General features: G+C 46.4%; 4 protein-coding genes and 1 pseudogene across 4 annotated transcripts in view; 4 read left to right on the top strand and 1 right to left on the bottom strand.

Moving 5' to 3' along the window:
- The window catches only part of SRGN (serglycin), a 13,770-nt gene extending 10,362 nt beyond the window's left edge, over positions 1–3,408 (top strand). Inside the window, exon 3 of the mRNA XM_049790508.1 lies at positions 3,117–3,408. Coding sequence (XP_049646465.1) covers positions 3,117–3,372 — 256 coding nt within the window. The 3' untranslated portion in view covers positions 3,373–3,408. The remainder of the gene's footprint in view (positions 1–3,116) is intronic.
- A 23,367-nt stretch (positions 3,409–26,775) lies between these two features.
- On the top strand, positions 26,776–54,495 carry VPS26A (VPS26 retromer complex component A). Its single transcript, XM_049764552.1, has 9 exons — positions 26,776–26,850; positions 32,456–32,605; positions 37,620–37,695; positions 39,419–39,575; positions 41,165–41,329; positions 44,150–44,256; positions 46,948–47,016; positions 50,258–50,400; positions 52,878–54,495. Exons 1-9 carry the CDS (start codon positions 26,776–26,778, stop codon positions 52,989–52,991), a joined length of 1,056 nt encoding a protein of 351 aa, XP_049620509.1. The 3' UTR covers positions 52,992–54,495.
- Positions 54,496–56,609: 2,114 nt separating this feature from the next.
- SUPV3L1 (Suv3 like RNA helicase) lies at positions 56,610–79,757 on the top strand. Its single transcript, XM_049790485.1, has 15 exons — positions 56,610–56,853; positions 57,511–57,588; positions 58,586–58,693; positions 59,377–59,491; positions 60,925–61,093; positions 62,013–62,124; positions 65,197–65,274; positions 67,045–67,136; positions 68,951–69,131; positions 69,967–70,060; positions 72,581–72,800; positions 74,572–74,652; positions 75,445–75,621; positions 78,654–78,802; positions 79,272–79,757. The coding sequence occupies exons 1-15, from the start codon at positions 56,610–56,612 to the stop codon at positions 79,711–79,713; spliced, it is 2,340 nt and encodes a 779-aa protein (XP_049646442.1). The 3' UTR covers positions 79,714–79,757.
- On the bottom strand, positions 75,070–75,211 carry LOC125995135 (uncharacterized; annotated as a pseudogene).
- Positions 79,758–87,378: 7,621 nt separating the features above from the next.
- Positions 87,379–126,563, top strand: HKDC1 (hexokinase domain containing 1). Its single transcript, XM_049764551.1, has 18 exons — positions 87,379–87,493; positions 94,558–94,720; positions 97,362–97,510; positions 97,613–97,732; positions 100,453–100,548; positions 100,834–100,939; positions 101,828–102,011; positions 106,705–106,860; positions 108,748–108,981; positions 109,955–110,259; positions 112,589–112,734; positions 112,836–112,955; positions 117,951–118,046; positions 118,195–118,294; positions 120,203–120,386; positions 121,401–121,556; positions 125,578–125,811; positions 126,416–126,563. Exons 1-18 carry the CDS (start codon positions 87,431–87,433, stop codon positions 126,561–126,563), a joined length of 2,760 nt encoding a protein of 919 aa, XP_049620508.1. The 5' UTR covers positions 87,379–87,430.
- The last annotated feature ends 16,024 nt before the right edge of the window (positions 126,564–142,587 follow it).

Genomic DNA, 142,587 nt, shown 5'->3' with positions numbered 1-142,587 from the left:
CAAGGGACCATATGAGATGCCAGGGATAGAACCCGGGGTCAGCCACTTGAAAGACAAATGCATTCCCCAGTGTGCTATCGCTCCAGTCCTGGTTTGGCATTTAGTCCACGGCCTATGGTGAAAACTCTCTCTTTCTTCTCTTGTCATCTGAGATAGGTAAAGATGGGGAATTTACCTACATTTCTGCTGAGTCTCTTTGGTGGGGATAAAGACTAGATTGAGTACTTTCCACAAACATCTATTGAAGCTTGGTTAAGTTAGATACTAAAAATTAGTGTTTTATTTTGGCACATCAAACAATTTATGTTTCTAGTCAGCAGGACTCTATCCACTGAATGCATACGCACATTGTGGTAGGAGAATGCGGTGGAATGTTACTTGGTCAACAAAAAGGGCTGAAGTCCTAATGCCTGCTTCTAAGTGCATGAATTCTTTGCTCCATAAGATGGCACCATTGCCATCCTCACAGGCTACACTGCAGGATGAATACTCTGATTTCAAGCCAGTGGTGTGAAGCCTGACTGCATTTCTCATTAAGGCATTGACTTCAGTGTTAATTCATTGAAATCCAAAGTGTCAGACAGAGGAAGGATCAAAACAATTATTTCACAATTTCTTTCCTCAAATCTCACCCATCTTTTCTCTACATGCCTCTTTTATTTGTTTTATTGGGGGGGGTCACATTTGGAGATGCTCAGGGCTGTTAGAATGTCTTCCCAGGGCCTGGAGAGATAGCACAGCGGTGTTTGCCTTGCAAGCAGCCGATCCAGGACCAAAGGTGGTTAGTTCGAATCCTGGTGTCCCATAGGGTCCCCCGTGCCTGCCAGGAGCTATTTCTGAGCAGACAGCCAGGAGTAACCCCTGAGCACTGCCGGGTGTGGCCCAAGCAAAACCAAAAAAAAAAAGAATGTCTTTCCAGATCACTTTCTTCTGGGTGGCCTCTCTTTTCCCCTAGCACAAGTATAAATAATTCCCTGGAGTTATCTAAAAATTTATTTAGAGATATTTCCTGATGGATGGGGGCAGCTCTAAGACCCCTCCCTGTACTGGGAACCTTATCCCCACAACCTCTTTGTTCCTGAGTGACCTCTTTCTTCTCCAGGGTCCTGCAGAGGAATGTAAAACCCGTCTCAATCGCATCCCCTGTGGGCCCGCCTATGTCCTCAGTGTCTCACGCCTGCCTCTGCTTGCTGTACCCTGGTCCTGCTGTACCTCAGCCTGCTCAGGCTTCTGTCCCTGCCCACCTCTGTTAGGGAAGCCACTCTGCCCCTGCTAGGCTGCCGTGCTCGCAGGAGGCCCAGTTCCTGCTCTCAGAAGCCTGCCATAGCCACTTGGCTGAGGAAGCAAAGGCTTTTAGCTTAGTTGGTTTTGGAATCCTTTCTCCCGCTTGGTGTGGATGGAACTAAGGTCTGCTGTGTGTGAAGCTTGGGCCTTTCTGCCCGGTCACAGCCTCAGGCCCTGAATTGCTTTTAAACAAGCTGATTGCCCCCTCCCTTTGAAATATTCCCACCCCCCACCCCCCGGCCGACCTATTTTTATTATTTCCCTGACTTCCTCTCTCCTCTGCTCAATATATTCTGTCAATAATGTTCTGGATCTTTTATTGCTGCATCTTTTCTTCAGAAGACCTCCTCTTTTCCCTGGCTTGGAATACTGTGTGTGTGGTGTGTGGTGTGTGGTGTGTGTGTGTGTGTGTGTGTGGTGTGTGGTGTGTGTGTGTGGTGTGTGTGTGTGTGTGTGTGTGTATGTATGTGTGTGTAATTATCAAACCCATGTTTCTTTTTTCCACAGTTGAAACCAGCTACTTGGTCTCACCTTCTGTTATATTATACTTTTCTATTTCTCTGCATCACATTTTTTTTTTTTTTTGGCCACCAGCAGCACTCAGGGGCCATCAGCAGCACCAGGGATAAAGCCTGGGTCCATGCTGGGTCAGTAGCGTGCAAAGCGAACACCCTACCTCTGTGCTATCGCTCCGGCCCCTCTGCATCGTATTTTGTACCTTCTCACCCCTTTCTGGTTTATTTCTTCGTTTTTCATTGGACTTCCAACTATGGGTTAAACTTTTGGTTCAGGGGCCTCATCTGTCTGTCTCCTTTCATCCCTGGGACACTCAGAGAACAGGGATTGGTGTTTACCAAGTATTTGCTGAATATATGCAGGAGTGACAGCCCTGATCTATGAGTGGTCTGTGGCCATCGTTTCCCAAAACAGCTTAGAGTGAGGCCCCACTTAAGCCTCTGACCTTTGGCTAGAGGCTGCACTGAGTGCAATGTCCATAGCTCGGTTCTCTTTGCAACCAAATGGACTCCATTGCTCCATTACTCAGCCCCGACCTAGCTGCCCTCTCCACCGGTTCAGGGCGATTTTTAGAGGTGACTTTGGGAGGAAATGGAATGTTTATAGGCTAGCAAATATAATGTTTCACTTGTTATAAAAAAAAATCCTTAAGAGGGGCCGGAGTGATAACACAATGGTAGGGCATTTGCCTTGCATATGGCCAACCCAGGACGGACTCCGGTTCAAGTCCTGGCATCCCATAGGGTCTTCCGAGCCTGCCAGGAGCAATTTCTGAGCGCAGAGCCAGGAGGAACCCCTGAGCGCCACTGGGTGTGACCCAATCTCTCCCCAAAATCCCTAAGAGTGAGTTTTGTGAACATTTAAAATTATTAATTGGAAAGAGAGGAAAATGGGGCTTTTAGTGTCACCAACAAATGATTCTTACAGTACACCCCAAGTGAAGGGTTCCCATGGTGGAGAAGAAAAGTGGTTGAGGCTCTGGCCTCGGATATGGCCAACTTTGGTTTGAGCCAGACACCTCATATGGTCTCCCAAGCACCCAGAAGTAATCCCTGAGCACAGAGCCAGGAGTAAACCCTGGAGAAGGGCGGGGGGAATGAGCACTCTCTTGGGGGTCCACAAGGCGTAAGTGTGAACTTAATCATGTACAAGACAATTCCAGGAAGGGCAGAAGAACTCCACATTCTGGCCATCTTTGCACAACTGGGGAAACTTTTCATTTGAGCAACTGGGTGTCTGGCATCGATTTTGTAACTGAGCATCACCACGTTCAATGTGCTTCCCCTGGTGACTCCCATTTCTCTGTCCTACTTTAGAAGGCTGAGACTCCAGAACCTCAACGACATCTTTCCCATATCCGAGGACTATTCTGGCTCCGGCTCGGGCTCCGGCTCGGGCTCGGGGTCCGACTACGGTGCCTTCGACAATGTTCTCCAGAACGACATCGAGGACGAATTCCGCCTGGTAGATGACACAGCGGCTTTCGATTCCAACTTCAGGTTGAAGCGAAACTCGCCCTCTGGGGAAGTGGATTTGGAGCTAGATGCACAAGAGGAGGATTTTGTGATCTAAAGTCAAAAAAGTCCAAGCAAAGCAAAGAGGACTCCTCCCACATGACAGCAGGCAATTCACTGAGCCTAGTTTGAAAACCATGGCTAATGCTCAATTTGGGCGAAAATGTTGGGTAGAATTTAAGAACATCTGAAAAAGAAGCTTAAGTCATAGCACCTTTTCTTTTCTTGCCACCTCCCTTCTTGTGAATTCCTAAGAGCTTTCTCTCCCCAACCTACTGTTCCAACACATATTTGTACTTCTTTTGTATCAAGTTCAATAAAAAAAAAAGTATATATATATATATATATATAAATGGGGGCCCGAAGCAATAGTACAGTGGGTGTGGTGTTTGCCAAAATCATGCTGTTTGTAAAACTTCTTGTTGAGAAAAAAAGTGGTTTGATAACTCAATCATGAAGAACAGATGCAGATTGCAAATATCAGGCTGGCCCCGTCTCTTGGGTAAAAATCAAGATGAAGCATACGGTATACAGTGACATTTACAGAGCAGGTATTTGCCATGTTTTAGCAAAGTACATTCTGCTATCACCCTGGATGTGTTTGTAGCATGAAGGGACATCCTTCATCAGGAGTAAGATTGTCTCCATGAGGAACTGAACCAAACTGAAGCCAGTTACAGTTTCAAATCCTCCTTCGGTTTCACCTTTTTCTCCATATATTTTCAAATATTACTCTATTAAAGCAGAAACATAACCGCAGGGTTAAATTGTGTGGGGTCTCTTATTTTACTTTCTTATTTTGTTGTTGTTTTGTTTTGGGGACACACCCACCCAGTAATGTTCAGGGATTACTCTTCACTCTGCACTCAGGCATTACTCCTGACAAACTTGGGGGAACCATATGGGATTGAACCCATAAGGATTGAACCTGGGCTGGCTGCATAAAAGTCAAGTGCTCTCTCTACCCACTGTACTCTCTTTCTGGTCCCTTGATCTCTTAGTTTAAAACTCAGAAAATAATGATTTTTGTCTAAATATTTGTAAAGCTTTTATCAAGAAAATATCTTTAAATTATTTAACAGTAATTAAATAATTTACTGTTATTCAATAGTAAATAATAATAATAATAATAATTTTATTTTGGGTTACACCTGGCAGTGTTCAGGACTTATTCCTGACTCTGAGCTCAGGGATCACTCTGGTAAGGCTTGGAAGACCAGATGGAGTGCTGGGTATTAACCTGGGCCAGTTGCTTGCAAATACTATTGCTTCAATCCCAGTAAGATCACTTTTATACCAAAAATTAAGTAATATTAATTAGAAGATAAATAAAACAAAAGGCTGGAGTGATAGTATAGTGAGCAGGACAGTTTACTTGCAGGAGGGTAACTGTTTTTTGATCCCTGATATTCCATATGATGTTCTGAGCACCCCTGGGGGGCTGTCCCACAAACAAAAACCAAAGTGAATTCCAGATAATTTGAAACTTGATCCATAAATATTATATCATGAATCTCAGAAATACAATTTGTAGCAGCAAGAACAGCATCTTCTCCAAGAAAAAAATCTCTCTCTCTCCCTGTCTTTCAAACACACACACACACACACACACACACACACACACACACACACACACACACCCCAAATCCCAGGACTAGAGTGAAAGTCCAGTGAGCAGGGCGTTTGCCTTGTACACAACTGACCTTAATTCAATCTCTGGCCACACATGTGGTCCCTTGAGCCCTGCCGGGAGTGATATCTGAGCACAGTTGGCTGTGGTGGTTAAAAAACTAAAATATTAAAAATAAAAATGAAAAATACAGAACCAAAATAAAACCCCAAACAATCCCAGAAAGAGGAATAGACCATTTCTCTGGTGGGATGTTCAATGCTGTTTCTTATACTTCCAATAAAGACACAATTCAGTGGGATGGAGCCGGGGGACAATTTTAGGTGGGGTCCAGATAGTTAGAGGAACACTGTCAAAGCTCTTCTTGAAGCAAGTCCCATGGAAACCCATCAACACACCTTCATCTTGTAAGGTCCATCTCCTCTCTTCAGAACGAGAACTCTCCCCAATTCATCTTTGCTAGACATGGAGACTGACTGAGCTGGTCTGAGGCCACTCTTCTCCCAAGCCACATCCAGCGGCTGATGGGCATGGAAATAATGTACTGAACAATGCAGAGTCATCACAGATCAAGAGCAACAGATGGGGCCCAGAGAGATAGCACAGTGGTGTTTGCCTTCCAGGACCAAAGGTGGTTGGTTCGAATCCCGGTGTCCCATATGGTCCCCCATACCTGCCAGGAGCTATTTCTGAGCAGACAGCCAGGAGTAACCCCTGAGCACCGCTGGGTGTGGCCCAAAAACCAAAAAAAAAAAAAAAAAAAAAAAAAAGAGCACCAGATGGGTCTGCTGAGGTTTTGTTGGATTGTTTTGGTGAGGCCCATCCAGCAGTGCTCTGGGCTTACCCCTGGCTGTGCTCAGGAGCACTCTTGCTGGTGCTCAGCGACTCCATATGGGATGCTGTGGATTCAATCTAGGGCAGCCATATGCGAGACAAGAGCCCTGCCTCTGCACTCTCTCTGTCTCTGTCTCTCTGTCTCTGTCTCTCTGTCTCTGTCTCTGTCTCTGTCTCTCTCATTGCCTGGCAGCTCAGTCTGTTGCCTTTTCCCATATCTATCCTCAGAGTCTTCCCTTAAACTTTCTTGGCTCGGAGGACCATACCTGGGATGCTGGGGTTCAAACTTTCATTGCCAAGTGCAATAGACCCTAACTGCTGTAGTATCTCTCCCTCCCAGTTTGTTGAACTTTCTGTACTAGTTTTTCACCCCTAAAATTGCTCGATGAAGAATCTAACCTGACCTGTTGTGGCCCCAGGTGAAGTATTAAGCAGACCCTGAAGTAGGGCTGGTGGTGTTACCACTTGCTGTGAGGCTGCCAATAAGGGCCCATCCTTGGTCCCTTGGTGCAGTGCAGGCACAGGACAGCATTCCATTTGCTGTTGCTGTTGCTGTTGCTGTTGTTGTTGCTTGGTAGACATCCCGGTGATGTTCCTGGCTCTGTGCTCAGAAATTATTCCTGGCATGAAAGACTTGTATGGGTCTCACATGGGTCTCAATACAAACTATTTAAAAAAATATAAAGAAATTACTCCTGGCATCATATGGGATGCCGGGCATCCATCCCAGATTGGGTGTGTGCAAGGCAAGCTCCCTCCTGGCTATACACCAGCCCCAGCATTGGATGGTCAAAGCTCTCACTGGGAATGAACGGGGATGGAAGCCAGGGGAGAGAAGAGTATCAGCCTCCCTGGAGAGACATGGGAAAGTAGGAAACGATGGGCTGGATCAATATTGCCGAGGCAACCATGCTTCAGAAAGAGATTGAACTCAGATCCTGAAGAGCAGCGAATGGCTAATTCCACTGCAAATCTGAAAACCAAGGAACTTTATGGCCTCCTTAACATGGCTGCATGTTAAGGAACTCTTTCCATGTGTGGCCAAACTGGATTTGATTCCTCTTATCACATATGGTCCCCTGTACACCATCACAAGTCATAAAGAAATCGCCCCCGGCAGGCTCGGGGGAACCATATGGGATGCCGGGATTTGAACTTCTGCATGTGAGGCAAACACCTTATCTCCATGCTATCTCTCTGGCCCCAACAAACTCCCTTCTAATACGGAAGAGCTAGCAGTTTAAAAACCAGACCCAGGGCAGGAGCAATAGCACAGCAGTAGGATGTTTGCCTTGCATATGGCCGACGCAGGACAGACCTGGGTTTGATTCCTGGCATCCCTTATGGTCCCCTGAGCCTGCCAGGAGCTATTTGTGAGCACAGAGCCAGGAGTAACCTCTGAGTGCTGCTGGGTGTGACCCAATAAAAAATAATAAAAATAAACAGATCCAGAATACCAAGATCTAACCAGCAGTATTAGGGCTAGTGTAGGTATGTGAGGAAGGGGTTGTTTTTGAGTGGGGTATAGGCCAGTGAAAGAGAATTTGTCTTGCTTTGTTGATGTTCTGGGTTTCATGCTTGGGGACTGAAAAACAAAAACAAAAACAAAAGACCGAGCAGAGTTCAAGAATGCCAAATTATCAGCCTAGCCAAGTCTGTTATGAAAGATCAGGGACCTAGGATTCTGAGTGACACGACTAGAGGGTTGATATTTTCAGATCTCAGATTCCTTCTGTCCCCGGAACCCTCTGAGGAGACAGAAGAGAATCATTCCTTAAGGAGTGTTTTCCCCTGGCAAGTCAAGAGCTAAGAGGCCTCTGACCTTCAGACCATCTGTGGCCTCCCTCAAGGTCTGTCCCTAGATCAATAGCTGAAGTGATCATAAATACCCACAGGGAGGTTCTGGGCCTATGGAGCAGGAAAGGCAATAAATATACACCAAAGTTTACTCTCAAGCTGGAGGATTTAAATGGCTCTGAGACATGAGAAGTAAATGATGGCTGCTTTAGGGTGAAGCCGACATGTTGGAGGGTCCCGGAGGGAGTGAAAGAAAGGGTCAGTGAGGGAGCATGAAAGAACAAGTCTCAGAGACCCATCAGCTGGGGTGGAGACAGAGAACAGGGTTTGAGGCACCAGCCTTGCACATGGTTGAGTCTGGTTGAATCCCTGGCACTACATCCAGAGCTCAGGGAATCAAACCTGGGTCAGCCATGAGCAAGGCAAGCACCCTACTCACTGTTTTCTCAGTTCCCAAAGTGAGAAATCTTTAGAGAAAATGCAATGCCATCCAGAGAGCACCAGTCACAGAGTAGGCACTAAATAATCAGATGGGCACAATATGATGGGACTATGCCAGCCCACTCTGTCAAGGTCAACCCACTACTGGAAGGAGAGGCCGTGCAAACTGAGAGGGAGACAGCCCAGCCCTCGCTGGTGAAGGCGGATTTCCTTGCTGAGGTTGGTTCTGCTAGGAATAGATTTTTATTCTAGGGCTGCAGTTGGCTTCCCTCCCCACACAGCATCTAGCAATATCTATATTTAAGGGCTTACTGAATGTTTAATATCCTCTCTTTTTGATTTGCTTGTTTGGGACCACACCTGGTGGTGCTCAGGGCTCACTTCTGGCTCTGCAGAGACAGTGGGTTCAGGGGACCATAAGGGATGGTAGAGATTGACTCGAGGTCAGTAGCAAGCAAGGCAAGTTCCCTACCCACTGTACTATCTCTCTGGTTCACTAACACTCATTTTTCTTTAATGTTGTACCAGTCTCAGGGGCCCACTTTACCAGAAAGTGGCTTAGCTCACATCTGACCACTGGACCCTGTTTTTCTCACACCTTACAAGTATGTTCTGCTCGCATGATAGAACAATGGAAGATGTGGGAGGCACAGCTGAGAAACCAACGTGGCTATGAAACATTGAGGTTCTATGCCAACCTCTAGTTCTCATGCTAGATCTTTAACTATTCTTTTCTTTTTCTTTTTTATTTGGGGGGGGGCACACCTGGTGGCACTCAGGGGTTACTCCTAGCTCTGCACTCAAAAATGCACTTCTTGCTCAGGGGATCATATGGGATGATGGGGATCGAACCCGCATCTGTCCTGGGTCAGCTGTGCAAGGCAAACACCCTACCGCTGTGCTATCTCTCCGGCCCCTAATTCAGGCACTTTAGACCCTATGTGATGAGGGCTGAGTTGGAAAGAAATCACTGTCTCTGGGTGGGAAATGTACCTGCTCATTCCAAGGGATGCCCCTAGAATCCTTGAGGGCTGGAGGGACAGTGGAAGGAGATGGTGTTTCTTAGCTCAGGGACTGGAGGAAGGAAAGCTGCTGCTATGTGCAAGGACAGAAAGGATGGAGAGCCATGTCGTCCCTAGGGGCCTCTCGCTTTTTAATTCATAAGTTTTTAATTGAATCACCATGAGATACACAGTTATAAAAACTTCGTGATTGAGTTTCAGTCAGACAATGTCCAACACCCTTCACCACTGCACATTTTCTGCCACCAATGTCCCCAGTTTCCTTCCTGCCCACCACATCCTCTTATGGCAGACATTTTTCCTCTCTTTCTCATCCTTTTTTTCTTTTAGGCACCCTGGTTTACAATATTGTTACTAAAGGGGCACCATGCACATCACTTTTCCTCCTTTCAGCACCCAGTTCTTGTCCAAAGTGATCATTTCCAACTTTTTTTTTTTTGTTTTTTTATGGGTCACACCCAGTGGCACTCAGTGGTTACTCCTGGTTCTGTGCTCAGAAGTCACTCCTGGCAGGCTCGAGGACCATATGGGATGCTAGGGATTGAACCACCGTCAGTCCTGTGTCGGCTATGTACAAAACAAAGGCCTTTTCACTGTGCTATTTCTCCTGCCCCTCCAACTCTCATTGTTCACAGTGGTTCTTTCTCTACCCTAAACTGCACTCGCCTACTCTTCATAGCAAACTCCTACAGTAGACTAGTTATTGAGGTTTCCTTTAGTATTTCCTATGACAAATATTTATTAGTTCCCATGATACATGTAGTAGCCAGGGATCTAAAAAAACCAAGATTCCACTGACTGAAATTCCCCCGTAAAGCAAGGGGGATCAGATGAGTTAGCAAAGAATGAGTAAAAAAAAAAAAATGTAAAAATGAGAAGAAAAGAGGAATTTGAGGGCCTGGAGAGATAGCACAGCGGGCGTTTGCCTTGCAAGCAGCCGACCCAGGACCAAAGGTGGTTGGTTCGAATCCCGGTGTCCCATATGGTCCCCCGTGCCTGCCCGGAGCTATTTCTGAGCAGACAGCCAGGAGTAACCTCTGAGCATCGCCGGGTGTGGCCCAAAAACCAAAAAAAAAAAAAAAAAAAAAGAGGAATTTGGTGAATTTTGATTATAGTCTTGAAACCTGAAATAGTTGAGTGAATTCCACTGTCCCCCTGAAGACTTCCCATATAAAATGCACTTCCCAGGGCCCCTAAGGAGCTGTCCCCTGAGTGATGAAGCAGGTGGAGCGTGGTAAAGGGCTGTGGGGATACTGTGGCGGTGTGTCGTCCACCAGGCTTCCCGTTCTGAATGGGAAGACTGTCTCCCTCAGCTCTTGAGGACTTTGGCTGAGAGCTGCAAGCTCTTAGCAGAAGGGGCCCAAGGTCCAAGGTCAGATCCCTTGCTTTGTTTGCTAATCGCCAGAGGCTTACTGATGTAGAGCTAGAAGGCTCACACTCCAAACTTTACTCCAGACAAATCTCTGGGGGACACCTAGCTTCAGAACCCCCCTCCCCCAGGGCCCACAAGGCTATGCTCAATTTACTTCTTATTTTGGGCTACAACTGGTGATACTCAGAGGCTAATTCCTGGCTCTGTACTCAGGAATTACTCCTGGCAGTGTTCAGGGATTATTCCTGGCTCTGCATTTAGGAATTAACTCCTGGCAGTGCTCAGAGATTATTCCTGGTTCTGCAATCAGGAATTAACACCCGGCAGTGTTCAGGAGACCATATGAACCTGTGTTAGCTGCATGCAAGGCAAGCACCTTACCTGCTGTACTATCTCTTCTACCCTAACTTTGCTAAATTTATGTTAGGAGGGCAAAGCCACGAACTGACTAATTGTGTGAACCCTGGGTTGGACGGTCACAGTCATCTGAGCTCAGAGCTCTGCCACATATTACCGAGACGACCTTGGCCTAGCTGAGTCTTGTTGCTGCTCCACCTCAGGTTTCTCTCCTTTAATAATGAGTGTCTGCCTCATAGGTTGAGGAGATTAAATCAATGGATCATGTATTGTATATTTACAGAGGTAAAATGTTGGAAATAATGGCTTTGAATTAAGTCAATAATAATAGCTAGAGCTGGGCCCGGAGAGATAGCACACCAGCATTTGCCTTGCAAGCAGCCGATCCAGGACCAAAGGTGGCTGGTTCGAATCCCGGTGTCCCATATGGTCCCCCGTGCCTGCCAGGAGTAACCCTTGAGCACTGCCGGGTGTGACCCAAAAACCAAAATAAATAAATAAATAAATAAAAATAAAAAAAATAATAGCTAGAGCTTCTATCTTCATATTTTAGACAACGTCTACTAGGAAGATTAAAGGAAAAATGCATGAGGAATAACGAGTTCAGTATTTGGCAAGCCCTTTAAAAATCATCATTGCAAAAATGTGCTATAGTTACTTCCTGAACTTACTTTAAAGTTATATATAAATGATATATATTTTATAGGATATAAAGTTATTTATATCTTAGCCAGACACTGTGCTAAATGCTGGAGCGACAGCAGAAAGACAAGATGCCCCAGATGGTCTTTGCCTTTCAGTTTATAGACTAACAAGGACTGAATGAGAGCACATGTGTTCATCTTGACAGAGGGGATATTGTCAGGCACACTGGGAAAAATATAGTATATAATCTGTATAAGTTCTTTTAAGTTCTCCCTCTTTTTCATTTTGTCTCCTACTTGTATTTAATAATTATGGAGGACTTGGGGGAGGATTTGGGGGTTCTTCCCATTTGTACTTTTGAGGAGCTGTCTAATGAATAGTCCTTTCGTTCTTATATTACCAATCCTCCCAAGGAATCAACAGCTGTAACCACTCACAGCATGGCAGTATAAATAACTGATCATCCTGCATTAGATATTCACTTCCCAAATCCATCATCATTCCTGACAAAATGCTAAGTGAGCAAAGAGAAGCGAATGGTCGATGCTGCAGACTTCTCTATTTTCTCAGCATGTAAGATTGTCTACCATTCAAGTCACTGCCTAAAATATTAATACAATTGATTCCTCAAATATCTATTATCTGTCCAGGTTAATAACAAAGCAGGCTTTCTCCGTCTAGCTGGATCCGTACTTTGCACACTGCGTCTCTTTTGAGTTGAAGGTCTGTGCTGGGCCTTCTGCAGCATTTTTGATCTCTACTCACTAGATTCCCACCAACTCCCCTAGACCTCACAGTCAAAATTGTCCCCATAAGTGGCCAAAGATTCATAAGGGAGGACTGGTGAGATAGTGCAGTGGCTAGGGTGTTTGCCTTGTACCATCGTTCAATCTCTGGAACCTACCTTCAAGGTCATCTTCTAAGCACCACCAGGAGTGATCCCTGAGTGCAGAGCTAGGAGTAAGCCCCCATCACCACCGTGTGGCCCCCAAAACAAATGAAAAAGCAAATAGTTCTGCATATGGCCTCTCAAACACCACCAAGAGTGATCCCTGAGCACAAAGCCAGGCCCTGAGCACCTCCAGGTATGGTCCCCAAACCCAAACCCAAACCCAATCAAAACCCAACAAAGGATGTTTTATGGGTATACAAGAAGATTCTAAAGATCCCATTTATTGGGGCTGGAGTGATAGCTCAGCGGTAGGGCATTTGCCTTGCACATGGCTGACCTGGGACGAACCTGGTTTTGATTCTCAGCATCCCATATGGTCCCCTGAGCCTGCCAGGAGTGATTTCTGAGTGCAGAGCCAGGAATAACACCTGACTGTCGCTGCCACTGCCAGGTGTGGCCTAAAAAACTAAACCAAAAACAATTCCGGGCATCCATATGGCTCCCAAAGCCAGGAGTAACGCCTGAGCTCTGTTGGGTGTGGCAAAAACAAAACCAAACCAAAACAGTTAAAAATGTATGTAGGACCTTCAGGATTATCCGGTTTCTGTTCCTATATTGACAGGACAGATAGAACAAGATTCGGAGCCATCGTGATTTCATAATTCTTGTTTAACTCTTTGCATGAGTCGGGCGCCAAACACCTTAACTGCTTCTATCTGGTTCTTACAAAAATGTATGTAGGATTTCTCAAATTTGTTTCATCATATGTTTATTTAAGAATGTTGTGTTTGGGCTAGAGAGATGGCACAGTGTGTAGGGCACTTGCTGTGCACGCGCTGACCTGGGTTCAATCCTATATGATCTCTTGAAAACTGCCAGGAGTGATTCTTTTTTTTTTTTTTTGGTTTTTGGGCCACACCCGGCGATGCTCAGGGGATACTCCTGGCTGTCTGCTCAGAAATAGCTCCTGGCAGGCACGGGGGACCCTATGGGGCACCGGGATTCGAACCAACCACCTTTGGTCCTGGATCGGCTGCTTGCAAGGCAAACGCCGCTGTGCTATCTCTCCGGGCCCAGGAGTGATTCTTGAGTACAGAGCCAGGAGTAACCCAAGACCACTGCCAAGTGTGCCCCCCCCCAAAAAAAAAAACGAACAAAAAGTTTGGGGTGGGCGGAAGGGGCACACCTAGTGTTTCTCAGAGCTTTTTCTTTACTTTGATCTAAGGAGTGACTGGTGATGCTCTCAGTCTGAGGAGCACCAACCTTCAGCACTGGTGGTATTTAGGGAACCGGGGGGGGGGGGGTGCCAGGGATTCACACTGGGGTTGGCAGGGTACAAGCCCCCTACTGCTTGAGCCCTGTACTAGCTCTCTGACTCTATTCTTTCCATTTTTTCCTCTTTTAAATACTAATATCCTTTTTTTTTTTTTTTTTTGGGCCACACCCGGCATTGCTCAGGGGTTACTCCTGGTTGTCTGCTCAGAAATAGCTCCTGGCAGGCACAGGGGACCATATGGGACCTGGATCGGCTGCTTGCAAGGCAAACGCTGCTGGGCTATCTCTCCAGGCCCTAAATACTAATATTCTATTCATGCATCTGTGAACATTTGTGCTACTTCTACATCTTGAATGTTATGATTGAACATGATTATTCACATGAGTTTTGACCACGGGTGTAAAAATTGTTTTGAGATCCAAACTTCAATTGTTTATATGTATACCCAGAAGTGTTGGGCCGGACAGGTAGCATGGAGGCAGGGTGTTTGCCTTGCATGCAGAAGGCATCCCATATGGTCCCCTGAGCCTGCCAGGAGCGATTTCTGAGTGTAGAGCTAGGAGGAACCCCTGACCAATGCCGGGTATGACCAAAAAACAAAAAACAAAACAAAACAAAACAAAAAAAAGAACCTTAACTCCTGTATTCTTGTGCTAGATGACTCCCTGCTCTTACATGTCCCCCAACTTCCTCTTTCCTTTTCACCTATCCTTTTAAATTGTAAAAGTCCACGTGGGTGTCTCAACCCTTCCTGGCCCAGCTGAATTTGTACTGGGAGAATAAAGGAAAGTCAGTCTGGTTGGCCTGCAGAGAGACCGAAAGGTGAGAAGACACTGACTCCATGATTGTCTCCTGACTTCTCAGCTATCCTTCAGAACCGTCCACTTGGGGTTGGAAATACACTGCATTGGATGATTTTACAACATGCAGTGATTTCATACTCTTGCTCCAGCCCCTGACAGATTTTTTTTGTTTGTTTGTTTTTGGGTCACACCTGGCAGTGCTCAAGGGGTTCCTCCTGGCTCTTTGCTCAGAAATCGCCTCTGGCAGGCATGGGGGACCATATGGGATGTGGGGATTCAACCACCGTCCTTCTGCATAAAAGGCAAATGCCTTACCTCCATGCTATCTCTCCAACCCCCCCTTCCCCTGCTAGATTTTTGTCTTTGGCTACACCTGGAGGTGCTCAGAGGTCATTCCTGACAGGCTTGAGGGACCATATGAGATGCTGGGGATTGAACCCAGGTTGGCTGTGAGCAAGGTGAATGCTTTACCCTCTGTGCTATAGCTACAGCCCAACCCTGCTAGATTTTTTTTTTTTATATCTTATGTGCAAAGCTTGTTCCCTACCATTGAATTATATCTCCAGCCCTGTAGCAGGACAGCCCCTGAAGAGGTTGACTGATGGAGGGATGGAGAATGAGGCCCTTTTCTTCCAGCTCGTAGCACGTGTCTGCCACCCTGTCTAGCCCACGGTTCTGAGGTGAAACGGCGGGTAAACAGCTCGCAGACAATCAGGCTCGTGGAAATATTTGCTTTATTCGGATGGACAAAACTGAAGTCCAAAGACTCCGATTCAGTTCCAGCCAGCCAAAGCCTCTCGCCTTCCACAGACCCTTGCTCTTATAGTCCAGAGTCAGGTCCCACCCAATGGTGGGATCAGATACCAACCAATGGTGGAAGCAGAATCAGGTCCTACCCTAGGGTGGGGGCAGAATGCCAGGTCACACCCTAGGGTAGGGCACAATCACCTAATCAGATTAGGGTGAGCAACATAGTAATCCCCCAAAATATTTACATACACAACAATTCCCCCTTTTGTTTTTAGTAAACAAACAATATTGTCTACAATTATTAAAAGAAAAATTAGTCAATAATAAAAGAGCGGCTGTTTGCATAAGCGCATCACAGGAAAATGTAAAGAAAAACTTCTAACCTAAGCACAGGGTGTCTAAAACCAGAAACATGTATCAAGGAATCAACTACAAGCTCCTGAGAAGATAAATCTAAGACGTACATAGATCTTTCGAAGAGACACCAGAAAGGTTGTGTAGCAGGCAAGAAGAAGCACCTTTTCTTTATTTGTTGTTGTTGTAGGTGGTGGTGGTGGTCGTTTTTGGGTCACACCTGGCAGTGCTCAGGAGTTACTCCTGACTCCACGTTCAGAAATCGCTCCTGGCAGATACCGGCATTTGAACCAATGACCTTCTGCATGAAAGGCCAACGCCTCGCCTCCATGCTATCTCTCCAGCTCCATTTTTATTCAAGTTCAGGTAGACCAGAAAGCCCATCTTTGAGGGCATTGAACTAGGCCTTTATTTCGGAAGAAGTGGCACATACACCCTCTGCACAGTGGGGAGCCACTGCAATGATGATCAATAGGTATCTGAACTTAGTCCAAGTTCTTAATCCGGTCTGAAGTCCATAAGATGTCTGAAATTGATGTCGACTATTTATAGATGGGAGCTTAAGTCACAAACCAAAACAAAATGTTTAAGGCAGAGACCCTCCCTGTGTAAATAAACAACTTGAGGGCCCATCCAAAATGGATGGAACCTTCTATAAACCTAGTATTTTGCCTATGATGCGCCCACGCAAAAAACCCTGAGAACAGACAAAAATATCATTTGGGAAATTATAGACAATAATATATAACTCACAAACCTAAAGTCAAGAAAGCAAAACCTTAATGTAATACAACATCGATTCCTAATATTAAAAACTAAAATAAAAAAAACATTAATTACGATAGTCAAAAGAAGCGAAGTACCAAACATAACTTCAAAGGATTACAGTTATAGGAAAAACAACAGATGTAATTTCTACAGAGTTCAATACCAATGTGTAAATATGAGGGGTCTGGAACTCCAAAAAGACCGGCAGAAGACACTTGATGGGTCTGGAAAAGCCGGTTGAAGCCTTGTACAGGAGATAACATCAAGCTGAATGAAGAAGGAAGGCCAGTACAGTCATCCATGTGTTGGGGCATCCCCAAGCATTACATCATTACATCATAAGTTGGTTGGGCTTCTGTATTTCCTTTGGGATCGGTGCAATCTTGGGGTAGCCATTGTAGAAACGGTCAACAATAGCATTTTGTATGTGGATGGAAAACCAGAAATTCAGATAGCACAGTTTAACTGGGATCCAGAGACTGTGGGTCTTGTCCATGGATCTTTTCTCTGGTGTTACATTGTGACACAAATCCCAGGTGGCTTCATTTCCAACAAGTTTGCAGCATATATGGTGTAAAACTCCAACAGTCATGGATTTCTTCTTCCCGCCGAGATCAGGAAGCTTGTAGTTGTGGGTGAAGGAGATGGGTTGCACATGTGAAATCCTGAAAATTAAAATGTTAAGGACTAGGAAGAGAGAAGGAAGGATAAGGAAGACTAATTTGGGGAAGATAAAGTTAGGAAAAAGGAAACTATATACAAAATATGCAGAACAGACAGACACTAAACAAGACATACATACACAGACTTCACAAAAAATATGGCCATAACACTCACTCATACTAAAAAATATTTGTTGGAAAGGATCCAAAATAGAGCAAAAGAGAATTCAGCTGAATCAATTAAAAGCTCCTTAAAATGTAATAGCCGGCAATTGTTTAGATAAATCATTTCAAATTCACAAAAAAAATTTTTTTTTTTTTTATGGTTTTGCCTAGCAGATCTGAAAGAGAATTTCATGCATAATACAAACATGGACAACTCTACTATACGTGTATATCAGTATATATACAAAGTTATTGTATAACAGTAACTTTATGATAATCAATCATAGGCAAGAAGCACTGTGAAGAAAGTCCACCTAAAATTATCATTATGTAAGCGTCTTAAAACCTAAATTGAGGGAAATAAAGCAATGATGTTAAAATAAAAAGAGTGAAAGTCGTTAAATGAGTATACCTAGAAAGAAAAACAACATTAATATGATGAGAAATTTCTCTTTCAGGTGAACCTTGACTAAATTAATTTGTAAAATTTCATGATTAACTGAGACCTAGAGCAATAATGAAATTAAGACATAAATCCATCCTACAAGGAAACACATTGGGGATTCATGATTTTCAATCTATATTCATTGATCATGCCTGTGGAAAGAATCCTAGAGCATTAATAGCAACTGATAAGGAAGTAAAATGATTATCTGGTGTTCATTGTAGATCTCTAAGAAGTATAAAACAGGATGTATGCTGCTGTGGATTTCACCAATGTATTAGGGACTTTTTTGATCTTCTTGTCATCAAAATTGATCCAGTGTTGTTTTGCAGCAATTTTACAGTATGAAGTACAGTGTCCATAGTGAACTTTACCATAATGGTTTGACACCGATGATAAGTTGTATTTCTTAATCTTGCTTTTATTCTCTGAAGTGAATTCCTCTAAATTGAGGTCTTCTAAAGGAAAATCTACATAAGTATGCAATTTTTTTATTTGTTTGCCATCAAAAGCAAAACGTTTCAAGTGTATTATAAGTACTGGTGGCAGTTTCCATAAGTACGTTTTCTTTGAAAAATCCCTTCTATTTTTGCAACTGTTGCACAGAACTTTGTTGTCATTTCTTAATTCTTCTTCTTTAAAAAATTCAGAGAGGCATTCCTGTAATGTACATTTATCTGTAGATGTAACAGCCAAAGACAAATGAACAAATGTCTCATAAACCTCAGACTTTTGGTGGCAAGTGAGACACTGGAGTATAGATTTGAATTGTCCTTGAAAGAGATCATAAATAATAGATTTATGAGCCTTTTGGTGTTCTGGACTAAATTGTTCATAATTTTCATTTCCCATGAGATGTGTAGTTTTGTCTGTCATTAGATTTACAGTAAGCAAGTCCTGATGTAATCCCTCTATTAGGAACATCAGTAGTTCGTGAGGATCCTGCTGATTGTGTCCAGCAAACTGGTCATTAAGTAAACCAATTGTTACTTTGAAGCTTTCAGGGTTAATATATCTATGAAATCCATTTCCCATGGTTTTGATGAGCCGACCAAATTCTTCGGCTAATTTACCTTCATGCCCCATCGGATTTTTCTTGTTAATATCCTTTTTATAATGATCTTTATAAAAATACTGAGTTAAGTCTGAAATATTATACAAGCATTGCAATATTGAGTTCATGTAGCAAGAGTTTCCTATATTTTGGAGCCCAGTTAAGACAGGTTCCTGTCTTTCCTTTTGCATCTCGGAGTGTAAGGGTTTATCACTACCATCAGTCTCACTCATTGTATGGTGTGTGACAGCTAAATCGTTCCCTGCCCCAGAGACCTTAGTAATATTACTGCTGTTAGTGTCTGAAATATTCTGTTTTTTCTCTGAAGGGGAGTTTGTAGTCTGAACCTGATCATTTGTGCTAGCCCGATTTCTAACAAGACGTAATGGAACCCAAAATTTCTTGGGAGGGTCATCATTTATAGAAACATAGGCATAACCCCTTCCTCTTAGGAGAAGATAGCCAGCTATCCATTTTTCATCCTCCTTGATCCAAATAGGTTTATGGGTTGTTTCTTGTCTCTGAATATCTTCTTTAAATGTCTTTCCGCTGCAGTGTAGCTTTCCCCTTGGGGTAAGTTAAAGTAATTTAGTGTGATAAGAGTCAAAGACAGCAAATCCGTTGGTGGTAAACCTCTTTTTCTATTTTTTTGCAATTGAGTTTTTAAGGTTCTGTGAGTCCTTTCTACAATGGCCTGTCCCCTACAATTGTAAGGAATTCCTCTGAGATGTCTTATCTGCCATTCCTTACAAAAAAATTCAAAAGTTTTGCTAACATAGGCTGGCCCATTATCAGTTTTTATAGAATATGGAATACCCATCACAGAGAAACATTGTAAAAGAAAACTACAAGCAGCCTTAGATTTTTGAGAAGACATGGGAATTGCCCACATAAACCGAGAATAAGTGTCCACCACAACATGAAGATAAGGTTTCCTTGGAAATAAATCTGTTTGAGTTATATCCATTTGCCAAAGTTCGTTAGACTGTAAGCCTCTTGGGTTTGCTCCTGCTATGTGAGTCTTTTTTGTTAACGGTGCACATACGTTGCAGTTTTCTACGATTTCTCTAGCTTGCCTCCATGGAATTTGGTAATTCACATGTAAACGGCGAGCATTTGTGTGTAGGGCTGAATGTTCCTCTTTAGGTGATTTAAATATAGGCATTGCTAGCAAGTCAGCAGTTTTATTTCCTTGAGCCATAGTCCTGGAAGACCTGAGTGGGCTCTAATAGGTTTGATGAAGTTGGGCTCAGTTCGTTTTTGAAGAAGCTGCTGTAATTGTTTAAGTAAGTCCTGCTATGATCGGGGTATTAGCATTAAGGGATGCAGTGGCTATCACATTGACATAAACTTTACCACACATACAAAGGAATCAGATAACTATATTCATGGCTTCAGATACACTTTCTAATAGGTCTAAATTAACGTTGCTAATTCATCTTTCTGTGCAGATGTATATTTGGTATCTATGGTCATATTAATGTTGTCCTCCAGTTATTCCTCCTTTTCCATTTTGCGGATCCCATCAATGTAAAAAACCTTGGCATTGGGAATAATAGGGGAATCCCGGAACAAATTGAAGAAATAACAAACTGAGCTTTTCTTTAAAAAGTCCCAAATTTTTCCTGCTGGATAATGGGAGGATATTTCTCCTCGTGAACTCTGAGAGGGCCCTTTGCTAGAGATTCATTAATTGGCAATATTGACTCATTTCCTTTTTGTGGTACTGGCCAAAACTATTATATCTGGATCAAAAACCTAGTAAAGATATTGATCTGAGTCTTGCCTTGATAATAATCTCTGAAATCAGTTGTAAGTAGGGGACAAGCTGGAGACGAGGTTGTTTTGTTATGTAAATACACCCATTCCAAAGGTCCTCGACCTGTTGCATCAATGGCCCCTGTGGGGGGTTTCTATAGTAGGGGAAGATTAACAGTAATACCTTTTCTTCCTCCGGGATGAATCTTGAGAGAAACGATTTTTTGTAATCTGCTAAAGAAGATGTCCAATTCATTTTTTGCAGCTGTTGTTAAATTTCTCGGGCTATCTAAAGCAGGATCACCCTCCAACGTTTTTAACAGATTAGATAACTCTGCATTTGGGATTCCTAGTGCAGGGGCGGAGCCAATTTACCGTCACCTAAAAGTCTCTGAAAATCATTAAGCGTTCGGAGGTTTTCTTTTTTGATACCGAAAATTTTTGTGGATCGTATAGACGTGCCGGTCCAAATAAAACCCAAATAATGATACGGTGGCATTATCTGTATTTTTTCTAAAGCCTATTTTCCAGTCCCTGATGTTTGTAAAACAGTCAGTAACATAAGAGTATAATTCACCTGTTAATCTGTTTCGTTGTTCATTGGTGAGCAAAGATATCATCTGTATAATGAATAATCATGGCTTGAGGAAATTTTTCACGAGCAGGGCTCAAACCTTTATCTACAAAAAACTGACCACATGGTTGGGGACGTCAGCATCGCCTTGGGGGAGATCAGTCCATTGGAAACGTCTGCAGGGCATGGGTATTATTGAGAGAAGGAACTGAGAATGCAAAACGTTTTTTATCATCTGGGTGGATAGGAATTATGGTAGAAGCAGTCTTTCAGATCAATTAATATTAGTGGCCATTCCTTTGGATAACTACAGGTGATGGTAAACCAGTCTGCAATTTGCCCATAGGTATCATGGATATATTTATAGCTCTAAGATCCATCTAAAGTCTCCATTTACCGGATTTCTTTTTTATAGTGAATATAGGTGAATTCCATTGAGAAAAAGATGGTTCAATATGTCCTAAACTTAGCTGTTCCTCCACTAATTCTGTCAGCACCTTTAATTTATCAGTTTTAAGGGGCCACTGACCTGTCCAAATTGGTTCATCAGATTTCCATTTTATTTTTTATTGGTGCTGGTGTTTTACGGTAGTGGCCCCCACTAAAAAATTTTGGGTTTTTAAATCAAAAGAAGGTTCGGACTCTTCTGGAGCTAATGGGATGTGGAATTCTGCTTTCCACTGTTTGTGTAGGTCACGGCCCCACAGGGATGGTGAAAATGGGCCCACGTGAGGTCTGATTATTGCTTTTTGATTTTCTGGGCCGTAAAATAGTATAGTCCTCGTACTCAACAGACAGGAACTCAGGCCTCCTATTCCTTCTAGGGAATACGGGATTTCCTGAAGAGGCCAATTTTCTGGCCATTCTTTATCAGAAATTACGGTAACCTGAGCACCCGTATCTATCATTCCATCAAAGGGTTTGCCTTCCAAGTGAAGTTTGATCATTGGGTGTTCATCTTTACATTTAGTAACCAGAGCCACGATTGGGTTTTGAGCAGCACCGGATCTGTGCTTCCAAAACCTCCAATTCTAGTCTTATCTGAAGTCCCAAATTTGACATAAGGCACTATTACTATCTGGGCAATCGCTTCTCCTTTTTTAAAGGTCCATGTAACTGGTACAGTAATAACTACAATGATTTTCCCATGGAATCTGAGTCAATGACACCAGTGATTACTGATATACCCTTTATGTTGAGGGAACTTCTGCCAAGAATCAAACCCATGGTATCTGGGGGTGGCGGGCCTACAATGCCAGTTTCTAACATGTAGGGGCATGCTCCTGGGTAAATCTGTAATGTCCTCTGGGCATAATTATGTCTAATCCGGCACTCCCTGAAGTAGAGTGGATTAATTCCCTTATCCGTGATGAAATTTTCTTGGGCTGGGCTTGGAAGGATTATTGTCTGTGAACTTTGCCCCCTGATTTGGAAGGGGCCTGGGGGGAGGCCCTGTGGGCGTCTCTCCTGCATCTTGTATGTGTGTTCTTGGGGAGCTGAATTTATAAGGAGAGACGACAATTTCTTTTGATATGTCCCCTGTTTTCCACAATGGTAGCAGGCGATTTGCCTCCTGGGGACTGTGTTTGAAACCTCTACTTAGGTTATTATTAATGAGGCGTTTCTGGATCTGCAATCTTTCGCCCAGTGGCGACCCCTTCTCTGCATTTGGGCAAAGACCTGGTTTCCGGAAAGTGTTTCTGTCCCCGAGGGGAGTAAGGACATTGTTCCCCTTGGTAACTGGGAAGGTTTGTACTGAGTCTGAGTGGGGTGGGGGTTGGGGTTCCACATAGACATTCCGGCAGGCATAAAGGTAATCATTCAGATCTGACTTTTCATTTAATGTATTCAATACTAATCTACAGGCTGAATTTGCATTATGATAGGCCACAGATTTTACTAGGAAGTTTCTAATCTCCTCATCTTCCACCTGTAACTTCAGAGCATCTTTAATCTTACCTACAAACTCTGCAAATGACTCATAAGGGCCTTGGGTAATTTTTAAAAAGTTTCCTCTACCAATGCTGTTAGAATCAATTTTTTCCCATGCTGACAATGCAATCTCCCTGATTAAATTTAAGATTTCCTTAGGTAAAGCTGCTTGTGTCTGAATATTTGCAAATTGATTTTCTGCCATCAATAATTCATACGATAGAATAACACCTGCCACTTGCTTTTTCATACCATCCGGACTATATAATTTAGCTTTTACGCCTTCTGAATAGTACATTTCCCATTCAGTTCGCTGTTTAGATGACAGGCATATTTCAGCGATTCTTTTAAAATCATACAAAGTCCAAGATGAGTTATGACTCCAAAGTCTTAATAACTCCACACTGTATGGCGATTTTTGGCCCATTTTCTTTAATGATCTTTTTAAAACCGATCTAATTCTTCCATCTGATAGGGTAATAGTTAGAATACATTTACCCCGTCTATAGGGGATAAAGCCTGAATTAGCAAAATTACTCTGAATAGAGCTCTGAGACTGAGCATGTGGTTCATTTTTTGAATCTGCTCTGCTCTGCGAATTCAATTTTGTGACTAGAAGGAGGCATACTTCGTGGAAGTTAGCACTGGAGGTAGATCATTATCTGAGTCACTACTGTCAAGCAATTCACTAGAATCAGGCTTAACTATTCTGATTTGTTTTTCTTCCAGCAAAAAATTTCTATATTGTTGATGGTGGGGCTGGATTCGTCAGCCTGCAACCTTGGTCTGAGTTTTCGTCAGATAAATTTCATTATTACTATACTGGTTTTAGCCTCACCATTTCTACACTTTCTATTTCCTAAATAGAAATAACAGCAAATAACTATGCTCATAATAATAACGTTAGTCAACACAGAAATTCCACAAACTATGATGGCTAGAGACACTACACTTTTCATTTGAAATATAGACCACAACCATCCAACTGCAGTGATTGTCCTTAGATCAAAACCAATTAGTTTTAAACAAAATGGAATGATCCACTTGTATACTAGAGCACCAATGCGCTAAGACTAAGGGTGGTTAAAATCCACATGACTAACCACAGAAACCATTTGATGGTCAGCATAGGAAATTTCCAATGAAATATTTCACTTACAGTTCTGAGGGTCCAGGGTTCAGGTCCCTGGTCCGGGCGTCATTATGTAGCAGGACAGCCACCTGAAGAGGTTGACTGATGGAGGGATGGAGAATGAGGCCCTTTTCTTCACAGCTCGTAGCACGTGTCTGCCACCCTGTCTAGCCACGGTTCTGAGGTGAAACGGCGGGTAAACAGCTCGCAGACAATCAGGCTCGTGGAAATATTTGCTTTATTCGGATGGACAAAACTGAAGTCCAAAGACTCCGATTCAGTTCCAGCCAGCCAAAGCCTCTCGCCTTCCACAGACCCCTTGCTCTTATAGTCCAGAGTCAGGTCCCACCCAATGGTGGGATCAGATACCAACCAATGGGTGGAAGCAGAATCAGGTCCTACCCTAGGGTGGGGGCAGAAAGCCAGGTCACACCCTAGGGTAGGGCACAATCACCTAATCAGATTAGGGTGAGCAACATAGTAATCCCCCAAAATATTTACATACACAACACAGCCCATCTCAAGTCTCAGGTGCATTTTCATCCTACTTTCCATGGCGATGGCACTATTTTGCACTCATATTTTTATTTAATTTATTTTTGGGGTTTTTTGGGTCACGCCCCCGGCAGCATTCAGGGGTTACTCCTGGCTCTTCGCTAAGAAATCACTCCTGCCAGGCTCGGGGACCATATGGAATGCCAGAATTCGAACCACTATCTTTCTGCATGCAAGGCAAATGCGCTACCTCCATGCTATCCTTCCGGTCCCTTTGCACTGATATTGCACAAAGATTCTTGGGTCTTCACACCCTTACCTGTACTTCATCCACTTGTGTGTGCATATTTGTTTGCTCTTGGTAATAAGCATCCAAATAGGTGGGAAGCAGCATATCCAGGTTTGGATTTGCATTGCTCCTAGGATTAGTAATGTTAGCCATGTTTTCAGATGCTTGTTCAACATTTGTGTACAAGCGAATTTGCATACAAGTTTGCATTTGGGGAAATGTTTATTTAAATCCTTTACCCAGTGTTTAATTTGGTATTTCTGTTATTGAGCTGTGGGTTTTAACATAGTCTATATTTTAACCTCTTATTAAATAGATGATTTACAATAGTTTCTCTAATTTCCTTTTTTAGATGTTAGAAGTGGGCTGAGCCCTGATTCAGTGCTAGGGCTCAGGGCTTATACCCAGTGGCACTTGTGAGAAATGTGTTGGGGACTGAGTCCAGGGTATCAGACTCAAGAAATGATGGTCAAGGAGCTGGAGAGATAGTACAGAAGGAAGAAGGTTTGCCTCATATGCAACCAACTGGACTCAATCCAACATCCAATATGGTCCTGCAAGTACTATCCTGGGAATAAATCCCAAGTGCAAAGCCAGAATGTGGCTTCAAAAAAAAAAAAAAAAAAAGTGGTAGGAACAATAGTACAGTGGGCATTTGCCTTGACAGAGCTGACCTGGGTTCGATCCCTGGAATCCTATATGGTCCCCGGAGCCTGCCAGGACTAACTTCTGAGCGCAGAAACAGGAGTAACTCCTGAGCACCGCCATGTGTGGCCCCCCAAAACAAACAAACAAATAAATAAAAAGAAAGAAATCACAGTCGAGTCCAATGCTGTTAAGATTTTCCTTAAGCACATTCTAGGAGTTTTAGTTTTAGGCCTTATCTTTAGGCCTTCAATCCATGCTGAGTTAACTTTTCTGTATGAAGTGAATACCTAGGCCCGGCCGGGTGCGGACGCGCCACGTGCCCAGGGAGCGCAAGCCCCGCCCTACCCAGGCTCCGCCTTCCCGGAGGTCAAGCCCCGCCCACCCGGCGTGAGCTGCGGGGACCTAGAGCCGCCGCGCGTCCCGTGAGCAGAGCGCAGGTCCCGCCTCCTAGCCCGTCTGCAGCCACTCACCGCGCGGGGAGCCGAGCTCCGCCCACCCGCCCGCTGCCCGCTGCCCGCCACGTGACCAGGAAGCGCAGGCCCGCCCAGAGCGAGCGAGGGGAGCGAGCTGTGCCCGTCACGTGAGCAGAGCGCGCAGGCCCCGCCTGGATCCGGCCCCGTGTGCACCCACTCTGTGCGCGCGTGCGCGGCGCCCGAAGCCACGCCCCCGCCCGACGGCGTGGCCAACGGGGCGGGGCGGGGCAAGGCGGGTCACATGATGCGCGGGCGGGCGCGGGTCACGTGACGCGCGCGGGGCGGTGGGCAGGGAGGCCGAGGGAAGCGAGCGGCGGAGGCGCGGACGATGGTGAGTGAGGGAGGGAGTCCCCGCTGCCCGCTGGCCGCCGCGTCTCCGGGCCGGGCGTGGAGGCCTCCGGGGGCCGGGAGGGGAGGGCGGGGAGCCGGCCGCGCTAGGCCGGGGCGAGTGTCCGCCGCTCGATCGCCCAGGGGCGGCCGTGTGGGCCCGGCCGAGGACGGGGGCCGCGGGCGGGTCTCGGGGCGAGGGGGCAGCGGACGGGGGACCTCGAGCAGGCGGAGACGGAGGCCCGAGCGGACGGCGCGGAGGACGGACCGCGGGAACCCAGGAGGAGCGCCCGCCAAGATCCCCAGCGCCGCGAGGAGAAGCGAGAGGAACGCCGCCGCCGGAGGGGAGGCCAGGCCCCTCGGCCTCCCCTGGGCTCGCAAGACCCTAACCCTAACCCTAACGGGCAGGAAGAGAGCTCGAGAGGACAGCGAAGGGAATCGCGACTCCCCGCTGGCCCCGAGAAGGAGGACGGGGAAGAAAGCTGCAAGTGGACACCTGCAAGCCGGGCGCCACGACCCTCGTCTCCGAGTCACCTAGGGATTCCAGGCCAAGGCAGCCTCGGTTCATGCCACGCGACTGGCCATCTCAGCCCCCCTGTGCGCTCCACACTCGGGGGCACCGACTCCCCCTGTCGCCTCCTGTCAGTCCGGAGGGAGGCTGACTGAGAAAACGACCCCGTTCCGAAAACACACGGTGACCCCAGGGGCTACTCCCGGCTATGTTATCAGAAATGGCTCCTGGCTTGGGGGACCCTGGGGGAGGGACACCAGGGATCAAACCGGGCTCCGTCGCGGGTCAGCCGCACGCCAGGCAAATGCTCCAGCCCCAGGGAGGGCTTTGGAAAAAGAACATTTGCAAACTAAGATTTCAAAGCTCCTTCCTGCTTCGTTCTTGTTTTTTATTTTTATTTTGGGCTGCTACACCCACACTGCTCAGGGCACACTCTGGCTCGAGGCTCAGAAATCTCTCCTGGCAGGCCAGGGGACCCTACATGATGCCGGGGACGGGACCTGGCTCCATCCTGTGCAAGGCCCTACCTGCTGAGCTGTTGTTTGTCTTTTAATGACACTTAAAATGACTACAATTTTGGATCATGCCCAAGAGCGATTTATTTGTATTTGCGCCCGACTCATCACACATAAACTCAATCGGGAAGCTTTGCCACGTGGAAACGGGCACCGGTGTAATAAGTGAATGAAAATGTGCTGTTTCCTTGCTTGGATATATGGGCAAAGGGCATTACACTTGAAGCGCCTGCCTCGCACCTTCCCTTAAGTTGCGCTTCTCTACATCTACGGGACATTGGGAAGCTTCTTCAGTGATGCTAAGATGTTCGTCTTTTATTTATTGACTTATTTTCTTTTGCCTTACCGCTGCGCTACCGCTCAGGCCACAAGAAGTTTGGCTTTTTATTATATATCCACGTGTGATCCTGCTAGATCGTAGTGCTCAATCTTTCAATCTTGGGCTTGCAGATTATATGAATCAGGTTAAATTGACCTAGCTTTAGGCCACCATTAGGAAACTGAAGACAATGGCAAGGTTTCAATACTTCAGTCCTTTAAGAACTAGCTAAGAGTCTTTAGATGTTGTCTGGAATTGCTCCTGACAAAAACCTCAGATATGGGCCCGGGTGCGTTTGCCTTGCAAGCAGCCGATCCAGGACCAAAGGTGGTTGGTTTGAATCCCGGGGTCCCATAGGGTCCCCCGTGCTGCCAGGAGCTATTTCTGAGCAGACAGCCAGGAGTAACCCCAGAGCACCGCTGGGTGTGGCCCCAAAACAAAAACAAACATTTAAAACATCTTGAAAACTTAGAAAAGAACTTGGATAAGGAAAACGGGGCAATCTATTTTCAGATTATTTTTTCTCTTGTGTGTTAAATGTAAGGCAGCCACAGTGTTCTTAGTGATTATTAACTGGTTGATTTCTGATGTGTCTGAGTAGATATGCTGGTTTTAAGCTGTGCTAGCTCCTCATGGTGCTGTTGACCCAGTTTTGATGCCCAGGGCTGTAGGTTTTTGTTTATTTGTTTTTTGGGTTCCTCCTGGCTCTACGCTCAGAAATCGCTTCTGGCAGGCTCGGGGAACCATATGGGTTGCGGGATTGGAACCACCATCCTTCCTTCTGCATGCAAGGAAAATGCCTTACCTCCATGCTATTTCTCCGCACCCCCAGGGCTGTAGTTTTATCACCCAGCCCATTATTCTTACACATATTCTGTACTGGATTTTTTTTTATTACAGCCAAGGTCCTGGTACACTTTCAGCATTTTGTGTGTGTGTGGGTGCGGGGTGGTGGTTTCTGGGTTTGTGAAGGGTTCACCCTGTGCTGAGGGCTGAGGGTCTGCTCTGATTGCTGATCATTCCTAGTGGTGCTTTGGGGACCATATGCAGTTTGGTATGGAACCAGGTACTATTTCTTTGGCCATTGATTTTGTACTTTTTTTTTTTTTTTTTTTTGGTTTTTGGGCCACACCCGCTTGACGCTCAGGGGTTACTCCTGGCTATGTGCTCAGAAATCGCCCCTGGCTTGGGGGGACCATATGGGACGCCGGGGGATCGAACCGCGGTCCTTCCTTGGCTAGCGCTTGCAAGGCAGACACCTTACCTCCAGCGCCACCTACCCGGCCCCGATTTTGTACTTTTTTATTACAGACTTTTCTTTTTAAAACTCATGACTTTTCACTTCCAAGTTCAGCTATTTGTCTTCTATATTTACATATGCATTTTACATATGTTATATGTATATATGGGACTTTGTGTAGTTATAGTTTACAAATCCCATTTTTCCTGGATGCAGCTCAGAAAAGTATTAAGGAAAAATGCAAAAGTCAGTTTGTGTTGTTTGCTCCTATTTTTTAACTCAGCAACACTGTTGTTCATCTCTTAGCTGGCTCACTGCATTGCATGTAGTAATTAATTAGTAAACATCAGTTCATGAATTTTGAGCTCTTTTGCATATTCATTGTAGCCCTTCAGAACATTTTGAACCATTTTTTGTTTTTGTTTTTGGGCCACACCCGATGACTCTCAGGGATTACTCCTGGCTATGCGCTCAGAAATCGATCCTGGTTTGAGGGACCGTATGGGACACCGCCCGGGGATCAAACCCCAGTCCATCGTCCTAGGTTAGCCGAGTGCAAGGCAAACGCCCTACTGCTGCGCCACCACTCTGGCCCCATTTTGAACAAATTTTGAATGTAAAACTTCAGATATTAGAAGGGACTGCGAGTGTGATCGATCATTGATGTTTTTCATTCTAATCTCAGACCAGTTTTTGGATTAAAATTAAGTTTGCAGGGAAGACCCTACCGCTGCTCTGACATCGACCTACTCAAAAGAGACTTCCCTTAACACTGAGAAGACTTAATAACAACGACCTGCTTACTGGACAGGGCTTTCTGCTTTGCCTTTTTAATTGTGAGGTGAAACGAGAGGATGTTCCACACCAGCCTGACTTTAATGTAGGATATGCAGATTCCAGGATCATTAATACAGAAACCTGATGCCAACAATAGAGACTGCATGAAAAATAAAACTGTATTGGCACTACAGACAATGACTTGGATTGAACAAACTAGTTTGCCCGGAGCCTAGAGTTGGTCTTATGCCAGGAAACTTCAGGGTTAGGGTCTCCTTGTATTTAGGCCAAGGCTTTTCCTTTCCATGTCCCCCATATTTTGATGGACCTATGCAAACAATATTCGCCACTCTAACACCGTTTTTACTGTGCTTCTTTGATCTAAACCTTAAAAAAAAACCACTTAAACTTTTGATGTTAACTTAAACTAATATGCATGTGCATGAAAATGTCAAAAAAAATACTATGCCTTCAATGTTTAAGGAGTCACATAAATTTTATGGCCTTATATTGCTTTGTGTACTGCTAAGAAAAGTTATAATGTACTACAATCTGGGGACTTGTGGACAAAGTAATTGTACATGGGTTCTGTTTTCTTTTTCTTTTTTCTTTTTTTTTTTTTTTTTAAGTTTTTGGTTTTTGGGCCACACCCGGTGGTACTCAGGGTTACTCCTGGCTGTCTGCTCAGAAACAGCTCCTGGCAGGCACGGGGAACCCTATGGGACACCGGGATTTGAACCAACTACCTTTGGTCCTAAATAGGCTGCTTGCAAGGCAAACGCCACTGTGCTATCTCTCCGGGCCCCTGTTTTTTTTTTTTTTGTTTTTGTTTTTTTTTTTTTTGGTTTTTTGGGTCACACCCGGCGGTGCTCAGGGGTTACTCCTGGCTGTCTGCTCAGAAATAGCTCCTGGCAGGCTCAGGGGACCATATGGGACACCGGGATTCGAACCAACCACCTTTGGTCCTGGATCGGCTGCTTGCAAGGCAAACACCGCTGTGCTATCTCTCCGGGCCCTGTTTTATTTTTCTTAATGTTCTTTGACTCTAAGTTCAAAACTTAGGTGTCAGCAAGGGGATTTCTTCTGAGAACTCTGTTTATGGGTGATAGTCCTTCCACTGTAACCTTACCTTGTCCTCTTTCTTTGCATCATTGTTCTCATAATTAAAAATAAAAAAATTAAATTAAGTTAGTGGGGCTGGAGAGATAGCACAGCAGTAGGGCATTTTCCTTGCATGCAGCCGACCTAGGACAAACAGTAGTTCGAATCCCATATGGTCCCCTGCCAGGAGCGATATTAGTGCAGAGCCAGGAATAACTCCTGAGCACCCCTGGCTGTGGCCCCAAATAAACAAAAGTTCTGGAACAAGAAGAGATTTGATGAATCTCCGGTGATTTGAGGCTGCTGTGGCTGGAGAAATGAAGTTAAATGTATATATATTAGGGGATACTGTGTTAAAATAACATTTAAATGAAGTATATGTTAGCTCTAGGAAAGTAAATAAGTAGCACCCAGAAACATCCATTGCACTTTCTTCCCCCGTTCCCTGTAATATGATTAGTATGTATTACATACATTTTATTTTTTTAATTTTATATATATTTTGGTTTTGGGGTCATACCCGGTGGGGCTCACTCAGGGTTTACTCCTGGCTCTGCACTCAGAAGTCGCTCCTAGCAGGCCCCGGGGACCCTATGGGATGCCGGAATTTGAACCACCATCCGTCCTGGGTCTGCTGCGTGCAAGGCAAACGCCCTACTTTTATATTTTTAATAAATAGTCATATAGTTACATGCCTTTCACTTAACATTATATGAACAAGGTTGATCCTTGTGGGGAATATACATTGCCCATTGTATAATAACAAAGTAAAATTCAAATTTCCCTTCTTCAATATTTGTTTTGTTTAGTTTTGTTTTGGGATGTTCCCAGCTATGCTCAGGGCTTACTCCTGGCTAGGGGGATCATCTGGGGCCCTGGGGATTGAACATAGATCGGTTGTGTGCCAGGCAGCGGCTGATAAAATCATTGCGGTAGTGTGTAGTTTTTTCTTCAAGGGTTGGAGGCTTTCCCTGCTTTTCTTCCTTCCCTGGTATTGTTCCTGTGGCTGCTGTAACTTGGGTCACTCACTCTTGGTTGTGGTGCTCACTGGGCCACACATCTGATTGTGGCACTGATTGGGGTCACACTAATGCGTATCAGGGTGTCATGCACACTGGTTGCTGCGCTCACATGTACCTGCCTGCAGTGCTTCAGAGAGTGCCACCTCTGCTGAGGTGTCAGGGATCCCACACAGCAGATCACCTTGGCCTCATGTGGGTGGCACCAGGTATCAAACTTGTGGGCTGAGACCTGCAAGCTGAGTGCTTTTGGCCTCACAAGTCCCCTTGCCTTTCTTTTCTTCTTTTTTTTTCCTTCCAAATTATAAAAACATGTTGTTCGAATTTATTCTTTTAGGAAATGTTTAAAAAAGTATTTTCTCTCTCTCCTCACCTCTTTATTGCTGCTGCTACTGCTGCTGCAGTGTTTGGGACTCATACTTGCTTGCTCTGCTCACACACAGTTGGTGTCACCCTTTTGGTTCTGAGGCCCACAATAGCAGCGTCTCTGGGGACCTCACAGGATGGTACAGGGCAGCACAGGGATCAGACTTTCGGCCTTGCACATGTAAGATAGACACTATACAGTCTCCAGCACCATGCATTTCCTCTTCACAAATCTTCATGTGCTCAATACAGAACCAATGATACACACATTTTACTGTTTGTTTTTATATACAATTTATTGGAACTTCTTGCATATATGAACTTGCAGATTTGCAATTTGTATGAAAAACATGTTAGGAAATGTAGGGTCATAACATTGTGATCCTTTTCCTTTTCAGAGTTTCCTTGGAGGATTTTTTGGTCCCATTTGTGAGATTGACGTGGTCCTTAATGATGGAGAAACCAGGAAAATGGCAGAGATGAAAACGGAAGATGGAAAAGTGGAAAAACACTATCTTTTTTACGACGGGGAATCTGTTTCAGGAAAGGTAATTGTTTTTGTGTATTGTGGCGAGAATTACCTAGTTGGGTTTTATAATGGATCATCAAAGTGATCTGTGCTGATTCCAGATTTGGATGATTGTATAAAATTGAGAAATTTTTTCCCTGCATTTCAGCTAAAATTCTTGATTATTTAGATTTGGAATAAAGATGGTTAACTTAAAAAGGGTTTGAGGGCAGAGTATAAACGACACGCAAAATTTTGTGAATTTGTGACTGATGTGTTTAGTTTCAGTTATTCCAGTGGGGCTCTGAGCCACTCAAAATTAAATTTTTTACAATGGAAATACCTCTCATGTATCTTTTTGTTTGTTTGTTTGTTTTTTGTTTTGTTTTGGGTCACACCCGGCAGCGCTCAGGGGCTACTCCTGGTTCTATGCTCAGAAATCGCTCCTGGCAGGCTCAGGGGACTATATTGGATGCTGGGATTTGAACCACCGTCCTTCTTCATGAAAGGCAAATACCCTACCTCCATGCTATCTCCCCGGCCCCTCATGTATCATTTTTGAAAGTTTCTTTTTATTATTTTTTTAATGGACTGTATTGAAGGGGCCAAGGGTATAAACCAAGTTAGAAGGCAGTTTGTTTTTATTTATTGCAGAAGTATGTGTGGAGGTGTTGGGACACATCATCTGGTAGTGCCCAGAGACAGTTCCTGGCCCTCTGAGTTTGGGCCAATCCTGGTGATGCTGACGGCTACATGCATTGCTAGGGATCAAACCAGGGTTGTCCACATGCAAGACAAGTGCCTTCACTCCTATGCTCATTCCTAGCTCCGGGCCCATGTTTGTTTATTTTTATTCTCTTTGCATTGTTATATGTATGTAGTATGTTAATTATGCTCTTTCCTTAGTGGATATTTTAGCTTTTGTTTTTAAGATGATTTGTGGTGTTAACATCGTGATTTTAGTAGTTAGAAATCTATGAATGTGGGGGCCGGGCGGTGGCGCTAAAGGTAAGGTGCCTGCCTTGCCTGCGCTAGCCTTGGACGGACCGTGGTTCGATCCCCCGGTGTCCCATATGGTCCCCTAAGCCAGGAGCGACTTCTGAGCACATAGCCAGGAGTAACCCCTGAGCGTTGCCGGGTGTGGCCCAAAAACCAAAAAAAAAAAAAAAAAGAAGAAATCTATGAATGTATAAGAAGTTTTTGTTATCCAAATTTCTTTAGGATAGATAGCACTATTTAAAGTCAATCTCTGGACCAAAAGACATAACTATTTTTTTGTTTTGTTTTGGGGCCATACTCAGTGTCGCTTAGGGGTTACTCCTGCTCTGCACTCATAAATCACTCCTAGCTCGGGGGACCATATGTGATGCCAGAGATAGAACCCAGGTCTGTCCTGGTCAGCCACATGCAAGGCATATATACATATGTCTACATATTGGAAATTTTTATCAGGTTATGTAGCATCCAATATTACAATCACTTTTTAATCTTTGCTATTTTATTTAGCGATAAAGGATGTTACCCACTTTTGGGGGCGGGATGGGGAGTCGGATTAAACCTGGTGGTGCTCAGGATTTATTGCTGGCTCTGTGCTTAGGGATGACTCCAGGTTGCACCATATGCTGCCAGGGAGCTAATGGCATTATAGCATGCAAAGTAGGAGCTAGACCTTCTCCTATGCTCTCTCTAGCCTGAGGATGTCTTAAAAATTTTTTTTTACATTACTAGAGTAATGTAATTTAGGCTTATTAGCCATTTTACTGTAATGCCTACTGTAGTCCTTTGCTAGAATAATATCTGTTCTGGTTCTTCTTACTACATCTGGTGTTATATAAGAAATGCTTTTTTTTTTTTTTTTGGCTTTTTGGGCCACACCCGTTTGATGCTCAGGGGTTACTCCAGGCTATGCGCTCAGAAATCGCCCCTGGCTTGGGGGGACCCTATGGGACGCCGGGGGATCGAACCGCAGTCCTTCCTTGGCTAGTTCTTGCAAGGCAGACACCTTACCTGTAGCGCCACCTTACCGGCCCCAGCTCTGTGCTCTGAAATCACTCCTGACAGGCTTGGGGGACCATATGGGATGCCAGGGATCAAACCCAGCATCACTGTATGTTAGTCTACAAATTTTCTTTTGGAGGGGAGGGAAGAGGGGCAGCAGGATGCCTGGGCGACAGCCTCCTTTAGTGGTGCACAGGGCTTATTCTTGGCTCTGTACTCAAGGATACTTTTTTGAGGTGTTGAGGGAACTATATGTGATGCTAGAAACTGAACCCAGGTCGGCTGTGTACAAGGCAAGTTTCTTTTTTTTTTTTTTTTTTTTTTTTTTTTGGTTTTTGGGTCACACCCGGCTGTGCTCAGGAGTTACTCCTGGCTGTCTGCTCAGAAATAGCTCCTGGCAGGCACGGGGGACCATATGGGACACCGGGATTCGAACCAACTACCTTTGGTCCTGGATGGGCTGCTTGCAAGGCAAACACCGCTGTGCTATCTCTCCGGGCCCACAAGGCAAGTTTCTTACTACTCCATGCAATATATCTCAGGCCCTAAAATTGTAGTTCTTAAAAATATTTTTGAAGGACCAGAATGATGGTACAGTGGATTAGGCTGCTCCCCTGAACCTGCCAGGAGTGATTTCTGAGCGCAGACCCAGGAGTAACACCTGAGCACTGCCGGGTGTGGCCCAAAAACCAAAAAATAAAATTAATTTAAATAAATTATGCTTTGTTAATGTAAAGGGGTCAGAGCGGTGGTGCAATGGTAGGATATTTGCCTTGCACGCGGCTAAACCAGGATGGACCGTGGTTCAATCCCCCCGGCGTCCCATATGGTCCCCAAGCCAGGAGCGATTTCTGAGCTCAGAGCCAGGAGTGACCCCTGGCTTATGAAATAGCTGCATGTTATTTTTCTGTGTGATTCAAATCTAAAATAAACTTCACCTTCTGAATTTGAAAATACTATTTGCCAACTTCAAAAAGGAAAGTCAAAAACTTGACAACTGTAGAGGAGTAAACAGAATAACCCGGGGTCAAGCATTCCTAGAAGCTACTGCTGTTACAGAGTGCTTTTTTCCCCCTCCTGTGGGTGGCAGATGATGCAAAGAGCTTGAGTTCATTCTTTGCATCTGGGATGCCATTGTTTGCGGCCCCCACCAGCACCACATGGTCCTCCAACTACCTCCAGGATTGTGACCCTCCCCCAAAGCAACTAGCCAGGAGTAGCCCTTGAACACCACTGGGTATGACCCAAAGAAAAAAAGAAAAAGGAATTTTCTCTTTAGTTTTAAAAATATAATCGGTACTTGGGAATAATTTGATCATACTTCTATCATGTAACATATCATTCACATCACCCCACATCATTACAAATTCTCTGACATTATTTTAAGCTACTATTTCATCATATATGCTACAATTTATGATTTACTTTTTCTGAGATATGAATTTGAAGGCAAGTAACTAACTCGTCCTAGTTAACAGATGTGGAAGAATGAATAATTTATATAGTTTGTAAACATAATAATAGGAGTTTTTTGTTTGTTTGATTGTTTTTGTTTTTATTTTGGGTCACACTGGTGATGCTCAGGGGTTACTTCTGGCTCTGCACTCAGAAATCGCTCTGGTCTTGGGCCATATGGAACACCTGGGGATCGAACTGCAGTCCGGCCTAGGTCAGCTGCGTGCAAGGCAAACACCCTACCACTGCACCACTGATCCAGCTCCAGGAGTTGTTATTATGTTTTTTTGTTTTTTTAGTTTTTGGGTCACAACTGGCAGCGCTCAGGGGTTCCTCCTGGCTCAATGCTCAGAAATTGCTCCTGGCAGACTCAGGATCATACGGGATGCCGGGATTTGAACCACCATCCTTCTGCATTCAAGGCAAATGCCTTACCTCCATGCTATCTCTCTTGCCCCCACCCCCCTTTTTTTAATCCGTCTTTGAATTGTGTCATCTTTTTTTGTTTTGTTTTTGGGTCACACCTGGTGATGATCAGAGGTTACTCCTGGTTCTGTACTCAGGAATCAATCCTGGTAGTGCTGAAGAGACAAATGGGACTCCAGGGATCAAATCCCGGTCAGCCGTGTGCAAAGCAAATGCCATTCCTGCTTGCTGTACTATTACTCTGGAAATATGAGAAGCATTATTTGAAAGAAAAACTCATGATATCAGCAATGTTTTTACATTAAAAAAACTAGAATTGCTTTTTTTTTGGTTTTTGTTTTTGGGCCACACCCAGCAGTGCTCAGGGGTTGCTCCTGGCTCTGTGCTTGCGGACCATATGAATGTGAGAGATTAAACCTGGGTCAGCCACATGCAAGGCTTATGTTCTACCCACTGTGCTTATCACTACTGCCTTTGGAAATGGGTCTTTAAATTTTTTTTACCTAATCCTTAAACATTTTAGATTTTTACTTTATGTGAATTTTATATTTTGTTATATAAAATTTATGAAATTAAGGTCTTCACTTGTTAGAGTTGAGGGATTTTGAGTTTATGATTTTTATTGAAAAATAGAAAATAAAAATGATAAATCATATTCAAAACTTAAATCTCTATGCATTCTCTTTTTAGGGTGACTAGCACTGTGCATCAGAAAAATACCCACTGCTTTTTAAGGTTAGGAATAAAAATAAAGCTTTGGTCACAAAAAACTGAAGATGATCTTTTAGGTCTTTTTCTTGGATTTAATGATTACCTTACATTAAAATTAATGTTTTGTTAGTTGTAGAATTGTTTTAATATTTGACTATAAAATACACTTGACTAGTTTAAAGTTTCCCCAGTTATTTTGATTCAGTCTTCGTAGTTTTTCAGCTTTTTAAAAGGATTCCTTCCTGAAAAGTCAGTGCTTTAAGTGTATGTATAAATCATAGAGTCATCAATGATGGTCAATGAATAAATTATATCTTCTCTGGTGCTATAAAATTATTATCATGTAGGTATGTTGTGTCAAACCTGTGTATCTCGAAATGAGTCCTAATTCGCTTGGGAGGAATCTTGAAAGCTGACCCACTCCAAGGATTGTTAACTTCTCTTGAAATTTCCTGTCTTGGCAGGTGAACCTAGCCTTTAAGCAACCTGGAAAGAGGCTAGAGCACCAAGGAATTAGGATTGAATTTGTAGGTCAAATTGGTGAGTTTCAAAATAGTATTCCTCTTTTTCTTTGATAACTGAGTTTGAAGCTCTTTGGACTTGACAAATAGTTGGATTAGAACTTAGCTTTATAACCAGAAAAGATCTGTATAAAATGATTTTTACAAACAGTAAATCATTCCTCTTATAGAAATTAGCTTTATGAAAAGAAAGGATTTGTATAAAAAGATTTTACAATCATGTTTTTTTTTTTAAATTATTCTGCCTTTGTTACTAAACTTAATTACTAAAAAATAAAGGTCTTGTATAGGTTACTAGCCTAAAAAGTAATCGGGTGAAATAGTTGACTCACTCAATTTGCATTTGCCTACATTTTCACCATCCTTTACTTTCTCATAATTACCAGTTTCACCTTCATCTTTGCTTTCTAATTTCCTTTATCATTTGTTTTCCTAACCTAATGTGTACCTATAACCAGATTTACGTATTAACAGAAAATTCCATGTGAAAAAGGGAGGTAATTTCTTTGCTTAGAACAGCTCATGTCCCTTCTATTTATGTATTTTAGACACACTCTTGATTTAGAAAAAGTTTCTGGGGCCGGAGAGATGGCATGGAGGTAAGGCATTTGCCTTTCATGCAGAAGGTCATCGGTTCTAATCCTGGCATCCCATATGGTCCCCCGTGCCTGCCAGGAGTAATTTCTGAGCCTGGAGCCAGGAATAACCCCTGAGCACCGCCGGGTGTGACCCAAAAACCACACCAAAAAAAAAAAAAGAGAGAGAAAAGTTTCTGTATTTTTTTGGTACTGCATATTTTGAAAAGAGAAAAAATAGGTATTTATCATACTGGCTATATAGCTAATTTTTATTCTGGCTTTCTAAATTTTACTGTACTATATATTCAAAGCATCAAAATTAAAACTGGTGCATATTTCTTTACATATACTAGATGAGATTATACTTGAAGGATAGTCTATAGTAATTAACTAATGGCTGATTTTAGTCTTTTTGTGTATTTATTTATTTATTTTTTTGGGGGGGGCCACACCTGGTAACGCTCAGGGGTTACTCCTGGCTATGCGCTCAGAAGTTGCTCCTGGCTTGGGGGACCATATGGGACACCGGGGGATCGAACCGCGGTCCGTCCAAGGCTAGCGCAGGCAAGGCAGGCACCTTACCTTTAGCGCCACCGCCCGGCCCATTGTGTATTTATTTTTATATGGGTTATAAAATGCACTAACTGAAGCATACGAAACAGTGCCTTGTGTTCGTATGTGGGCATGTGTATGGTGCTGGGGATGAAGTCTTAAACATTTGAGGCATAGCAAGCTCCTTTGCTGAGCTGCATCTGGAGCTGAGCAAAATGCTTTGAAAGTCTTTTTTTAATGTAATGCACTTGTCTAACCGAAGCAAAACCTGCCAACACATTGTTTTCTGTTTTGAATGGAGGAATTTCAAGTTACTGGAATTGGTATTTGTTGAGTTAGCTTTGTATTGGGCAAGCTCTGCATATATTGAAGGAATGAATTACATTTTTATAGTAGAACTTTTCATTGTGCTTGTGCCACTTGAATTTTAATGCCTGTGTGGAATCATAATAATGAGAAGGATAAAGGAATTTATATCATAGCTGTAGTATATTAAGGAAGAAGCAACTATAATTATTTGGTAAAAATCACTCACTTTGGAGATAGCTATTTGGGTTTTAATGTAGTGGGTATTAAGTATAATTGGTTTTTGCTTAAAAAATTGTTTTTTAGAACTTTTCAACGACAAGAGTAATACTCATGAATTCGTAAACCTAGTGAAAGAGCTAGCCCTACCAGGAGAACTGACTCAGAGCAGAAGTTACGACTTTGAATTTATGCAAGTTGAAAAGCCCTATGAATCTTACATCGGAGCAAATGTTCGATTGAGGTATGTGACTTAGGAACAAAATGTCAAAGCCAGGAAGCATGGGCTACTATAGAATGTCCTATTAACCTCCTAATTCTAATTCTGGCCTGGAAGACTTAAGATTTAAAAAAAAATTCAAGTCTTGCCATGCTGGTCTGAGGTCATAGATTTTTATCATAGGTTTATAGAACCCCAGTGAGAAGTTCTAATCAATATGCTTCCCTTGTATGCATTGTTATTTAGGACTCTGGTTATCATGTAACTGATGGATTTTATGAGAATCTAGGTACTTAAGTTGTCAAATAATCTATTAGTCTTTTCATGAATCTCCTTTAGTATACGGCTTAGGAGTGATTTAGAGAGACTTTTCTCAAGGAAGCTGAAGAGTCCACTCCAGATTCATCCAAAATGCGTGTTTTATCTCTTTTGGTTTGATTTTGGCTTACACTCGCCTGTTCTCAGAGCTTACTCCTGGCTCTTTTTCAGGGATCACATCTGGTGGTGGGGCTTGGGGAACTTTTATATAGGGTACTGGGAATCGAACCTGGGTTGGTTGCATGCGAGCCAAGTGCCCAGCTCTCTATATTATCTCAACTCCTGTACACAATTCTTAAATATTGAACTTTTGTAATAATTTTTCTGATTAGGGCATATATTTAACATTTAGAATTCTAGGGCCTGGCATGATAGTGCGGTGGTGTAGGGCATTTGCCTTACACGTGCCTGATCCAGGATGGATCTGGGTTCAATCCCCGGCATCTCATATGTCCCCCAAGCCAGGAGCAATTTCTGAGCGCATAGCCAGGAGCCAGGAGTAGTAACCCCTGAGAGTCACAGGGTGTGGCCCCAAAACAAACAAATGAAAATATTTAAAAAAAGTAGAATTTTGTGGGCCTGAGAGGTAGTGCAGTGATCTGAGCAGGGACTTTGTGTGTTAGGCCTGGGCTTGAGCCTCACAACTCATGGGACTCCCCAAGCACAGAGCTGGAGTCGCCCCAGAGCACTGCTAGTTACGGCCCAATAAATACGTCCCAACCCCAGGGGGCTGGAGAGAGATTACCCAAGGAAGGGCTTTGCCTTACATGCTTCTCACTCCAGTTTGATTCCTCCACACCACATACAGTTCCCAGAGCACTCCAGGAATGATCACTGAGCACGAAGCCAGAGAGAGCTGGGTGTGGCCCCTAACACGAGCCAAACCAGACCAACAAGAACTTTGAGACCAGAAATGTAGCTGGAACTTAGTGGTAACGTGTGTGTATGTCTCCAGAAAAGGGAAGCCCTGGCTTGCTCACTGGTACCACAAAACAGAACCATTAACAAAGAAAGAAACTCATGACAAAGTACAGAAAAAAATGCACCGACTCCCTTCTCTGCCCTCTTCTAGGCCCTGATAGCCCAGAAAAATAGGTAATGATTTCTTCGTCAAGCACCTACCAAGAGAGACCCAGCTGAGTTGTAGCTAATGTTCCCTCATTTACTGCTTACCACCCAGTGGTATTCTGAGGACTGTGTGATGCCTTTTTCTATATCTATGCCTCAGATGTTTGCTTGTTTAAAATCCTGAAATTGATCATAAGAGATTTAATTTTCTTCTCCCTCGACTTTAGGTATTTTCTGAAAGTGACAATAGTAAGAAGACTGACAGACTTGGTCAAAGAATATGATCTTATTGTTCACCAGCTTGCCACCTATCCTGATGTTAACAACTCTATTAAGATGGAAGTGGGCATTGAAGATTGTCTGCACATAGAGTTTGAGTATAATAAATCAAAGTAAGTGTCTTTCAAAACAAGTATGTCAGAAATCGAAGGAAGGAGAAAAATGACATCGATGGCCACAGAATCTCTGAGCTGAAAGAAACTAAGAGACTGACGTAGAGCTCACTTCTGGCTGTCTTTTTTTCCTTTCTTATTGTTAAATTATCTTTATTTAAACACCGTGATTACAAATGATTGTAGTTGTATAATTACAGTCGTGTAAAGAACTCCCCCCTTCACAACAGTGCAAGATTCTCACCACCAATTTCCCAGATCTCCCTCCTCCCCACCCCACCCCACCCACACCTGTACTTGAGACAGGCTTTCTACTTCCCTCATTCATTCACATTGTTATGGTAGTTTTCAGTGTAGTTATTTCTCTAACTGCACTCATCATTCTATGTGGTGAGCTTCATGTTTCTGGCTGTCTTTATATTCTGCTCCTGATAAGGTCACTGTATTTCAGAAGGCAGCTTATCCCTTAGTCTGTAGCAATTTATCTCATTGGCCTGACATCTCGTTAGCTTATTCATCCCTTAAAATGAAATGAAAATTAAAAAAAAAAAAAAAAAAGAAACGAAAATACATTTTTCAGGGGCCGGAGTGGTGGCACTGGCACTAGAGTTAAGGCGTCTGCCTTGCAAGTGCTAGCCTAGGACGGTCCGTGGTTAGATTCCCCGGCGTCCCATATGGTCCTCTCAAGCCAGGAGCAGTTCCTGAGCACATAGCCAGCAAGTAACCCCTGAGCGTCAACAGGTGTGGCCCCAAAACAAAAAAAAACAAAAACAAAACAAAAATACATTTTGCTGAGTATGCAAGTTTATAAAGATGGACAACAATCGCAGAAAGTAAAAATAATTAATATTATTTAATTAATTAATTTAATTAATATTTTCTTGTATTTCTTCCTAATGGGGAGAAGGGAAGTATGTGTATTTGTGCTGTATTTTTACAAAGATTGGATTCTTATTTTTTATTGATTAATGCTATTTTAAGCTTTATTATAGAACATTTAAAACACGTACCAAAGTATATCAATCCTCTTTCCCATTGCCCAACTTCAGCAGTTGCCAAAATATATATGGTGAGATGTCTATTCTCTGTATCTAATCCCTCCACTCCCAGAGTATCTTAAAGCAAAATCCAGACACAATTTTATTTATAAACCATAGTTTGTAATACACAGTTTAAAATATAGCCACAGTTCTGTCTATTTAGAAACGGAGAGTGAGGACAGCAGATAGGATGATTGCCTTGCATGTGACTGACTTGGGTTTGATCCTCCGAGGCTGTCAGGAGTGATCTCTGAACACAGCCAGGAGTGAGCCTTGAGCGTCACTGAGTGTGACTCCAGTGCCCCAAAAAGGAAAAAAGAATTTCTTAGTGTCTTCACATATCTAGTAGTATTTTATTTCCCAGATCGACATCTTTATTTTCTCATTATTTTGTATTCAAATTAGTATCCAAATGAATTGTTAAAATTCAGTGCATGGGGCCGGCGCTGTGGCACTAGAGGTAAGGTGCCTGCTTTGCCTGCTCTAGCCTAGGATGGACCACGGTTCGATCCCCCGGTGTCCCAATCGCCAGGAGCGATTTCTGAGCGCATAGCCAGGAGTAACCCCTGTGCATCACCAGGTATGGCCCAAACCAAAAATCAAAAAAAAAAAAAAAAAAATTTAGTGCATCATAGGACATTACATTGGTGATTTGCCTTCTTGTGTTGGGGTTGGTGGGTTGGGGACAGGTATTGATCCACACCCATTTGTGCAGGCCTTATTCCTGACTATTTGGGGTGATCACGCCTGGTGGTGCTCAGGAGACCATATGCCATGTCAGGCGTTTAACAGGGGTTGGCTGTGTTCAATTCCATGGCCTTTAACAAAACCCTGGACTATATCATTGACCCTGTAATTTGATACTTAATAGACTTTTCCACTTTGGGGAAAAATGGCTATTGATTCTGGGGGGTGTGGTGGTACTCAGGCTGTTCCTGGCAAGGTGCTTTGGAGTCTGCAGCGGCACTTGGGAATATGCAGCACCGGTGACCTGAGTCTCCCACTTGGAAAGCACATGCTGTAGCCCTTGGGACCATCTCTCCACTATTTCTTTTAGGTTTATTTGTTGGATGACTTTGATCATCCTCCTTACTGGCCTAAAAATCACTTTGCCCCCAAACAGTATTCTCTTTGGTTGTTTATTTTCTTTTGGGGAGGGGCACACACCGTATTGCTGGGGGGGGGTGTGTTACTCTAGGCTCTGCACTCAGGAGTTAATCCCAGCATTGCTCAAACCCAGGCGAGCTGCATGTAGAGCAAGCATTGAGCTATCTCTCAGCCCCCCCCCCCCATAACATTCTTTTTTGTGTGTGGTTTTTGGGTCACACCCGGCAGTGCTCAGGGGTTACTCCTGGTTCCAGGCTCAGAAATTGCTCCTGGCAGGCACGGGGGACCATATGGGACACCGGGATTCAAACCGATGACCTTCTGCATGAAAGGCAAACGCCTTACCTCCATGCTATCTCTCCGGCTCCCCCCAACATTCTTAAATATTATGCAAAAGCATTTAGGATCATTTTACATTTTTGTTTGTTTAAACTTATTTTATTTTAATTTAATTTAATTTAAATTTTTTTTGGCTTTGGGTCACACCCGGCAGCGCTCAGGGGTTACTCCTGACTCTACACTCAGAAATTGCTCCTGGCAGGCTCCAGGGACCATATAGGATGCTGGGATTTGAACCACCGTCCTTCTGCATGCAAGGCAAACACCCTACCTCCATGCTATCTCTCCGGCCCCTTAACATATTTTATAAGTGAGGTATATTCTTTCCCCACAGGTATCATTTAAAGGATGTGATTGTTGGGAAAATTTACTTCTTATTAGTAAGAATAAAGATCCAGCATATGGAACTACAACTGATTAAAAAAGAGATCACAGGAATTGGTAAGTTGACGAACGTAAATAAAAAGTTCCTATTATAGTGAGATTTTTAAAGTCCCTTTTAAACTGAATATTCTCATTGGGTATTCTATTTGATACTTGCTATTGCTGGAAGAAAGTTCCATACAGTGAGATGGAGTTGTTTTGGCTTTTGGTTTTTGGGACATAGACCTGGCTGCGCTTAGGGTCTCCTCGTGGCTCTGCACTGGGATCACTACTGGTCGGGATCAGGGTTTCAGAAATGGAACCCAGGTCGGCTGTGTGCAAGGCAGATATGGACTGTCTTATTGCTCTGGCCCCTTTTTATCTTTTTTGATGATTGGATAGTATTTCCTTAAACTATGCCTGCATATATCATGTATGTATGAACGCACCCAAGTCTAAACTTGTGTCTTGGCTGGAAAGATGGCCCAGAGGGCTGGAGTGCATCGCTCTGCACGTGGCATCTTGGATTCTGTTCTTGACACCACTGGGTAACCTCACCCTTCAAAATTAGGTTTAATTACGAGAGGTTATACCCAGTGTTTGTAATAGGTTCTACCCTTTGTGTTTTATATATTTTCCATTTAAGTTGTTAATGTCTGTTTTGTGTACTTTTGTTAACAGCACAGCTGGTGGTGGTTGGGTTTACTCCTGGCTTTGTGTTCAGGGATCACTCTTGGTAGGGATCAGGAGTGGACACCCTTTCCTCCCCGGATTCCTCCTCGGGTTTATACAAGGCATGCATACTACTCCTACCCCCTCTGTACTGATTCTCCAGCCCTGCCATTGACATGTATTTGGTTTGTTTCGGGGCCACATCCGGCAATACTCCTGGCTCTGTACGCAGGAATTATTCCTGATAGTGCTCTGAGGGTTCCAGGGATTGCATTCTGCTCAGCTGCATGCAAGGCAAGCACCCTACCTACTGTACTGTTGCTCTGATTCACTCATTGATGTTTTAAAAATCCCTCTATTTAAACCGTTTTTGTTTTCGTTTGTTTTTTTGGCCATACCCGGTGATGCTCAGGGGTTACTCCTGGCTATGTGCTCCGAGATTGCTTCTGGCTTGAGGGACCATATGGGACACTGGAGGTCGAACCGAGGTCCATCCTGGGCCAGCCACATTCAAGGCAAAAGCCATACCGCTATCACTCCAGCCCCTAGTTTTCTAAAGGGCGAATCCTCTAATTTAAATGAGTTATATGTTGGGGCTAGAGTGATAGTACAGTGGGTAGGGCATTTGCCTTGCATGAGACTGACCCAAGTGTTATACCGGGCATTCTAGATGGTCCCCTGAGCCCGTCAGGAGTAATTCTGAGTGCAGAGCTGGAAGTAACCCCTGAGCATCACCAGGTGTGGTTCCAAAACAAAACAAAAACAAAATACTAAATAGCAATCAACTATTTAGTTGATGTTTTGTCTGTATTAAAATTTTCTTTTGGGGCCGGAGAGATAGCATGGAGGTAAGGCGTTTGCCCTTCATGCAGGAGGTCATCGGTTCGAATCCTGGCGTCCCATATGGTCCCCGTGCCTGCCAGGAGCAATTTCTGAGCCTGGAGCCAGGAGTAACCCCTGAGCACTGCTGGGTGTGACCCAAAAACCACAAAAAAAACAAACAAACAAACAAACAAAAAAAAACAAAAAAATTTTTTTTTCTTTTGGGGCTGGAGAGATAGCATGGAAGTAAGGTGTTTGCCTTTTATGCAGGTCATTGGTTCGAATCCCGGCATCCTATATGGTCCCCCAAGCCTGTCAGGAGGAACTCCTTGAGCGCTGCTGGTGTGTGACCAAAAAACCAAAAAAAAATTTTTTCTTTTGAGGCCGCAGAGATAGCACAGCGGTGGGGTGTTTGCCTTGCACATAGCCGATCCGGGACGGACGGCGGTTCAAATCCCGCATCCCGTATGTTCCCCCGTGCCTGCCAGTAGCGGTTTCTGAGCACAGAGCCAGAAGGAACCCCTGAGCATCGCCGGGTGTGACCCCCCAAAATACCCCCCCCCCATTTTTTTCTTTTTCTTTTTTTTCCTTTTCTTTTTTTTTTTTGGTTTTTGGGCCACACCCGTTTGACGCTCAGGGGTTACTCCTGGCTATGCGCTCAGAAATCGCCCCTGGCTTGGGCGGACCATATGGGACGCCAGGGGGATCGAACCGTGGTCCTTCCTTGGCTAGCGCTTGCAAGGCAGACACCTTACCTCCAGCGCCACCTACCCGGCCCCTTTTTTTTTTCCTTTTCTTATTTTTGGTTTTGGGCCATACCCGGTGACACTCGGCTATGTGCTCAGAAATTGTTACTGGCTTAGGGAATCATATGGGATGCTGGGGGTCGGACCTTGGTCTGTCCTCGGTCAGTGGCGTGCAAGGCACACACCCTACTGCTGTGCCACCACTCGGGCCCCGTATTAAAATTTTCAAGAGGATTTTTCAGAGAAAGCTAATATGTCAATGATTAGTTCTGATGTGTGTTGCTCGTTTCTTTTTTAGCTTATAATAGAAACAACAAAAGGAATAAATGTAAAAAAAAAAACAATTTGGGGTGGTTTTTTTTTGAGGAGAGGTTTTTCTTAGTGCTGAAACTTGGGGAAAAACCAATATTTTTGCAAAATGGAAAGGTATCAGTACTAAAATTTTGTAGTCGAATAACTGGAAATAGTTTTAAGGCTGAAAATATATTCTGTGCGTATTTAATTAAATATATTTTACATTATTCTCTAGGACCCAGCACCACGACAGAAACAGAAACAATTGCTAAATATGAAATAATGGATGGTGCACCTGTAAAAGGTAACATCTACTTTTCTTTCGTTATAGACCATACAGGTAGCAGTATTCATGGGAGGTTATGTTTGAAAGTCTTTATTGGGTGGGCAGATACTAATGTTGCTTTGGGGGAGTCCTCAGGTCACTCCTGGTGATACTTGGTCTGGCTGTAAGGGCATAATATTTTGGTGCTTGTGACTGGAATATTCTGAATGAAACCAAGGCAGGTACATGCCAGACCTGCAATCCAGGCTTTGTGTTCTCTGTTACTGTTCTTTTTGTTTTTGTTTTTGGGCCACACCCGGTAACACTCAGGGGTTACTCCTGTCTTTGCGCTCAGAAGTTGCTCCTGGCTTGGGGGACCATATGGAACACTGGGGGATCGAACTGCCGTCCGTCCAAGGCTAGCGCAGGCAAGGCAGGCACCTTACCTCTAGCGCCACCGCCCGGCCCCTCTATAACTGTTCTTAACTTTAAAATAATTCTTACAGTGATGGTTTTTAATCTTTATTATTTTGGGGGGCTGGAGGTTAAAGCTTACTCAGGGCTTAAAAGTACTTCAGGCTTGGGCCGGAGAGAGAACATGGAGGTAGGGCATCTGCCTTGCATGCAGAAGGATGGTGGTTCGGATCCCGACATATGGTTCCCGAGCCTCTGTGTGTGTGGGGGGGGGAGAAAGAAAGAGGGAGGGAGGGAGGAAGGGAGGGAGGGAGGGAGGGAGGGAGGAAGGGAGGAAGGAAGGGAGGAAGGGAGGAAGGATGGGAGGGAGAGAGGGAGGGAGGGAGGGAGGGAGGGAGGGAGGGAGGGAGAGAGAGAAGGAAGGAAGAAAGGAAGGAAGGAAGGAAGGAAGGAAGGAAGGAAGGAAGGAAGGAAGGAAGGAAGGAAGGAAAGAAAAGAAAAGAAAAGAAAAGAAAAAAGAAAAGAAAAGAAAAGAAAAGAAAAGAAAAGTACTCAGGGCTTATTCCTGGCTCTGTACTCAGGAATCACTCTTGGTGGGCTTGGGGGACTATATGAGATACTATCAAACCCGAGTCATCTGCGTGCAAGACAAGCACCTTACCTGCTGTGTTATATCTGGCCCCATAATAATGGTTTTAAGATCATCTTTCTACAGAGGCTGAGTAGTAATAACTTCCTGTCTTAAAATGTTAACTCACTGTATTTCTTTGTCCTTAAGTGAGGTTTGTTCTCTTTCCTTCTTTCTCTTTCTGTTTTATTTCCTTTTCTTTTCTTTTCTTTTAAATTTACATTTTGATAAATTTTTGCTAATGCCTCTAGTCTGAATCTGGACTATTTTTTTTTTTTTTGGTGGTTTTTTTTGGGTCACACCCGGCAGTGCTCAGGGGCCACTCCTGGCTCCATGCTCAGAAATTGCTCCCGGCAGGCACGGGGGACCATATGGGACGCCGGGATTCGAACCGATGACCTTCTGCATGAAAGGCAAACGCCTTACCTCCATGCTATCTCTCCGGCCCCGAATCTGGACTATTTAATGGCATTTTGTTACATGATAGTTTATCTCTGTAAGTCCTTTTTCTCTTTGCTGAACTTACGTGCATTATAGCTGATCATTAATTCCGGTTTGATGTTAGAGTCCTTATGCCTTGCAAGAATATAATCAGTATCATCATCTTGATAATCTTTCCTGTCTAAAACAGGTGAAGCCTGATTTCAAGTTTGTCTTTGACTTTGTTAATAATTACCTAAACAAGTGCTACCATTGAGTAGCAACTGTAGATGAGGTGAGCTATGTATGTTCTACATTTCTCTATTTAGAAAGATAATGTTCCTTATTCTAGAGATGAAACTGAGATGCAGAGTAAAAGAAAAAAGATCTTCTAGCAGGGGCCCCAGAATATAGTAAAGGGGTTAAGGTTTTGCATGGAGCTAACTCTAGGTTCATTTCTCAACACTGGAGATGGTCCTCTGAACACCGTCAGGAGTGATCCCTGAGCACTGCCAGGTGTGGCTCCAACCTCCGCCCCTGAGAAATAAATGAAATTAACTGGTGGGTCGTAATTTTTTGGGGAACTGGTAAGCACAAAAGTACTATATTAAAAAGGATTGATGGGGCCAGAGAGATAGCATGGAGGTAAGGCGTTTGCCTTTCATGCAGAAGGACAGTGGTTCGAATCCCAGCATCCCATATGGTCCTCCGAGCCCGCCAGGGGCGATTTCTGAGAATGGAGCCAGGAGTAACCCCTGAGCGCTGCCAGGTTAAATTGTAGGTCAATATCCCGTAAATGACTATATGACAAGGGGTTGTATGACTGTATGAGGGGGTGTGAAAGTTTTGTTTTAAAACAATTTTATGGCGGCAGAGAGTTTTAGCACAGCGGCAGGGCATTTGCCTTGCATGCAGTTGATCCAGTACGGGCAGTGGTTCAAATCCTGGCATCCCATTTGGCATCCCATCCCTGTGCCTCCCAGGATCGATTTCTGAGCGCAGAGCCAGGAGTAACCCCCTGAGCACTGCTGGGTGTGACCCAAAACCAAAAAAAAAAAAAAAAAGAAACAAAAAAAACCCCAGCAATTCAGTAAATATTTTATTTTTATACATACACACATATTGTTTTGGGGTTACACTTGGCATTTCTCAGGGGTTACTCTGCATTTAGAAATTACTCTTGACAGGGCCCGGAGAGATAGCACAGCGGCCTTGCAAGCAGCCAATCCAGGACCTAAGGTGGTTGGTTCGAATCCCGGTGTCCCATATGGTCCCCCGTGCCTGCCAGGAGCTATTTCTGAGCAGACAGCCAGGAGTAACCCCTGAGCACCGCCGGGTGTGACCCAAAAACAAAAACAAAAAAAAAAAAAAAAGAAATTACTCTTGACAGTTCTCAGGGACTCTGGAATGCTAGGCAACAAACCTGGGTTGGCCACATGCAAGGCAAGCGCTTTACAAACACTCTGGCTCCCAACTTGCTTGTCTCGAATGTGACCGACTTGGGTTCAATCTGTCAATCTTTGGCACCTCCTAGGGCCCTCAGGTTCTGCCAGTGTAGAGTCTTCTAATCTGTGAACGTAGAATTTAAAAGTTTTTACGTTCTCTTCTCATGAGGAATGGCACATTATCTTTTCTATACTCTTATGTACTATCTCGGTATAGACATATATACTAATAGGTAAGTTAGATATTCTCTGGACTAATTTCCACTCAAGTTTATATATTATGTCTTGTTAGTATCTTTTTTATATTCACATTCCTTACTAGTTTCTTCTCTATAACCAAACCTCAGGTAACATCCAATTATCTTTTTTTCAGGTGAATCAATTCCAATCAGACTGTTTTTAGCAGGATATGACCCAACTCCAACAATGAGAGACGTGAACAAAAAATTTTCAGTAAGGTACTTTTTGAATCTAGTCCTTGTTGATGAGGAAGACAGAAGGTACTTCAAACAGCAGGTTGGTACCATTCGGGCTGTTATTTTGTTAAGTAGGAGTTCTAAAACCAGCAGTGAGTGAGGTCTATTGTCATAAGTCGGCATTTCCAAGTAAGTGGAAACCTGTGCATATAATAACGATGCAGGCGTAGAAAAGTTAGTGTGTTGTGATAGGTATTTTCTCAGTTATTCTTTATGACTTCAGAATAGGTTATAATGTGGCAAGCTTTTTCTTTTTGTTTGTTTGTTTGTTTGTTTGTTTTTTGGGCCACACCCAGCGGTGCTCAGGGGTTACTCCTGGCTGTCTGCTCAGAAATAGCTCCTGGCAGGCACGGGGGGGGGGGGGGGGGCATATGGGACACCGGGATTTGAACCAACCACCTTTGGTCCTGGATTGGCTGCTTGCAAGGCAAACGCCGTTGTGCTATCTCTCCGGGCCCCATTCTTTTTCTTTAAATCTTTTTTTTTTTTTTATGCCAAGGATAAAACCGAAAGCTTCATCCTGCACAGCACACCCCTGATAAGCTATAGCTCCAGCCTAGCGTTTTAGTGCAGGGGCTGGGATGACCATAAAACTTGCTCTCGTGTGGGGCCAGAGCAAGAGCACAGTGGTAGTTTTGCCTTGCACATGGCCAACCCAGGACGAACCCTGGTTCAATCCCTGGCCTGCCAGGAGCGATTTCTGAGCACAGAGTTGGAAGTAACCCCTGAGTGTCACTGGGTGTGACCCCTAAACAAACAAAATAATCTTGGTCTTATCTGAGGGGCCAGAGCAATATCAGAGTGGGTAGGGCATTTACTTTGCATGCACCTGACCTGGGTTCCTGGGTTCGATCCTCAGCATCCCATATAGTCCCCTGAGCCTGCCAGGAGTGATTCCTGAGTGCAGAGCCAGGACTAATCCCTAAGTACCATCTGATGTGACCTGAAAACAAACCAAAAAATCCTCATTTTCATTTGAAATTAAAAGCCTTCAGTGAATTTTATTTATTTTAAGGTCATACCTGAATGTTTTAACGGATTATTCTCTTGTCACTGTGCCTAAAGCTTACTTCACTCGATGGTTTCTGAATTCCATATGCAAGGCTGGGGATCAAAATAGGCAGTGTTGGCTGCATATAGGGCAAGAACTTTAATCTCTTTAATTTCCTGTCCCTTTGGTGAATTTAATTTTTTTTTTTTTGGGGTCACACCTGGCATCGATCAGGTGTTACCCTGGCTCTACGCTCAGAAATTGCTCCTGGCAGGCTTGGGGGACAATAAGGGATGCTGGGATTCGAACCACCGTCCTACATGCAAGGACCTACCTCCATGCTCTCCGCCCCCCCCCCCCCCCCTTCGTGAATTTTAAATGAAGATTGTGCTGAGAAAGGTCTTTTTTATATTCGGAATCAGATTAGTATTTGTATGCTAGTGTAGTATTTGAAAATAGTCTTGTATGATCTTGTATGATCTACACAATAAATACCACGCAGCTGTTAGGAAAAGTGAAGTCATGAAATTTTCTTTCTTTCTTTTTTTTTTTGTTTTTTGTTTTTGGGCCACACCCGGGGGTGCTCAGGGGTGACTCTTGGCTGTCTTCTCAGAAATAGCTCCTGGCAGGCACGGGGGACTATATGGGACACGGGGATTCGAACCAACCAACTTAGGTCCTGGATCAGCTGCTTGCAACGCAAACGCCACTGTGCTATCTCTCCGGGCCCCAGGAAATTTTCTTATATAGATTATTTCTTATATAGATTCTTACATAGATTATGCTGAGTAAAGTGAGTCAGAGGGAGAGACAGAATAATCGTACTTATTTGTAGGGTATAAGAAAAATATTCTATAGTATGGTATTAATATCCAGAGACAATAGAGATGAGGATCAGGAGGACAAGTCCATGGTAGAAAGCTTGCCACCATTACTGGTGAATTCAGTTAGGGTGGTGAACGGTTCATGGTGATAGTGATGGTTGGAACTGATCACTCTGGACAAGAACTGTGTGCTCAAAGGGGATAAAGTGATGGGCATGGTACCCCTTAATTAGCAACAGTGAAAACCACAGTACTAAAAATGAAGAGATAGAGAAAAAGAGAAGTAAAAATGTCTGCCCCAGAGGCTATTGGGAGAGGTTGGGGGTAGGGAAACTGGACATTGGTAAATGTGCACTGTTCTGCAAACCAAAGTGTTTAAAAGGAAAAAATGGGGGGAGAGAGGAGGGAGGGAGGGGGAGAGAGAGAGGGGGGGGAGGGAGGAAGAAAGGAAGGGAGGGAGGGAGGAAGGAAGGAAAGGAGGGAAGGAAGGAAAAAAAGAAGATATATGCCCCAGAGACATAAGGGGAGAGTGCATTGAGGGGAGGGAGAGGGATACTGGGGACATTGGTGGGAAATGTGTACTGCTGAAGGTTGTACTTTGACTGTAATTCAATGAACAACTTTGTAACTGTATTTATATGGAGAAAGATTAAGGCATAATGAAAATATTAAAATTTCTGGTAACTTGGATTTCTCTACTAGGAGATCACTTTATGGAGAAAAGCTCCCGAAAAACTGAGGAAACAGAGAACAAACTTTCACCAGCGATTTGAATCGCCAGATTCACAAGCATCTGCTGAACAGCCTGAAATGTGAACTGAATAGAAGGAAAAAAAGACCACTCCTATATCCATTCATTTTGGCAGGTTAAAGATGGTTGCAGCACATAGTGGGGGAAAGTCAAAACCATTTTGAAAAGTCTTCCTTTATCTTACAGTGCTGCATTTATTTTATGATATAGCTAACTAAATGTTCCTCTGTATATAGAAGTGTTCTTTGAAACATTGGGCCTCTTAGGCTCCAAATTTTGCCTTTTTTTTAATGACACTTTTATTGACGATAAGCACTCAGTTAAAACAGCATAAATATTAATATTTTCATCTGAGTAGGCTAATTTGTAATTTTGCTTTCAGTTTGCATAATGTTGATCATAAAGCTTTCCTTTTTTCATTCTAATGATTACCTCTTACTCTACATGTAAAAACATTAAATAGTTTATGTTGAAATAAAATTAGAAAACCAAGAGTGGCCCTTATGTCTGCAGATTTTAAAAACTGCACCTCAGTGTTTCTGAGAACTGTTTGTTTTTTACAGGTATGTTTGAGAAATGTCTAGGGCCGTTTTACTGTAGGTGCTTCTGCCTTTTCCAGGGCTTCCTAAATTTCCCTCTTTTGATGTCCTCTGTGCTGTGGCTGTTACACAAGTTCCCCAGGAAATCTGTGTGATGTGTCACTTCCCTCCCATATCAAGTGATCATTTTGCTGTGTCTTTTTCAGCAGACTCTCCACTTAATGTGGCAATGTTTTCATGTTAGCATTTTAGAACTTGTTCAAAAATAAAATTTTCTATCTATGCTTTGATTTTTTTTTTAACTCTAAGGACTCTTAACTACATATAATTTTCTTTTACTTTTACAAATATTCTCTTTTCAGGGGAATGTTTGGGAATGGAGGACTCAGGACCTCATAGTTACTCAGACTGAAACAATTTCACACTTGTTAACTGGGAACCTTGCCTAGTTTAAACTCATTTCAGCCCAGCCCATTCTGTTAAATGGCTTATAACACTGAATTCAAGTAATTTCTTCAGAGTCTAAAAAGGCTGCACTCGTCCGTTCATGCGCATGGGATCTGATCTCAAGATACACTGATGCATTGGGTGTAGGAACTAAAACAAAACCTGTTGTGTGAAGTTACTTTCACTTACGGTTCACTGGTTTTTGTACAATATTTTTTATACACTCCAGTCAGTGCAAGTCTCATTAGTTTAACCTTGCTTTAGAGTGACCTGAGTAACTCAATTTCTTTGAACTGTTTTACTACTGTGGCACTTTGACAAAACGGTAGTATCACCTTCATTGGCAAAAGGTTCCAGGTATTACGTGCAGGAGCATCTGTTTTAAATGTGCATTTCTGTGAATGATAATTTTTTCTTCATGTAAGTGCCTGTTCAGAGTTCCAAATTTAAAAATGCCAAATATTTTCATGATCACTTGCATGTAATAGTCTAGGAAAGACTCAAAAGAAAATTTGAAAACCAGTTGTATTTAGCCAGCCTCAAATTGTGCAACCATAATGTATAATAAATAATTTGAAACAGACTGAGCTTGTTGTTTAAATGACTAAAATGATTTTATTGTTAAATGTTTCCCGGGCAAGATTGTTAGTTATTGTGGACATTCACAATAGTTTAGGAAGCTATAATTACGGCAAACTATAAATACTGTCAATTCCTTTTTGAACCAGCTATATAATCTTTTAATGGAGTGACTTCAAATAGTCATAAATAGGAATATGCTAGGGCATGGGGGAAAACCTTTGGGTTTTTCTGAGGCTGGATAAGAAAAATTATACAAAATAGTAAAGGGAAAACCAACAACATACATTTGGAGAATTTGGTTATAAATCCTAAAAGCACAGCAAACTGTATGCATTCTTTGCTGCCTATTTCACAGCCTGCAATGTATATAGTTGGGTTTGTTTTGGTTTGGTTTGGTTTGGTTTTTGGTTTTTGGGTCACACCCAGTGATGCTCGGATTACTTCTGGCTATGCACTCAGAAATTGCTCCTGGCTTGGGGGACCATATGAGAGGCCGGGGATCGAACCACGGTCTGTCCTAGTTCAACGTGTGCAAGGCAGATGTCCTACTGCTTGTGCCAACGCTCTGGCCCCAGCAATGTACATAATTTGATTCCTTACATTGATTGTTCTAGTAAAAGTCATATTTCAGCAAAATTGGGCAGACCTGTGATAGCCTAAGTAGAGTTCTCACTGAACAATGGATATTACACTTGTCTTACTCAGGAAAAAGATGGCCAGTTATTTAGAAATGTTACGTACAAGTGTTGGATTATAGGTGTATACCTTAAAACCTATCTGGGGATTAATAGTGGTATCTTTTCTTCTGTTTTGGTTCCAAACCTGTGATGTTGGAGTGGCTCCTAGTGTTGAGGTGAAGAATCTGTCAGGGTCAAACTTGAGTTATCTTAGTGCAAAGCAAGTGCCCCATCCGTACTATCTGGGGGGGGGGGGGGTCCCTTGGGCCACGCTTGTCAGTGCTCAGGGCTTATTCCTAGTTCTCCACAAAGGGACCACTCCTAGCAGTCGAGGGACCATGGGTCAGGCATGACCATGGTACTGTTATTGCTCTGCCTCCTTAACCAAGACCTTTGTCATCATGTTGTCTTCTTTTTTCTATAGCTGCAGGCATGATGGTTTATCCCATTACATCATTTTCCAGGTTGGTTTCTCAAGAATTTGGCCACTTTGTAATAACGGAGTTCATGAAACCCAACAAAGTGCCTGTTTTGGCCAGGTGCTACTTACTTTGAAGAAATCTGAAGAGGGTGCTCCACTTACAACCCTGCTCTGGCGGCCAGAAAACTGGTCACTACTTCCACACACAAAGAGACTACTGTCAGAGGCGAGAACACCAGCCCCATGGGAAAGCGTGTGATTTCCCTGCCCAGCCCAGGTGGGCTACAGATGGGGCAAAGGAAGCCGGACCTGGGTCGGGATCCTTTTCTCCAGGTGGCTGTGGCGCTGCTGTAGGCTGTCATCAGTACAGCGGAGCAGCTATAGTATAATAGTATAAGCATATATAACTTACATAGTATTTATTATATACAATATATTACCACATACAGTACATGTAGCTATATGATGTATGAACTAGAGTATGAAGGGCCGATGGATCCAACTGCCCCAAGGTCACTCGTCGGGAAGTCCGGGCGACACGTGTCTGGCCTGCGGCTGCGGCTGCGGCCACGCGGGGGCGCCCGGCCGAGCGACGAGTCCCTCCCTCCGCCACGCGCACGACTTCCGGACTCGCTCCGGAAGGGAGGCCACGTGCTGACCCCTCCCAGAGGTCACGTCGCGGGCCTCGACGCCGAGGCGTCCTCCGCAGTGCCTGACGCTTTTCCCTCAGCCACACGGGACAAGGCCCCGAGAACAGCCCCTCCGAGGGAGACCCCGAGGACCTCTCCGTCGTCGCCTCCGCCTCGGAAGCTGTCCTCCGGCTCTGTGGGCGGTCCTGCGGCGTTACCTTCCTCAGCGGGTCAGGCGCTCCTCGGACACACCCGCGCCCCCCCCCCGCCCGGGGTCCTTCCGCCTTCCGGCGCCGCGATGACGTCACGACACGCCGCCGTGTCCCCGCGCCGCCGCCGCCGCCGCCGCCGCCGCCGCCTGCTGCTCGTCCGGCCCCGCTCCCTTCCGATGTCCTTCCCGCGGTGCGCCCTCCTGTGGGCGCGGCTGCCGGCGGGGCGGCCCCGGGCCCTCCGCGCCGCCCTGCGCGGCCCCCCGCGGCCCTTCCCGGGCGCCCGCGCGCTCGCCGCCTCCGGCTCGTCCGGCGGCGCCAAGGCCCCCAACACCTCCCTCTTCGTGCCGCTGGCCGTCAAGCCGCAGGGCCGCAGCGCCGACGGCGACGTCGGGGCCGAGCTCACGCGGCCCCTGGACAAGGGTGAGTCCGCCGCCGCCGCGGCCCCCGCTCCGGGCCCGGGAGCCCCCCAGGGGCACGGCGGGCCTTGGAGGCGCCGACCCTCGCGGTGCCCGCCCTGCGTGTCCAGCAGCACCCGGGGTGTCGGCGGCCCTGTTGGAGAAGCCTGGCGCTGCCTTGGCTCCTGCCGGCTCTCGCGAGCTCAGGAAGGGCCGGAGAGGCAGCACGAGCAGAAGATCCAGGGCCTGAGGTGGTTGGTTCGAATCCCGGCGTCCCACAGGGTCCCCTGAGCATCGCCGGGTGTGGCCCCAAAACACACACAAAAACAAAAAGAAAGGACACACAAGACTTCGGGTTTCCGTAGCTCCAGCCTCTTGAGCCTCCTCCTGGCTCCCTGCGCTCCCTCACTACTGGGGTCCAGGCGTCGGGTTCTTGCCCGGTGTCCGCTGTGGCCTTGGCACAGTTACGATGGCGAGGAAGTGCTTGTAGCACTCGCTTCTTGTGACTTTTCCCCAGGGTTTTCTACGCACCAGTTGACCACCTTCCAGCACCTCTTCTACCTTCTCCCCGTTCGGCCTCCCCGGTCCCCTTCAGAGGCATGCTTCCCACTGGACACCAGTGGTCAGGTAGTTGAGAATTCGTGGGGACAGATGTTCAACGCTCCGTTTTGTTTTCTTTCAGATGAAGTGAAGAAGGTTTTAGACAAGTTCTACAAGAGGAAGGAAATTCAGAAGCTCGGTGCTGATTACGGGCTTGACGGTGAGGCACATTACATTTTCCCGTAGTGGCCGTTGATGACTTCGGAGAGTGCAGCGCCATAGTGTTAGATGGGACCCATGTAGCGTGAACATCGCATACACTAGGGTCTGGAGGGTGCCCTTATGGCTGCATCTGTCTGGTGGGAGACTGTGACACATTGAGTCAAAGGAGCTGAGTGTTCCTTTAGGCTGTGCTATCAACTTCAGGTGTATTTTTTTTTTTGAGGGGTGCTTTTTGATTGTTTTGGGTGTGGGGTTTAGGCCACACCTGGTGATACTCTTGGCACTGAACTCAGGAATCACTCCTGGTGGTTCTTGGGGAACCAGGATAGGATGCCAGGATGGAACTCGAGTCAGCCATGTGCAAGGCAGACATCCTCCCAGCTGTGCTATTGCTGTAGCTCCTTGAGGGATTCTTCGGGCCACACCTGGCAGTGATCGGACACTACTTTTGGCTTGGTGTTCTGGGATTGTTACCAGTGGTACTTGGGGAGCCATATTTGAACCAGGGTTTGAACCTGCATGCAAAGCCAAGCTAAGCCATGTGCATTAGACCATGGTCCAACATTAGATACGTTAAAGAAATAAAAATAATTAAAAAAAACCCAGAAAGGGTTAAAAAAAACTTGAAGAGCAAATTATGTCGTGTGTCTGTATTTTTTATATTTTGGCCTCTTTTCCTCCTTGTGGGCTATTTTATCCCCAGACATTTCAACAATCAGGATCACCTCCGCATATGTGTGACATTGGGGATTAAGCTCATGGCATGGTGCTTTCTGGGCAAGTGTTCAGGCCCCTGATGGACCATGTAGTGTTCATGACCAGGGGGTGCCTCATGACCATAGTGTGTGCGGCCATGCTGAAATTGAACTCCCCTCTCAGCTCCTGCTGTGGAAGCACCTAGAGCCATAATGCGTCTTCCAGGCATAGACGCTGTTCAGAATGAGAAATAGGGTGAGTGCTCAGTCTTTTGTGTGTTGATTGTGTGTTTCCCACAGCTCGTCTCTTCCATCAAGCTTTTATCAGCTTCAGGAATTACATCTTGCAGTCCCAGTCCCTGGATGTAGACGTACACATTATTTTGAACGACATCTGCTTTAGTGCAGGCAAGTATTGAATGACTTGTCAAAATTCTCTTGGTCATACCACTCCTCCCCCTTTCCCTTTGCATTTATATATCTTAGAGTTGTCTTAATAGCATCCTCTGCATAATTCAGGGACATCATTTGCTTTTGGGTGTCTGAACTAGTTTGGGGAACACTATACGTCTGTGCTGGAGGGAAGTTGGGGCTTTACCTGGCGTCTAAGCTCTGTTATGCGCTGCTGTAGGCCACAGTGACAAGACTGCCTCTCCTTGGTTTCTTGCTTCCTCTTAGCAAGACAACGCTCTTGATTTAAAAGATTAAGGGGGGAAAAAAGGAACATTATCTGTCTTCTAGACAGTTTTGGCTTTGGTTATGTATTTTTTTTAAAGTTTTTAACACTTTAACCCATCTGCCAACTGGTTATATTCTTTATTTGCTTTTGTTTTGGGGCCACACCCTGCAGTGCTTGGGGTTCCTCCTGGCTCTGCGCTCAGAAATGGCTCCTGGAGTGAGGGATCGAACTGCGGTCCCTTCTGGGTCAGCCATGTGCAAGGCAAACATCCTGAAGAGTTGTGCGCTCTAGGATTTACTTTTGACCCCTGGCAAGGTCCCCCTCATTTTGCTGACCAAGGACAAAAATGTGGTTGAATTCATTTAGGAGTAAGTCTCAGGTCACGTATATAATATCTTGTTTTATTTTCCAGCTCACGTGGATGACTTGTTTCCATTTTTCTTGAGGCATGCAAAGCGGATATTTCCTGTGCTGGAATGTAAGGAAGATCTCCGTAAAATTAGTGATTTAAGAATACCACCTAACTGGTTAGTTTCTTCATTTGTGAATTTGAACCTTTCAGTTTCTTTGAAAATACTGGTCCCTGTGTTTGTTTAAATGTGTGTGTGGATGGGTAGACCATTAGGGAACCTCCTCTAGGTTGTTTTCTTGGCCGGTGGTTAATTGGTGCCTTCCCCAGGTCTGATCAGATTCAAGTGTAGGATTTATTGGGTGACATCGAGCATCGTCTATCCTTGAGGTCTTGCCCCGCTAGAAGAGTCGCTTGTCTGTGACTGAATGAAAATGAGCTCTTTGCTACCAGGATTCTTTCAACTCCCAGCACTTTGCCATCTCAGACACTTGCTGCTTTTAAGTCCTTAGCAAGCTGCCCTCTCTTTGGCCCTGCCAAATATTCCCTTGCAGATCCTAACCTTGGCTCGTGACCCAGGCAGAACTCTCCCCTCCCCTCCCCTCCCCCGCCCCGCCCCAGGTTTTAATGTTCCCTCTCCCTGCATCCTTATTTCTCTCTCAATGCTTGCTCTTCACCAGCTTTGAATTGGACTGTGCTTCTTATCTCACTGGGCTTCATTCTGATTGTTTTAGTCGGGAGGTGCCCTCAGAGTTGTTTGGGGGCCCTGGGACTGCTCCTGTTGTGCTTAGCACAGCAGAGTGGGCTTGACGGTAGAGCTTGATGATGTAATGCTGCGTGAACCCAGAGGTATGGGGGCCCCACCAGGGCTGCTCAGTACTTGGTTGGGTTTGGGATGCCAGGGATTAGACTTGGGGCTTCAGGCATGCTATGTAAGCACACCAGCACATTGAGCACTTTCAAAGCTCTTCTTTCAGGGCTTGAGGTCTTGGGCAGTCTGAGTGGCCCAGGCCCCCAAGCAGTTGCGTTTGTGTTTGCCCACTTTGAATATTTATGGATCCACCCTCAGTATCAACCACCTCAGTATCATGTATGTGCCTCTCCCACCTGCTCCCAAAACCCTAGTGACATCACACTTCCTATATGACTCCCTGGCCCAGTCCTCCTTCCACTCAGGGAATTTTTTTGTTTGGTTTGGTTTGGTTTGGTTTGGTTTGGTTTGTGTTTTGTTTTTTGGGTCACACCTGGTAGTACTCGGGTTATTCCTGGCTTTGCGCTCAGGAATCGCTCCTGGCAGGCTCAGGGGACCATATGGGATGCCGGGGATCAAACCTAGGTTCATCCTGGGTTGCCTTGAACCTGCTCAGGGGAACCATATGGGATGCAAGGGATCAAACCTGGGACTGTACCAGATCGGCCATGTGCAAGGCAAACCCCCTACTGTGCTATCTCTTCATCCCCTTTAGTGTGGTTCTGAAACAACTTGGTTCTTGAGAGATAATGCCTTCTGGATGCTGAAAGGGTGATTTGTTTGGAATTTCTTCTCAGTGAATGGATGTATCGGCCAGGATGGGTTCTGAGGTTAAGCTGTTTGACCTGCTCATTTTTCAGGTATCCGGAGGCCAGAGCCATAAAGCGGAAGATCATTTTCCATTCGGGCCCGACCAACAGTGGTAAGACGTATCACGCCATCCAGAAATACTTGTCCTCTAAATCCGCAGTATATTGTGGCCCTTTAAAACTACTGGCACATGAGATCTTCGAAAAGAGTAATGCTGCTGTTAGTATTTCGCTGAATATTCTTTCTTTTTCCTTTTTATTTTTTATTTTTGGTGAGGTAGAACTATTAGTAATTGAACATGACATTTCTGTGTTCCATTGCTCTCAAGAAAAGTTATTAGGGGCTGGAGAGATAGCACAGCGGTAGGGCATTTGCCTTGCAAGCAACCGATCCAGGACGTGGTTTGAATACCGGCATCTTATATGGTCCCTGTGCCTGCCAAGAGCGATTTCTGAGTGCAGAGTGAGGAATAACCCTGAGCACTGCTGGGTGTGGTCCCCAAAACAAGCAAGCAAAATATATAAATACATATATATAAACCAAAATATATTAAAATGTTTGTATATAAACCAAACATACATAAATGTGTGTACATACACACACACACACACACACACACCATTATGTACAATTGGGGAATAAATATATTGTTAACTGAAAGCCATTCTGGTATAGGGGGCTTGAGAAGTGGTTCAGGTGGGTAGACGCTTATTTAGCTTGCTGTTTTTCAATTCCCAGTACGCTGAGATCTGCCAGGAGTGATCCTTGAGCCAGGAATAAGTCCTGAGCACTGCTGGATGTAGCCCGAAAAACAAAATGCAAAATATTTCATTTAAAAATTCAAAAAAAAAATTTGGTGGGCCTGTTTTAGGTGGAGCTCAGGGGTTACTCCTGACTCTTTGCTCAGAAACTACTCCTGGCAGACTCAGGAGACCACATAGGATGCTGGAGATCAAACCTGGGTCAACTGCATGCAAGAAAAACGCCTTCCTGCTGTGCTATTTCTCTGGCCTCAATAGAAAGTTCTTTTTTAAGATTTTAGCTATTAAATACATGTGGTCGTGGAGAGACTCACGAGCACCCACCCTCATCTAGACTGCCTTCAGGAAACACTCACTTTCAGTTCTTCTCCCACCAGGGTGTGCCGTGTGACCTAGTGACGGGTGAGGAGCGAGTGGTGGTGGATCAGGATGGGAGACAGGCCGCCCACGTCGCCTGTACCGTGGAGATGTGCAGCGTTTCAACTCCTTGTATGTACCCGCTTCCGCTTTATTGGGGTTCAGTTTTTATTTGCAGGTGCAGCTAGAATGTAGGTGGCAGGCTTTTGTCATCCAGTGGCAGGTTTCAGTAAGACACTGGGCATCAGGACTTTGTGTGGCCTGTAACTATCAGGCATTGCTGTGTTGGTTTTGAAATGGTTCTTGTTTCCTTTATGGGAGCCATGCATGGAGTGCTGGGGGTGGGGGGGACGACACTGGCCTGCTTGCTCCTCAGCCCCGAGCTTTTCAGTGTCGTTTCTCCTCTTTAACAGAATAAACGTTGATTGCAGCGGGGAAAACTCCTTTTCACCTGCTCCCTGGTTTGGTTCGAATTTTGCTTTGCAGAATAGGTGGCTCTCTTGTTCTTATTTCCCTGTCTTGGGAGGGGCTGGGCCCTTGCAGCTTTTCCCGTGCTGGGCTGGGGTACCTTCAGTCTCTGGGAGAAAGGTTCTTCGTGGCCTTGACCACTGAATCCTCCCTGGAGTCTGCTGGAGGCCAATTGCCACCTGCTACTTGGTGTTTGCTCCTCTCCTGCCTTGTCACTGATACACGTTTCCTCTGTTACTAGATTTAAAACATACTTAAAACATTAGCATGATTCTCATACGGGATTGCTTTGGGGTGAAAGGGAAGGGAGCACATTGAGCAACGCTCAGAGGCTCTTCCTGTTCTTGGCTCTGCTTAGAACACCGAGTGTGGGGAATCCAACTCGGGCCTCTCACACGCAGAGGTCTAGCCCTCTGAGTTAACTTTCTTGGCCCTGCAGTTTACTTTACATTCTATACAAGATGCTTTGGGTCTAGTCTTACTTTATATTTTATAGACTTGTCGTTTGCTTATGGGCCACACCCTGCAGTGCTGAAGGGTTACTCCAGACTCTGCTCTCAGGAATCATTCCTGGAGTGCTCCGAGGACCATCTGGTGCATCAAGGACTGAGCCTAGGCTGGTCGTGTGCAAGACAAGCGCCCTGCCTTGCTGTACCATCTCTGGCTCCTATATTTTATAGACTTGTATGAGTTTTTTTTGTTTTGTTTTGTTTTGTTTTGGTTTTTTTTGTTGTTTTTGGGCCACACCCGGCAGTGCTCAGGGGTTACTCCTGGCTGTCTGCTCAGAAATAGCTCCTGGCAGGCACAGGGGACCATATGGGACACCGGGATTCGAACCAACCACCTTTGGTCCTGGATCGGCTGCTTGCAAGGCAAACGCCGCTGTGCTATCTCTCCAGGCCCGACTTGTATGAGTTTTATTCAGAATGTTCTGTAGCATTTCATTTTATTCTATTTTATTTTTAAATCCTCTTTTGCTTCTCGTTCTGCTGTTGTGTGTTCACAGGTTGTGTTACCACACTTCTTTGGTGCTTGTCAGCTGTTGCACAGCCGGCCCAGGTGTTTGCACACTTTAGTCGCAGTGCTCACACACACGTGGCCCTGGTGTGCCGGAGACCATAGTGGGGACTGAGAATGAAACCTAGGTTGGCCTCGTGCAAGGCAAGCACCTTCCTGCTGGATTCTCTCTCCTGCCTCAAAGGCTTGTGCCCAACCCCTGTACTATCTCTCTGGCCCCTTCAAAACATCTAAAGTAAAAATTAGCTTTACCTTTTATCATATAAGCAATTGTATCTTTACTGCAGGAAATTTGAAATTATTCAAAGAGAAAAGAAAACTTTATTCCCAGTCCTATCCGTCCAGAGCCAACGAGTCTTAGCCTCGTGGGCACCTTTTCCATAATGTCTCATTTGTTTTTATATTGTTGATAGGCCACTGTATGCTAAAATGTATGATGTGCGTGTATATATGAAATAATGTATTTCATTCTGTATGGTGGCTTACATTTTTAGTTTAGTGATCTCAGTTGTCTTAGTATATTAAAAATTTTTTGTTACTGGTTGGAGTGATAGTACACTGGGAAGGGTGTTTGCCTTGCATGTGGTTTACTCTTGTTCCATCTGTGACATCCCATGTGGTCCCCCAGCACTGCCAGGAGTGACTCCTGAGTGTAGTTAGGAGTAACCTCTGAGCGCATCACTGGGTATGGGCCCAAAGCAAAACAAAACTTTGTTACAGGGCCAGAAAGATAGCATTGAGGTAGGGTGTTTGCCTTGCATGTAGAAGGACGGTGGTTCGAATCCCAGCATCTCATATGGTCCACTATGCCTGCCAGGAACAGGATTTCTGAGTGTAGAGCCAGGAGTAACCCCCTGAGCACTGCCGGGTGTGACCTCCCCTCAAAACAAAACAAAAAACATTTTTTGTTACAAAACAAATACATTATAAAGTTCACATAGCACAAACATTTACACATCAGATTTTCCCTGCTCCATTTTTCTCTTATTTGCATGTACCCAGATGTTTTAAAACAGCTGGCATTCAAGACACCACAACCTGCACTCCCATTTTCTGAGCCTCAGACCCATCTGAATCCCTGCTGCAGGCCTCTCTCTGGCTAGTTTCTAGAAGCTTGAAGACTTCCTTTACTGCTGTGTGGCTGTAATGGTTCATAGGCAAAACCACAAGGCTGCTGAAAATAGTACAACGGGACCTGCATAGTTTGTGAGCTGGTGGCATTGGAGCTAGACGCTGGGTTTGAGTTTCACGTTCTTAGATATTTGGGAAGGCGGGGTTTGAGAGTTCATGATGCGTAGTTTTGGGGGCCACTAGACTACACCTGGCAGTGCCTGGAAGGAGGCCAGACTCTCAGACCTGCTTGCTGTGCCCACCACTGGAACAGAAGTAGCAGGCTCTGGCTCTTGTTTTAGACACTGATCACCTACTATTTAGTTCTTTTGTGAGTGGTGTGCCTTTGTACAAATAAATAACTCCTCCATCTCAGTTTAGTTAGTCAGATGAAGGTAATCATAATGTTTACTTCGTAGTGAGTACCGATAAGCATGGTGAGCCTCTAGCATCAGCTAGAATTCTGAGGCACATAGAAACGGTATCCTGGAAAAAAACCCAGCACCAATGCTTTTGCTGAGAATGGGCTGATGCAAGTTTGACTTTTGGTGTTGAAATTTGTCTGTCATGCCAGTCAAGTAAGTTGTACTGTTCGTGGCTTGTTTTCAGATGAAGTGGCCGTGATTGATGAAATCCAGATGATCAAAGATCCAGCCAGGGGATGGGCCTGGACCCGAGCGCTTCTAGGTTGGTGGTTGTAATATTGTCATCAAACCTGTGTTTCATCACCTCTGCCCTGAGACGTGTTTATCTGCTCCATGCTGCCAGACAGAACTGATCACAAAACAAGAATTCTGACACAAACAGAAGTTGTCAACTAAGTGTAACCTTTTAGTTTTTACATATTTTAACAGTGGAAAGTCCATTTCCCTGTTAAAAATTTAGTATGACCTTGTAATGAAGGCAAAAATGTTCAAATCTCACAGTAGTTATAACACTATTAGTACTTTGCTGTATTTTTTTTTTTTTGGGCCACACCCGGCGGTGCTCAGGGGTTACTCCTGGCTGTCTGCTCAGAAATAGCCCCTGGCAGGCACAGGGGACCATATGGGACACCAGGATTCGAACCAACCACCTTAGGTCCTGGACCAGCTGCTTGCAAGGCAAACACCGCTGTCCTATCTCTCCGGGCCCTACTTTGCTGTATTTTATAGCCGTCTTTTTCTCATGTGTATGATATTTTAATTTAATTTAATTTATTTTTGGGTTTTGGTGGCAACTCCTGGGGCACTCGGGTTATTCCTGGCTTTGCGCTCAGAAATTATTCCTGGTGGACTCAGGGGACGCTATGGGATGATGGGGATCAAACCTAGGTTGGCTGTATTCAAGGCAAATGGCCTCCCTGCTGTGTTATTACTGTGGCTCTAGTATTTTAGATCATTTTGTATCTTTTTTTTTTTTTTTGGTTTTTGGGTCACACCTGGCAGTGCTCATGGGTTATTCCTGGCTCCAGGCTCAGAAATTGCTCCTGGCAGGCACAGGGGACCATATGGGGCGCCGGGATTCGAACCGATGACCTCCTGCATGAAAGGCAAACGCCTTACCTCCATGCTATCTCTCCGGCCCCATTTTGTATCTTATCTACCCTTTTTTAGCTCTATTTCATAGACTTTTATTTTGTTTTTGTTTTTGGGCCACACCCAGAGGCGCTCGGGTTACTCCTGGCTCTGCACTCAGAAATCACTCCTGGCAGGCTCGGGGGACCATATGGGATGCCGGGAATAGAACCCGGGTCCATCCTGGGTCAGCCACAAGTGAGGTAAATGTCCTACTGCTGTGTTATCTTTCTTGCATCATGCTGCTTCATTTCTAAGTGGATTTTATATCTGTGTGTTACAGAGCAGATGTTTTTATATTTAAAATCCAAAGTGACTTTTTAACAAAGATTATATACCGATGCCTGTAGTGTATAGTAGTCGAACATGGAGCCACTCAACTGAAAGGCTCGGAGATGCTTCTCCCTTGTTCTGACAGCCTCTGGGGCGCCTCAGGATTCTGTGGTCCCTGATCTGAAAACTCCAAGTACAGTGTGGGTGTCCAGGAGGAATAGGCCTCAGAGGGCCCGGGTTTATTTATGGCTGCCTCTACCCTGTAATAGATCCAGAAGTTTGGCAGATCAAAGGCCCCGAGGTTTGTGAATATGGAGATAACTTCCCAGCACAAGGTCTTTTTGAGGCTTGGATCTAAGGGCTAATGTTTGGGAGAACCCTGATCAGAGAGATAGCACAGTGGGGAGGCGCTTGCCTTGTTCATAGCTGTTTGCCAGGTTCTATCCTTAGTACCACATATGGTTCCCCTGAGCATCACCAGGATGCTTTCTGAGCACCACTTGTGTCACCTTCCCCTCAAAAAAGAAAGTTTAAGCAGATCTTAAGTACTTTTGCCATGTGATGTATTACATATTTCATTTGATGTCTTCAGTAAAAATTCTGATTTTTTTTTTTTTTCATTTAACAGGACTCTGTGCTGAAGAAGTACATTTGTGTGGAGAATTTGCTGCTATAGACCTAGTTACTGAACTTATGTATACAACTGGGGAGGAAGTAGAGGTGACTATAATGTGCTTTCTTCTCAGGGTGGCATTTGAAAGCTCCAGAGAGCAGGGGCAGGAGCGCCACAGGCCCCAGATAGTGACAGCATGAGAAAGAGTAAAGCCTCATTTCCGGGCCCGGAGAGATAGCACAGCGGCGTTTGCCTTGCAAGCAGCCAATCCAGGACCAAAGGTGGTTGGTTCGAATCCCGGTGTCCCATATGGTCCCCCGTGCCTGCCAGGGGCTATTTCTGAGCAGACAGCCAGGAGTAACCCCTGAGCACTGCTGGGTGTGGCCCAAAAACCAAAAAAAAAAAGCCTCATTTCCTTGTGACTGACTAGACTTTTTTTTTTTTTTTTTTTTTTGCTTTTTGGGTCATATCCACAAGTGCTCAGGGGTTCCTCCTGTCTCCACGCTCAGAAATCGCCCCTGGCAGGCTTGGGGGACTATATGGGATGCCTGGATTTGAACCACTGTCCTTACCTCCATGCTATCTCTCCAACCCCCTGACTAGATGTTAAAACAAATCTTTAAAAAGCTGCACTGCCCCATCTGAGGCATTGACCCACAGTTTAAGAATCAAGGGTTAGGAGAACCTCTTGATCAGCTCTGATGGGACCATCACCCCTAAGTCTTCCAGGCCCACGGAATTTTTTATCTGGCCTTGACAGGATCTGCTGGCATCTATGCAGGTCTCTGAAGGATGGAAAAATCAGTAATGGTAGCTGCTTTGGACCCAGCAAAGTCCTTAGAGCATTGTAGTTTTCAGTGTTCTAAGTCAGATATTGGTGCCTTTGACGTACAGAATCCCTTTCTCACATTTTTTATTTTATTTGTAGCTTGGGGTTGATTACACCCAGTGGTGCTCAGGGATTACTCCTGGCTCTGAGCTCAGAAATTACTTTTGGTGGTGTTAGGGGACTGTAGAGGATGCCAGGAATAGAACCCAGGTTGGCTAATGCAAGGCAAACATGTACTAGCTGTGTCCATGTACAAATAGTACAAACATGTACTATTTTTTTTTTTTTTTTGGTTTTTCGGGCCACACCCGTTTGATGCTCAGGGGTTACTCCTGGCTAAGCGCTCAGAAATTGCCCCTGGCTTGGGGGGGACACTATGGGACGCTGGGGGATCGAACTGCGGTCCTAACTTGGCTAGCGTTTGCAAGGCAGACACCTTACCTCTAGCGCCACCTCACCGGCCCCAACCAGGAAATATCTTGTTTCCTTTTTTTTTTTTTTTTTTTTTTTTTTTTTTTTGGTTTTTGGGCCACACCCGGTAACGCTCAGGGGTTACTCCTGGCTATGCGCTCAGAAGTTGCTCCTGGCTTGGGGGACCATATGGGACACCGGGGGATCGAACCGCGGTCCGTCCAAGGCTAGCGCAGGCAAGGCAGGCACCTTACCTTTAGCGCCACCGCCCGGCCCCATCTTGTTTCCTTTTATTCATACTTTTTTCCCCCCAAAATCCTGTGTAAAATATATGATACCAAAATCGGTGTTTTTTGTATTATCCCTTGAAGGATATTAATAAATATTCGGGGTTTTTGTTTGCTTGCTTTAGTTTTGGGACCACACTCTGGTATTTAGGAGTTACTCCTGGCTCTGCACTCAGGAATCATCCTGACGGTGCTCAGGGGACCATATGGGTGCCAGGGATCAAACCAAGGCTGGCCACGTTCAAGACAAGTGCCTTACCCTCTGTACTATCACACTGGCCCTGTAATTGTCCGTTTTTAGCCTCCCAAGTTTTTCGCCTCGTTACCAGCTACAGAAGTTGAATGACTCGGTGATGCCTGCATGGCAGACACTGACTGACTGTCCCGGTCGCAGGTTCGGAACTATGAGCGGCTCACCCCCATCTCCGTGCTGGATCATGCCCTGGAGTCCCTGGACAATCTCCGGCCGGGGGACTGCATCGTCTGTTTCAGCAAGAACGACATCTACTCCGTGAGCCGCCAGATTGAGATCCGGGGCCTGGAGTCCGCCGTGATCTACGGCAGCCTCCCGCCGGGTAACTGCTTCCATCCGGACATGTGGAGATGTTTGGGAAACAGGAATGCTCCTGAGTTAACGTTCTGTCGTGTAAAGTTTTTTTCTGCTGGCCCCTCTAGTTTCTCTTTATGGGGATACAGAGATTTCAATTCTATATAGCTTTTAGTTCACTGATTTTTAAAAGTTGAACTTGGAATTTTCTTACAGCAAAGTTATGAAAATCTGACCTTGGTAATATTCTTCAGGTAGTGCAGAAATCTTTTAGCCAGCCACGTGCAAGGCAAACGCCCTACTGCGGCGCCACCACTCCAGCCCCATATTAATGGTTGTTTAGAAATAATAAGGCCCGTGTGGTGGGCAGTTGTGTTCCTGTGTGAGGGGATTTTTAAAAGAGTGGGAATAAAGGAAAAGTCAGTCTTTGGGGATATGAAGAAACTATTGAGAATATGGTGTATTTGAAGAGAGACTTGCTTTCTTTTTCACAGGGGCTCCCAGAAGAGCTCAGGCAGTGGGCAGGGGGGACATAGCCAGTGATAAAAGCCTCACAGTTTGATGCTCAGACCCAGAGGTGCTGGGGCACCCAGACCCCCCCCCCCCCCACACACACACACACACACACACACGGCAGTGCAGGGGTGGGTGTGGGCGAGTTCACAGTGCTGAGAATCAGGCTTGGGGTCACGCTTACAGGACCTCGTCTCTGCCCCTTTGAGTTATCTCCCTGTCCTACAGTAAGCGTTTCACCTTTGAAAAGTAAAGGAGCGAGAGGTGAAGGTTTCCGTACACGCGTGTGACTTGGTGACAGTCATGTGAAAACCGGGCCGTGCTGATTTCACATAAACTTCTTGCTTCAGGAACCAAACTTGCTCAAGCAAAGAAGTTCAATGATCCTGATGATCCATGCAAAATCCTGGTCGCTACAGACGCGATTGGCATGGGACTTAATCTGTAAGTCATTTGTTTTTAGTAATACTGGATAATTAACATCGGGTGGTAATTTACAGTTTGTATTTATCTTGTTGTGCTGGCCATGAAACCCGGGGCTTTATACATAGAAGGCAAGTTCCTTGTCATTGAGCTACATATCTGTTCCTTAAAAATTGGGTGGTGGGGTGGGCAGAGGGCTAGCATAGTGGTAGGATGTTTGCCTTGCATGTGGCTGACCCAGATGGACCTGGGTTTAATTCCGGGCATCCCATAAGGTCCCCTGAGCCTGCCAGGAGCGATTTCTGAGCGCAGAGCCAGGAGTGACCCAAGTGCCCAAAAAAATATTGGGGGCGGGGGGGGGGGGTTCTCCAGCGATAGCACAGTGGGTAGGGTGTTTGCCTTGTACTGGCCCACATGGATTCAATTCTCAGCAGCAAAACATATATTTATTTGGGGCCAAAGCGATAGTCCAGTGGACAGGGCATTTACCTTGCATGTGGCCCACCCTGGGTTTGATCCCCGGTATCCCATATCCCCCCCAAGCCAGTCCAGAGTGACTCCTGAGTGAGTGCCACTGGGTGTGACCAGAAACCAAATAAATAAATTAGGGCAGGAGCGGGCGGGAGGGAAGACTGGGGAAATTGCTCAAAGAGTTAGTGTGCATGGGAGGTTGAGGTTCATTCCTTAGCACCCTTCCCTCCCCCCACCCCACCCCCAATGCACTGGGAGTAACCCCTGAGCAGTGCTGGGTATGGCTCCTAAAAAACTTATTTCTGTGCTTGGCTGTAGGATGACTGTCTGATTTAAGAGATGAGTATTATAATGCTTTCATTCCTTGACACAGAACTCGGGGCTTTTGGATGCCGCTAGCTTTACTGTATTGTCAGGTTCTCAGTCGATAAGTGCCTGTGTATTTGCATGTGGAGCTATTTATTATTATTGAGTCAGTATGAATTATAAAGTTATTACTGATTGGCAGCCTTGTCCACTTCCCTCCACCAGTGTTCTCCACTGAGCCCCCAACATGGAGATAGGCCCCGATCCCCCTTCGGGCACTGAGGCTTACAGGACTGTTACTGATGTTTTCCTGTCGAGCGTTTTACCCCCTTTCAGCACTCCCCAGAGTGACTTGACCACTGTCGTGGCATTCCCCTCCCTGACCTGTCAGACTCCCCCATCCCTACCTGGTGACTTTCCTTCTGAAGACTATTTCTCATCTTCGTTTTGTTGCCTTTGGGCTCTTGTTATTCCCACTGTTTCTCATCCTGTGGATGAGAGATTCTCTGTCTGCTCCTCCCCTTCTGACTAACTTCACCCTCCAAATCGCATTGCTTCCATGATTTCCTTCTTACTAGCTTTATCTTAGAGTTAGCAGTACTGAGCTACACTATGCTGGGGAATGAAGACACTGGAACCTATATGGCCAAAGAATTATTCACATCCATTAATAGTCATATTTGTTGTTACAATTGAAAAGTTAATTTTTGCTTTACTTGACTTGGTTTATCTCTGGTAGCCAATTTTTTAATTTTTTAAAATTATTTTATTTTGTTTTGTTTTGGCCACATCTGGTGACTCCCAGGAGTTACTCCTGGCTCTGCGCTCAAAAATCACTCCTGGCAGTCTCAGAGGGACCGTATGGGATGTGGGGGATCAAACCTGCATTTGTCCTGGGTTAGCCACAGGCAAGGCAAACGCCCTACTGCTCTGCTTCCACTCCAGCTTCCTGATAGCCAATATTTTTCTTTTTTTTTGTTTTTGGGCCACACCTGGTGACGCTCAGGGGTTACTCCTAGCTGTGGGCTCAGAATTCGCTCCTGGCTTGGGGGACCATATGGGAAGCCGGGGGATCGAACCGTGGTCTGTCAGTCTGTCTTAGGCTAGCGCTGGCAAGGCAGACACCTTACCTCTAGCGCCACCACTCCTGCCCCATAGCCAATATTTTTAAAGGCAGTATTACAATACCCTATGGGGTTGCTTGTAAAAAGTGTTGTTTTTCATTATCTTAATTGATGGTTGCTACAGTAATATCTAATTAGCTGTAATGATCGCATAGCTAGTTAATACATAATTTGACTCATTGTCACTGTAGTTTGATGAGTTTGAATAAATTTACGCATATTAGTTCAACTCAACTATGAATAACTATAAACCACAGTGCCTTGATATTTAATTTAAAAAAGAAAAAAATACCATTTGAAGTGGAAAAAAAGAGACTTAAACACCTCTTTATTTTCTTTTTGGGCCACTCCCTGTGGCACTTGTGTTACTCCTGACTCTGCGCTCAGAAATTACTCTTGGCAGGCTTGGGGGACCATATGGGGTGCTGCGTTTCGAGCCCGGGTCGGCCATGTGCAAGGCCAATACCCTACCCTCAGTGCTATGGCTCTGGCCCCCTGCCTCTTTTTCTTACACTGAAAGCTGGGCAGCATTGCAGTTGGCCTGCACTAGACCTGGCGTGGGCTCTTCGCACTGGCCCAAATAAATGCTGGCATGTCTTTCAGACAGCAGCCTGTGAGATGACTCTTATTTCTATTTCAGAAGCATAAGAAGAATTATATTTTATTCCCTTATAAAGCCCAGCATCAATGAAAAGGGGGAAAGAGAGATTGAGCCCATCACTACCTCGCAGGCCTTGCAGATTGCGGGCAGGGCTGGCCGGTTCAGCTCCAAGTACAAAGAAGGAGAGGTGACAACCATGAATCGAGATGACCTCAGCTTGTTGAAGGAAATCTTGAGCAGACCAGTGGATCCTATAAAGGTATGGTGGGAAGGTATGGATCCTAAAAAGTGGGTTTGTATGGTGGGTTCATGGTGTCTTTTGGGGCAAACCATTACCCCCCTTTCTCTGCACTTGCCTTGCTACCCAGAAGTAGAAAAAATTGTGCCCTGATAAAGTCATAGGCCAGAGAGGTAGTACAGTGGGTAGGGCACTTGCCTTGCATGCAGCCACCCTCAGTTCAATCCCCAGCATCCCATATGGTCCCCTCACTACTGCCAGGAGTAATTCTGAGTGCAGTGCCAGGAGTCAGGTTGAGCACCCCTGGGTGTTGAAAATGCGAAAACAAAAAAACCTAGAGCTTATTTGGTCAGGGAATGAGAAACAAGCCAAGACCCAGATGGCACCAGCCCCCTTGCCTCTCCTGGGTTCTTCCTGACCTGCAGCAGCTGGGATACTTAGAGGCAGGTACCTCCAGAGGGCACAGAAGTTTCCCAGCAGCCTGAAGAAGCAGTTCTTGGGTACTGGGCAGTCATCATGTCACACAGTCAACTTTGAGCCTATAAGGACAAAGTTCAGATTTGGTTCGTGGAGTTCATGAATCAGAAGTGTGTGTATTTGAATAAGAGCTCCACATATTTTATCCGGTATACATATATACAATATATGAATGAGAAGACTTCTGTTTTATCTAAGCTAGGGGCTACAATATTTGCGGGGGTGGTCAGGAGTTACTCCTGGTTCTGGGCTCAGAAATCACTCCTGGCAGCCTGGGGGACCATGTGTTGCTGGGGATCAAACCAGGTTGGTCCTGGGTTCGCCTTGTGCTAGGCAAACACCCTACCTGCTGTGCTATCTCTCTGGCCCCTACAGGCTCCAATGTCAGGTTGTCCGAATAGTTCACTTAGCACAGCGGCTCATCATGGTGTCAGTGATAGATGCCAGACAAAGGGAGATATTTTAAGGGAAAGTTCCTGGAGGAAATACAGTTGAAATAGTCTTTGCTGGGGCCAGAGATACAGCACAGCGGTGTTTGCCCTACAAGCAGACGATGCAGGACCTAAGGTGGTTTGTTCGAATCGCGGTGTCCCATATGGTCCCCCATGCCTGCCAGGAGCTATTTCTGAGCAGCCAGGAGCAACCCCTGAGCACAGCCGGGCGTGGCCCAAAAACAAACAAACAAAAAGAAATAGTCTTTGCTGCTCTTGCTTTTAGTATGATTGATAAGGGCACAGCCCCATTTCCTTCCTGCATACCTAACTTGTACCTGCAGTTTCTACCTCCTCCCCTTTTCCATCCCCCTTTTATCTTTTTCTTTCTCGGTGGGCACTTCTTAAAACCATAATTTTAAACATTTTGTTTGGTTTCGGCTTTGGGGGCCAGGGAACCATACCTGGCAGTGCGCAGGACTTTTTTCGGGCTCTGCCTTCAAGGATCACTCCTAGTGGGGCCCTGGGGATCAAACCCAGCTCTTAGCTATCAGCTTTACTATTGCTCTGGCCCTTAACATCTTACTGTTTTACTCAGGAAAGTATTTTTGCTACATTACCAGATCATCCTAGATTTTAAAGCTAAAATACAAGTAAAAGTGATTTTCAGTGAGTATAATTTGTAAGTTGTACTGAATCATTGGTTTTCCTAATAATAAATGGCAAAATGATGGTTTTTTCTCTATTTCACTTAAAAAATTTTTGTCTCCTAATTAATTGAATGAGGATTTGACCTAAACATATGATTTTATCTTGAAAGAATGTAAGAAAACTTTCCCTTTTCTAAAAGCAAAAGTTTATGGTTGCATTTTTTTCTCCTAAAGGCAGCTGGTCTTCATCCGACTGCTGAACAGATCGAGATGTTTGCGTACCACCTCCCAGACACTACGCTCTCGAACCTCATTGTAAGTAGGGATGCGCTTTTCCATCTCCTTGCTAAAAAATATTGATGTCGGTTATTGGTTAACCTCACAGGCATAAGTGGATGTCTTTACAAAGTTACTGTTTAGGAAGTTTATCTGGAAAGGAATCACTTTCTTTTTTTTTTTTTTTTTTTTTGGTTTTTGGGCCACACCCGGTGACGCTCAGGGGTTACTCCTGGCTATGCGCTCAGAAGTCGCTCCTGGCTTGGGGGACCATATGGGACGCCGGGGGATCGAACCGCGGTCCGTCTCCTAGGCTAGCGCAGGTAAGGCAGGCACCTTACCTCCAGCGCCACCGCCCGGCCCCAAGGAATCACTTTCAAAGTCATTTGAGTTTTTAGGTTTTCTTGTTTGTTTGGAGGGTTGTTTTTTTTTTTTTTTTTTTTTCTCTTTTCTTTTTTTAAACTACCACAAATTATGCAGTCGAGTTTCCCACATTTGGGGAAATCGCAGGGGTCAGCACACCCAGAGTGCAATGGCTGAGCCTCGCCCTGGGGAAACCACCTTCGTGATCATGGTATCTCCCCTGCCAGGTAAGTATTTTTTTAGTTTTTAGTTTTAAGAAATTTTCTCAATTAGTATTTCAGGTTAGAAAGGGTTTTTTTTGGGGGGAGGGGAATAAATCTCTTAGCTGAGGAAACTAAATACATCTGACCTTTTTAGAAGCCTTTTAAGGACTGTAGAGATTTTTCTGATTTAGATATAAGTACTTTATCCCTGCTTAATTAGGAATTTAGTATTAGTATACTAATTTAGTAATGTCTTTCCCCCCAGGATATCTTTGTAGACTTCTCACAAGTTGATGGACAGTATTTTGTTTGCAACATGGATGACTTTAAATTTTCTGCAGAGCTGATCCAGCACATTCCCTTAAGCCTCCGTGTGAGGTACGTCTTCTGCACTGCCCCCATCAACAAGAAGCAACCCTTTGTCTGCTCCTCCCTGTTGCAGGTGAGGCCTCTCGTTTCCTGTTAGCTCTGGCCCCTGGTAGTACTTGGTGATTCAAAATAAGGCACTCGAAGAGTTTCCTTTAGCCCAAGCACAATATAAGAGCTGAAACCTGAAGAACTCTTTTCTTACAGATAATTTGGGGCATAGGAGACATTTCCTTTGGTGATAGTACTAAAACATTATTTAGTTTTTATATATTAACTAAAATAGTTAAATGTGTTTTTAGGGGTTTTTTTGATTGACGGGGATCTTTGCCTAAGAGTATACATTTTTCTTGTAAATATTTTGGAATAGATGGGGCCGGGCAGTGGCGCTGGAGGTAAGGTGCCTGCCTTGCCTGCGCTAGCCCAGGACGGACCGCGGTTCGATCCCCCGGCGTCCCATATGGTCCCCCAAGCCAGGAGCGACTTCTGAGCGCATAGCCAGGAGTAACCCCTGAGCGTCACCGGGTGTGGCCCAAAACCCAAAAAAAAAAAAAAAAAAAAAAATTTTGGAATAGAGGGCATTAGGTATAAGTAGTGGTAATGGTATTTTGTATTATCATACGTCTACATTTTGGGGCCACACCCAGCAGTACACAGGAGTTACTCCTGGCTCTACACTGAGAAGTCACTCGTGGTGGTGCTTGGGGAACTGGGTGAGCCCATTGTGCTGTCGCTGTGGTCCCACTATTTAGTTTTTTAACTAAGTTATTAAGCCATGGACTACTTTTGTTTGGGGCCACACCCACTGTGCTCAGGAAATTACTCCTGGTGGGGGTTGGGGGAATCAACGTGTAATATTAGGATTCGAACGTAGGTTGCTTGATGCAAGGTGAATCTCTTGGCAGCTTGACCCCGGCTAAGCCTTTTTCTTGGAGGTCACTTGGAGGCAATGTTATAAGTCCCGTTTCAATTTGCAATATAGGGGACATTTCTGGACAGTGGAACCAGAGCTTCCAAGCCTTCTGCTCTCCCCCTCCCTCTCCATGCTCTCCTCCCTGGTGTGGGGCCACACTTAGCTCTGTACACGCCAGGCTTGCACTGGTTTGTGAGCAAAAATATTCAAGCCATCACCTTTCGAGTGGACTTTTCATTTTGGTTCGACTCCTTCACAGGTTGGCGCTGTCCTAGCACCCCCTTTCCTATCTCACCAAACTTAGCAGATTGGACCCTACTGAATTTAATAGGCTCACGGCATGGTTGAAGAGCCTTTGCCCTAAAACAGCCCTGCTTGCTTAGCTGAAGTATTTAGAGCTGATATTGCAGGGGTCATCAATCTAATGTCCACGGGCCACATGCAACTTGCCGAGGACATTTATCCAGCCTGCTGTGGCTGCCTGTCTTGCTTAACAGCCAACTACTTTCGGGCCCGCAGTGCTCTTATGTGGGATATATGTCATACTCTGGACTCCCCTCCTCCTCTCAGTCTTGGGCAGGGGTCCTCTAACTACAGCCCACTCCCCAAAAGCAGGCCCATTGTTCCCATTGAAATACTGGTAAGTTTGCTGGTCTTTTTTTTATTTAAACACCTTGATTACATACATGATTGTGTTTGGGTTTCAGTCATGTAAAGAACACCCCCCATCACCAGTGCAACATTCCCATCACCAATGTCCCAAGTCTCCCTCCTCCCCACTCAACCCTCGCCTGTACTCTAAACAGGCTCTCCATTTCCCTCATACATTCTCATTATTAGGACAGTTCAAAATGTAGTTATTTCCCTAACTAAACTCATCACTCTTTGTGGTGAGCTTCCTGAGGTGAGCTGGAACTTCCAGCTCTTTTCTCTTTTGTGTCTGAAAATTATTATTGCAAGAATGTCTTTCATTTTTCTTAAAACCCATAGATGAGTGAGACCATTCTGCGTTTTTTTTTCTCTCTCTGACTTATTTCACTCAGCATAATAGATTCCGTGTACATCCATGTATAGGAATATTTCATGACTTCATCTCTCCTGACAGCTGCATAATATTCCATTGTGTATATGTACCACAGTTTCTTTAGTTTGCTGTTTTAACTTTACTTGTTCTTCATTTGAAATATTGTATTTGTTCTTGGTTTGTTTTTTACTTCAAAATAAGATTTGTGCAGTGAACACAGGAATTTGTTCAGTTTTGGGGGGAGAGGGGTCACACCAGGTGGTGCTCAGGTTATTCCTGGCCCTGTGCTCAGAAGTCGATCCTGGCAGGCACGGGGGACCATATGGGAATTGAACCAGGGTCCATCCTGTGCTAGCCGCGTACAAGGCTGATACCCTACCGGTGTGCTATTGCTCTAGCCCCAGTTTTATTTTTTAACTATAGTCTGGCCCTCCCACAGTCTGAGGGACAGAGAACTGGCCCCTGTTTAGAAAGTTTGAGGACCCACGTAATCTTGCCTGCTTAAGAAATGGGCTGCTGGGGCCGGGTAGGTGGCGCTGGAGGTAAGGTGTCTGCCTTGCAAGCGCTAGCCAAGGAAGGACCTCGGTTCGATCCCCCGGCGTCCCATATGGTCCCCCCAAGCCAGGGGCGATTTCTGAGCGCTTAGCCAGGAGTAACCCCTGAGCGTCAAACGGGTGTGGCCCAAAAACCAAAAAAAAAAAAAAAAAAGAAATGGGCTGCTGGAGGTTTTGGACTCGTGCCGGAAGGTGGTAGGTGCCGTGCTCCATTTGCATAGACCCCATCACCCATGACATGACGTGGTCTCAGGCAGGTTTGGGGCCTGTGGAGCACAGGAGCGCCGTGAAACAGAAGCGCAGAGCAGGGGCTCACTCGGGCCTTGGAAAACTGGGGATGTGGTAGAATCACTATTGGTTTCATTGATGTGTAACTGAACCTCATCCCAAGCCACCTCCAGGAGTTTCCTAAAATGTAGGAGAATGCTCTGGAGGTGCAGAAAGTTAGACTTGCTTGAGGCTTTGGGACTGTTACCTGAAGGGTAGGAATGAGAAAATCCTAGAAGATTTTAGAGCAAGGAGGCCCGTCTGCCTCCTGAGACACAAGACACAAGAAGTTACTATTCTCTCACGCTCACGGACCCTCTCACCAAGCTCGCTCCTTCTGTCCCTCCCAGTTTGCCAGGCAGTTCAGCAGGAACGAGCCCCTGACCTACGCGTGGCTCCGCCGCTACATTAAATGGCCGCTGCTTCCACCGAAGAATATCAAGGACCTCATGGACCTGGAAGCCGTCCACGACGTGCTGGATCTGTACTTGTGGCTGAGGTACCAGGTTTCTCTGGAGTAATTGGGCAAATCCCATGTGGTTTTTGTTTTTTTTTGGGGGGGGGTGTTGTTTTCTTCATATTTATTGTCTGTACAGCGGGTCTGAACCTGGCTATACCCTTCCAAAAATGACCACCTAGGAGCTCACTAGAAATACAGAGTACCCGACTCTCCCAGATGCAGTCAAGTCCTGAGTTTTAACAAGCTCGCTTGGGGTGCATGACTCAGAGGTGCCTCTGTAGGCCATGATTATCGGTGACAGGGACAGGGGAGCCATGGCCCACAGAGAGAGCAGCTCCAGATTGGGGTTGCAGCTGCCTTGAACATTCCTTGGGTGAGGTGAGTGGGAGCAGAAAGGAAGGTTGAGCTGAGGGACCACTCGCTCCAAGTCTGCCCACGTCTGGCGTTTGGGATTAGTCATTTGGGGCCAGTGGCTGTGATGAGAGCTGTTACTGTGTCTCCTCGCCAGCTATCGGTTTATCGACATGTTCCCGGACTCCGGTCTGATCCGAGACCTGCAGAAGGAGCTAGACGCCATCATCCAGGAAGGCGTCCACAACATCACCAAGCTCATCAAGCTCTCCGAGTCGCGCAAGCTGATCAACCTGCAGACTGCGTCCGCGGAGAACCAGCCCCTCTCGGTGGGAACCCTGAGGAGCCAGGCCAGGCGGCTGCGGGGCCCCAAAGCGGGAGGCAGAAGAGCCACTGAGTCCGCCAGCCCGGAGGCGCGGGATAATAAGTCGCTGGCTTCCCGGCTGGTGCAGCAGGGGCTGCTCACGGCCGACATGCTGCGGCAGTTGGAGAGGGAGTGGCTGACGCAGCAGACCGGGCACCAGGAGAAGGACAGTGCGGGCACCGAGGCGTGCCCCAAAGGCACCCGCCGGAAGAAGAAAGACCCCAACTCAGAGTAGATTTATTTAATTTATTTTTGCAAATAAAAGTGCGTTTAAAAATCCTTCTTTCCTCCTCATACATTTATTACCTGCTATGGCCTCTTTTTCTCTTTCTCATTCTTCTTTCCTTCCCTCTTTCCTTTCTTTTCTTTTCTTTTCTTTTTTTTTTTTGGTTTTTGGGCCACACCCGTTTGACGCTCAGGGGTTACTCCTGGCTATGCGCTCAGAAATCGCCCCTGGCTTGGGGGGACCATATGGGACACCGGGGGATCGAACCACGGTAGCGCTTGCAAGGCAGACACCTTACCTCTAGCGCCACCTTCCCGGCCCCCTTCTTTCCTTTCTTACCCTCGACAGAGTTTACTCTTAATCTGTACAGTGTTGTAGTTTCTTCTATAGCTTCATTGAATATTGCTCTGAACAGGTCTCCCGGGGGACGGTCAACTGGTAAGTCCTTGCCCCCATTTCCCTCCACCACTGCTGAGACACGGGACAGTTTCTCTGGCCAGAGTCTATTCCAAGTGCTGAAAATAAGGAGCAAGCGAGACTGATAATGTTGGTTCTACCTACCCTCCCAGTGGCTCTCGTTCACTGCGGAACAGGTAGAAAGGACTGAACATCGTCTGCTCTGCAGGGCAGAGATGGTTGGGCAGCTCATGCTCACTCACGGCCAGAGGACCTGGAGTCTCGTAGAGGCACGCCCAGCTCTGAGATGAACAGGCTGCATTTCTGCAGTAAAAGCCAGAAGAGCAGCAAGTGGGCTGGTCCCCAGTGTGTGTGGCCTCAGGTCCAAAAACCAGACTACTGTATAGTTGTCCCAGCAAAGAAGTCAGCGCTGGCTAGTGACAGGGCGAAAGGAGCCTCGGGAGGTAGAGTTCTCATCTTTTTCCTTGTCAGTGACATTGTCCTCTCTGGGACTTGATCTGCGCACCTGAAGATGGACCAGAAGGTTAACTGAACAACTTAAGAGCTGTTTAGGGGCCGGAGTGGTGGTGCTGTGGTAGGGCATTTGCCTTGCACACAGCCAACCCATAACGGACCTGGGTTCGATTCCCGGCATCCCATATGGTCCCCAGAGCCTGCTGGGAGCAATTTCTGAGCACAGAGCCAGGAGTAATCCCTGAGCATCACCGGGTGTGGCCCCCCCCTCCCGCAAATAAGAGTTGTTTAGGAGGTTCAGTTGATGAAGTCAAATGTAGCATAGGGCGTGATTTAGAAATGTATCTGAGCTCATTTTTTGGCTTGGTTTTGTTTGGGGGCCAGATATGGTAGTATTTAGGACTTTTGGCTCTGTGCTAAGGATCATCCCTGGTGATGCTCTGGGTACCAAATAGGGTGCCAGAAATCGAACTCTGGTCAACCATATGCAAGGCAAACATAGAACCTGCTTACTATTGGTTGGCCCTATTTACATTTTTTTTGTTTGGTTTTTGGTCGTTGGGTCACACCTGGCAAGGCTCAGAGGTTACTCCTGGCTCTGTGCTCAGAAGTCGCTCCTGGTAGGCTTGTGAGACTATATGGGATGCCGGGAATCAACGCGGGTCTGTCCCAGCTCGTCTTTATGCAAGGCAAACGACTTTCCACTGTGCTATCACTCTGGCCCCTGATTTGAATTTTTTTTTTTTTTTTTGGTTTTGGTTTTTGGGTCACATCCGCAGGTGCTCAGGGGTTCCTCCTGGCTTTATGCTCAGAAGTCGCTCCTGGCAGGCTCAGGGGACCCTATGGGATGCCGGGATTCAAACCAGGGTCCATCCTGTGTTGGCCACATGCAAGGCAAATGCCCTACCTCTGAGCTATTGCTTCAGCTGATTTGAATTCTTTTTTTTTTTTTTTTTTTTTTTTTTGGTTTTTGGGCCAACACCCCGGCAGTGCTCAGGGGTTACTCCTGGCTGCTCAGAAATAGCTCCTGGCAGGCACGGGGGGACCATATGAGACATCGGGATTCGACCTGGATCCAAGGCAAACGCTGCTGTGCTATCTCTCCGGGCCCTGATTTGAATTTTTTTTTTTTTTTTTTGGTTTTTCCGGCCACACCCTTTTGATGCTCAGGGGTTACTCCTGGCTATGAGCTCAGAAATTGCCCCTGGCTTGGGGAGACCATATGGGATGCCGGGGGATCGAACCGTGGTCCTTTCCTTGGCTAGCGCTTGCAAGACAGACACCTTATCTCTAGCGCCACCTCGCCGGCCCCTGATTTGAATTCTTAAGGTCATGTTGAAAACTAATTCTAAACAACTATTAAATTGAGGCTGATTCCAGACGGAGGCTTAAACCCGAGGTGCAGTTGGGTCAGGGAAGAGCCAAGGTTGCCTGGCTAATCATCTTTTTCTGTCTTTCCTGTGTAGTTCAGAGTTCAGATGAGGGTGCATTTAATCGAAATGATAAGCTTCTTGTAACCTTTGCCTTCATAGAAATAAAGGCAGAGCAGGAAGTATTGACTCCCTCAGGCTTGACTGCGGCTGACTAGTGAAAGGCCCAGAAGAGCAGATTTCTTCCGATAAACTCTGCACTCGGTCTCCTCAGCTTCTCGAATTGCTTCCCCGTATCTCAGACACCATAACAGGCCTACTCAAGACGTGCCTGCACGGCTCAAGACGTTTCCATTAAGTGAGCCGGATCACAGACGTTCTCATGCCTTTAAGCGAAGAGTTTCAAGTCTTCAAGGACTGTTCATTCGCCCATTTCCCTCCAGTTTGGGAAGCGCTTTTCTAAGTCAGAGACAAGACACTTTCAGTGGAGGCGGGGCCAGTGATTGCACAGAGGGTAGTGATACTACAGTAGTACAGCAGGTAGGGTGTTTGCCTTGCACCTGGGTGACCCAGGTTCGAATCCACCAGCCCAGATGGTCTCCCAAGCACTGCTAGGAGTGATCCTGGAGTGCAGAGCCAAGAGTCAGCCCTGAGCACCACTGGGTGTGGCCCCCAAACAAGCCAATGGGTGATCTTAAGGGGGAGACCAAGGGTGTTAAATGGTGATTGTTTCTCTTTCCCCTGTGGGAGGAGAGCTCCCTCTCAGAAGAGATCCAAAAAGGGGAAAATGGGCACGGAAAGGTGGTTCAGCAGATAGGCCCCACACACAGCTGGTCCAGGTTCAGTCTTAAGCAGTCCCTGTAGTCCCTCAACTATCTCCTGGAGTGATTCTTGAGTGTAGAGCCACGAATAACCTCTGACTATATCAAAGTATAGCCCAAATCCCCCCCCCAATATAATTCAAGTAACCTTAAATCATTTTCCGTAGTATGACTGAAATGATCACACAAAAACAACTTGGTCTCTGGGCCGGAGCGGTGGCACAAGCAGTAGGGTGTCTGCCTTGCATGTGGCTGACCCAGCACGGACTGCAGCTTGATCCCCCGGCATCCCATAGGGTCCCCCAAGCCAGGAGCGATTTCTGAGTGCAGAGCCAGGAGTAACCCCTGAGCATCACCAGGTGTGGCCCAAAAACAAAACAACAAAAGATTGGAAATGGATGCCAGGGTCAGGGACAGCCCAGGTAGTTGATAGAGCAAGGCACCAAGTCTGAGACCCAGCCCGATGTGTCCCCCACTCTCCCAGCATTATGGGGTGTAAGTTCCAGTCAATAGATAGAACAGAAAAAACTGCTCTGGTGATCTTTACCTGACTAGAATCTAGCTACTTTGCTTCTCTGTGCCCATTGGCCCTTGAACTCAACATTTAATACATCTAAAACTAACACAGAATACCTATTATTCTTAGCAGGGCAGATGCCTCGCAGCTCGACATTCATTGCCTTAGGGACGACAAGTTCTCACCTGTGATAACGGCTTACCTCAACATCAAGGCACTCGGGACTCAGATCCGAACGGAGCTTGGAATGATCCCTGAGTGCAGCTAGCTAGGTGGGGCTCCATATCAGATCAAAGACCCAGAACTAACAAAAAAGCTACCGCATAAACCTCACAGAACCACTCTACCAAAATATAGGAACAACAGTACTGTTTGCTGATGGATCATTGGATAAAGCAGCATATAGTTGTAACATAAAATATTGTCAGGATTGGAGAGATAGTACAATGGGTAAGGTGCTTGCCTAGCATACAGGTTCAATCCCCAGCATCCTAATATGGCTTCAAAGCCCTGCTAGGAAGCTGTCCTTAAGTCCAGAACCAGGAATAACCCCTGAACATTGCCAGATGTGGCTTCAAATCACACAAAACACACTATTCAGCTTGGGAGTGGGAGGAGAAGATTTTTACCAATCAGCAAAATGGAAAGAACTGAAGATCAGATAAAGTACCGTATTTTTTGCTCTGTAAGATGCACCTGACCATAAGACACACAGTTTTTAGATGCTTTCCCCACCTCTGCCTAGGCTTCAGCTCCAAACAGGATGTGCTTCATAAGACATATCTTAGGGAGAGAGAGGGAAAGAGAAGGAGAAAGAGAGAGACCAGCTCTACATACTTGGTCTTGCAATCAGGGTTATGGGATTATGGAAGTGTGGGTATTGTTGGGAATGTTCCTGGCCAAACTGGGATGTGCTGAGCTTCAGGAGAGTAAGCTTGTTGGTCCCACGACTCTTCACTTTTAAAGCCCCTGCATCGATGGGGCCAGATGGCGGAGCACCTTGAGACAAGGACCTCAAGACAGGTCATGCTGGGTGACCTAGCAGCGCTCAGGGGTTACTCCTCGCTCTACACTCAGAAATCACTCAGTGGACCATATGGGATGCCGGGATTTCAACCACCATCCTTCTGCATGGAAGGCAAACACCTTACCTCCATGCTATCTCTCCAGTCCCAAAATTAATTTTTTTTTTTTTTTTTTTTTTTTTTTTGGTTTTTTGGGCCACACCCGGTTGACGCTCAGGGGTTACTCCTGGCTATGCGCTCAGAAGTCGCTCCTGGCTTGGGGGACCATATGGGACGCCGGGGGATCGAACCGCGGTCCTTCCTAGGCTAGCGCAGGTAAGGCAGGCACCTTACCTCCAGCGCCACCGCCCGGCCCCCCCCAAAATTAATTTTTAAATTTTGAGCCACACCTGGTGGTTCAGACTTTATATCTGGCTCCACACTCAGGGATCGCTCCTGGTGGTGTTTGGGTCCATTTGCAATATTAGGGACTGAACTCGGGTCATTCATGCAAGGTCAGTTCCTTCTCTGATGTCCTATCTCTCCGGCCCCAATTTTGTCACCCAATTCCAGGCTATTTAGGGCCAATAAATCAAAACGGGCCCTTATCGAATATAGCCAGAATATAAATAACTTTAGATCAGTGTTTTCAAACTTTAAGTGCCAATTTGAAGGTCAAAAGTGGAGGTGTTTCAGTAATGCAAGTGCAGTTCTTGGTAGAACTTCCTTTAAAAAAAAAAAAAAACACCTGAGAATAGGGGCTGGAGAGATGACGCAGGGCATAAGGGCATTTGTCTGCCTCACCCACGCTAGCCTAGGATGGACATCAATCGGTTTGATCTCCTGGTGTCCCAGATGGTCCCCCAAGCCAGGAGCGATTTCTGAGAGCAGAGCCAGAAATAATCCCTGAGCGTCACCAGGTGTGGCCCAAAAATAAACCCAAACAAAACAAAACCCAAAAAAACCTAAGAATAAAGAAACATACACCTACCAAGTCAGTATAATCACTTATTTATTTATTTATTTACTCATTGATTTAGGGTGCCATGCATTGAACCCAGGGCCTTGTGCATGCAAGGCAGATGCTCTACCATGAGTCCAAATCCTCTGCCAACGTATCTCAACAGGTTTCACAGGTTACCTTGTAGGAAGTTAAAATGAGCGGGGCATTCCACTTTGGTTTTGGTGCAGCCCCTGCCACTGGCTCCACGCACAGGGCCCACTGGGCACCATGCCTTGTTAGGGGTTGAACCCAGGCCTTGTGCATGCAAAGCATGTACTCAGTCTGTTGAGTTCTCCCTGGCCCAGCACTGCAATTTGCAGGAGTCTTGAATGGTAGTAACAAGTGGGAAACATCAGAATTTGATGAACTTACAAGAGTCTTCCCCCTTAAAGACAGCTTATTTTGGGGCTGGAGCGATAGCATAATGGGTAGGGTATTTATCTTGCACACGGAAGACCCGAGTTTGATCCTCGGCATCTCATATGATCCCCAAACCTGTGAGGAGAAACCCCTGAGCACCACCAGATGTGGCCAAAAACAAAAGACAGCTTGTTTTTACATTTGTCTGGGACATTTAAAATTAAATTATTATTAAATTATATAAGATATAATTATTGAATTATTACAATATTGTTTCAGGGTTTTTGATTATCCAAAACCTGTTTTCCAAATAAAAATCTACCTGACCTTGAAGACAGAGTTATAGAAGTCCCTGCTCTGAATAATTGGGACATTGAAAATGACCCTACCTACAAATGCGGCTGATACAATGATGATGATGAGGACAGTTGTTTGGGCAATGGCTCTAGCTGTTTATTTATTTATTATTTATTTATTTATTTATTTAGGAGATTGAGGCCATCACCCAGCAGTGCTCAGGGTTACTCCTGGCTCTGTGCTCAGAATTCACTCCTGGCTCAAGGTACCATGTGGAATGGCAGTGATTGAACCTGGGTCTGTCCTGGGTTTGCAAGACAAACGCCCTACTGCTATGCTATCACTCCGACCCTCTAGTTGGTTTTCATTTATTTATTTGGGGGATTGGGACCAGCACCCTGCAGTTCTCAGGGGTTACGCCTGGTTCTGTGCTAAGAAATTATTCCTGGCCATTCTCGGGGGACCATATGAGATGCTGGGCATTGAATCTGTGTCAGCTCCTTGTAAAGCCAGCGCCTTATCCACTGTGCTATCGCTCTGGCACCCCTAGCTGGTTTTTCAATTTGTATTTGTTTACTTAAGTATTTTTGGGTTTGGGGCCACACCTAGTGGTGTCAGGACTAATATGGACTCCATCCAGGTCACTCCTGGGACTGATTGTGGGGGTCTTTATGGGGTTGGGCGAGCCAACAGCTTTGCAAGGCAAGCACCTTAACCCCTGAATTCTCTGGTCTCTCTAGCTATCTGTTTCACAGATGGGGCTTTTCACAGGAACAACATTTGGAGCATCTATGAGGAGGTGGCAGCCCTGGTCAGCCCGGAGTCTAACTCGATGGCTGGAGATGAATCAGGACAGCTGCCAAGAGGTGCCCTTTGACAAGAATCTACTGGAAGGAACTAGAAGGCATTATTTCAGGTGAAGTCCATATGGGGTGAAGGATAGAATAAAACAAAGAGATCCGGTGGGGGGGGGGGGGAGAATATCTTCTCAAAGGTAATCTCATTCTTCCTTTAGATGTCCTCTGCTGTGCTCGGTAAAACTAGGCAGCAAAAATTCAGATCATTATTACAGCTTGATGGGGGAAAGAAGCAGAGGAAAGCCCGAGACCGACCCGGAAGAGAGAGCTGCAAGTGTCTTTGTCTAAAACCCAACCTTTCAAGGGGGTTTTCTTTGGTGAGCTGGGGAAAGGCACAGGCTTGAGGTTGTCCCTTAGCAACGAGATTTTGTGCTTCTCAAAGGGACAGGCGACTCCCCGGCTTCTCTCTGTCCTGCTAGACAATGCAGTGTGTGCTGGAGGGAGGGACCCGGGAGCAGGACAAAGTTTAATCATTGAGCTCAACAGCCGGCAAGTATTTAATCGGGAGCAGACTGCCCTGTGGAGGTCCCCAGCCCCAAGAGGAAGGAGCAGGCTGCATGCAGGAGCCTCGGGAGTCCATCCCCACAGAGATCTCTGCCTGTCTCGGGAGGAACCAGAGGTGGAGAGATGTTCGCCGTGCACCTCACCGCGTTTTTCTTCTCCAAGCTTAAGGAGGATCAGATCAAGAAGGTATGGTCTGGGAACCGGAGAGATGGCCGGTTTCCTCTCTCCTGGGTGCAAAGGGGACCCTGCTGGGATCCAAGAGGGTGGCAGAGAGGGTCAGAATAAATGCAGGAGACTCAGGCTAGTCCAGGTCTTTTGAGAGAAAGAAAGAAAGCAAGTCAGTCTCCCACCCTGCATATGTCCTTGAGCCCTGAGTTTACTATTCAGAACTTTCAGGCAGAAAGCAGAAAGGGATGGGGAGAAAACCTTTCAAAGGTGAAGACCGGATTGTGTTTTCTGTAAGGGATGTTTGACAGGGGAGAATAGGAGTTTTTTTTTTGTTGTTGTTGTTGTTTGTTTGTTTTTTTTGGGGGGGGGGGTTTGGGCCACACCCGGCGGTGCTCAAGGGTTACTCCTGGCTGTCTGCTCAGAAATAGCCCCTGGCAGGCACGGGGGACCATATGGGACACCGGGATTCGAACCAACCACCTTTGGTCCTGGATCGGCTGCTTGCAAGGCAAACGCCGCTGTGCTATCTCTCCGGGCCCAGGAGTTGTTTTTTTTTTTAAAGAATTTTGTTTGTTTATTTGTTTTGGTTTGGCTTTTGGGCCAGCCCCAAAAACTCTCAGGGGTTATTCTTGGCTCTGCCCTCAGAAATTGCTCATGGCAGGCTCAACGGACCATATGGGATGCCAGGGATCGAACCTAGGTCTGTCCCTGTTTGGTTCTTTTGAGAGCCATCCAGGCCTTCCTTCTGGCTCTTGTGCTCAGGTACCAGATGTGATGCTAGGGATTTATCTCAAGGTTGGCTGAGCTCAAGGCAAGCACCTTCCTTGTTGTGCTATTTCTCCAGTCCTAAATAGATTTGTATGTTTGTTTTTGGGGGGATGCACCTGGTGGTGTTCAGGGGACCATATAGGATGCTGGGGACCAAACCCCAGCAACTTGCATGCAAGGAAAGCTCTCTACTCATTGTGCTATTGCTCTGGTTTCCCTAAATTGAGAAATTTTAATTTGTATCCCTCTTCTCTTTTTGCAAGGAGGAGGAGCCAGAAATTTGGGGTTCACCCTGCCTTCACCTTAAATATCCAGGAAGAGGCTAGATCAGGTGGGGTTGGAACAGCAAGATTTCTGAGAAACTTTAATTTGCCTGATCCTTTTTTTGGGGGGCGGGGGGCACACCTGGCAGCGCTCAGGAGTTACTCCTGGTTTTGCATTCAGAAATTGTCCTGGCAGGCTCTGGGAATCATCTGGGATGCTGGGATTTGAACCACAGTTTGTCCTGGATTGTCTGCATGCAAGGCAAATGCCCTACTGCTGTGCTATCTCTCTGGCCCACAATTTGCCTGATTCTTAATATGTTTGAAAGAATATAAATCTAGGCACTCAGAGAGATAATATATAATATGTTGGATTACACTACAATGGAGATATTCATTATTTGCGTATACAGACGTATATTCTTAGAGCTGTCTGCTGTTGGCCACTTTGCCAAAGACCTCACCTGCAGAATTCATTCCAACGTGGGCTCATGAGAAGTTGCCCCTCAGTCAGAGGCACCAGTGGGAAGGGAGCCCAGCCTGCCTCAGTGGCCACTTCTTTGCTCTAGTGCCCTCTGCTCATAGCTCACAGCTAACACTGCTGCTTTTCCAAGTCCACCTGACCCAGCCTCTTCCTGGATATCTAAAGTGGAAGGAGGGTGAGACCCAAGTCTCTGCTCCTCCAGCCTTGCAAGAACAGAGGAGGTATACTGCCCCCATAGGCTATACTCCCTCCCACTCAATCCTATACATTGGCTGAGGTTAGAGAAAATATTATTGTTGTTTTTATTATTAGTTTTGGGGCCATACCTAGTGGCACTCAGAAATCACTCCTGGCAGGCTCAGGGGATCATATGAGATAGCAGGATTTGAACCACTGTCTGTCCTGGATCGGCTGCTGTGCTATCTCTCCATCCCTGCTTTGTTATGTTCTTGGGGCCATACTCGGTTGGTGTTCAGTGCTTTCTCCTAGCTCTGCACTCACAAATCACTCCTAATGGTGTTCAGGGGACCTCTGGGATCCTGGGAATTGAACCTAGGTCAGTTGCTTAGAAGGCAAGCACCCTATCCCTCCAAGCTACCATTCAGGCTGGTTATAGAAAACCTTCGGAATCGATCCAGGAAACCATCTGAATTTACATTTGGGGGGTCCCAGCCCAGGAGCTCTCAGCCCCTGTTGGCAAAGCTGTACCTGTGCTGTGGCGTCTCCACACCCCCCTCCCCAACCCCAGGGAAGCTCAGTGGCCTGAATTCTTCACACCTGCTGTGCTGCCACCAAGTCCTGTCTTTGCATCTCTGGTGGCCCATTCATTTGTTCCCCTCCACCAAGGCCACATGCAGAAGGAGCGTTTGACAGGAAATACAAACTTCCAGGATCTGTTCTAGGTCCTATGGGCAGTGTTGACCCTCTGGTCCCAGCAGGGGAAGGGAACAGGCGGAGATGGAGCTGAGCAGGGTCCAGAGGGCTTGGGAGCCACAGGAAGGATGTGACCTGGTGGCCTCCAGGGGAGTGAGGTGATTTATGACTTTTGAAATATAGCGTGATCTTCGAGGTGAGTCACAAATTCTGGAACACTGGCTCATTCAAGCCTCCACAGCGTGGAAGTACCTGGAAAGTGGCACGCCGAGTTTTGCCTTGGCTCTGGAGCCTTCCCCTGGCCTCGCACAACTGCAGTTGAGACACTCAAGCAGCTTAGCCCACTTCCTCGTCCTCACCTTAGTTCACTGACCCTGCTTCTCTTCCTGGTGTTATTTCAGAGACCCACTTCCTCCTCCCGAGTTCCTTCACTGCCCTTCTTCCTGATCCTGAGTTAGTTCACAGACTCTCCTCCTCAGCCCGACATTACTTCTCAGACCCTCCTCCTCATTCCATTTAGTTCACTGACCCTCCTCTTCATCCCAATGTTACTTTATAGACCACCTCCTCTTCCTGGAATTATTTCACAGACCTCCTCCTCATCCCATTCAGTTCACAGATGGTCCTCCTCATCCCAAGTTAGTTCGCTGACTCTCCTTCTCAGCCCAACATGACTTCACTGACCCAATTCCTCATCCTAAATTCCTTCACAGACCCTCTTCCTCATCATGACATTATGTCACAGATCCTCCTCATCCCTTTTAGTTCACAGACCGTCCTCCTTATCCCAGATTGGTTCACTGACTCTCTCTCCTCCTCATCCCAACATTACCTCACAGATCCTCCTCTTCCTGACGCTACTCCACACACCCACCTCTCATCCCTACATTTAGTTTACACACAAAACCGGGGGGGGGGGGTGGGGGGAGGAAATTCTTCTGACAGACTCTTTCCTCGCTCGATATATTGATGCGATTTGACTTGTTGGTGACCTTGGGCAGGCTGGTCCCTGACCTGGAGACCGGCCCCTCTTCAGAAGAGAACTGAGATATGTCCCCTGTGTACATTTTTTTGTACGACTCTCTAAGTCAACATTACGAAAAACGGAAATGTTCCCTCCCACGAACACTGTCATATTTGACATGTGAAATCTTTCATCATTTTTGTGGCATGTGTTCTTAGTTATGTCTATAACAATAAACAATTCTGGATTTTTGTCCTTTATAAATTTTTATATATAAACCATACAAAGGTCACTTCTCTATTATTTTTAAAATTATTCTGTCTTGGGTTCTGAAATTATTTAAAAATTAAAATTGTTAATCTTTTATCCACTGAATTATCCATAATATCATTATATATATATATATATATATCTTTGTTTTTTGTTTTGTTTTGTGACCACACCCTGCAATGCTCAGGGGTGGCTCCTGGTTCTTCACTCAGGGGTCACTCCTGGTAGTGTTCAGGGAACTGGTTCAAATTCGGATCAGCCATGTATAAGGCAAATGCCCTACCCACTGTACTATCACTCCAGCCCCTATCATACATATATATATATTTTTTTAAATATTTTACATATTTTAGGGGTTAATCTTGGCTCTGTGCTCAGAAATCACTCTTGGCAGGTTCAGGGGAGCATATGTCAGAGATCGAACCCAGGTTGGCCACATTCAAGGCAAACACTCTATCGCTGTGCTATCACTCTAGTCCTATTATTATATTTTTTATTTTAAAATATTTTGTTTATTTTTGCATCACACCAGCTGTGCTCAGAGCTTAACTCTGGCTCTGACTTCAAGGGTCACTCCTGGTGCCACCCAAGGTGGTGACGGGAATTGAGCTGGCATTGTCTGTAAGCAGGTGCTTTGCTTGTGGTATCACCTCTCTGGTCCCCTCATAATTATCATAGTGTTCGTGAGAAATGATCAAACTCAACCTTTTTCTTGGCTATCTGCTACTTTCCAAAGCATTGTTTAATCTCTGAGATATTGCTATCATTAGTATCGGTTTATATTCAGTGTTCTCCACTTGTGGAATTATATTCTAAGGACAAATTTTCTGAAGCAAAATCACTAGGTTTATGGCTCTCACATCATAATCTGGCACCTTTGGACCAGGTGATGTCTAAAGTCCTTCCTGGCTCTCATCTGTATCAGCAACTCAGAGCTTATGGTTTGTTTTTTCTTTTCTTTTTTTACTTCGCTCTTCCTATGTTCAATGTGTTGCTTGTTGCCTTCTTGATTCTGAAGGTAATCACATTCTGCTTGGTCACAAATTGGACTTGACTTTCTGTAACTCAGCCACCTTCCCTGCCTCACGTAGGCCTGAGTCTGTCTACCTCACCAGCGGGGATAGAAATTAGAGCTTTTTTGTTTGACCCTTCACATCTATCAGCTCTACCAGGAATTATGGAAAATACAACAAAATAAAAGACAAGGTACTCTTGCTAACTTGTCACCCAGAGTTTTTTTGTTTGTTTGTTTGTTTGTTTTGGGGTCACACCCATTGGTGCTCAGGGGTTACTCCTGTTTCTGCGCTCAAAAATCACTCCCGGCAGGCTTGGGGGACAATATGGGATGCCAAGAATTGACCCAGATGTGTCCTGGGTCGGTAGCTTGTGAGGCCAACACCCTACTGCTGTGCTATCACTCTGGCCCCTCACCCAGAGTTCTGAATGACTCTTCAACTCCAAGTCCTCATGACCCCTTAATAAACCACTACTGGGCCCGGAGAGATAGCACAGCGGTGTTTGCCTTGCAAGCAGCCGATCCAGGACCCAAGGTGGTTGGTTCGAATCCCGGTGTCCCATAGGGTCCCCCGTGCCTGCCAGGAGCAACTTCTGAGCAGACAGCCAGGAGTAACCCCTGAGCACCGCCGGGTGTGGCCCAAAAACCAAAAAAATAAAAAAATAAAAAATAAATAAACCACTACTAACTAGTTGGGGTGACAACCTGAAGAAGCCTCACAAAACTCTGGCTCCTGTGGGGCTGAGAGAAAATGAGAGCATGAGGTTCAGAGGCACAGTCTGAGGGGGATCTTGTCCTCTGCAATGCCCTGTCCCCTGGCTATGTCCACTCCCTGGTTTCTCCAGGCCCGAGTGTCCAGGTCAACCGACGAGTCACACACACAGTGGGGTGAACAGGAAGTTGAGGTGAAGCTTTGTGGCCTCGTGACATCTACTCTCCTCATCCTGGCTCAATGCCCAAGTGCTCTTTTCCTGTGAAGCTATTTCTGGCCTCATGGTCTCTCGCCCACAGGTCTTTGATAAAGGTCATCTGGGCCCTGCATGAGGAAAAAAATTTGCATGTTAGGTTTGCAGATTCTACTCTAGCTGGGTGGGAACCCTGACCCTGCCTTGGGATAAGGTGTGAGAGGCTGCTCTGGAGTCCCTGCCTTGCCCGGGGCCATGCTGTGGCTCCAAGCTTCGAAGACCCTCTTCTGCTCGCTGGCTACCGAGACGGCTGTGGCAACCACATGTAAGCCGCCAAGTGTGTTCTTGGCCTTAGAGGAAATTGTGGGAATGCTTCTTTCTGGAGCACGTCAGCTAGAGCAGGTTGGGAACAAGCCCCTGGGAACCCAGATAGGAGAGAGGCGATGTAGAAAGCAAAGTGGCAGGAAAGGGCACCTTTGCCACTAGCCCATGCCAGTGAGCTCTAGGAATCCAGGCTTCCACCTGAAGAAGATTCTCCACCTACCGTTGATGGGCCGGGCCCCCTTCTCATGGTGGGAGAGGGAGAGAGGCCCCCTGATTTCCACAGCTTTCTTCAAGGGGGCACTGACGTTTCTTAGTTCTGGTTTCCTGGCTTCTGGAGTGGCATTCATTCATTTCCAATAGCCATATAAACTGGGTTTAAAAGTTAGACTGTAGGAGCCATAGTAATAGCACAAGGGTAGGGTGTTTGCCTTGCACGCGGCCAACCCAGGACTGACCTGGTTTGATTCCTGGCATCCCGTATGGTCCCCCGAGCCTGCCAGGAGTGATTTCTGAGTGCATAGCCAGAAGTAACCCCTCAGCATCACCGGGGGTGGCCCAAAAACCAAAAGCCAAAAAAAAAAAAAATGAGCTATATCAGAAACCAAAGCAGTAGTATAGTGAATAGGGCACCTACTTTGCACACAGCTCACCCAGGTTCAATCCTCGGCATCCCTATGGTCCCAAGTCTTCCAGAAGTGATCGATCCCTGATTGCAGACACAAGAGTTACCCCTGAGCACTACTGAGTGTGGCCCTAAAATGAACAAGCAAACAAATATTTCTAAGATTTTGCCCCTTTTTATCATCAAGTGAGACCCCCCCAAAATGAAGAAAAAATAAAATAAAATAAAATGGAAGAATGATGGGGCCAGCGAGATAGCACAGGCATTAAGATGCTTATCAGGCCTGCAGCTGGCCTCTTTCATTCCAAGCACAGCACAGCCAGCAGCAAACCCAGAGCACAGAGGGAAGGGGAACAACAAACACCTCTGGATGTGGCCCCTAACTCAAAACCCCACAAGAGTAATGGAGAGCGGTTCCTTGGCCAGTCTCCCTGTAGGGGGCTCAGCATCCGCCCTTTTTTGCATCTCCGGGTTCTGTTCATTCAGTCCCTGCCTTGCCCCCGGTGGGGTCCAATCTACCCTGAGCTGTCCCTAGAAGCCTGAGCTCAGCTGTGGGGGCCCGGGGTGCACAGCCTCAACCCAAGTGTCCCACAGGTGGACAGGTTCCTGTACCACATGCGACTGTCCGACGAGACGCTGCTGGACCTCATGGCACGCTTCCAGGCCGAGATGCGGAAGGGCCTGGACAAGGACACTAACCCCACGGCCGCCGTGAAGATGCTACCCACCTTCGTCAGGGCCATCCCGGACGGCTCCGGTGAGTGGCCCTCGGCCTGTGCTACTCACTAGCAGGGTCTCCCTTGTGTCACGCTCTGTGCCCTGACTCCCTTCCAGCCCTCGCCCCATCCTGCCTCAGCACCCCTATCTGTGCTTTGTGGGCTGAGCACGCACAGTTTCTCACCCCAGTCCCATGGATGTCAACGCCTCACCTTTCCCTGTCTGCCTCCTCGCTTTGTTGCCCCTCTGGCATTCTTCCCTTGGGAGTGGAAACTCCCAACTCAGCTTGAAGATTGTCGCCTCACTGGGGGTGCTCATCTATGGGGGAGCATTTTTTATCTTTATTTGTTGATTAATTAATTGATTGGTTGTTGAGCCACACCCGGCTGCGCTCAGGGGTTACTCCTGGCTCTACACTCAGAGATAGCCCCTGGCAGACTGGGGGACCAGATCCCTCCTGGGTCGATTGCATGCAAGACAAATGCCCTACCGCTGTGCTATCTCTCCGGCCCTGGGGGAGCATTTTAAAAGGGGTTTCCCACACTGGCTCAACAGCCAGGAGTGAGACTGCATGTTCTTCCCCACAGCATCTGTGTCCTGACTAATGTCTGGTGCTCACTAGGCTGGGGACTATTTGTTGAATGCATGGAAAGAGGCATTTTTCTTTCAGATAGACAGATTTGAGGCTCTCCGAAGTGAGAAATGAGAGGAAGCAGACAGGAGATGTCGGGGAAGCTCCATGGTGGAGTTCACGTGTCATTTTGCAGTCACTGATGGCAAGATGTTCAGCCTTTGGACCAGAGAGAGAGTTGGAGAGATAGTACAGTGGGTGGGGCACTGGGCAGCCGCGGTTTCAATCCCCAGAACCAAATGTGATCCTCCGAGTTTCACCAGGCATGGTCCCTCAGTGCAGAGCCAGGAGTAAGTAAGCCTTGAGCACCTCTGGGGTGGCCCAATTCCCAGAACCCCCCCCCCCCAAATGTTTATCTTTAGTTTCTCTGAGAGTGGCGTTAGTTTTCTGAAACTGGAACAAAGGAGGACCAATGGAAGAGCTAAAACAACACACGTTTAGCAGGCAATGTGGTTCAAGAGGTCGGGCACAGGCCCAGTACAGGAGAGGGGCCGGCTCTCAGCACTATGTTGGCCCTGAGCATTGTCATTATTATTATTATTATTATTATTATTATTATCATATCATCATCATTGCCATCGTTGTTGTTGTTATTATTTTGCCACACCTGGCAGTGCTTGGAGGATTCTGGGTGCCGGGGAATGAGCCAGAGTTGCCCTTATGTGCAAGCCCAGCATCCCTGCCAGGGCTCTGGGTGGGGTGTGAAGTTGGGCAGAACAGGGTGTGGGGGTGCTCGAAGATCCCATGAGGAATTTTGTGGTGACCAATGCCAGGAGCTATTTCTGAGTACAGAGCCAGAAGTGACCCTAAGCACAGCATGGTGTGACCCAAAAACCGAAATAAATAAAGAAATGAAAATAGAAACCACAGATCCTTCCCTCTCCCTGTCCTGCTGCAGCCTTCTAGGCCTCTCTCGAGTGTGAGGAAGGCTTGGCTTGTGCTTTAAGAGCAGTGAGGGCAGGGCTGGAGAGATAGCATGGAGGTAAGGCGTTTGTCTTTTATGCAGAAGGACGGTGGTTCAAATCCCGGCATCCCATATCATATGGTCCCCTGTGCCTGCCAGGAGCGATTTCTGAGCATAGAGCCAGGAGTAACCCCTGAGCGCCGCTGGGTGTGACCCCCCCCCCCAAATAAAAGAGCAGTGATGGCACAGTTAGCTTCTTGGGTGCAAGGAAGGATGGTGAAGCCTCCCCACCACCACCACCACGGCCTCTCTTCCTGTCCTCTGTCCCCAGAGAACCTCGGGAGGATGTAAGGATCCCTGATGTAATTCTCTGATGAAGGGGCTCCCTTGGGCTGTTCCCTAAGAACCCCAAGAAAGCACTTTTTATTTTGTTTTGGGGCCAAAGTTGGCTTTGGCACTCAGGGGCTATTCCTGGCTCTGTATTCAGAAATCACTCCTGGTAGGCTCAGGGGCCATATGGGATGCCAGGGATTGAACCGAGGTCTGTCCTGGGTTGGCCCTGTGCAAGGTAAACATCTTACCACGGTGCTCTTGCCACGGTGCTATCACTCTGAACCCAAGAAAGCACTTTTGGAGAGGGTTGTTTTAGGGAGAAACTCTGCTAGGAATGGGGGGTCTACAGGCACCTGCTCAGGGAGGGAAACCTTAGAGCCTCTTAAAGATCCCGATGATCATCACAGCAGGTGGGGATCAGGGCAAGGCCTGTCACCCTGGGGCAGGTTCTCCCTTCTTCTGGGCCTACCAGGAGTCTCTAGGGTATGGGCCACACAGTTTCCATGAAAGCTCATGTCTGTGGGATTCAGGGCTGCACCCTTCCAGCCATGGCGATACGCTGAATGGGTTCCGTGTCTTACACACCTGACTTTTTAATTTGCATTTATTTATTATTTATTTATTAAAAGCAAAGCACAATCATCTTACCTGCACTTATGCAAGCCTGAATTAAATGAGTGAGGAGATCTTGTGGAGCATAACCAGAAACTCCAAACAAATAGCCTCAGACAAAGTTTAGGAGAGGGATCCCCAGATACAACCGACTTCTAACAGGGTTCAGGAACCCACACCTTTGTGCTTGTCGTTTGACAGAAAAAGGGGAGTTTCTTTCTCTGGATCTCGGGGGATCCAAATTTCGAGTGTTGAAGGTTCAAGTCTCTGAAGAGGGGAAACACGAGGTCCAGATGGAGAGCCAGTTTTATCCAACTCCCAATGAGATCATCCAAGGGAACGGCACCAAGGTACCAAAGGGGGGGTCCCATGGTGTGGGAGGGGAGATGTGATGTGCAGCATGGGGTGACTGGCCCTTAGCTTCCCATCTGGTGCTTTCCCCTCCACCGTAGCTGTTTGACTACGTCGCCGACTGCCTGGAAGATTTTATGAAGGCAAAGGGTCTACAGCATAAGAAGCTGCCTCTAGGCCTGACTTTTTCCTTTCCCTGCAGACAGACCAAACTGGACGAGGTAAGTTCTACATGGGGGAGGGAGGACAAAGCGAGCAGGGTTTGTGGGAGAAGCTGGACAGTGGGAGCCCATGCAGGGGTCAGGCCAGGAAGGACAGCAGCCCAGCTTCCCTCTTCGTTATTTTCTTTTTCTGTTTTCTTTCTTTCTTTCTTTTTTTTTTTTTGTTTTTGGGCCACACCCGGTAACGCTCAGGGGTTACTCCTGGCTATGCGCTCAGAAGTCGCTCCTGGCTCGGGGGACCATATGGGACACCGGGGGATCGAACCGCGGTCCGTCCAAGGCTAGCGCTGGCAAGGCAGGCACCTTACCTTTAGCGCCACCGCCCGGCCCCCTTCTGTTTTCTTTCTTTGGTGTTTTTTTTCTTTCTTTTCTTTTCTTTTCTTTTCTTTCTTTCTTTTTTTTTTTTTTTTGAGTCGCATCTGTGGGTACTTAACTTCCTGGGTCTGTGCTAAGGCATTACTCCTGGTGGTGCTCAGGGGACTATATGAAATGCCAGGGATCGAACCTGGATTGGCCACATGCAAGGTTACCTGCTGTGCAACCGCTTATTCCCCTGTTTTATTTTGTGTCTCTGGGGGAAAGGCCACAATTCAGGACGTTCCTTTGAAGGATGGGCATTATGTTCATAGGTGTTTGATACTACGCTGATTGAGGAATGGGTTAATCACTTATTCCTTTGATTCCCCATAAGGGAAATTCTCATCATCTCTAGATCAGGAAAGACTTTGCATGGAGGGACATGGTTGTTTCCTTAGGTTATAAAGAAAGGATAAAGGGAGGACCAGAGCAGTGGTGCAGTGGTAGGACGTTTGCCTTGCACATGACTGACCCAGGACGGTTTCATGTCCTGGTGTCCCATAGGTCCCCCAAGTCAGGAGCAATTTCTGAGCATATAGCTAGGAATAACCTCTGATGTCACTAGAAGTGGCCCAAAAACCAAAAATCAAACACAAACAAAAGAAAAAGGATCAAGGGAATAATTGTATTTTTAAATAATATCTTTATTTAAACACCATGATTACAAACATGTTTGTAGTTGGGTTTTAGTCCACTTCCTTCACCAGTGCAACATTCCCACCACCAAAGCCCCCATCTCTCTCCTCCCCACCCCTGCCTGAATTCGAGACAGGCATTCTACTTCGCTCACTCACTACCATTGTCATAATTCTCAGTGCAGTTATTTCTCTAACTGAATTCACCACTCCTTGTAGTAAGCTTTCTATCATGGGCCGGTCCTACTAGCCCTCATCTCTAGTGTCTCTGGGTGTTATTACAATAATGCCTTTTATTTTTCTTAAACCCCACACATGAGTGAGACTATTCAGTGTCTATCTCTCTCCCTTTGACTTATTTCACTCAGAATAATTGATTCCATGTATATCCACTTATAGGAGAATTTCATGACTTCATCTCTCCTGACAGCTGCATAATATTCCATTGTACCACATGTACCATATGTACCACAGTTTCTTTTCTTTTCTTTTCTTTTGTATTTTTTTTTTTTTTTTTTTTTTTTTTTTGGTTTTTGGGCCATACCCGGCAGTGCTTAGGGGTCACTCCTGGCTGTCTGCTCAGAAATAGCTCCTGGCAGGCACGGGGGACCCTATGGGACACCGGGATTCGAACCAACCACCTTAGGTCCTGGATCGGCTGCTTGCAAGGCAAATGCCGCTGTGCTATCTCTCCTGGTCCTTACCACAGTTTCTTTAGCATTCCTCTGGTGAAGGGCATCTTGGTTGTTTCCAGAGTCTAACTATTGTAGATAGTGCTGTGATGAATATAGGTGTGAGGGAGGGTTTTTTTGTATTGTATTTTTGTGTTCCTTGGGTATATCCCTAGGAGTGGTATAGCAGGATCGATCATATGGGAGCTCAATTTCCAGTTTTTGGAGGAGCCTCCATATTGTGGGAAAAATAGTATTAAGATTTCAAGACATGATCAAAGAGGCTGTGTGTGGTTTGCTCTGAAGGTCACTGTTTCTGCTCACCCTGAGGGTGAGACCCAGAATCAGCAGAGAAAAGAAGAGTGAGGGGAAAAAAAGAAGTGAGGAATAAGGCCTCAAACTCTGACTCCTACAGTGACATGGCCCCCATTAGGCATAAAAATGGGACCCGAGAAGAAAGAGGAAACAAAGTTGGGTGTTTTTTTGTTTTTGGGGGTTTCTTACTTTTTGGCTTTGGGCCACACCCAGTGATACCCAGGGGTTACTCCTGTTTCTGTGATCCAGAATCTCTCCTGGTAGTGCTCAGGGAAACCATATGAGATGCCGAGGATCTAACTTGGGTCTGCCACATACAGCTTTACCTGCTATACTACTGCTCTGGCCTTTGGAAACACCATCTTAAAGCAGATCACTCTGTACATTGGGATTCATTTTTTGTCACTTGACATGAAGTTTCTGCCCCACCTGTGGCCATTAAGCGCCACAGACTCAGCAATTTCTCCAGAACATTCATAGGTGCATCAGCGGAGGCTCAGAACTTTCTGCTAACTTGTCCGCTATCTCAGGGATCTGGTACTCTCTGTAGCACCACTGCCTTTCCTGCCACCCCAGAGCAGTTGTTAAGCTGCTGAGATGAAACAAATAAAGATGTTTCAGTGATTAGAAATGGCCCCCGAGAAAGGCTCTAAAGGAGTGGGACGTTGTATTCTCCAGAGGACTGTGGGGAGACACTTGGAGTTCCTCTCCCTAATGTCAACCTCTCTGCCATCACATTCAGGGCATCCTGCTCTCCTGGACGAAGAATTTTAAGGCATGGGGCATTCAGGACACAGACGTTGTGAGTGTGCTGAAAAAAGCCATGAAGAAACACAAGGTGAGGCATTTCTGGGGGCCCTCCCGGGGTAGGAGGTGTCTTGTATTGTGTGTCTGGGTTGGGGGGGGGGGGCGGAAATAAGCTGACCATGGGAAGTCCGTTCAGCTGTGGAAGCTCAACTGCACCTTCTGGTGAGCCTGCATGATTCTTGGTTCATGGACTTGTTTGGGTCCCTGTTGAAAAGGGGGCCCCACACTTCCCTGGACCTGGTGCTTGTCTCACTCACTCACCCATTTGCCCCTCATAAAGAGGGAGGTATTGAGCTCCGATGGGGTCCTGACACAGCTGCCAGACCTGGATGTGGACGTCCTGGCCTTGGTCAACGACACTGTGGGGACGATGATGACGTGTGCCTATGACGACCCCCACTGCGAAGTTGGTGTTATCATTGGTAACTCACCCAGCTTGCTCTGGAGGGAGGGATAGGGCAGGATCGGGGCTTGTTTTGGCAGGCTTGGAGTTATTTATGGTGTGAGTGTAGGCCCTTTCGGAGAAAAGGGGAGGGGAGACAGAAAATTAATGCCCACAGCCAGCCAGCCAGTCACTTTCCTTCTTTCCTTCGTTCTTTCTTTCTTCTTTCCTACTTTGCTTTATTCCTTCCTTTGTTTCTTCTTTCCTACTTTCATTCCTCTTTATTTCCTCCCTCCCTCCCTCTCTTCCTCCCTCTCTTCCTTCCTTCCTTCCTTCCTTCCTTCCTTCCTTCCTTCTTCCTTCCTTCCTTCCTTCCTTCCTTCCTTCCTTCCTTCCTTCCTTCCTTCCTTCCTTCCTTCCTTCCTTCCTTCCTTCCTTCCTTCCTTCCTTCCTTCCTTCCTTCCTTCCTTCCTTCCTTCCTTCCTTCCTTCCTTCCTTCCTTCCTTCCTTCCTTCCTTCCTTCCTTCCTTCCTTCCTTCCTTCCTTCCTTCCTTCCTTCCTTCCTTCCTTCCTTCCTTCCTTCCTTCCTTCCTTCCTTCCTTCCTTCCTTCCTTCCTTCCTTCCTTCCTTCCTTCCTTCCTTCCTTCCTTTGCTCATGCATTTTCATCAGGGACTTTCTTCGTGGCTGATTCCATTGATGACCATTGCAAGCAGGGAATCTCATGAGTGGAGACTTGCTTACTTGCCTTGCTCCTCAGGAACCCTCAGACTTGCTGGAGGTTGCTCCCTGGGAGAGACCCCACTCCCAGGAATGGCCCAGAGCACTTTGTGAGCTGCTCAGAGACTCTCAGGAGGTAGGGCGGCTGGTTTTCCTGCCTCAGCCCTGCAAAATTTCTTTTGACTTTCACTGCCTCTGGGCTCCTCTCAGGCACCGGCACCAACGCCTGCTACATGGAGGACCTGAGCAACATCGACCTGGTGGAGGGCGACGAGGGCCGCATGTGCATCAACACCGAGTGGGGAGCCTTCGGGGATGACGGGGCCCTGGAGGACATTCGCACCGAGTTCGACCGGGAGCTGGACCTGGGTTCTCTTAACCCCGGGAAGCAGCTGTGAGTCCCCCCTAGCAGTCACGGGGACACAGGTGCCAGGAACTCTCGGGCTCTCAGCCCATTGCATTGGGACAGAATTTTAGGAGCCAAGACTTTATTTTCCTGGGCAGAGGAGGAAAGTGAAGTCAAGGAAGCGGGGATGGGGCTGGGAGCCTCATTGGGCTCCATGTTCGGGAGGGCAAGTGTGAGAGGCAGGTGTGAGCCATGGCGCTTGATCTTTGTTTGGCATTGGTGGTGCTCAGGGCATCCACTGGCCCTGCACTCAGGGCTCACTCCTGGAAGGGCTTGGGGTATCAGGAATTAAACCCAAGTAGGCTGCATGTGAGGCAAGTGCTTTTCTTAATCAATGTACATTGGGTGGGAGTTTGGGCCACACTTGGCAGCACTCAGGGGTACTCCTTGGCTCTTGGCTCTGCACTCATAAATCGATCCTGGCAGTCTCAGGGGACCATATGAGATGCCAGGAATCGAACCCGGGTCTGTCCTAGATCTGCCGCATACAAGGCAAACACCTTCACTGTGCTATAACTCCGACCCACCCAGTGTACGTTCTTTCTAGCCCTGTATTATCTCTTATAAATCCCCATTATTTATTTATTTATTTATTTATTTATTTATTTATTTATTTATTTATTTATTTATTTATTATGGGCCATGCCTGGCAGACACTCAGGGGTACTCCTGTCTCTGCACTCAGAAATTACCTCTGGCAAGCTTGGGGGAATCATATGGGATGCAGAGGATAAAAACTAGGTCTACTGCATCCAAGGAAAATATCTACCCATTGTGATATCACTCTGGCCCTTTTCCCTACTACTATTTACTTTGACGCTCAACTGGTTTTAGCTTTTGACTCATAGCAATGGAAGCTGAAGCCCCTCCAAGTGAGGCTGGTTGTTGTTGGTCCCATTGCTCTTTATCACACGTTTTTCTTATCTTTGTTTTTTTTTTTATTTCTCTTCCTCTCTCTCTCTTTTTTTTCTTTCTTTCTTTTATTTTATTTTATTTTTAATTATGAGAACAAGGGTGTAAAGAAAGAGGACAAGGTCAAGTTACAGTGGAAGGACAATCACCCATAACATAATTCTCAGAAGTCCCCTTGCTGATATCTTAACTTTGAAATTTCAGCCAAAGAACATTAAGATAAATAAGACAGAATCCATGTACAATTACTTTGTCCCTCAAGTCCCCAGATTGTAACATATTATAATATTTCTTAACAGTACACAAAGCAATCTAAAGCCATAAAACTTATGTAACTCCTTAAACATTACAGGCATAGTATTTTCTTACATTTCCATATACATGCATATTAGCTTACGTTAACCTCAAATTTTAAGTGAGTTCTTTTTAATGATTAGAGTCAAAGGAGCACAGTAAAATGGTGTTAGAGTGGCAATTGTTGTTTGCATAGGCCCACCAAAATATGAGGGACATGGAAAGAAATAACCTTGGCCTAAGTACAAAGAGACCCGACCCCTGAAGTTTCCTGGCACAAGACCAAGTCTAGGCTCCAGGCAAGCTAGATCGTCCAATCCAATACATTGTCTGTAGTGCCAACACACTTTTATTTTTCACACAGTCTCTGTTGTTGGTATCATGTTTCTGTATTAAAAATCCTGGAATCTGCATATCTTACATTGAAGTCAGGATGTGGAGCATCCTCTCCTTTCACCTCACAATCAAAGGGCAATACAGGGAGCCCTGTCCTGTAAGCAGGTCGTTGTTGTTGTTAAGTCTTCTCAGTGTTAAGGGAAGTCTCTTTTGAGCAGGTCAAAGTCTGAGCAGTGTAGGTCTTCCGTGGTAGAGGATTGCTTCCAGGTGATGTTATAGACCAGCCTGGATGTTTCGTGGATGGCTTCCCTGGTTCAGGGGAGAATGGATTATGCCCTTTCTTCTGAGGTCTGTGCCAGGTCGTTATGTCAATGTTCAGGGTGTAAGGTACCTCTGCACTACAAGATTTGTGTGTTCCAATCTCTATTAGATAGGATCTTATTTGTATGTATAGTATTTTCCCATTTTAATGTGCCTATGCAAATAAGAAGCAATGCCACGTGGTGTTATTGGCGCATATGGGGGCCATAAGAACAATTCCAATGATTCCCATGACATGGTTCAATCATAAGCATTAAACTGGGGGACTCTTCCACCAAAATTCCTTGTTAAACAGCTCAAAAAGAGAAGATAAAAAGTGGTTAGAATCATCACTGTATAAGACAAAATTCAGCAAGAATTATAGCTGTCTGAAAAAAAAACACAAAATATTCTAAAGAAATACATGTCCATTTTATGTATCTTGAAACAGTTTGGGGTTGTCACACACAATGCACAGCTTTGGACTGTGATTACGATTGTACACTACTGAAGTTAAAGAGTAATGTAGGTTAGTGATGTTTGAGAGGGGGTTAGAGAGTTAAGGAGTAAAAAAAAGCTTTGTATGGGTGTGGGAAAGGGCAGAATACAAAATAAACATTCTGTATATGCAAAACATAACATAAGAATAAGGAATATTCTGAATACATGAAGTACATGAAGTACGTGCGGGGGCGTGAGCCCCCGCGCGGTTCTGTAGTTTTTGGATGCCTAGGGAGGAATTTCTCACCCCCCCCCCAGGGCCCCATTAACCAGGCGTGGCCCTGAAGACCTGCCTGGTGTGGGGGGAATCTTGTTCACCTGGACCAAGTGGTCAGCCCAGGGGTCCTATGGCTAGCCGTCCTGCCCAGAGCCCCCAACATACCAGGCAAAGACACCCAGAAATCCTGGCATGCGGAGTGTTCTGAGCTCAGCCGAGCCTCTGTAATTTTTGGATGCCTAGGGAGGAATTTCTCACCCCCGCCCCCAGGGCCCGATTAACCAGGCGTGGCCCTGAAGACCCGCCTGGTATCACACATTTTTCATGAGATGCTCCATAGTACAATATCTTAAGCCCATGCCTGGAGTCAGTTTTTTCCTCCAAAGACATGGTGAATCAGTACTTGAAGTCTGTCTAAGTATCCATTAAACACTAAAGCAGTTCTGCTTTGCATGTGCTTATTTCCCCATACACACCCATGGTTTTTGTTGTTGTTGTTGTTGTTTTGGTTTATGGGCCACACCTGATGATACTCAGGGATTACTCCTGGCTCTGCACTCAGAAATCGCTCCTGGCTTAAGTGGCCATATGGGACGCTGGGGGATTGAATTACGGTTCATCCTAGGTTAGTGCATATGAGGCAGACGTCCTAAATCTTGCGCCATCGCTCTGACCCCCACACCCATGTTTCTGATGGTGCAAAGCTGGTACAGTTTCAGGAAGTGTGGTAGTTACCTCTCTTCATTTTTTTAAATCGCATCTTCCTTTTGTTCATGTTACTTGTAATAAATTCTATTTCCTTAATATGCTAATTTGGATTTATTTTTATTGTCTCTTACTAATGCAATCTTCTAAGACCTTTTTTTTTGTTTTGTTTGTTTTTGTTTGTTTGGGGTCCATACTTGGTGGTGCTCTGGACTTAATTCTGGCTCTGTGCTCAGGAAACACTTTTGGTAGTGTTTGGGGACTGTATGCTATACCGGGACCAAACCATGACCAGAAGCATTCAAGGCAAGAGCTTTAACCTCTGTACTATCTCATAGGCCCCTAACATGTTTATAATAAAGTACTTATGATACAATTTATAATAAAATTAATTGCTCATAAAAAGATTTTCCTTGGATTGGTATTTTGTGGAAACCAACATTGTATTTATTAGTTTATTACAAAGCAGGAAGTACTTACTATAGTCAGCCTCAAAGGCAAGGTGGACACAGATGCCTCTGCTATTGTAGTCACTATCCCGTGAAATCTCTGGGGCTGCCAGAGCACATTCCATGGAGAGAGCGACTTTCTCTCTTGCTGCTGGCATTGGACCCATCTGGAATGTAGATTTATCCTGCAAGACTTGGGAGATCTTGGAACACCTGGACATCTTGGAACATACCCGAAACCTCTAAATGAAGCTGTTTTGAAGCTGTTCATGTTTAATATGAAGGAGAGACCCCAACCCTGTCTCCCCTGAGCTAGGGGTGATTTGAAATAAATCTTGGAGTCAAGTGCTTTGTTGTTGTTGTTGTCTGGGGGGCCACACCCAGTGGCGCTCAGGCTCTGCACTCAGAAATTGTTCCTGACAGGAGGGCAGAGAGATAGCATAGCAGCAGGGTGTTTTCCTTGCACGCATCTGACCCAGGATAGATGGTGGTTTGAATCCCGGCATCCCACATGGCTCGCTGAGCCTGCCAGGAGCGATTTCTGAGTGCAGAGCCAGGAGAAATCCCTGAGCGCCGCTGGGAGTGACTCCAAATAAAAACAAAATAAAAAGAAATTGCTCCTGGCAGGCATGGGAGACCATTTGGGGTGCTGGGATCTGAACTACTGTCCTTCCTGGGTTGGCTACATGAAAGGCAAACTCCCTACTGCTGTACTATCTCTCCAGCCTAAATCAAGTGCTTTATGAGCAGAAAGACTTCTTTGATCTCTTTGAGTTGAGGATTGTGCTGCCTTAGCAAGAACTGTGGACTCCAAAGAGCCCCGCAGGATGAGATGGATGGGACTGAGGCTACTGAGGGTGGCCCTGCCTCCACATAGGTTCTGCCTTTGGGCGTGGCCCGGGAGCTTTGGGAGAGGGCACTCTGTCCCCTGCCAGAGTGTTCCAATGCTGTGTTGGATAATTCACAGGTTTGAGAAGATGATCAGCAGCCTGTACCTGGGAGAGCTGGTCCGGATCATCTTGCTGAAGATGGCCAAGGCCGGCCTCCTGTTTGGGGGCAAGGTCTCCTCTGCTCTGCTCACCAAGGGCAAGCTTGAAACCCGCCACGTGGCCGCCATGGAGCAGTGAGTTTCTGGTGGGGGGCGCTCTGCCTTCATTCTGCAGTTGAAAGGGCGCCTGTGGTCATGGAGGGGTATGACCAGAGGAAACAGGTCTCCTTACTTCAGGCTGAGGCTTGCAGGTCTGGGTTTTGTCTCCTGCAGGCTGGCAGTGCCAGTCAGGACTCAGATGGGGAATTCCTGCTACTTTCATGAGCCAATATTCTGTTCTCAGGGGCCTACTCCTGCCTCTGTCATGATTCCTTCTCCCTCCCTAAAGTAGTAAGACTCTTTTGTTTTGTTTTGTTTTGTGGTTTTTGGGTCACATCCGGCAGTTCTCAGGGGAAACTCCTGGCTCCATGCTCAGAAATTGCTCCAGACAGGCACGAGGGGATCATATGGGAAGCCGGATTCGAACTGATGACCTTCTGAATGAAAGGCAAATGCCTTACCTCCATACTATCTCTCCAGCCCCTTGTTTTGTTTTTGTTTTCATTTTGTTTTGGAGTCAGAGGCTACTCCTGCCTCTTCACTCAGGTATCATTTCTGGCAGGCTTGGGGAACCATATAGGATGCTGGGGAATGAACCCAGACCAGCCATTGAACCCAGCATAAGGCAAATGCCCTCACTGCACTATTACTCCAGCCCCTAAAGTAATAAGATTTTTTTGGTCACAGACCCCTTTGAGAATCTGCTGCAGGTCATGAGACCTGAGTCTCCAGGCATGCACTTGGCAAACTATATTACTTCTGAGATTCAGTGACTTTGGGCACCTGTTAAGTCTGTGCCGAGAATCCAAATTAAGAGATTCTGCTGGAGCAGCATCTGCTCTGTCTTGTGCTATGAGAACAGGTGTAGCCCTCGTGGTCGACTGCTCCCAAGACTGCAGTAGGCAGACGTCTGCTGGGGGCAGCTCCTCTTCGTCCACTCAGAGTCTTGCTCCTTGGTCTGGAGACCTTTAGCTTTGCAATCTGTGTCACTTCCAAGCCTAGCCTGGTGTTTGAGCCTGAGAATCTGTGCAGAGCCTGCCAGGAACTGAGTCAGTGAGAGGAGGGACAGGGTGGGAAGGATACAGGTCCTGCCTGTTGTATTAATTATTAATTATAAGCTTCTAGTGTAGAGGATGGTGAGGCCTTTCTCAGCTCAGCCCAGCGCCTGCAGCCCCTTCGGCCAGTGGGCCTGTAGGTAGCAGGGGAAGGTGAAGAAGTTCATGGTCAGGTGACATTTCAGGAGACATCCATCTTTGTTATAAGGCCTTGACAGCCATGCGTGGCTTCTAAGCTAAGCAGCCTCTCCTGCTGCTCTGCATCCATTCTGTGTCCGAGGTTGGGGGAGAGGTAACACTGCCATCTAACTGAGTTTGAGTCCTGGATCTGAGCTTATTTCCCGGTGACTGTGGGTGAGAGACTTGCCTTCTCTTTGTCTCACATCAGTCTTTGGTAGTGGGTCCTTCTACCAGAATAGTCCTGAGCATTGAGTGAACACATGTTTAGTTTTGACGAGAACCAGACACATAGAAGGTGTTCAATAAATAATGGCAGCTATCAGACCTGGTGTCACTCCTTTATTTATTTATTTATTTATTTATTTATTTATTTATTTATTTATTTATTTATTGTTTTTGGGCCACACCCAATGGTGCTCAGGGGTTCCTCCTGGCTCTGGGCTCAGAAATTGCTCCTGGCAGGCACGGGGGACCATATGGGATGCCAGGATTCGAACCACTGTCCATCCTGGATTGGCTACGTGCAAGGCAAATGTCCTACTGCTGTGCTAGCGCTCCAGCCCTCACTGTTCTATTATTACTTGTTGATCTCTTTTTCTCAGAATCCTGAGAGGTGGGAAAAACAGGTTGCCCAGGGAGGTCCAGCCCAGGATGGGGAGGCACAGTCTTTCATTTCTGTCCCCGCCAGGTATAAAGAAGGCCTTGCCAACACCAGAGAGATCTTGACCGACCTGGGTCTGGAGCCCTCAGAGGCCGACTGTGTCGCTGTCCAGCACGTCTGCACCGTGATCTCCTTCCGCTCGGCCAACCTCTGTGCGGCAGCCCTAGCGGCCATCCTGAAGCGGCTCCAGGAGAACAAGAAGGTGGCTCGACTGCGCACGACGGTGGGCATGGACGGGACGCTCTACAAGATCCACCCGCAGTGAGTCCCCGTGCTCCTGCCCTCAGTGCTCTCCTCCTCTGTCTCCTCCTGCTGCTGGAGCCAGATCACTCCTGAGGGTTGGGGCACTGCAAGGGAAAGAGGGAAGTTAGAGATGAAGCCAGGTCAGCCATTGAACCCAGTATAAGCAAGTGTCCTAACCATTGTACTATCTCTTGGTCCCTCCCTTTTTATTTCGTTTTTAAGACATACTTGACTGTGCTCAGGGGTTACCCCTGACTCTGCACTCGGGAATTACTCAGGGGACCATAATGGAACTGGTGACTGAACCCAGGTCATTTGCATGCCAGGCAAACACCCTCCCCACTGTACTATTACTCCAGCCTCTAAGGTAATAAGATTTGTTTATCCACTTATCTACACAGTTGCATGTTGGGGAGGTCATTTTTGTTTTGTTTTTCCTCTTTTGCAGAGGATCTTGCCAGCATGCTTGGGATCTCAGGGGTGGGTTTGGTGTTCAGCCTGGTGCTGCCAGGCCCAGCAAGGCTAGGAGGCATAGGGGTTTGTGCCTCCCAATCCAGGGAGACTGGAGAGACAGCACAGCCGTAGGGTATTTGCCTTGCACGCAGCTGATTCAGGACGGATGGTGGTGGTTCAAATCGTGGTCCTCTGTTCCTGCCAGAGGCGATTTCTAAGCGTATAGCAGGGTGTGGCTCAAAAATAAAAAAAAAAAAAGTGGGGGATTGACTTGAGGTCTCACATGTGCAAGACAGATGCACAGCTCCTTCGAACTATCACCGTACCAGAGCTCATTTTTCTTTGGTTTTGGTTTTGGGGGTCAGTTCTCTGAATCTCTCAACCGCTCCAAACCTCCTAGCTTTCTGGTCCCCTATCCCCTCAGTTACTCTCCCCACCTGCACTGCCCACCATTCAACTACTAAAAGGGTCCATCCTGACTTTCTTGGGGTGGGGGGCGAGGATGGGCCTTCACAAATGCCGCTTCTTGGGCCTCCAGGTATCCCAAGCGCCTGCACAAGGTGGTCAGGAAGCTGGTCCCCACCTGCGACGTGCGCTTCCTGCTGTCGGAGAGTGGCAGCACCAAGGGGGCGGCCATGGTGACAGCCGTGGCCTGCCGCCTGCAGGCGCAGAGGAAGCGGATCGACCAGGTGCTGGCCCAGTTCCGGCTCACCCGCCAGCAGCTCGAGGGCGTTCGGGACAAGATGCGGGCTGAGCTCGAGTACGGGCTCAAGCGAGACACGCACAAGCAGGCCACCGTCAAAATGCTGCCCACCTATGTGTACGGGGTACCAGATGGCACAGGTGAGCCTGCCGAAGTCCCCACCATCAGGGCTTTGGGCTTCATGCTTGATGGAACTGTCACCGAGGGCGTGGGACTCGGTAGTTCTGACCCCTGCTGAGCTGAGTTGGCTTCTCTGGGAAGCTAAGTCAGTGTCATGCGTGTCTGTCGTGGAGCTGAAGTCCTGTGGTCTCTCTAGCCAGGCTCTCTGTCTGTGTGTCCATCTGTCCTTCCATCCATTTATTCATTCACTCACCTGGGCACTGTGGCTTGTTGTCATTTGCTTAGCCATCTGTTTGCTTCTCTGGGTTTTTTCCTAGGACCTGACTCTTCACTCTCTCTTCTCATTGCTCGCTGACTGGCTTTATTATTATTTTTTAATATTATTATTGGTTTGGGGGACATAGCCAGTAATACTCAGGGGTCACTCCTGGTTCTACACTCAGGGATCACTCCTGAAGGGCTCAAGAGTGAAGAAGAAACCAGGTCAGAAATAGAAATAGAAATAAATAAATAGGGGCCAAAGTGGTAGCAGAGTGGTAGGACATTTGCCTTGCACGTGGATGAACCAGGACGGACGCATGTTTGAAATCTGGCATCCTTTATGGTCCCCTGAGCCTGCCAGGAGAGATTTTTGAGAGCAGAGTGAGGAGTAACCCCTGAGTGACGCCAGGTATGGCCCCCCAAAAGTTGAAACAAAAAACCCCAAAATCAACAACAAACAAATAAGAGCTTTGCAGCTTGTCCTTCCTTTCGGAGCCTTGAAAGTCATTTTGTCCTCATAGTCATTCTATAGCTGACACGCACAGGTCCCATTTTGTGGTCTCCATACTGAGATCAGGTTAGCGGACAGGGCACAATCCACACAGCTGTTCTGTGGTCCTCTGAATGAAAAAGCTTTTTTCCAAGCACATAAATAGCCTTCAAGTTGACATGGGTGAAAAACAGTGGGAGCAGGAAAAGGCACGACTCAGAGATGTCCTCATCCAGAGCCAGAGAGAGAGCACAGTGGTAGGGCGTCTGCCTTGCATGCAACCAATCCAGGATGGACCACGATTCGATCCCCAGCATTTCATATGATCTCCCGAGCCTGCCAGCGGCAATTTCTGAGCACAGAGCCAGGAGGAACCCCTGAGCACCACCACCAAGTGTGGGGAACCCCCCCCCCAAATACAAAACAAAACGAAACAAAAATGTCCTCGTCCTTTTGTCCTGCCTTCAGGCCAATAGATTGTATAAAGCCCCTCCCCTGGGCACCTTCAAGGTGAGCAAGTCACAGCCCTGTCCTGGTAGAGTTCACGAACTGCTGGGCAGACTGGCGGTAAAGATGAAGACAACCAGAGCAGAGCGAGGGCTGGCAGCAGTGTGGAGCAGGAGGGAGGCAGAGCGCCACAAGGAAGCCTGGGAACAGATGCTCTGAGCTGGGCAGCCCTGGATGGCAGAGTGGGTGGATTTGTTTTTTACTTGATTGATTGATTGATTGATTGGATTTTGGGTCACACCCCACAGTGCTCAGGGATTGTTCCTGGCTTTGCACTCAGAAATTGTCCCTGGCAGGCTGGGTGACCATATGGGATGCCAGGATTTGAACCACCGTCCCTCCCAGGTTGGCTGCATACAAGGCAAATACCCAAGCACTGGGCTATCTCTCTGGACCCAGTGGGCCTGACTCCTAAGGTTTCTTTTCTGCTGGGGATAGTGTAGGCAGTAGGAGAGGGAAGCCTTGCTGCACTCTTTAGCTGAGCAATGTGGCTTAAGAATGTTGTGATTCTGTTTGTTTTGTTTTGTTTTGGGGGCACACCTGGTGGTGCTCAGGGGTGACTCCTGGCTCTGCACTGAGAAATCGCTCCTGACAGGCTCCGGGGACCCTATGGGATGCCGGGGATTGAGCCTGGGTTGGCTGGGTTGGTGTAAGGATGCTCCAGCCCCTTGAATGTATGTTGATTCTGGAACTGGACCCAAACACCCTCCAGTATCTACGGCAGCCAAGGGGGTCCTCCTGGGGGGCACTTCAGAGGCTCACTGAGCATCAGAGTCACATGGTGGCCTTCATGGGGTACCCCACTCTGGGAGTGGATTCTTGAAGCTCCCTCAGAGGGTGCTGGTCAGAGTTGACATAGGTACAGAGGACCCTGCAGTCTTGTCAGCGGTGCCATCGGAAGGTGGGGGCATGGGCTTAGTTAGTCCAGGGCTCAGATGCCTCTTGAAGGTGGTTGTTCTGGGGGAGCTGAATGGGGTCCCCCCAGAGTGGGGTCCCCAAGATGGGGCCCATCTCTTCCTCTTGTACAACTTTTATTTTACCCCAGCCCTATTGCACATGGCTGAAGGCAGCTCCCACTCTCTCCATATCAGAGAATGGGAAGTTCCTCGCTCTGGACCTGGGGGGCACCAATTTTCGGGTGCTGCTAGTGAAGATCCGGAGCGGGCGGAGGTCGGTGCGTATGTACAACAAGATCTTTGCCATCCCGCTGGAGATCATGCAGGGTACCGGCGAAGAGGTAAAGTCACTCGCTCACTGTTTGGGGTCGGGCTCAGGGCTCCCAGGCCTGCTTGCCTTTAGGGACCCTGCCAGCCCCCTGCCGCCACTCCCTCCCTGCAGCTCTTCGACCACATCGTGCAGTGCATAGCCGACTTCCTGGACTATATGGGCCTCAAAGGGGCACAGCTGCCTCTGGGCTTCACCTTCTCCTTCCCCTGCAGCCAGACCAGCATCGACAAGGTAAGGCCGGACCTGCCCCTGACCCCTGCTGCCTGCCCTTGCATACCCTACTCTTGCCTATAACTTGAAGCAATGATAAATCAATAAAATAAAATGATTATTGATAGGTTCCAGGTTCAGGGATAGCTGGGGACACATGTTGGAGGCTTTGGCATCTTTGTTTATGCTGCTTTATTACTTTTTAATTTAATTTAATTTTGGTGGGTTTTTTTTTTGGCCACACCCAGCAGTGCTCAGGGATTACTCTTGGCTCTGCACTCAGAAATTGTCCCCGATTGGGCCCGGAGAGATAGCACAGCGGCGTTTGCCTTGCAAGCAGCCGATCCAGGACCAAAGGTGGTTGGTTCGAATCCCGGTGTCCCACATGGTACCCCGTGCCTGCCAGGAGCTATTTCTGAGCAGACAGCCAGGAGTAACCCCTGAGCACTGCTAGGTGTGATCCAAAAACCAAAAAAAAAAAAAAAAAAAGGAAAGAAATTGTCCCCGAAAGGCTTGGAGAACCATATGGAATGCCAGAAATTGAACCTGGGTCTGTCTGGTTGGCCGTGTGCAAGGCAAACACCCTACTGCTGTGCTATCATTCCAGCCCCTGATCCCTGGCATTTTATATGGTCCCCCAAGCCAGGAATGATTTCTGAATGCAGAGACAGGAGTAATCCCTGAGCATCACTGGATGCCCCCCCCCCAAAAAAAACAACCCTGACCCCACCCCTAGGAAGAGCCTGTGAGACCATGTGCAGCTGTCCATGGTCCTGAAGGGTCTGTGGGCGCCACAACACAGCTCTTCCTTCCTACCCACCAAGTGGGACTTCCAGGTTCTTCCTCTCAGCATTGCCAAGGGGTTCACAGAAGCACAGCTAAGGGAGAGTATCAGGAATAGCTGGAAGTAAATCCACCAAGGGCTGAAGAGAAAATAAGCAGGCTTAAAGGATTATTTTAAACCATTTTTAAAAATAGCAATGTGTGTGTGGGGGTGGGGTGGGGGGAGTGGTAGCATAATAGTAGGGCATTTTGCCTTGCATGCGCTGACATAGGTTGGACCTGGGTTCAATCCCCAGCATATGGTCCCTCAAGCCAGGAGCGATTTCTGAGTGCAGAGCCAGGAGTAACCCCTGAGAGCCAATGAGTATTGGCCCAAAAAATAAATAGATAAATAAATGAAAATAGCAGTAGGGTTACGAACCATCTCAGATCCAGGCCCTGAGCTGCCTCTTCCCAGGCCCCTTATTGTTTTACCAAAGCTGTGCTTGCCTTAGGAAAATTTCCTGGGAGAGTTGCTAAGGACAAAACAGACGTAACATACATGAGTAAAGTAGACTTGTTGGGGTTACTAAGGAAAGTACTTGAGGGAAACTTTGGGGGAGTGTCAGGAATAGGATGTTGCAGCTGAGGATGCAATGCTACCACCAGGCCACCCCCTCTAGGCCTCTGTGTGCTTGGGTTCTGGCAGATGTGAGCTTGTCCTCTCCCCCATCCTGGACTCTTCCAAGAAGTTCTTCTGACGGTCTCATGAATGTTCTAGAAATGGGAATGAGCAGATCAGTATTCCAAGCAGAGAAGAGAGGGAGGTCAGAACCTTGGAGTGAGGTTCTAGCAGGGAAACCCTTCTGCCTGCTTCACTCTACCCTCAAATATAGGAGAAACATCTAGAGCTGTACTCTTTTTTGTTTCGTTTTGTTTTGTTTTGTTTTTTTGGGTCACACCCGTCAGCACTCAGGGGTTATTCAGGGGTTACTGGCTCTATGCTCAGAAATTGTTCCTGGCAGGTTTAGGGGACCATATAGGATGCTAGGATTTGAACTACCATCCTTCTGCATGCCAGACAAATGCCCTACCTCCATGCTATCTCTCGGCCCCTCTTTTATTTTAAAAATGATATCTTTATTTAAGCACCATGATTATAAACATATTTGTAGTTGGGTTTCAGTCATAAAAAGGACACCCCCCTTCACCAGTACAACATTTCCATCACGAGTGTCCCCAATTTTCCTTCCTACCTCACCTGTAATCCGACACAGGCATTCTACTTCTCTCACTCATTAAGATTGTCATGATAGGGCCCAGAGAGATAGCACAGCGGCGTTTGCCTTGCAAGCAGCCGATCCAGGACCAAAGGTGGTTGGTTCAAATCCCGGTGTCCCATATGGTCCCCCATGCCTGCCAGGAGCTATTTCTGAGCAAACAGCCAGGAGTAACCCCTGAGCACCGCTGGGTGTGGCCCAAAAACAAAAAACAAAAAAAAAGATTGTCATGATAGTTGTCAGTGTAGTTAATTCTCTAACTGCACTCACCACTCTTTGTGATGAGCTTCATATTGTGGGCCGCTCCTTCCGGCTCTCATCTCTATTGTCTTTGGGCATCATTACAATAATGTCTTTTATTTTTCTTAAAACCCATAGATGAATGAAACTATTCTGTGTGTCTCTCTCTGACTTATTTCACTCAGCATAGTAGATTCCATGTACATCCACGTATAGGAAAATTTCATGACTTCACCTCTCCTGATGTATATGTACCACAGTTTCTTTAGCCATTCGTCTGCTGTACGGAGAAGCTGGACTCTTGACTCTGGCTTGACTCTGGGATTCCTTTTTGAAGTTAAAAGTTCTGAGCAGAGAGATCATATAGGGGTGAAGCAGCCCTTACACCCCACTAATCCTGGTTGAATTTCTGGCATCAGGACAGGGTGTGCCCCTGTCCTCACATCAACGGCGGGAAGCAGGAATAGTGAAAATACCATTTTCCTAAGCATTATAAAAATCATACATGCTGGGCTGGAGAGATAGCATGAAGGTAGGGCATTTGCCTTTGCTTGCAGAAGGATAGTGGTTTGAATCCCAGCATCCTATATGGTCCTCCAAGTCTGCCAGGAGCGACTTCTGAGCATAGAGCCAGGAGTAACCCCTGAGTGCTGCTGGGTGTGACCTGAAAACCAAAAATATTATACATGCTAATTTTAGGAGGACTAAGGACTACAGACAAATAGAAGAGACACAGCCTGTTACAGCTCCGGAGGCCCAAGCATTGAACTATCCTGTGTAGTTGACTGAGCACTGATAGAGTGGCGCTGGGTCCCCCACAAGTACTCTTTGGAGCCCTCAAAATAGAAGAGACTAAAGGCACCCATGTTTTAGTATCTAGAGAGAACCACTGTTAACTGCTGTGTGTGTGTGTTAAAAAATAAAATCATTCGGGCCGGAGAGATAGCATGGAGGTAAGGCGTTTGCCTCTCATGCAGGAGGTCATCGGTTCGAATCCCGGCGTCCCATATATGGTCCTCCCGTGCCTGCCAGGAGCAATTTCTGAGCCTGGAGCCAGGAATAACCCCTGAGCACTGCCGGGTGTGACCCAAAAACCACAAAAAAAAAAAAAATAAAATAAAATCATTCAGCATTTGTAATTGGCATTATCTAAGCAGTGTCAGAAGATCTTTTTCTGTATATCTAATGTTTCCATAGAAGGTTTATTCTGGGGGAATTCACCCTACCCAGTGCAGAGGCTACTGCTACCTAGTTTGGGGCAGTGCTTGGTGTGGGGTCCACGGGTGGTGCCTGGGATTTGAACTGAGGTCGGTGAAAGATAAGGCAAGTGCCTTAATCTTTTACTATCTGGTCCAGAAATAATTTTTTATGGTTGTATAACATTTCCTATATTTTTCACTACTGAACAAAGCTTTGGTTTGTTTTATTTTTGTTGTGGGGTCACACCCAGCAGCACTCAGGGATTACTCCTAGCTCTATGCTCAGAAATTACTCCTGGCAGCCTGTGGGAACCATATGGAATGATGGGGATCTGTTGTATATGTAAATATTTGAGGGGATTACTATGTTACTCACCCTAAACTGATTGGTGATTGTGCCCTACCCTAGGGTGTGACCTGGCATTCTGCCCCCACCCTAGGGTAGGACCTGATTCTGCTTCCACCATTGGGTGGTATCTGATCCCATCATTCGGTGGTAGCTGACTCTGGGGGATAAAAACAAGGGTCTGTGGAAGGCCAGGGCTTTTTGGCTGGAACTGAAGCTGAGTCTTTAGACTTCAGTCTTGTCCACCAAATAAAGCTAATATTTCCATGAGCCTGACTGTCTGCGTGCTGTTTACCCGCCGTTTCACCTCAGAACCGTCGGCTAGACAGGGTGGCAGATGCTGTTTCACCTCAGAACCGTCGGCTAGACAGGGTGGCAGATGCGTGCTCCGAGCTGGAAGAGAAAGGCCTCATCCTCCATCCCTCCATCAGTCAACCTCTTCAGGGGCTGACTTGCAACAGGGATCAAACCCGGGTTAGCTGCAAGGCAAATGCCCTATCTTCTGTTCTATGACTCTAGCCCCGAACAAAGCTTAGAAAATGTATGGGGTTTTTTTGGAAGGTTTATTTTTTTTTGGGGGGGGGTCATACCCGGTGGTGCTCAGGGGTTGCTCCTGGCAGCCATGCAGGACTAAATGGCATGTTGGGATTCAAACCACCGTCTGTCCTGAATCGGCTGTGTGCAAGGCAAGTGCCCTACTGCTGTGCTATCTCTCCAGCCTCTGGAAAAAATAGTTTTATCTTGAACCACATTCTAACAGTGCTAGGCTAATTTAGAGGTGGGGTCATTGCAATCTAGACTTTGTTTGTACTTAGCATCAAGGCCAGAGTTGCATTGGCTATAGATGAACATGGATGTCAGACATTCTCCTCCCAGCAGGAAATCAGGTCTGAGCTTCTTGCTCTGTGATGAAGCCCTTGGAGGGAGCCAACATCTGGCTGAAGGCCTGGAAGTGCCCTCGAAGGATGCGTGTATAGCCAGCAGTCAGCTGGCGTGCTTTGCCCTTCCTTTTAGATGTTGAAACTAGTCACTCCTAGTGTTATGGGTCATACTCAGTGGCTATTAGCACAGTAGCCTCTGAGCACTAGGAAAGGGGTGTATCCCCCAAAAAAACTTCTATGGGAGAACTTTGTATATACAGATATTGATGCTGGATGAGGTCCCACCCACCTACTCATTTTTCTTTTAGGGAATTCTCATTGGCTGGACCAAAGGCTTCAAGGCCACCGACTGTGAGGGGGAAGACGTAGTGGACATGCTGAGAGAAGCCATCAAGAGGAGAAATGTAGGGAGGTGTCAAGAACCTTGCCTAGGCTTGTCCCTTCCCCCGGACCCCTCAGTTCTGCCATCCTATGCACTCCCCCTGTTCCCTCAATCTGCCCCTCTGAGCCTGCTGATGCCCACCTCTCTTAGCAGTGCTGTTTCTTCTGCAGGAGTTTGACCTGGACATAGTTGCCGTGGTGAACGACACCGTGGGGACCATGATGACTTGTGGCTACGAAGATCCTAATTGTGAGATCGGCCTGATCGCAGGTAAAATGGCCAAGCAGATAATGCTGGGATGCCCCTTGGAGCTTTCTCTTAACCTAGTGAGGGGCAGCGGGGACCATTGTCCCTCACACAGAAGCTCTGAAGCTTTGACAAGGCAGAGGTGAAATGAAGTGGGACTCCAGGTCCCTGAATTCCAAAACCTTCTTCCTTCTTTTCTTGAGGGAGCCCAAGCCAGAGTCATCTTTTTCATTGAGGAAGGGGAATGACACCGGAAGAAGGGATTTCCCTTTAGGCTCTTGGCGGGTTATCGGGTGGGGTACATTACGGTTGATCAGTTGGCTTGAGGCTGAGGGAGCTTGGTTTTCATTCAGGCACCCATCCTTGGACCTTTGCTGTCTGTCTGTCTGTCTGTCTGGTGGGGAGAACTGAGAGAAACAGGAGAGTGCAAGGCTGTGGCATAAAACAAACCACAAGCATCTTAGGGATACTGGGCAGAAGCTGGGCAGTGATTATGAGTGGAATGTGGATTTGGGGGTATGGGAAGGACTCTTGCCAAGAAGTGAGGGGACAAGTGAAATTCGAAAGGCTAAGATGGCATTGAAGGCCATGCAGAATAAGAGTCAGGTGAGGTCATGGCACATCCATCCGGTGCCACGGTCAAGGGGGTGGGTACACTGAGGTACTTAGTGAGGTGAGTGGTTTTGTCTTCCCAGAAACCTTCCCTCTGTGCAACCTTGAAGAGTTCCTCAGGCGCCCTTGACTTGAGTTTCTTCCTCTATGGGAGGGGCTGGGCTCGATCGAAGAGCTGGGCCTTATTTGACAGGATATAAGCACTTCCTGCTTGGACCTCAGAATAGTTCTGAGGCTTGTCATGGACAAAGGAGAGGAGGGTGACTTGGAGAGGCTACTTTCTGCACTGATAGATGATTGTTTCTTTTTTTATTTCTCTTTCTATAATATATCTCCAAAATTTATTCTTATTTATAATTAAACTTAAGAAACACCATCTAGTTTTTAAATATGGATCCATGTCTAAAATTTAATCACCATGACCTTGCATGTGGCTGACCAAGGCCCAGTCTCATACTTGGTCCCCCAAGCACCACCAGGAGTCATTTCTGAGCACAGAGACCTAAGCATCACTGGGTATGGCCCAACTACCCCCTCCCCAATTAAGTCACTGTGAATTATCAAGGTACAAAATCATTCCTGATTTGCTTTCAGTTATAGAATGTTCCAACGCCTGTCCCTTCACCACTATCCACGCCCCTCCCCAGTTTCTCTTCCATCCAGCAGCCTGCCTCCATGGTAGACGCTCTTTTCTTTGTCTCTTGTTTTGTTGCGTTTTGGCCACACCAGGCGTGTTTAAGGGGTTACTCCTGCCTCTGCACTCAGAAATCACTCCTGGTAGGCTCTCGGGACCACATGGGATGCCAGGGATCAAATCCAGGTCGGCCTCTTGCAAGGCAAATGCCCTCTCTGCTGTGCTATCACTCTGCTTCCCTTTTCTTTTTCTCTCATCCTCTTGGGCACTGTGCTTTCCAGTACTGTCACCAACAGGCTGTCCTACACGTCACTTCTTTGCAGCCATTTCCATTAATCCCAGATCTGCTTGCTACCTCAATCTGTGTGTCTGGAACTCCAGAGTGGCAGGGCTGATGGGCGTGAGGGCATGTTCCTGGAGCCATGTATTGGATATTCCCCACATGGAGGAAACTGAAGCACAACTTTCTTTGTCCCTCGATGGCAAGTCTTTGGGGCAGGCATCCCTTCTTTTTACTGATGAAGAAGGAGCTGTGTGCAGGTTGGGGTAACTTGACTGAGACCACAGAGCTAAGAAGCTCTCAGACATGGTCTGAATCCAAGCCGGACCTTCCCATCTGCCATCTGTCCAGCCTGAAGCTCGGGTGGCATCTCGTAGACGCACGTCCACCCCTCTCGCCTCCCTAGGAACGGGCAGTAACATGTGCTACATGGAGGAGATGCGGAACATCGAGACGGTGGAAGGGGACGAGGGTCGGATGTGCATTAACTCCGAGTGGGGCGGCTTCGGGGACAATGGCTGTCTGGAAGACATCCGCACTCAGTACGACAAGGAGGTGGACCAGGGCTCCCTGAACTCTGGCAAGCAAAGGTAAGAGGGTGGATGGCACCTTCCGAAGGTCGTGCACTCGAGGACCCCACAAGACTGGAATGGGGTACCCGCTTCACTATCACACACCACAGCCTCCCAGCCACCATTAGCAGTCAAGGCTCGCTCATGGAGAGACCAGGCTAGTGGCTGCAGGTTGTAAAGGCCTTTTTCCCTCCTGCCCCTCTGTCCTGAAGTATAAAGGCAAGAGAGGAACTGGCAATTTCTGAGCACCCTGGTATGGACCGTTGATTTGGGGGAGGGGATATTTTGCTTGGGGGCCACACCCAGCGATGCTCAGAGGTCACTCCCAGCTCTGCACTCAAGGATCACTCCTGACAGCACTCAGGGGACCATATGGGATGCTGGGAATCAAAACCAGGTCACCTGTGTACAAGGCCAGTGCCTTTCCCATTGCACTAATACTCCAGCCCCCGCTGGTATGGACCTTTTTTCTTTTTCGTTTTTGAGCCACACCCAGCAGTGCTCTGGGGTTACTCCTGGCTCTGTGCTCAGAAATTTTTCCTGCAGGCTCTAGGGGCCATGTGGGATGCTGAGGATCATACCTCGGTCTGTCTCAGGTCAGCAGTAGGCAAGGCAAATGCCCTACCGCTGTGCTATCTCTCTGGCCCCTGGTACAGACACTTTAATGTCCCTTTTCATCGGGCAAAATCTCTAGGGGAATATTCTGTTCAGACACAAAGTCGGAGAATCTTCAGTGACCAGAGTTACGATCTGAAGCAAAGAGAGGGTTTCCTGTCTGCTGGTGGCCTCCTGCTGCCTCTCAGAGCCTTACTGGGCTAGTGATTTGCTGCCTGGGTGAATTCTGCAGCTACACAGCCATGTGCGTAGCAGCCACATAGCGGGATCCTGATGGTTGTGGACGAAGCCTGGATTTCCATGGGGACTGCCTGTCCGCTGAGGTTACTGTCTGCTCCAAGGCCCCCTGAATCTGGCCACAGGCAGCTGCCCCGATGTCCAGTGTCCCGGCCGTCACCACCTCCCTCTCGCTGGCAGGTACGAGAAGATGACCAGCGGCATGTACCTGGGGGAGATCGTGCGGCAGATCCTCATCGACCTCACCAAGCAGGGCCTCCTGTTCCGCGGGCAGATCTCAGAGCGCCTCCGGACCAGGGGCATCTTTGAGACCAAGTTCCTGTCCCAGATTGAAAGGTGACTCGTGGCCAAGTTCATGGGCCCTACGTGCGGCTGGCAGGGATGGGCGACAGGCAGGCTGAAGCACCTGTAGATTTGGGATTTTAATACTCAAGGGCTGTGGGTGGGTATGGGGCTGCTCTCTGCCCTCTGCTGCACTCAGATGGAAATCCCAGGATGTGCTCAAGGCTGAGAGTCCCCCAGTCCCACCTCCTGCCCCTGCCTGGGTCTGTTGGGAGGGACTGAAGTTGGCTAAGGCTTCAAGTGATTCTGTCTGTCTGTCTGTCTGTCCTGAAAAGACAAATGTCCACAATCTAAACATCCTTTTTTAAAAAGAAATTTTTTTTATTGAGACCATTGTGAATTACACATCTTTCCCAGTTGTATTTCAGGCACACTTCCCACCGCCAGTGTTGACCTCCCTCCACCCCTGTTCCCAGCATGCCTCCCCGACCTCCACCCTTAGCCCCCTGGACTGCCAGTGGAACAGGTCCCCTTGGTGTATAGCTTGTGGTAGTTTGAGTCTCTTGATTCTATTGTCATTGACTTTGGTTTGGATATTTAGTTCTGACCATTTTTTTTCCATCCAATGAACCTGAGACCACTTGGCCCATGGACCCCATTCACTTTTTTTCCTCTCAATTTGTAGAAAGACGTAGAAATACGAGGTAAAACGGGCCCGGAGAGATAGCATGGAGGTAAGGTGTTTGCCTTTCATGCAGGAGGTCATCAGTTCGAATCCCGGTGTCCCATATGGTCCCCCGTGCCTGCCAGGAGCAATTCCTGAGCATGGAGCCAGGAATAACACCTGAGCGCTGCCGGGTGTGACCCCCCAAAAAAAAAAAAAACCCCCCCAAAAAAAAAGAAATATGAGGTAAAACAAAGTGATTCATGTTCTAAGTTTCTATGGAAAATGTTCTATTGTTCTATGGAAAAATCAGGAGCCCCTGTCTAGAATAAAAATCCTTCTTAAGCCACCCGTAGACTCCCTACCTTTACACATGTTGGGGTTTCTGCTCATTTTCGTCTCTACCAAAATTCTTGAGTGTGTGTAAACATGCTTTTGTCATTGCATTCATATTACACATAGAATTCTTTTTTTTTTTTTTAAAGGTTTTTGGGCCACACCCGGAGATGCTCAGGAGTTACTCCTGGCTGTCTGCTCAGAAATAGCTCCTGGCAGGCACGGGGGATCATATGGGACACCGGGATTCGAACCAACCTCCTTTGGTCCTAAATCAGCTGCTTGCAAGGCAAACGCCACTGTGCTATCTCTCCGGGCCCTACACATAGAATTCAATGGCTTGCTCATGTTGGCTCATCAAAATTCTCATTTATAATTCTGCTTGTTCTTTGATATTTAAATATCCACCGTGGTAGAGGGGATCGTAAAATGAACCCAGTGCTCTGTCAGTACCATGATGAATCACATAGGACCAACCTGGATTCAGCCAAATATTCCTGTTTCCCCCAATTGTTTGTTTGGATTTTGGGGCCACAGCCAGCAGTGCTCAGGGATTACTCCTGACTGCACTCAGAAATCACTACTGGTAGGCTCGGGGGACCCTATGGGATGCCAGGGATTAAACCTGTGTCTGTCCAGGATTGACTGCGTGCAAGACAAATAATGCCCTACTGCTGTGCTATCTCTCCAGTCCCATGATTTCCCCATTTGAAATCCCCAATTGTGATTTGAAGCAAATCCCGCATCTGATATCAATTTATTGGTAAATATTTCAAAAATGCATTTCCAAAATATGAACTATTAAAAAATGACAATTGGGGTTGAAGAGATCTTCCCTTGCACATTTCCACATGGCCAACCCCAGTTCTGTCTCTGACACCACAGATAGTCCCCTGAAGCTTGCCAGAGTGATCCCCGAGCTCAGTTGGGAGTGGCCTCAAAATAAAACAATTATGGGTCGAAGAGATAGCACAGCTCTAAGGCGTTTGCCTTGCACACTGCCCACTTGGGATAGACCAGGGTTCAATCCTCGGCGACCCATATGGTCCTCCAGCATGCCAGCAGCGATTTCTGAGTGCAGAGCCAGGAGTAACTCCTGAGCACCGCTAGATGTGGCCCAAAAACCAAATAAATAAATAAATAAATAACCAACTATAATGCTGTTAGCAACCTGAAATTGTTCATGAAAAGCCTCAAACTACGTACACTGTCCTGTCAGTGTTCCTGGTTCCCAAACTGCTTAAAATATAGTGGTTTTGTCTTAAAATGAGAACCATTTTTTTTAAATGAGAACCATTTTAAAAGTTGACAAACTTACGTCTCTTGTAATATATTTAGTCCCCACCTTCCTTATTTCCCCAGCACTATTTGATGGAGAATCCATTGCTTCACCCGGAGTTTTTTTATTTATTTATTTATTTATTTATTTATTTATTTATTTATTTATTTATTTTTGGTTTTATGGGCCACATCCATTTGATGCTCAGGAGTTACTCCAGGCTAAGTGCTCAGAAATTGCCCCTGGCTTGGGGGCACTATGTGGGATGCCAGGGGATCGAACCGTGGTCCTTCCTTGGCTAGCACTTGCAAGGCAGACACCTTACCTCTAGCGCCACCTCACCAGCCCCTCACCTGGAGTTTTCTACATTCCAGACTTTGCTAATTACAATAGTTGGCATTTTCTTTCAACCCTTGTTTGTCCTACAAACTCACTGTTAAATCAAGACCTGTGGCTAGTTTCAAGGTTGAAATCTAGACACAAATATTTCCTGGGTTATGTATATCGAGTTTGTTTCTCTTTGGAGGTGTCAGGAACCAGGCCCAGGGCCTCACACATGGGGGCCAGTTAGTGGCCATTAATGCTCCTTCTGGAGGTCAGAGATTTCATGAGAGATCAGAAACAATGATAGTTTCGTGCTGTCATGCTTCTGTGCTCATTAGCTGAGTTTCTTCTAGGAAGAGAGATTTCTCCCTATTTTATTTATTAGCTAGAAGTAATTATTTAAAATGGTGCATAGAATGTTCTATTATGTGCATACTATAATTATCTCAGGGCAGCTTCTAATTTATGAATTTTTGTAATTCTGAGCAACATCACAATTACCCTTTTTCTACAGTTCTTGGCATCTTGTATTGCTCCCTGAGCATAAGCAACATTTTGTCAAGGAGTCTTTTCTGTAGAGACCACTTTTTTTTTTTAATTCAGTTTTTGGGAGATGCCCAGCAGCGCTCCGGGGTTACTCCTGGCTCTGAGCTTCAAAATCCCTCCTGGCAGGTTCAGGGGACCATATGGGATGCTGGGGATTGAACCTGGGTCTATCCTGAGTCTGCATTGTGCATGACAAACACCCTACTGCTGTGCTATCTTTTCAGAGGAAGACACTATTTTTTAATTTTTTGGTTTTTGGGTCACACCCAGCAGCTGTCAGGGTTACTCCTGGCTCTATACTCAAAAATTGCTCCTGGGAGGCTCTGGGGACTATATGGTATGTTGGGATTTGAACCCCCATCCTTCTGCATGCAAGGCAAATGCCCTACCTTCATACTATCTCTCCGACCCAGGGAGACATTACTTTTTAAGGGCCACGCCTGACAGTTCTCAATGTCTTCTCCTGGCTCTATTCTCAAGGGTCATTCTGGCTGAGAAGTGACCATCTGCGGTGCCAGAGATGAACAGGTTGGCTGTATGCAAGACCACTGCTTTACCGCTTGTATTATCTCTCTAGATGCATCTTTGGTGTTTTTTTTTTTTGGGGGGGGGGAGGTAGGCCACATCTGGTGATGTTCAGGGGTTACTCCTGGCTCTGAAGTCAGAAACCGTGCCTGGCAAGCTTGGGGGACCATACAGGATGCTGGGGATTGAATCCGGGTCTGTCCTGGGTCAGCAGCTACTGCTGTGCTATGGCTCCAGCAATATCTGAGCTTTTATAGTCCACTTCCCCTTTAGCTCTTGGCTGGCTCATCTGTTCCCACCAGTCTCCCACCAGCTTAGCTTGTAAGTTTTGGGTAGTGGGGAGCACCCGTGTGAACCCCTTACGTAAGCACCACTGACGTGTGTCGTCTGCTCCCTCACAGCGACCGGCTGGCCCTCCTGCAGGTCCGGAGCATCCTGCAGCAACTGGGCCTGGACAGCACTTGTGAGGACAGCATCGTGGTGAAGGAGGTGTGCGGGGCCGTGTCCCGGCGTGCGGCCCAGCTCTGCGGCGCTGGCCTGGCCGCTGTGGTGGAGAAGAGGAGGCAGGACCAGGGGCTGGAGCACCTGAGGGTCACCGTGGGTGTGGACGGCACTTTGTACAAGCTGCACCCACAGTGAGTGCCCAGGGTGGGGGTGGGTGGATCTGGTGGACAAGACAAGGGAGCTCCCCTGGCTCCGTGGACAAGAGGTGCAATGGGGCAGGAGGTTGAGCTTCCATTTGGACCCCACATTCTTGTGTGGAAAGAGGGGGCTAATAGCTCCCTGGCAGCATGAGGGTTTAGAGCACATGCCTGTGAGGGCTTTGTGCTGCGAGTGAAGTGATGGTGAGAACCAAGTGTGTGCAATTGCTTACGATCTTCTCAGCCCAGAGCTGGTGCACGAAAGGACTGAAGCTGTACGAGTTGAAGCCCCAGCCCCAGCTTAGAAACTAGAGGCAGAGGGCAGGGAGATAACATAGCCGTCTGGCCTTTGCTTTGCATACAGCTGACTCAGGATGGACCTGGATTTTATTCCCATCCCATATGGTCCTCAACCCTGCCAGAAGCAATTTCTGAGTGCAGAGCCAGGAGTAGTCCCTGAGTGTGACTGGGTGTGACCCGAAAACAAAAACAAACAAAAGAAACTCTTAGGAACTGCCCTGGGAAACCCAGAGGGGGAAGAGCAGGCTAGGAGTGGCCCTGCGGACCCATCCTCAGACTCTCCCTGTCTTTCTCGCAGCTTCTCTCGGATCCTGCAGGAAACGGTGCAGGAGCTGGCCCCCAAGTGCACGGTGACCTTCCTGCTGTCGGAGGACGGGAGCGGGAAGGGGGCCGCACTCATCACGGCCGTGGCCAAGAGGATGCAACAGCGCCAGAAGGAGCCCTAGGGGGCCAGTGTCCGGTGCTGCCCAGGATGCCCCCTGAGATGGTGCCCAGCCTTGCTTCTGGCAGATGAGTTGGAGAGTCCACCAGGAACTCACAAGCACACTTCTGGCTGGCCTCAGCTCCTGGATGGCCAAGAGAGACCTCCTTCCCCCACTCTACCCCCAGTTCTTCTCCCCTCAGTATGTTCTGACTTATTCCAAGGACATTAAGTGTTCTTTTGACTTGGCGGATTTGGCCAAGAAGACAGGCTAACTTGTCGCATTAAATTAAAGCATGTGAGGGGCAGGAGCATAGCGCATTTGTCTTGCACATGGCTGACCCAGGACAAACCTGGGTTCGATCTCCGGCATCCCATATGGTCCCTCAAGCCAGGAGCGATTTCTGAGTTCATAGCCAGGAGTAACCCCTGAGCGTCACCAGGTGTGGTAAAAACAAAACAAAATAAGCCCCAAAGCAAAAAAATTCAAGCATGTGAGCCAAGCAAGGCCTAGTTTCCCAGTTGCCCGCCTCCTCCGAGCTGTCACATCTTTATGGCTTTGCAGGGCTGTAGTCCCATGCCTGGGAACGTTGGTGACCTGCACTGCTCGGTGAGGCTGTGGCCTCACATGTTCTGGGTGCAAACCAGGTAGATCTGTATTCAAGAGGAAGTGGGGAAGAGATCTAGAGCTGATTTCAACCTGAAGAGAAAATAGACTTGGGGGGTGTTCAGCCCCAGAGGAATAAGAGTCAAATGCAAGAGACTCAGGAAACCCTGGAGCACAAAGGGAGTCACCCCAGTCATCCCCCCTCCACCCCCCCCCCCCCCCAGCTTTCATCTCTATTTGTGGATTACAGAACATCTTTGAAGTGCCTGCTTCCGGTGCTTTTGTTTTTGTTTGTTTTACTTTGTCTTTAGGTCACACTCAGCAGTGCTCAGGGGTTGGTTACTCCCAGTTCTATGCTCAGGAGTTGCTCCTGGTGGGGCTTGGGGGACCATATGGGGTGCTAGGGATTGACCTGGGTTGTCCACAAACAAGGCAAGTGCCCTATCCACTGTGCTATTGCTCCAGGCCCCACATATTTTCCATCTGATTTACGTTTCTTACTATTGATGGTCGTGGGGGTTTTGTTTCGTTTTTGATTTTTTATTTGGGCCACATTTATTTGGGGTGGTCTTCTGTGCTTACCCCCTGACAGTGCTCAGGGGAGGCATATGCAGCGCTAGGGATAAAATTGGGATTGCCACATGAAAAGCTGAGCACCTTACCCCTGTACTACCTCTCTAGCTCTGTTGATAGTGGCTTTCAGGACTATTAAGCATATGATATCCAGCAAAGGAATAAAAATGTTTAATTTCCTGAGATTTTTTTCTCTTTTATTTGGTTTTTCGGTCACACCCGGCAGTACTTAGGAGTTACTCCTGGCTGTGCGCTCAGAAATTGCTTCTTACAGGCAAGGGGGACCATATGGGATGCCGGGATTTGAACCACCTTCCCTTCTGGATCAGCTGCTTGCAAGGCAAGTGCCCCTACCACTGTACTATCTCTCTGGCCCCAATTTCCTGAGATTCTTTGCATGAAAAGAGATGTTGCTGTTTCTCCAAGAGGCTCACTTCAGGCTCTGCAGTTAGAATAAGGAGCAAAGCAAGCCAGAAGTCTCTTAGCATTTCTGTAGTCCAGAATTCTTACCAACAGAGGGAGATACAAAGCCACTATAATTCTTTTTCTTTTTCTATTTTATTTAAACACCATGATTACAAAAAGGACTGTAGTTGGGCTTCAGTCACCAAAAGAAACTCCCCTTCCCAGAGCAACATTCCCACCACCAATGCCCCCATCTCCCTCCTCTCACACCCCCTGCCTGTATTTTAAACAGACATTCTACTTCTCTCATTCGTTAACATTGCCATGGTAGTTGTTAGTGTATTATTTATTTCTCTAACTGCACTCACCACTCTTTGAGGGGTTTCATATCATGAGTTGGTCCTTTGGCCCTCATCTCTGGGCATTATCACAAGGATGTCTCTAATTTTTCTCCAGGGATGCAGTCACAGGCTCACCTTGGTCTGTCACCATATTAAGCTCATGACCTCAGGTGTGACTTTGGTGCTTGCAAAGCCCCGGATACGTCTTTAGGGTCCTTTCTTACTGGGGGATTCCCAACCACAGAACTATCAGCGTCACCTCATCATATGTAGGCACCATGGGGGGACCTTGACCTTGAATCTGTGACCTTATGCTTGCTAAGCAAGCACCTTAAGCCATGAGACTTCTTCCTGGCTAGTCTTCAACAATTCCTCAACAGTGATTTGCCTTTTATTTGAATGGATCCTTCCAGTGACTTGACACTAAACCCATAATCATAACTTTTTTTTGTTTGATATGGGGACATTCAGCAGTACTTGGTGGACCCCATGATGTGGGAAATCAAACCCTGTAATTGAAAGAAGGACCTTCCGGATCATCTGGGTAGATAATTTTGATAATGTGAACTTTATTCCTAGGGCTAATTGTCACTAACTACTGAAGCAGGCCCTCAGACACACAAAGTTAGTCTGCAAAGGAAAGAGAGGCCAGACTGACATGGCGACAGAAGGAAGACTGAGGTCTCCTGAGAACTGTTTTTTATTACATATGCAACATGCCTGTAAGAAGATACTGCTGTGGGCATGTCCTCGATTAATCAAAATGAGCTGTTTAATTTTATTCTAAGATCATGCCTTTGCGTAGTATTGTTCTGTGGTTTGATATTATGCATTGTAGGTGTAGCTACCCGAGACCCACCCATTTCTGGGAGGGGTCTTGGGAACCAGATATTAGGTGTGACCTTACCTGCAAGACCCCGCCCATTCCTGGGAGGGGTCTTGAAATAGGTAGATAAACCCTGGAGCCTGGGGATTAGGGGTCTTTGCCCTGCGCTCGCGGGCTTTAGGTTCTTTGCCTCTTTTGGTCTTTGACCAGGATGGAGGCCAAAGGAAGATGGCTGAATTATAAGATGCAGGGCTAAGAATGGCCGAATGCTTGAAAGGTTATGAGATAGGCCACACGTCTGCGGTGGTCAGGGCATGAATAAAGATGATGCTTCCTAATGCCTGCCTGTGAGTGAGTTTGATTCCTGCGATCACCTGGGCCTGGGACCCGCCGGCTGGATGGGGGTTGCAGAGCCACGTGGCCTGGATGGCAGAGAAAGATTCCTCCATCCATCGCCATCCAGATCAATCCTTAATTATTTGATTCTACAATGCATTATGCATAATTGAGATAATTTGAGATTATGCATTTTGGAGCAATGTTCTATTTTGTCTGACTGATCCACCCTAAACTTTGCCGCCTTCATTCTTTACTCACTTCTCCCAGCAACTGATAAGTCAGGCTCAGCTTCTGGGCTCTCATTCTTCCTTTTGGGGATTTTTTTTTTTTTTGTCCTTCTGCCTGGGGATGATCCAGCTCAGAAGTTCAGCTTGCTGTATCCACACATGTCCTCTGAGCACATGTCTGGCAGCTTCCTGGATGCTGCCTACCCTCGCTGTCTTCTGCCTCTGGTCTCTTGTAGTTTTAATATATATATATGCAGTCCATGTGTGTGGGGAGGGCGATGGTGAAGCCAGAGTATGTAGGCAACTGTGCACATTCTGATTAATTGATGACATCATAGACTCCATTGGCCAGAACGGAGCCCACAGACCTCCTAGGGAGGTCTGATGGGAGGCCAGTCCCTACCATCGGACAATGACCAGCTCAGTCCTCCTCGAAGCCCAGTAAGCAAGACCAGCACCCAACACAACAGGTAAACACCTCCTCAGTGAAATGCTGTTGACTCTTCCTTCTAGGAACAGCAGACTTTTTGAGGGGAGAAGGAACACACCTAGTTGTGCTTAGGGCTTCTCATGGCTATTTGCTCAGGGATCACTCCTCGCGGGGCTTAGGGACCATATGCGATGCTGGGGGTTGAATTGAGTCGGCCCTGTGCGAGGCAAACACCCTCTCCACTGTGCTGTCACCCTCGCTCTAGGAAGAGTCTTCTCTTGCCCCAGACCTCTGGTTCCTGTTTTTCAGTAGCCTCTGGGCTAGAAAGGGCTCGTGACTACAAAGCTAGGAACTAGGTTTCCCTAGGACTCTGTCAACTTATGTAGTAAGCCTTCAATATAATCCTGAAAGTATTTCTTTGAGAACAGAACCAACCTTGGGATCTATAGCCAACAGGCCATGTCTGGTTTTTTATTAGTATAGGGCAGACGGGAATTTAAATGATGGAGCCATGGGCCTGTCTAACTCCGCGAAGGGCATTCATTGAATTTTTTTTTGGTGACAAGTCTTCAGGTTCTGCAACAAATGTGGTCTAAGAATTGGCAGGTGGCACTCTCTTATAGCCTTTTCTTTTTTTCTTTTTGGCCATGTCTGGCAGTGCTCAGAGACTATTCCTGGCTCTGTGCTCAACTCATCATGCCTGATCTCTGGTGATGTTCAGGGAACCATAGATGGTGCTAGAAATTTAAACCAGGGTCCACCACATGCACGGCAAGAGCTTTATCTCCTCTCCTATCTCTCTGGCCTGCCCTTCTTTCTTTACTAATTTTTCATTCATATTTCATTTCTATACTCAATGACAGAAGAGAAATAAATCAAGAAGACAACCCAAGTTAAGGTAGTGTCCCAAAATAGGAAACAACTTTAAACTTTACTAGAAAGCTATAGAAGTCAAACTGCGATTCTAGAATAAAAGCAGGCATGCAGACCAATGGAAGAGAATTGAGAGACCAGAGAGAACCCTCAAAGTATGGGCAGTTATGACAAAGGAGCACAGTGTGCCGAGCCAGAGGAAGGCAGGCTTCATATGCTGGAGTAAGATTTGATGGCCATGAGCACAGAGAAGTCAGGGCCTTAGCTCATGCCGTAAATGAAAATCAAATCAAAATGGATAAGAAATCTTAGTTTGGTTTCAGTCCACACCTGACTGTGCTCAGAAATCACTCCTAATGGTGTTCTGGAAACATAGGCAGTGACTGAAATTGAATCTGGATTTAGCCACATGCTAGGCAAGTGTTTTATCCCCTCGGACACTCTGAATTTTACTTCCAACCCTTAATGCTTTTGGGTTCTTTTTGGTTTATTTGTTGGGAGTATTTGGGTCATACCCCTTTTGCTTAGAGCATATTCCTACTCCAGAAATATTAGTATCAGACCAAATTCATTATGATACTGACAAAAATAAAAAAAAAAACTCTCCAGGATCTTGTTGACCTCAGAGTGGTTTAATTTTTCCTGATAATATTTTTTTGTTATTTTGTTTTTGTTTTTGTTTTTGGGTCACGACCCAGTGACACTCAGGGGTTACTCCTGGCTATGTGTTCAGAAATTGCTCCTGGCTTGGGAGACCATATGGGATGCCAGGGGATCAAACCACGGTTCATCCTAGGCTAGCGTGTCATGCAAAGCGCCGTGCTTGTGCCACCGCTCTAGCCCTGTGAGGATGGTTTTAAATGACTATTCCATTAGCAAAGGAAGTAAAGACAAAAATAAACAAGTACAGTTATATCAAACTAAAAAGGTTTTGTATGTGGCCAGAAAGTAGGACTAAAGTTACAACACCCCAGGGTGCTGGCCGGAGTGATAGTACAGCAGGGAAGGTGCTCGCCTGACACGTGGCTGACTCAGGTTCGATCCTTGGCATCCCCTATGGTCCCCCAAGCACTGCCAGGAATAATTCCTGAGTGCAGATTCAGGAATAACCCCTGATCAATGCTAGGCATGCCCCCTCCCCCCAAAAAAAACCATAAGATAAAATAGAATTACAATACCCAATGGAATGGGAGAAGATACACCCTGTACATCTTACAAGAGGCTAACATAAAGCATCTTGATGACAAATGGAAATCAAAGTGACAATAAGATTCAATTCATACCAGTGGCATATAAGAAAGAGCAGAAACAGGGCCGGAGCAATAGTGCAGCAGTAGGGCATTTGCCTTGCATGCGGCTGACCCAAGACAGACCTGAGTTCAATTCCTGGTCCACTGAGCCAGGAGATATTTCTGAGAGCAGAGTCAGGAGTAACTCCTGAGCGTCATCGAGTATGGACCCTCCCCCTCAAAAAAAAAAAAAAGCCAAGAAAGAGCAGAAAGCCAACATTGGTGAGGATGGGGTGAAAAGGGAAACCACATTCACAGTTGGTGGGAATATGGACTAGTGCAACCTCTATGACAAACAGTATAGAGACTCCTTAAAACCTGAAAAGAGATGACTTCCCCATGATCCAGCCATTTCAGTCCTTGTTATCTACCCCAAGAACACAACAGCATTGACTTGAAAAGACATATAGGCACTTATGTTTATGGAATCCCTGCATAACCTAGATATGGAGCCAACCCAGGGGTCTACAACAGATGATTGGGTAAAGAAGTTGTGATATGTATAAATATGCACAGTGGAATATTCCATGTCTATAAGAAAAGTTGAAATCTTGGATGCAGGGAAAGGGCGTCATGTTAAGCAAAAAAGTAATGGCGACAAATACTGGATGATCTGAGTCCTATGCGGTATATAAAGAAGCAAAACAGGGGCATGGATGTATCTAGTGACAGTTGCCCCCTAGACTGTGAGCACAGAACTAAGGTCACCAAGTTGGAGTTGGTGGGGAGTGGGATGAAGTGAGGACAGGAAGAGGGAAACAGGAAGTGACGCATGGTAGAGAGACAGAGCACTTCAGTGAAGGTGAAGGGGCAGTAGCTATGTTCAACTGAGCATAAATGTCAACACATTACAATTACATTCCCTCAACTACAGCATCAGAGAAGTGTTGGCATAGGGCCGGAGAGATAGCACGGCAGTAGGACATTAGCCTTGCATGTGGCCAACCCGGGAGGGACCCAGTTTGATTCCGCATCCCATATGGTCTCCCAGACTGCCAGGGGTGATTTCTGAGTGCAAAGCCAGGAATAGCCCCTGAGCGCCACTGGGTATGGCCCAAGAACCAATCAATCAATAAAATTGAAAAGAGAGAGAAGTGTTGGCACCAACAAATCCTAGATAATGTCTGTATGGTGAACTGGTGAGGAAAATTCTGGCAAAGTGACAATGTAGAAGTAAAAAAACAAAACAAAACAAAATACACATATTTAACCAATAAGATAATGCCAGGGGGAAAGTAACAATAGTTTTAGCCTATCAACCTGAATAATCTTCTAACAAGATGAGCCAATGTGCTCTTGTAATCAATTCAACCAATCTATGGAGAGGGTCCCTTTCTGTTATTCTCCAATCAGGGAGCATCTCAGCTGGTTATTTCCATGTGCAGGTCTAGTTTTCCTAAGATAATTATTTAGTTACACAAAAGACATTTGTGACGCTAGCAGTCCAGGGGGCTAAGAGTGTAGGTATGGGATGTATGCTGGGAAGTCTGGTAGAGGGAGGTCAACACTGTCACTGTGTGCCTGAAATACAACTGTGAAAAACTTGTAATTCAAAAAAAAAAAAAAAAAAGAAAAAGAAAAAGAAAGAAAAAGACTTGTAATTCATAATGATCTCAATAAAATTTAAAAAAATATTCAGTTACAACAAATTGTAGTAAAGTGCTTTCCTTGTTCTGCTCACAAATAATCTGATACTATTGTGTTATCTTGAATAGCCAGTAGGAGACTTTAATAACTTCTCCTGAGCAATAATACTGTCATTTTCCTGGGTCCACACAGGAGGTTGCCCCAGGTAGGGAAACTGTTTGTCAGTAGAGGTCAGAGTAATAAAATGCCCTGGTAGATACGGTCCTTCTAGTTGTCAATTCTCCAGGCGGTGGCCGACCTTATTGGTGTAACCTTATTGGTTACCATCAGCCACACTTGTATCCGTGAGGGGCGCAATATTTCCACTGAAGGAATGGAGAGATAGCACGGCAGTAGGGGGTTTGCCTTGCACGCAGCCGACCCAGCATGGACCCGGCATCCCATATGGTCCCCGAGCCTGCCAGGAGCGATTTCTGAGTGTAGAGCCAGAAGTAACTCCTGAGCGCTGCTGGATGTGGCCCCCCAAAAAAAGTTCCATTGAGAGTTTATTAAGAGGCTTCAGTGATAGCACAGTGTGTGGATGTGGGGAGGCAATTGTCTTGTACACGACTGATCTGGGTTCCATTCCTACCACCCCCTATACTATTATAGTCTCCTGAGCTCACCAGCAGTGATCCCTGAGCACAGCTTCAAGAGTAAACCCTGAGCCCTGTTGAGAGTGGCCCCTGACCCTGCCAAAAAAAGAAAGAAAAGAGAGCTTATGAGTTAATTAATACTGAAAAGGGAAGTTTGCCTTAACATTTAAAGCAGAAATTCTGCAAAGGGCTTGGTTGTTCCTTTCGGAAACCATTTGCATGGTATTTAATCCCTTTAAACATTTGGCAGTCTAGCCTCTCTTATACTGACCTACCTGGATTTGAAACACAAGAGGTGGTTGTGGGGCCCTGGAGTCTGTCGTTCTGGAATCTAAAGCATTTTTTAATAAATTAAATCAGGGTATTATCTCACTGGATATTCTTTTGTTACTCTTAATGTGCTAAGAAACATGAATCAAAATAGCACATTAATTCCCTACCATCAAAGTTAAGAAAGGGAGATTTAACAGTGTCTTAAAGTAAGTGCCATTAATATTCTCATTCGTTCATCCAGTCCCATGTCTTCAATTTTTGTTTTGTTTAAATCCAATCTCTTGGTAAGCTTTGGAAATTCTTAAGGTCTTTGGTTTCTGTTTTGGGGTCAGCTGGTGTCTGTGGCTACTCCGAACTCAGTGCTCTGGGCTACTTTCACGGATGTGTATGGGGGCACGACATATCAGGGACCAAATGCAGGGCTCCTGCCTGCAAAGCAAACACAGACATTTGAGTTGTCTCAAAGACTGCTTAATTTAGTTGTTTGTTGTTTGTTTGCTTTGTTTTGGGACCACACCCAGAAGTACGCAGAGCTTACTCCTGGCTCTGTGCTAAGGGATCCCTCCTGGTGGGCTCAGGAATGGTGGGGATCAAACCTGGGTTAGCCAGGCAACACCCACCTGCTGTACTAGCTCTCTGCCTCCCCCCTCAGTTTTGTTTTGTGACAAACTTGTATTTTAGAATTGTTGGCAAGATCTTTTCTGTGGTAGGGATAGTTCGGCAGGTAGGGTGCTTGCCTTGTACCTAGCCAACCCGGTTTGATCCCTGGTGCAACTTGTGGTCCCCTGGACCCTGGGTGAGGCCCAAAAACAAAGCAATAAAACATTTCTGTGTGATTAGAGAGATAGTGCAGAGGTTAAGGCCCTAGCCTTGTACAAGGCTGTGATTGGGACGATACCCGGCCAATGTAAACGGTCCCTGAGCACAGAGCCAAGAGAGGCCCCTGAGCGCCACAAGATATGGCGCCCTCCCCAAAAGACATGTTTACGGGAATTTTATTGAACATGAGACATTGGTAAGGAAAGGTAGCAGAGTGGGGCAGGAGCTTTAGCACAGAAGGTAGGGAGGACATTTGCCTTGCTTGTGGTTGACCAAGGTTTGATCCTCAGCATCCCATGCTCGCTTCGGCAGCACATATACTAAAATTGGAATGATCCTCAGCATCCCATAAGGTCCCCAAGCCTGCCAGGAGTAACTTCTGAGCACAGAGCCAAGAGTAACCCCTGAGTGCCAATGGGTATGGCCCAAATACAAAATAAAATAAATAAATAAAGGTAACAGAGTAATATAACATTTTAACATAACATATAGCATAAAATAACACTAATATATTAATAACATTTTAAGATAAAACCCATGAAACATAGTTAAACATATGATTCTAATGTAATTATTAAGTTAACTAGTTGAATGCCCTGGAATACAATATTTAAACTAGCCTGAATGACAAAGTACATGTCTTATAAAGTATATATACATATATAAGTGTCATATATATATATATATACACATATATAAATGTCACATAATTCTGAACAAAAATTTACCTCCAGATAATGACAAAATTAGATTTGTTTGGTTGATCAAAGATCTGAGAACAGGAGGCCATGAAAGCCAGATGTTTACTTTCTAGACAGGTTACTAAAAGGCAGAAAACAAAAGCAAAACTGTTCCTAACTCTTTGTCAGAAGTAGATCAAAAATACAGTTGTGTTCATTTATTTCTATTTTGGAGGCTACGCCTGACTGTGCTCAAGGCTTACTCCTGGTTCTACACTCAAGAATCCCTCCTGGTGGGCTCAGGAGGCCATATGTGATGCCTGGGTCAAATGGGGATCAGCCATGTGTATGGCTGTACTATCTCTCATCCCAATTGTATCTGTCTGGTTCCCCTCTTTTTTTTTTTTTTTTTGTTTTGTTTTGTTTTTTGGGCCACACCCGGTGACGCTCAGGCATTACTCCTGGCTATGCACTCAGAAGTCACCTCTGATTTTGGGGACCATATGGGATGCTGAGGATCGAACCAAGATCTGCCCTGGATCAGTTGCATGCAAAGCAAATGCCCTACCTCAGCACCATCGTTCTGGCCACTCCAAATTTTTTTTAAAGAGACAAAGTTAAAGAAATAAAATCTGATGTAGTTAGGCCACACATGGCACTTTTCTTTCTCAAAATGTCTTTTTCTTTTTTTTTTCTTTTTTTTTTGGGGGGGGGCACACCCAGTGGTGCTCAGGGGTTACTCCTGGCTGTCTGCTCAGAAATATCAAAATGTCTTTTTCAAGAATATTTTGCCATTTCTATTTGGCCTACTATTTTCTGTATTTATCCAGCTCCTGTCCTCTCTTTTTTTCTGGGACAATCCTGTTTCTGGAGGGAGACCTTGCTTGTTTTTTAGTTCATGTGCCGCTTCCCGTTGTGACGGTAGTGGTTGGGGTGGCTGAAGTCACCCTGGCCTGCTGCTCACCCTCCTGTAAGGGGGACCCTCAGGGCGGGACTCACACTCTCCTGCGCTGTGTGTGCTCCCAGGGACTGCACTTCTGGAACTGTGCCCTGCAGGGGACACGGTGGAGTCCTTGGTCTGTGATGCTGACTGGGGCTTGCTGCAGTGCCACCCAGGGGCTGGCCTCGGGTTCAAGTAACTGACCTACTTCCTGGCATCTCTTTAGTGTTGGTGCTCACTGGAGATCAGACCCCTTTTCTTGTGCTCCCACAAACCTGGTCGTAATGCTGCTGGGAATTGCTTGCAGCACTGGAATCAGACCCAAACAGAAGGGTTGGGCTGGAGAGTCTGGTCGGGGGTTAAGGTGTTTGTCTTGTATACTGCTACCCGGGTTCGAGCCTACCACACTGTATATTGTCTCCCGAGCATAGGCCAGGAACAGCTCCTGAGGGATGTGACCCCCCCAAAAAAAAAGAAATTTATTTAGAAATTAAGGGAAGGAAGAGGAGAAGAAAGAGATTAACATGCTCTAGACTAGAGAGAGCATGGGGGGGTGGAGCAATAGTACAATTTGTAGGGTATTTGCCTTGCACATGGTCCTACCCAGAATCCCATATGATCTCCTGAGCAGTGCTAGAAATAACCACCAAGCGCAGAGTCAGGAGTAACCCCTGAGCACCACCGAGTGTGGCCAAAAACCAAATAAGGGGGGGGGGCGGAGTAATAGTGCAGCATAGAGGGTTTGCCTTGCATGTGGCTGACCCAGGATGGAAATCGGTTCAATTCCTGGCATCCCATATGGTCCCCCGAACCTTCCAGGAGTGATTTCTGAACACAGAGCCAAGAGTGACCCCAGAACACTACCAGGTGTGGCCCAAAAAAACAAGAGAAAGAGGGGAGAGACAGAGAGAGAAAGAGAGAGAGACAGAGACAGAGACAGAGACAGAGAGAGACAGACAGAGCAGACTTCTCCAAAGTCAGAGGGAGTCCCAGTTCAAACCCCAGCATGAAAATAGGAAACCGGGGCCCGGAGAGATAGCACAGCGGCGTTTGCCTTGCAAGCAGCTGATCCAGGACCAAAGGTGGTTGGTTCGAATCCCGGTGTCCCATAGGGTCCCCCGTGCCTGCCAGGAGCTATTTCTGAGCAGACAGCCAGGAGGAACCCCTGAGCACCGCCGGGTGTGGCCCAAAAACCAAAAAAAAAAAAAAAAAAAAAAAAGACTAAAAAAAAAAAAAGGAAACCATGAAAGTACACAGAGGGGTGTGCGGGTGGCACATACGTGTGTGTGTTCCATGTGCATAGGCCAGCAACACTCATATGCACCTGCATCCTTTTCTGCGGTGCTGCTGGGAATTGTGTGGCACCAGGGATGACAGATAGCACCTTGCCGGGGTCCCACTCCAGGCAAGTGGCTCTCTGGGGACTTGAACTCTGGACTTGAACTCTGCAGTCCAGATGGATGTTCTGGGACTAATTTGCTTTTCCTCCAGCCAATTTCTGTAGCTTGAGCTCTAAGGGTCCTTTCCTGCAGATCAGACCCTCTGGTTGGCAAATCACTTCTCTCGTTTTGGTGGATTTTCTTTCCCTTTCCATGACAGTCTGGAGCGTTTTGGGGTGTCTGCCCTTTACATCCTTCTACTTCAAGTGTTACTTCGTAAACACTGCATTAGAATTTATTTTGTCTTGCTTTTATAACCTGTTTTCTAAACTGCATCTAATCTATTTTTAATGAATTTATTTGGAAGGCATGTGATTTACAGAGCTATTTATAACTGGGTTTATGATCATCTATCCCAGTGCCCCAAGTTTCCCTCCCACTTCTGTCTACCCTCCCTCCAATTCTATATCGGGCACTTTTTCTGGTATTTTTTTTTTTTTGTCTGCTTGGGTCACACCGACACTCAGGGGTTACTCCCGGCTCTGCACTGAGAAATCACCCTTGGCAGGCTTGGGGGACCATATGGGATGCTGGGACTCAAACCCAGGTCTGCCATGTGCAAGGCAACACCCTACTTCTGTGCTGTCTCTTGGGCCCCAGGAGTGATTTTGTTTTGTTTGTTTTTGGGTCACACCTGGCAGCACTCAGGGGTTCCTCCTGGCTCTACACTCAGAAATCGCTCCTGGCAGACTCGGAGGACCATATGGGATGCCGGGATTCTAACCATCGTCCTTCTGCATGCAAGGCAAATGCCCTGCCTCCATTCTATCTCTCTAGCCCCCGCCAGGAGTGATTTTTGAGTGCAGAACCAGAATGCCGCCAGATGTGGCCGCAAAACAACAAACATCTTTAGCTTAAATGCAGCGAATGCCTTTAGTTTCTGTTTGAGAATGTTTTGTTGTTGATTTGAGTTGGGGCCATACCTGACTGTGCTCAAGGCTTATTCCTGCCTCTGAGCTCAGGGGTCATTCTACCCACTGTCTCATCTCACTGGTTCTCTGTCTCTGTCTCTCTCTCTCTCTCTCTGTCTGTCTCTGTCTCTCTCTCTGTCTCTGTCTCTCTCTCTCTCTCTCTCTTTCTCTTTTTTTCTTTTTCTTTTTTCTTTTTTTTTTTTTGTGGTTTTTTGGGTCATACCCGGCAGTGCTCAGGGGTTATTCCTGGCTCCAGGCTCAGAAATTGCTCCTGGCAGGCACAGAGGACCAGAGGACCATATGGGGCACTGGGATTCGAATCGATGACCTCCTGCATAAAAGGCAAATGCCTTACCTCCATGCTATCTCTCCGGCCCCTATCTCTTTCTCTTTTAAGTAGCTCTGTAAAGGCATAAACCAAATACTCCACTAGACACCCCAGTGCTGATAAAAGAAAATTTTTGTGGGGCTAGGTTGATAGTACAAGCAGGTAGTGTGTCTATCTTGCATGCAGCCAACCTGGGTTTGATCCCCCTCATCCCATATGGTATAAATAAAAACCTGCAGATTGTGAGATCTTCCCACACATCCCACCTCTAAGCTCCCAGGCTGACAGGTCTGAAGAAGCAAGGTAGTGGTGAAAGATTATATAATAAGCCAGTCGGGGGAGAGTGATGGAGTCTCGTGACTTCTCCTGGTGGTCTCTGTCAGAGCCAAAGCCAGAACTCCTCTTTCTTTATTCAACCAATTCCCACTTGGATAAGGTTGAGTAATCCAGGTGGGCTTTTGCATATCAAAGGAAATTTTTTTGGGGGGGAGATGGGATGGGGCACCATCTTTGTTTTGGGTTAATAGCTGGGTGTCATCCTACAACATGGTCTCCTGAACACCACAGGGTGTGATCTAAACCCCTACTACAATGTTTTTCTGTTTGATTGTGAACTGCAGAGAGTCACAAAAACAAATGTGATGGTAGGGTTGGGGCTGAAGGGGTAGAAGGAAACTGACATTTAGAAAGACCAAGAACTCAGTCAGCATTCCCAGTCAGTCGTAATTCTTGGAACCAGCCCCCTGTGCCCCTCTGAGCCCTGCAGCACTCACTTATTTTCCTGGGGTGCATAGGTGCTTACCCTGTGTATGTCCACAGGGTATAAAGACTTGGTTTTTGGGTTATTGTTTTGTTTTTGGGCCACACCAGTGGCGCTCAGGGGTTACTCCTAGTTCTGCCTGCATAAATTGCTCCTGACAGGCTCAGGGGACCATATGGAATGCCAGAATCGAACCCAGGTCGGCCCAGGGTCAGTCACATGCAAGGCAAACTCTCTACCAGTGTGCTATCTCTCTGGCCCCAGACTATGAAGACTTGGACTTCGAGTTTTTTCCTTCGTCCCCCAATCTTGCCCATTCACTTTTCTCTGCCTGAGATACAAGGCTTCTGGCTCAAGCTGGAACTCTTTCTGAAAAAAAAAAAAAAAGCTATGTTGGAGAGAGAGAGAGAGACAGTGAGAGAGAGATAGAGACAGAGACAGAGAGAGAGGAGACAGAGAAAGGAGAAAGGAGAGGGGAGAGAGAAAGAGAGAGAGGAGACAGAAAAAGGAAAAAGGAGAGGGGAGAGAGAAAGAGAGAGGAGACAGAGAGAAAGGAGAAAGGAGAGAGGGAAGAGAAGAGAGAGAAAGAGAGAGGAGACAAAGGAGAGAGGAGAGAGTGGGCAAAGAGATAAAGAGAGAGGGGATAGAGAGAGGAGACAGAGAGGAGACAGAGAGAGAGAGGAGACAGAAAGGAGAAAGGAGAGGAGAGAGAGGAGAAAGAGAGAGAGGAGACAAAGGAGAGAGGAAAGAGTGGGTATAGAGAGAAAGAGGGGATAGAGAGAGAGGAGAGACAGAAAGGAGAGAGGAGACAGAGAGAGAGCAAGAGAGAGAGAGAGAGAGAGGACAATGGTTAAGACGCTCGCCTTGCACCAGCTGGCCCAGATTTAATTTTCAGAACCCTCACTGGTTCTCTGAGCCCTGTGAGAAGTGATCCCTGAGCACAGTGAGGTGTGGTCCCCAAATCATACAAACAAAATCAGCTCTGTGGTCCGTGGGTGCCTGGGGCCTTCTAATTCGCCTGGGTTTTCTGAACCAGCTCAATAGAGGTTCAGGGATGCTGTGGGCGAGAACAAGGTCAGCTGTCCCGAGCCTGAAGCGTGGCTCTCTGCTGTCCAACAGCATCTGGAGTCTTTGTACAAAAGAGAATGGGAGGTTGGGGGTAGCTCTGCTGGGGCCAGGGCTATTGTGACAGCCAGTTGCCTGTGCCTCTGCTGTGGGAGCACATAGCTGGCATTTCTGACTAGAGATGAGGAAATCTGATGCTTCCTTTCTCAAGAGGCTTGAATCAAAGGGCTGTTGTATACGATTGCTTCTTTCTTCTTTCTTTTTCTTTCTTCTTTTTTCTTTCCTTTTCTTCTTTCTTCTTTCTTCCTCCTTCCTTCTTCTTCCTTCCTCCTTCCTTCCTTCCATCCTTCTTTCCTTTCCTTTCCTTTCCTTTCCTTTCCTTTCCTTTCCTTTCCTTTCCTTTCCTTTCCTTTCCTTTCCTTTCCTTTCCTTTCCTTTCCTTTCCTTTCCTTTCCTTTCCTTTCCTTTCCTTTCCTTTCCTTTCCTTTCCTTTCCTTTCCTTTCCTTTCCTTTCCTTTCCTTTCCTTTCCTTTCCTTTCCTTTCCTTTCCTTTCCTTTCCTTTCCTTTCTTATGGGAAAATGGAAACAGACCTGGCTCAAATCTGACAGCTGCTGGGCAGTTGCACTCTCTGGTGTTTGGTGGGAAGCAGGCAAAGGGCACGTGGCCTTGCTTCACCCCCACTTCGCCCCGCACAAGTCTTG

Source organism: Suncus etruscus, chromosome 17, assembly GCF_024139225.1.
Source record: "Suncus etruscus isolate mSunEtr1 chromosome 17, mSunEtr1.pri.cur, whole genome shotgun sequence".
Taxonomy (NCBI): domain Eukaryota; kingdom Metazoa; phylum Chordata; class Mammalia; order Eulipotyphla; family Soricidae; genus Suncus; species Suncus etruscus.
The sequence above is the reverse complement of the archived record's forward strand: the minus strand, read 5'-3'. Positions and strand labels throughout refer to the sequence as shown.

Coding starts and splice junctions, on each gene's coding strand:
- HKDC1 (XM_049764551.1), top strand. CDS start 87,431: ATGTTCGCCGTGCACCTCACCGCGTTTTTCTTCTCCAAGCTTAAGGAG. Junction 97,733..100,452: donor GACAGACCAAACTGGACGAG/GTAAGTTCTACA, acceptor CATCACATTCAG/GGCATCCTGCTCTCCTGGAC. Junction 118,295..120,202: donor TGAGATCGGCCTGATCGCAG/GTAAAATGGCCA, acceptor TCGCCTCCCTAG/GAACGGGCAGTAACATGTGC.
- VPS26A (XM_049764552.1), top strand. CDS start 26,776: ATGCCACGCGACTGGCCATCTCAGCCCCCCTGTGCGCTCCACACTCGG. Junction 44,257..46,947: donor AAAAGAGATCACAGGAATTG/GTAAGTTGACGA, acceptor ATTATTCTCTAG/GACCCAGCACCACGACAGAA. Junction 50,401..52,877: donor GAAGGTACTTCAAACAGCAG/GTTGGTACCATT, acceptor TTTCTCTACTAG/GAGATCACTTTATGGAGAAA.
- SUPV3L1 (XM_049790485.1), top strand. CDS start 56,610: ATGTCCTTCCCGCGGTGCGCCCTCCTGTGGGCGCGGCTGCCGGCGGGG. Junction 59,492..60,924: donor TTAAGAATACCACCTAACTG/GTTAGTTTCTTC, acceptor CTCATTTTTCAG/GTATCCGGAGGCCAGAGCCA. Junction 65,275..67,044: donor CTGGACCCGAGCGCTTCTAG/GTTGGTGGTTGT, acceptor TTCATTTAACAG/GACTCTGTGCTGAAGAAGTA.